Source organism: Hyaena hyaena, unplaced genomic scaffold (assembly GCF_003009895.1).
Source record: "Hyaena hyaena isolate Hyena2069 unplaced genomic scaffold, ASM300989v1 scaffold_269, whole genome shotgun sequence".
NCBI classification, from domain to species: Eukaryota; Metazoa; Chordata; class Mammalia; order Carnivora; family Hyaenidae; genus Hyaena; species Hyaena hyaena.
Window position 1 is genome coordinate 63,149 of NW_024080896.1, and position 125,087 is coordinate 188,235.

General features: G+C 37.4%; 2 protein-coding genes across 2 annotated transcripts in view; both read left to right on the plus strand.

The window, feature by feature from the left end:
* The first annotated feature begins 29,993 nt into the window (after positions 1–29,993).
* Positions 29,994–80,636, plus strand: LOC120240833 (zinc finger protein 782-like). Its single transcript, XM_039245684.1, has 5 exons — positions 29,994–30,078; positions 32,239–32,294; positions 37,416–37,542; positions 71,359–71,454; positions 78,184–80,636. The coding sequence occupies exons 1-5, from the start codon at positions 30,066–30,068 to the stop codon at positions 80,556–80,558; spliced, it is 2,667 nt and encodes an 888-aa protein (XP_039101615.1). The 5' UTR covers positions 29,994–30,065; the 3' UTR covers positions 80,559–80,636.
* Positions 80,637–114,672: 34,036 nt separating this feature from the next.
* ZNF510 (zinc finger protein 510) overlaps positions 114,673–125,087 on the plus strand; it is a 27,222-nt gene continuing 16,807 nt past the window's right edge. Inside the window, 3 exon segments of the mRNA XM_039245685.1 lie at positions 114,673–114,726; positions 115,540–115,825; positions 116,580–116,638. Coding sequence (XP_039101616.1) covers positions 116,624–116,638 — 15 coding nt within the window. The 5' untranslated portion in view covers positions 114,673–114,726; positions 115,540–115,825; positions 116,580–116,623.

Consider the following 125,087-nt stretch of genomic DNA (forward strand, 5'->3'; position numbering starts at 1 on the left):
AATTTCTTACTTGACACATCCCCAAAGGCAAGGGAATCAAGAGCAAAAATGAACTATTGGGACCTCATCAAGATTAAAAGCTTCTTCACGGCAAAGGAAACAATACATAAAACTAATAGGCAAGGGACAGAATGGGAAAGATAGTTGCAAATGACATATCAGATAAAGGGCTAGGATCCAAAAATCTATAAGGAACTCACCAAACTCCACACCCGAAAAACAAATAATCCAGTGAAGAAATGGGCAGAAGACATGAACAGACACTTCTCCAAAGAGGACATCCACATGGCCAACAGACACAGAAAATGATGCTCAGCGTTCATCTTCATCAGAGAAATACAAATCAAAACCACACTGAGACATCACCTCACGTAGGTCAGAGTAGCTAAAATGAACAAATCAGAAACTCTGGATGCTGGTGAGGATGTGGAGAAAAAGGCACCCTCCTACACTGTTGGTGGGAATGTAAACTGGTGCAGCCACACTGGAAAACAGTGTGAAGATTCCTCAAAAAATGAACAATAGAACTCCCCTATGATCCAGCAATAGCACTGCTAGGAATTTATGGAAGGGATACAGGAGTTCTAATGCATAGCAGCACATGTACCCCAATGTTCATAGCAGGACCCTCAACAATAGCCATATCATGGAATGAGCCTAAGTGTCCATCAACGGACGAATGGATCAAGAAGATGTGGCATATTTATACAATGGAATACCACATGGCAATGAGAAACAATGAAATCTGGCCATGTGTAGCAACATAGATGGACCTTGAGGGTATTATGCTGAGCGAAATAAGTCAGGCAGGGAAGGACAGAGACCATATGTTTGCACGTATAGGAGGATTAGGAGGAACTTAACAGAGGACCATGGGTGAGGAGAAGGGAAAAATAGTTGGGGAGAGGGAGGCAAACCATGAAAGACTCTTGAATGCTCAGAACAAACTGAGGGCTGATGGGGGTTGGGCAGAGGGGAAAGGGGTGATGGGCATGGGGGAGGGCACTTGTTGGGATGAACACTGGGTGTTATATTGAAACCAACTTGACAATAAACAATTTAAGAAAAATAAATAAATATACAGAATGAGAGAAAAAAAGTTTTCTTAAGATAAATGATTTGGAGATACTTTCCTTCACTATGTGTTTTTCATAGTCTTAACAGTATTTTTCAAAAAAAGCAGAGGTTTTTACATTAAGGAACAAGAAAAGTCTCAACTAAACTATACTTAAACCTATAGGAACAACAAAAAAGAAAAGAACAAAAACAACAAATGAAGCTGAAAGCCAACAGAAGGAAGGAATAATAAATATTAGAGCAGAAATAAATAATATAGAAACAAACAAAAAGCAGTAGAACAGATCAATGAAACCATAACCTGGTTCTTTGAAAAAAATAATACATTTGATATACCCCTTGCCAGACTTATAAAAATAAATGAGAAAGGCCAAAATAAATAAATGAGAGAGGAAAAGTAACAATGAACACAATAAAAACAAATGATAATATGAGAATATTATGAAAAACTATATGCCAAAAAATTGAACAACTTAGAAGAAATGGATAAATTCCTACAAACCTATAAACTTCCAAAATTGAAACAGGAGGAGATAGAAAACTTGAACAGATAGATAGCCAGCAAACACATTGAATCAGTAACACATATCTCCCAACAAACAAAAGCCCTGGACTCATAGGGGAATTCTACCAAATATTTACAAAAAAGTTAATTCGTATTCTCAAACTATTCAAAAAATAGAAAAGGATGGAAAACTTCATTCTATAAGGTCAGCATTACCTTGAAACCAAAATCAGATAAAGACTCCACTAAAAAAGAGAACGACAGGCCAATATCCCTGATGAACATGGATGTAAAAATTCTCAATAAAATACCAGCAAATCAAATCCAAGATTCATTCACCATGTTCAAGTGGGATTTAGTACCAAAATTCAAGGGTGGTTCAATATTCACAAATCAATGAGCATAATACAACACAATAATACAAGAAAGAATAAGAACCATATGATCCTTTCAATAGATGCAGAAAAAGCATTTGACAAACATCTATTCATGATAAAAAGCAAAGCACAAACATCTTTTCATGATAAAAAGAAAAAACCTTAACAAAGTTGGTTTAGAGAGAACATACCTCAACACAATAAAGGAACCATATATGAAAAATGCACAGCTAATAATCAATGGGGAACAACTGATAGCTTTTCCTCTATGGTCAGGAACAAGATAGGGATGTCCTCTCTCACCACTGTTATTTAACATAGTACAAAAGTCCTAGCTATAGCAATCAGACAACTCAAATAAACAAAAGGCATCCAAAGCAAGGAAGAAGTAAAAGTTTAACTATTTGCAGATGACATGATATTCTATATAGAAAATCTGAAAGGCTCCACCAAAAAATTACTAGAACTGATACATGAATTCAGTAAAGTTGCAGGATACAAAATCAACATAAAGAAATCTTGCATTACTATACACCAATAATTAAGCACCTGAAGGAGAAATTAAGGCCTCCATCCCTTTTACAATTGCACCAAAACCATAAGATAACTACAAATAAATCTAACCAAAGAGGTGAAGGATCTGTACTCTGAAAACTATAAAATATTGATGAAAGAAATTGATAATGACACAAAGAATTGGAAAGGCATTCCATGCTCATGGACTGGAAGAATAAATATTGTTAAATTGTCTATACTACCCAAGGCATTCTATACATGCAATGTGATCCCTATCAAAATACCAACAGCATTTTTCACAGAGCTAGAACAATCCTAAAATTTGTAGGGAACTACAAAAGAACCCAAATAGCCAAAGCAATCTTGAAAAGAAAAGCAAAACTGGAGGCATCACAATTACAGACTTCGAGTTATATTACAAAGCTATATTGATCAAAACAGTATGGTACTGGCACAAAAATAAACACATAGATCAATGGAACAGAATAGAAATAAATAGAAGTAAATCCACACCTATATGGTCAATTAATCTTCCATAAAGTAGGAAAGGCTATCCAATGGGGAAAAGACAGTCTCTTTAACATATGGTGTTGGGGAAACTGGACAGCAACATACAAAGAATGGAACTGGAGCATTTTCTTACATCATACACAAAAACAAATTCAAAATGGATGAAAGACTTAAATGGGAGAGAGGAAGCCATAAAATCTTAGAGAATACATGCAGTAACCTCTTTAACATCAGCCACAGTAACTTCTTTCTAGATATGTCTCCTGAGGCAAGGGAAACAAAAGCAAAAATAAACTATTGGGACTTAATCAAAATAAAAGCTTCTGCACAGCAAAGGAAATGATCAACAAAACTAAAAAGCAACCTACAGAATGGGAGAAGATATTTGCAAACAACACATCTGATAAAAGGTCAGCATACAGGAGGAGGGACAAGATGGCGGAGAAGTAAGGAGCTCCGTACTTGCACTCGTGCCCATACATCACACGGAAAAGATCTGAAGCCATTGGAAACCTTACAAAACCTGAGAGATTGGGAGAAAAAGGACGCAGAATCCACTGAGAGAGCCTTCTAACGTGAGTGCGAACAGGGGAAGATAAAATCGGGCCAGGATCGGAGACTCCATGGTGGGAGGCGATCCCCCTCTACCCTCTACAGGGAGTGAGAGGGGAAAAGGAGAGAGTCCAAAACAGAAAAACCTCCGCTCAGGGAAAAACCTCCTCCTGGGGGATAGAAAGACCATACGTGCCAAATACCTGCACACCAGGTTCCCTCGCGCCAACTGGTCCTGGAGGGGCTGAGCGCACAGAATGCTTCTTTCTCCTTGTTCCTGGCGGGCTGCACAACTAGAGAAGCGGCGCGCCTGCCGCCATTGTCCTCCCGGCGGGCTGGGTCCCCTGGAAGAGCCACGCGCGGACATCGGGTGTCCACGCTCCTGGCTGCCTGGAACTCTGGAGGGAAGGCAAAGAGCTAAAAAAGGCAGATTTCCCCGCAAGTTCGTGTTTCAGATGACGTGCCATACAGGGACCTGGTTTTCCTCACTCCAGCGGGCTCCGGCTCCGCGCACCCAGCAAGCAAGCCCCGCGCCCATGTGCGCCAGCCCGACCCAGAGAAGGAAGCAGCGATTCTGACTCCACCCCCAGAGCGAGGCGAGAGACCTGGAATTGCCCCGAGGGGGTTGCCTGGGAAGCTGTGTCTAAGGCAATTTCAGCAGGAAACGCGGACTGGGATTTGGAGACTGGGACTGGCCTGGGTTGAAGAGTGCAACCAACTTTGGCTGCGCCCCTGGTATGGGGAGTTTACACGCCCAAAAGAGCGAGGTGCAGCACTTGGTTCAAGAAGGGACTGGAGCACTGCCACTCTCCTCCCCACAACCTCCAAGACAGTGCTCCCGCCTGAGGCATTGGATCACGCCACACCCATCCCAGCCTGATAGCTGTCCTCCTCCCACCCCCATTTTTTTTTTCTGTTTTCTTTCTTTTTTCCCCCAGAACACTGACCAGATTAACTCCAGTCACCGGCTTACTTAAACAATCACAACGAGTCCATTCTGTAGATGTAAATTCTACACCTACCTACATTTTCATCTCTTTCTCTCAGGAGTAATTAGACTATATAGTTTCTCTCGATAATACCAGCGTCCTTCTCTCACCTATCCAACCATATTCTACCCTTTAGCTCTTTGAAAAAAGCTTCTTATCCCTTCTGCCTGTTCATTCTATTTCCAATTGTGCCTCATCCCTGCCCTGTCTTCTCTCTCTCTATGCTCTTCAACCAGCACTGCATACACATGGCTATTTAACTGTAGGTGGTAAATCTGGTTATATGCTTTAAACCATTCTTTGTCAATCGGTTTTCCTCTTTTTTCCTTTTCTTTTCCCCTTTTTGACCCTTTTATGTATTTTATACTCTCTATTATTCGCCCTCCCTCCTCCGTCCTTTCTATTAACTTTTTTGTTTTCCCTCTCGCTTTGCATGTTAGTTGAACTAGCCTGTGCGTTTGTGACCCGCTGCTCCATGTGTGTTTGTCTGTTTGTTTTCTTTACCAGGGTTACCTCAAGAAACAAGCCAGAGTACACAAGGTGGAGAGTCCCAAATATCACTACGAATAGGAAAATAAAATAACCAAGGTCCCAACAAGAGAGACCAAGAGATACCATTCAGAAAACACTCTCTGGAAGGATAGGCCCTGGACAGTCAAAGAGTCTTCGTTGATACAGTAGCGCTCATAGATACAGAGAGCATAACAGGACTTTAAAACCAACAAGAGCTGGAAAGCTAACTAAAATGATGAAACGAAAGGGCTCTCCTCCAAAGAAACTCCAAGAAGAAATGATAGCTAATGAACTGCTCAAAACAGATATAAGCAGCATAACTCAACAAGATTTTAGAATAATAATGGTAAAATTAATAGCTGGGCTTGAAAAAAACATAGGGGACATCAAAGAAACTATGGCTACAGACAGAATGGAAAATAAAAATAGGCATGAAGAATTAAAAAAGGCGATAAATGAGATACATAATAAATTAGAGGCCTCCAATTCATGGATTGGAGAAGCAGAAAGGAGAATAAGTGATTTAGAAGACACCATGATAGAAAAACAAGAAGCTGACAAAAAAAGAGACTAACTGATCCAGCAACATGAAAGAAGAGTTCGAGAGCTCAGCGATACGGTCAAACGCAACAATATCCATATCATAGGAATCCCAGAAGAGGAAGAGAGAGGGAAAGGTGCTGAAGGAGTCCTGGAACAAAATATAGCAGAGAACTTCCCCGACCAGGGAAGGAAGAAAATATTGAAATACAAGACGCTCAGAGGACTCCCCTCAGATGTAACTTGAATCGATCTTCTGCACGGCATATCATAGTAAAAATGGAAAAACAAGGACAAAGAGAGAATTTTGAAAGCAACTAGGGAGAAAAGGGCCCTAACATACAAAGGGAAAACTATCAGAGTGGTGACAGACCTATCTACTGAAACTTGGCAGGCCAGAAAGGAATGGCAGGAGATCATCAATGTGATGAAAGGTAAAAATATGCAGCCAAGAATCCTCTATCCAGCAAGCCTGTCATTCAAAATAGAAGGAGAGATAAAAACCTTTCCAAATAAACAGAAATGGAAAGAATTGGTCACCACTAAGCCAGCCCTACAAGAAATCCTGAAGGAGACGCTCTGAAGGAAAGGTTTCAAGGAACAAAGATACCAGACACCACTACAAACATGAACACTACAAAAGATACAAAGACTCTAAACCCACATATTTTAATAATAACACTGAATGTAAATGGGCTGAATGCTCCAATCAGAAGACATAGGGTAGCAGAATGGATCAAAAAATAAAATCCATCTATATGCTGTCTACAAGAAACTCATTTTAGTCTGGAAGATACCTTCAGATTAAAAGTAAGGGGATGGAGAAATATATATCTTGCTACAGGAAATCAAAAGAGAGCCAGACTAGCTATACTTATATCAGACAAACTGGACTTTAAATTAAAGACAATAACAAGAGATGAAGAAGGGCACTACATAATAATTACAGGGTCCATCCATCAGGAAGAACTAACAATCATAAATGTCTACGCACCGAATATGGAAGCACCTAAATATCTAAAACAATTGATCACAAACAGAAACAAGCTTATAGATAAGAATGTGCTAATAGCAGGGGACTTTAATACTCCGCTTACAGCAATGGATAGGTCAACCAGACAGAAAATCACTAAAGAAATAATGGACTTGAAAGACACATTGGACCAGATGGATCTGACGGATATATTTAGAACTTTACATCCTGAGGCCAGGGAATTTACTTTCTTCTCAAGTGCGCATGGCACATTCTCCAAGATAGATCACATACTGGGACATAAAGCAGCCCTCAATAAATATAAAAGAATAGAGATCATACCATGCACACTGTCAGATCACAATGCTTTGAAACTTGAAATCAATTACAGGAAGAAGTCTGGAAAACCGCCAAAAACATGGAGGTTAAAGAACACCCTTCTAAAGAATGAATGGGCCAATCAGGCAATTAGAGAGGAAATTAAAAAATATATGGAAACAAATGAAAATGAAAACACAACAATTCAAAATCTATGGGATGCGGCCAAGGCAGTCCTAAGAGGAAAGTACATTGCTCTCCAGGCCTATTTCAAGAGATTAGAAAAAGCACAAGTCCAAAATCTAACAGCTCACCTAAAGGAGCTAGAGGCAGAGCAACAAGAACGCCCTAAACCCAGTAGAAGAAGAGAAATAGTAAAAATTAGAGCAGAAATAAACAACATAGAGACCAAAGAAACAATTGAACAGATCAATGAAACCAAGAGTTGGTTTTTTGAAAAAGTAAACAAAATTGACAAACCTCTAGCCAGGCTTATCAAAAAGAAAAGAGAGAGCACCCAAATAGACAAAATTATGAATGAAAATGGACTTATTACAACCAACCCCTCAGAAATACAAGCAATTATCAGGGAATACTATGAAAAATTATATGCCAACAAATTGGACAACTTAGAAGAAATGGACAAATTCCTAAACACACACTCACTACCAAAATTCACACGGGAAGAAATAGAAAACCTGAACAGACCCATAACGAGTGAAGAAATCGAATCAGTGATCAAAAATCTCCCAACAAATAAGAGCCCTGGACCTGATGGTTTCCCTGGGGAATTCTACCAGACATTTAAAACAGAATTAATCCCAATTCTTCTCAAGCTATTCCAAAAAATAGAAGTCGAAGGAAAACTCCCGGACTCATTTTATGAAGCCAGCATCACTCTGATTCCCAAGCCAGACAGAGATCCAGCAAAAAAAGAGAACTATAGGCCAATATCCTTGATGAATACGGATGCAAAAATTCTCAACAAGATCCTTGCAAATCGAATCCAGCAGCATATCAAAAGAATCATCCACCAAGATCAAGTGGGATTCATTCCTGGGTTACAGGGCTGGTTCAACATTCGCAAATCAATCAATGTGATACATCATATCAATAAAAGAAAAGATAAAAACCATATGATCCTGTCAATAGATGCAGAAAAAGCATTTGACAAAATACAGCATCCCTTCTTAATAAAGACTCTCGAGAAAGTTGGGATAGAAGGAACCTACTTAAACATCATCAAAGCCATCTATGAGAAGCCTTCAGCTAACATCATCCTCAACGGGGAAAAACTGAGAGCTTTCCCCCTGAGATCAGGAACACGACAGGGATGTCCACTCTCACCACTGTTGTTTAACATAGTGCTGGAAGTCCTAGCATCAGCCATCAGACAACAAAAGGAAATCAAAGGCATCAGAATTGGCAAAGAGGAAGTCAAACTTTCACTCTTCGCAGATGACATGATACTCTACATAGAAAACCCGACAGACTCCACCAGAAGCCTACTAGAACTGATCCAAGAATTCAGCCAAGTTGCAGGGTACAAAATCAACGTACAGAAATCGGTTGCATTTTTATACACCAATAATGAAGCAACAGAAAGAGAAATCAAGAAACTGATCCCATTCACAATTGCACAAAAAACCATAAAATACCTCGGAATAAACCTAACCAAGGATACAAGAGATCTGTATGATGAAAACTATAGAAAACTTATGAAGGAAATTGAAGAAGACACAAAGAAATGGAAAAACATTCCATGCTCATGGATAGGAAGAATAAATATAGTTAAGATGTCATTACTACCTAAAGCACTCTACACATTCAATGCAATTCCAATCAAAATTGCACCAGCATACTTCTCAAAACTAGAACAAACTATCCAAAAATTTGTATGGAACCACAAAAGACCCCGAATAGCCAAAGTAATACTGAAAAATAAAACCAAAACGGGAGGTATCACCATCCCAGACTTCAGCCTCTACTACAAAGCTGTCATCCTCAAGACAGTATGGTATTGGCACAAAAACAGACACATAGACCAATGGAACAGAATTGAGAACTCAGAAGTGGACCCAAAAGTATACAGCCAACTGATCTTTGACAAAGCAGGAAAGAATATCCAATGGAAAAAAGACAGCCTTTTTAACAGATGGTGTTGGGAGAACTGGACAGCAACATGCAGAAGAATGAAACTAGATCATTTTCTCACACCATGCACAAAAATCAACTCAAAATGGATAAAGGACCTGAACGTGAGACAGGAAACTATCAACACCCTAGAGGAGAAAGCAGGAAACAACCTCCTTGACCTCCACCGCAGCAACTTCTTACTTGACACATCCCCAAAAGCAAGGGAATCAAGAGCAAAAATAAACTGTTGGGACCTCATCAAGATTAAAAGCTTCTGCACAGCCAAGGAAACAACCCAGAAAATTAATAGGCAACCAACGGAATGGGAAAAGATAGTTGCAAATGACATATCAGATAAAGGGTTAATATCCAGAATCTATAAGGAACTCACCAAACTACACGCCCGAAAAACAAACAACCCAGTGAAGAAATGGGCAGAAGACATGAACAGACACTTCTCCAAAGAGGACATCCAGATGGCCAACAGACACATGAAACGATGCTCAGCATCCCTCCTCATCAGGGAAATACAAATCAAAACCACACTGAGATACCACCTCACGCCAGTCAGAGTGGCTAAAATGAGCAAATCAGAGAACTCTAGATGCTGGCGAGGATGTGGAGAAACGGGCACCCTCCTACACTGTTGGTGGGAATGTAAACTGGTACAGCCCCTCTGGAAAACAGTGTGGAGGTTCCTCAGGAAACTAACAATAGAACTCCCTTATGACCCAGCAATAGCACTGCTAGGAATTTACCCAAGGGATACAGAAATGCTGAGGCATAGGAGCACATGTACCCCAATGTTCATAGCAGCACTCTCCACAATAGCTAAAACATGGAAAGAGCCTAAGTGTCCATCAACAGATGAATGGATCAAGAAGATGTGGTTTATCTATACCATGGAATACTACATGGCAATGAGAAACAATGAAATCTGGCCATGTGTAGCAACATGGATGGACCTTGAGGGTGTTATGCTGAGCGAAATAAGTCAGGCAGAGAAGGACAAATACCATATGTTTGCACATATAGGAGGAATAGGAGGAACTTAACTGAGGAACGGGGGGAGAAGAAGGGGGGAGATTGTGGGGGAAAGGGAGAGAGGCAAACCATGAGAGACTCTTGAGTGCTGACAAAAACTGAGGACTGATGAATGTAGGGGGGAGGGGAGGATGGGCATGGAGGAGGGCACTCGTGGGGATGAGCACTGGGTGTTATGTGGAAACTAATTTGACAATAAACTATTTGTATAAAAAAAAAATAATGGAGGACTTGGTGAGACTTTAACAAAGGTACAAAACATAAAAATGAATCAATCAGAGTTAAAGAACTCAGTAACAAATTAAAAGTATACAACATAAAATACATAATAGATTAAAACAAGCAGATCAATAATCTGGAGGACAGAGCAATGGAAAGTAATGAAACTGAATAGGTGAGGAAAAAAAATAATACATCAAAATAGACTTATGGAAGTCAGCAACACCATCAAATGTAAAAACAATCCCATTATAGGAATCCCAGAAGGAGAAGGCATAAAGTTTATTTGAAGAATTAATAGCTGAAAACATCTTGAATCTGGGTAGGAAACAAAAATCCAGATCCAAGAGGCACATAAAGCCCCAAACAAAATCAACACAAAGGTCTACAACAAGACACATAGTACTTAAAATGGCAAAAAGTAGTGATAAAGAGAGAATTTAAAAAGCAACAAGATAAAAGTAAACAGTTACATACAAGGCAAACACCATAGGGCTATCAGCTGAGTTTTCACCAAAAATTTTTCAGGCCAGAAGGAAATGGCATAATATATTCAAAGTGCTGAAAGGAAAAAACCTGCAGCCAAGAATACTCTAACAAGGCACAGTCAGAATATCAGAGAGATAAAGACATAATAGCAACACAAATCAAAAACCAATCACAGATATGCACAAAACAACGAGAAAGGAATCCAAATATATCACTAAATAAAGCCAGACAATCATGAGAGAAGAGAGCAAGAGAAGAAAGCAACAGAGAAGAACTACAAAATCAATCATAAAACAAGAAGCAAAATGGCAGTAAGTACATGTCTACCACTAATTACTTTTAATGTAATGGTCAAAAGTCTCCAAAGTATATAGGGTGACAGAATGGATAAAAAAGCAAGTCCCATCCTTACGCTGCCTATAAGAGATACAGTTCAGACCTAAAGAAACATCCAGATTGAAAGTAAAAGAACAGAAAAGTATTTATCATACAAATGGATATGAAAATGGGTAGCAATACTTATCCTGAACAAAATAGTCTTTTAAACAAAAATTGTGACAAGAGACAAAGAAGGACATTATATGATCATAGAGGGAACACCCCAACAAAAAGATACAACATTTGTAAGTATTTATGCACCCAAAATTGAAGCACCCAAATACATAAAGTAGCTAATAACAAACATAAAGGAAGTAACTGATAGTAATACAATAACAGTAGAGGAGTTTAACACCAATTTACCAATTGGATAGATCAACCAAATGGAAAATAAACAAGGAAACACTTTTGTTGAATGACACATTGGACCACATGGATCTAACTGATATATTCAGAACATTCTTCCTTAAAACATCAGAATATACATTCTTTTCAAGGGCGCATGGAACATTCTCCAGAATAGATTGTATATTAGTCCACAAACAAACCTTCACATTAAAAAATATCAAATTATACCATGCGTCTTTTTGGCAACAATGCTAGAAATCAACTGCAAGAAAAAACTTGTTAAAAGTACAAATACAGGGAGATTAAATAACATGCTACTAAACAATGAATGAGTCAACAAAGAAATCAAGGGAAAATTAAAAAATACATGAAGAAAAATGGAAATGAAAACACAACAGTCCACAATCTTTGGAATGCAAAAGAAGCGGTACTAAGAGGGAACTTTCTGGCAATACAGGCCTACCTCCATCAGTCAGGAAAACCTCAAATAAACAACCTAATCTTAAACCTAAAGGAGCTAGAAAAAGAACAAACAAAACCCGAAACCAATAGAATAAAGGAAATAATAAAGATTAGAACAGAAATATGAAATAGAAAGTAAAAAAAATAGAACAGAATAATGAAATCAGGATCTGCTTCTTTGAAAAGATCAACAAAATTGAAAAACTTCTAGCCACCCTTGTTGGGATGAGCACTGGGTGTTATATGGAAACCAACTTGACAATAAACTATGAAAGAAAAAAAAATGAAAAAGAAAAACCTCTAGCCAGATGTGTCCAAAAGAGAAAGAGAGAGATAACTCAAACAAAATCAGAAATAAAAGAGGAGAAATACACAAATCACCACCACAGATATACAAAAGATTATAAGAAAATTTTATGAAAAATTATATCCCATCAAATTGAACAACCAATAAGAGATGCATAAATTCCCGGAAACATATAACATTCCAAAGCTGAAGCAGGAAGAAATAGAAAATATGAACAGACCAATTATTGCAATGAGATTTAATCAGTAATCAAAAAAACTCCCAACGAACAAAAGTCCAGGACCAGAGGATTTCACAGCTGAATTTTACCAGACATTTAAAGCAAACTTTTCAAACTATTTCAAAAAATAGGAGTGGAAGGAAAGCATCCATTCTATGAAGCCAGAATTACCCTTGATACCACAATGAGATAAAGATACTATACACACAAAAAAGAGAGAATTACAGGCCAATGTCTCTGATGAACATAAATGCAAAAATCCACAACAAAATAATAGCAAAACAAATCAAATAATACTTTTAAAAAATTTATTCACCCCAATCAAGTGAGATTTTCCCCAGGATGCAGGTATGGTTCAATATTTGCAAATCGATCAAAGTGATAACATTAAGAAGAGGACACAGTCACAGTATGAACAGGCTCTACTCTGGAAGGGGATGAGTTTGTGTGGTGCCTGGTCTTTTGAGACTTCAAGTTTTGAATTCCAGCTGCACACCAAAGAAAATATGTAGGAGAGTTGAGGCACAGGGCGAGCTGACTGCCCTCACTATTCTGTCATGGCTGCCTGAATAGTGTAGAGGGTGTGAGATCCCCTGTCCAGGGACAAGAGATTGGGGTGGCACCATTTTTCCCCAACACCACCACGATGGGACTTCAGAGAGCAACACAGTGGCCCCCAGTGAAGGTGGGACCCTCTTACACAAAACCCGCCCCCTGTGCCTTGCAACTGCTTATTTACTAGGGTAAGACTGACTTTGAGCAAACACAATGGGTGTCTCCTCCAGAAGACCACCACAGCCAGCAACCCCCATGCACCAAGTGCACATAAAACCGACTGCTTGAAAATGACACCTGCAGTACTGGTGCATATAGGACCAGGCTTACTACTTTTTTCCTGCTTTCTTTTTAAAAAATTTCTTCTTTTTTTCTCTTGGAATCAGACTCATAGTCTTCTTTTGTTCTGTTTTGTTTTGTTTTGTTTTGATTTCCTTTTCTCTTTTTGGGGGGAGATCAAGTTCTTTTGTTTTTCTTTCTTTTTTCTTTTGTTCTTCTTTATTTCCTTTCATTTTCGTTGGAATCAGCCTTATAGTTTTGGGGTTCTCTGTTTTTTTATTCTCTTTCCTTTCCTCTTTTTATGGGGGATCAGGGTTTGGTTTTTGTTTTCCTTTTTTCCAGGCTTATTTTAATAGACAAATCAAAGCAAACCTAGTTACATGTCCAAACCCCACTGCAAAGAAGGGGGAGCTCTCAGAGGACTGACTAGTGGAAAGAGCAGTCAAAACACATTTTGGCAGAGAAACACTGTGAGCAGCAGAGTGCACACACCATATACCAGAAACATTTCCTGAAGTGCCAGGCCCCAGACACTGAATGGTCTCTTTTTAATACAGCCTAACTCTCAGGTGCAGGAAACATCTAAGCTTTCAAAACACACACACACACACACACACACACACACACACACACACACACCTAGAAACTTAGCCAAAATGACAAAATGAAGGAATTCTCCTCCAAATGAAAGGTCAAGAAGAAATCACATTCAGTGTGTGGATGCTCAAATCCACAAAACAGATATAAGGAATTTATCTGAACACGAATTTAGAACAAGAGTCATAAGACTACTGGCTGGGCTTAAAAAAATGTAGAAGACACCAGAGAAACCCTTGATGGAGTGATCAAAGACCTAAACTAGTCACTCTGAAATAAGTATATTTATAACTGAGATGCAAAACTGACTGGATACAGTCACAACGAGGACTGAAGAAGCAGAAGAGAAAGCAGATAATACAGTAGATAAAATTATGGAAAATAATCAAGCAGAAAAGAAGTTGGAAAGGAAATTATTAGATCATGAGGGGAGAGTTAGAGAACATAGTGATTTCATAAAACAAGACAATATCCATATTACAGGAAGCCCATAAGAAGAAGAGCAGGAAAAAGGAGCAGAAAGTTTATTTGCACAAATTATATATGAGAACTTCCCTAATCTGGGGAAGGAAATAGGAATTCAAGTCAAAGAGACACAGAGAACTCCTCTCAAAATCAGCAAAAAGAGGTCAACAGCGTGACACATCACAGTGAATCTTGCAAAATACAACGATAAAGAAAGAATATGGAAAACAGTTAGGGACTAAGGATCCTTAACCTAAATGGGTAGACACATAAGGTTAGCAGCATACCTGTCTACTGAAATTTGGCAGGCCATAAGGGAAGAGCAGGAAATATTCAATGTGCTGACTGGGAAAAATATGCAGTCAAGAATTCCTATCTAGCAAGACTGTCATTCAGAATAGAAGGAGAGATTAAAAGTTTCCCAGACAAAAACTAAAGGAGTTTATGACCACTAAACCAGCCCTGCAAGAAATTTTAAGGGCGACTCTGAATGGAGAGGAAAAAAAAACGAAGAAGACCAAAACAGCAAAGGCTACAAAGGACCAGAGAACATCACCAGAAATACCGATTCTAAAGGTGACACAATGGAACTAAATTCACATATTTCAATAATCACTCTGAATTTAAAATGACTAAATGCTCCAATCAAAAGACATAGGTTACCAGAATGGATAATAAAAAAACAAAATCCACCTATACGTGACTCATTTTAGACCTAAAGACAACTACAGATTGAAAGTGAGGGAATGGAGAACTATCCATCATGCTAATGAACACTGAAAGAAAGCTGGAGTACCCATACTTATACCAGACTATCCAGATTTTAAAACAAAGATGTAACAAGAGATGAAGAAGGGCATTATATCATAATTAAGGGGTCTATCCATTAAGAAGAGTTAACAATTGTAAATTATTTATACCCCTAACTTGATAGAACCCCAATAAATAAATCAATTACTCATAAATGTAAAGAAACTCATTGATAATATTACCATAATACTAGGGGAATTTAATATCCCACTTACAGAAACAAACAGATCATGTAAGCAGAAAATCAATAAGGAAACTACAGCTTTGAATGACACACTGGACCAGATGGACTTAATAGGTATAATCAGAACATTTCATCCTAAAGCAACAGAATTCACATTTTTCTCAAGTATACATGGAGCATTATCCAAAACAGGTCGCAAATCAGCCCTCAACAGGTACGAAGGATTGAGATCATAGCATGTGTATTTTCAAATCACAGTGAGATGAAGTTTGAAATCAACTACAAGAAAAAAATTGGAAAGTCCTCCAATACATGGGCGTTAAAGGACATCTTAGTAAAGAATGAATGGGTTAACGAGGAAATTAAAGAAAAAAAAATTTTTAATACATGGATGCCAATGAAAGTGAAAACACGATGGTCCAAATCCTTTGTGGTGCAACAAAGACAGTCCTAAGAGGAAAGTATATTGCTATTCAAGTCTACCTCAAGAACTGAGAAAGATCTCAAATACACAACCTAACATTACACCTAAAGGAGCTAGAAAAGACGCAGCAAATAAAGCCTAAAGCCCACAGAAGAAGGGAAATAATAAAAATTAAACCAGAAATAAAACAATATACAAAGAAAAAAACAGAATAGATAATGAAATTAAACACTAGTTCTTTGAAAGAATAAATAAAATTGATAACCTCCCTAGCCAGACTTCTCAAAAAGAAACGAGAGGACCCAGATAGATGAAATCACAAATGAAAGAGAAGAGATCACAACTAACACTGCAGAAATACAAACAATTGTAAGAGAATATTATGAAAAATTATATAGCGACAAACTGGGCAATCGGGAAGAAATGCATAAATTCCTAAAAACTCACACCGTACCAAAAATGAAACAGGAAGAAATAAAAAATTTGAGAAGACCCATAACCAGCAAAACAATTGAATCAGTTATCAAAAATCTACTGGGCCAAATGGCCTCCCAAGGGAAATTCTACCAAGCATTAAAGAAGAATTGATATCTATTCTTTACTAACTGTTCCAAAAAATAGAAATGCAAGAAAGCTTCCAAACTCATTCTATGTAGCCAGCATTACCTTGATTCCAAAACTAGACAAACACCCCACTAAAAAGGAGAATTTTAAGTCTATATCTCTGATGAAACTGGGTGCAAAAATTCTCAGCAAGAGACCTAAAAATTGAATTCAATAGTACATTAAAAGAATTATTCACCCTCATCAAGTGGGATTCATTCCTGGGCTTCATGGCTGGTTCAATATTCTCAAATCAATCAACATGATACACCACATTAATAAAGGAAATGACAGAAACCATATAATTCTCTCAAAAGATACTGGAAAAGCATTTGACAAAATACAGCATGTTTTCCTGATAAAATCCCTCAAGAAAGTAGGGATAGAAGGAACATACCTCAACATCAAAAAAGCCATATATGAAAGACCCAAGGCCAACATCATCCTCAATGGGGAAAAACTGAGAGCTTTTCCCTCAAAGTCAGGAACACAATAGGAATGTCCACTCTCACCATTTTTATTCAGCATAGTACTAGAAGTCCTATCCTCAGCTATCAGACAACAAAGAAAAAAAAAGCATCCAAATAGGTAAGAAAGAAGTCAAACTTTCACTCTTCACACATGACATAATACTCTACGTGGAAATCCCAAACAACTCTACCCAAAAAACAAAACAAAACCAAAAACAAAACCAAAAACAGCTCGAATGGATTTATGAATTCAGCAAAGTCACAGGATATAAAGTCAATGTACAGGTTGATTTCTATACACCAATGGAGCAGCAGAAAGAGAAATCAAGGAATCAATCCCATTTACAATTGCTCCAAAATTCATAAGATACCTAAGAATAAACCTAACCAAAGAGGTTAAAGATCTATACCCTGAAAACAATAGAAAGCTTATGATAGAAACTGAACATGACACAAAGAAATGGGAAAACATTCCATACCTATGGGTTGGAATAATAAATATTGCTAAAATGTCTATATTAACCAAAGAAATCAACACATTCAATGCAATCCCTATCAAAACAACACCAGTATGCTTCACAGAGGTAGAAAAAACAATTTTAAAATTTGTTTGGAACCAGAAAAGACCCCAAATAGCCAAAGTAATGTTGAAAAAGAAAACCAAAGCTGGAGGCATCATAATTCTGGACTTCAAGCCTTATTAAAGCTGTAATCATCAAGGCAGTATGGTTTTGGCACAAAAACAAACACTTAGATCAATGGAACAGAATATAAAACCCAGAAAGGGACCCACAACGATGGCCAACTAATCTTCAACAAAGCAGGAAAGAATATCCAATGGAAAAAAGACAATCACTTCAATATGTAGTGTTGGGATTACTGGACTGCAACTTGAAGAAGAATGAACCTGGATCGCTTTCTTACACCATACACAAAAATAAATTCAAAATGGATGAAAGACCTAAACGTAAGAGAGGAAACCATCAAAATCCTACAGGACAAATCAGGCAGCAACCTCTATGACCTTGGCTGCATCAACTTCTCATGAGACATATCTCCATAGGCAAGGGAAACAAAATAAAAAATGACCTATTGGAACCTCATCAAGATAAAGACCTGCACAGCAGAGGAAACAATCAAGAAAACTAAAATGCAGCCAACAGAATGGGAGAAGATATTTGCAAATGACATATCAGATAAAGTGTGAGCATCCAAAATCTATAAATGATTTCTCAAACTCAACATCCTAGAAACCAAATAATCCAGTGAAGAAATGGGCAGAAGACATGAACAGACACTTTTTGAAGACATCCAGATGACTAACAGACACATTAAAAAATATTCAATATCACTCATCATCAGGGAAATACAAATCAAAACCACAATGAGATACCACCTCACACCTGTCAGAATGGCTAAAATTAAGAACTCAGGAAACAACAATGTTGGTGAGGATGCTGAGAAAGGGGAACTCTTTTGCACTGTTGTTGGGAATGCAAACTGGTCAACCATTCTGCAGAACAGTATGAAGCTTGCTCAAAAAATTAAAAATAGAACTACCCTACAACCCAGAAATTGCATTACTAGGTATTTAACCAAAAGATATAAAAATACTGATTCAAAGGGACATGCGTACCCTGATGTTTATAGCAGCATTATCAACAATAGCCAAATTATGGAAAGAGCCCAAATGTCCATCAACTGATGAATGGATAAAGATGTGGTATGTATGTATATATAGTCAGAGAAAGACAAATATCATATGATTTCACTCATATGAGGAATTAAAAAACAAAACAGATGAACATAGGGGATGGGAAGGAAAAAGAAGAGAAAAACAGAGAGGGAGGTAAACCATAAGAGACTCTTAAATACAGAGTACAGGGTTTCTGGAGGGGAGGTAGGCAGGGAAAGGGCTAAATGGATGATAGGCATTAAGGGGGACACTTGTTGGGATGAGCATGGGGTGTTTTGGTTAAGTGATGAATCACTGGGTTGTATTCCTGAAACGAATACTACATGGTATGTTATTTAACTTGATTTAAATAAATATTTTTTTTCTTCAATAGTTTATTGTCAAGTTGGTTTACATTTAACAACCAGTGCTCATCCCAACAAGTGCCTCTCCCATGCCCATCACCCCCCTTCCCCTCTCCTCCACTACCATCAGCCCTCGGTTTGTTCTCAGCATTCAAGAGTCTCTCATGGTTTGCCTCCCTCCCTCTCCCCAACTATTTTTCCACTTCTTCTCCCTCATGGTCCTCCGTTAGCTTCCTCCTAATCCACCTATATGTGTAAACATACGGTATCTGTCCTTCTCTGCTTGATTTATCTCGCTCAGCATAACACCCTCAAGTTCCATCCATGTTGCTACAAATGGCCAGATTTCATTCTTTCTCATTGCCTAGTAGTATTCCATCGTATAGATAAACCACAACTTCTTGATACATTCGTCAGTTGATGGGCATTTAGGTTCTTTCCATGTTTTGGCTATTGTGGAGAGTGCTTCTATGAACATTGGGGTACATGTGCCCCTATGCATCAGCACTTCTGTATCCCTTGCATAAATTCCTAGCAGTGCTATTGCTGGGTCATAGGGGAGTTCTCTTATTAATTTTTTGAGGAACCTCCATACTGTTTTCCAGAAGGGTTGCACCAGTTTACATTCCCACTAACAGTGTAGGCGGGTGTCCGTTTCTCCACATCCTCGCCAGCATCTAGAGTCTCTTGATTTGTTCATTTTAGCCACTCTGACCAGCATGAGGTGGTATCTCAGTGTGATTTTGAGTTGTATTTCTCTGATGGTGAGGGACGCTGAGCATCGTTTCATGTCTGTTGGCCATCTGGATGTAAATAAATATTTTTTAAAAAACATTGCAGAGCCCACGTGGGGCTCTGTTCTGACACCACAGAGTCTTCTTGAGGTTCTCTCTCTCTCTTTCTCTACCTCTCCCCGAATTACACTCTCTCTCTAAATAATAAACACATTTTTTAAAAAATAAAAAAAAGAAGAGGACAAAAACCATACAATCATTTCAATAGATGCAGAAAGGTATTTGACAAAATACAACATCCATTCATGATAAAAACCCTTAACAGAGTAGGTTTAGAGGAAACATACCTCAACATAATAAAGGCCATGTACGAAAAACCCACAGCTAATATCATCTTCATTGGGAAAAACAAATAGCTTTTCCCCTAAGGTCAGAAACAAGACAAGGATATCCACTCTCACCACTTTAATTCAACATAGTACTGAAAGCCCTTAGACACAATAGTCAGGCATGAAAAATAAATAAAAGACATCCAAATTGGTGATGAGAAAGTAAAACTTTCACTATTTGCAGATGACATGATATTGTATATAGAAAACCTTAAAGATTTCACAAAACAAAACAAAACAAAAATGATTAAAACTGATAAATGAATTAAGTAAGGTTGCAGGACACAAAATCAATGTACAGAAATCTGTTGCATTTCTATACATTAATAATTAAGTAGCAGAAGGTGAAATTAAGAAAACATTTCCCATTTATAATTGCACCAAAAATAATAAAATACTTGGGAATAAGCTTAAACAAGAAGTTAAAAGACCTATTGGATTCAATTTGCTATTTTGTCGAAAGTTTTTGCAAACATGTTCATCAGGAATATTGGCCTGTAATTCTCTTTGCTGGTGGGGTCCTTGGTTTTGGACCAAGGTAATGCTGACCTTCTAGAATGAGTTTGGAAGTTTTCCTTCCATTTCTATTTTTTGGAAAATTTTGAGAAGAATAGGTATTAATTCCTCTTAAAATGTTTGGGAGAATTCTTGTGGGAAGCCATCTGAACCTGGACTTTTGTTTGTTGGGAGATTTTTGATTACTGATTAAATTTTTCTGGTCATGGGTCTGTTAAAATTTTCTATTCCTTCCTGTTTCAGTTTTGGTAGTTTATATGTTTCTAGGAATTTATCTTCTTCCAGATTGCCCAATTTTTTGGCATATAATTTTTCATAGTGTTCTCTTAGAGTTGTTTGTATTTCTGAAGTGTTGGTTGTGATCTCTCCTCTTTCATTCATGATTTTATCTATTGGGTCCTTTCTTCATTGTTTTTGATAAATCTGGCTAGGTGGTTATCTATTTTATTAATTCTTTCAAAGAACCAGCTCTTAGTTTCATTGCTCTAATGTTTTTGTTCTTGTTTCTGTATCATTTATTTCTGCTCTAATCGTTATTATTTCCCTTATTCTGCTGGCTTTAGGCTTACTTTGTTGTTCTTTCTCTAGCTCCTTTAGGTGTAAAGTTAGATTGTGTATTTGAGATTTTTCTTGCTTCTTTTTTTTTTAATTTTTTTTAAATGTTTTATTTATTTCTAGGAGAGAGAGAGAGACAGCGTGAACAGGGGAGGGTCAAAGAGAGAGGGAGTCACAGACTGAAACAGGTTCCAGGCTCTGAGCTGGCAGTCAGCACAGAGCCCGACGCGGGGCTCGAACCCACAAACCGCGAGATCATGACCTAAGCGAAAGTCGGACGCTTAACCGACTAAGCCACCCAGGCGCCCCGAGATTTTTCTTGCTTCTTGATGTAAGCCTCTATTACTATAAAAGTCTGTCTTCTGACTACTTTTGCTGCATTGCACAGATTTTGGACCATTGTGTTTTGATTTTCATTTCACCTGTCAGAATGGCTAAAATTAACAATACAAGAAACAACAGATGTTGGTGAGGATTTAAAGTAAAAGGAACCCTCCACTCTGTTGTCAGGAATACAAACTAGTCACCCACTCTGGAAAACAATATGAAGATTCCTCAAAAAGTTAAAAATAGAACTACTCTATGACCGAGAAATTGTACTAATAGGCATTTATCAAAAACAAAAAAACAAAAAAAACAAAAATACCCATTCATAGGGACAAGTGTACACCAATGTTTATAGCAGCATTATCAACAATAGCTAAATTATGGAAAGACCCCAAATGTCCATCAACTGATGAATGGATAAAGATGTAGTATATATAAGCATGTGTATATACACACCACATATATAAGTATATATATATACATATTATGTATATATACACACCATGTATACATATATATACATACACAAACACAATGGAATATTACTCAGCCATAAAAACAAATGAAATCTTTACATTTGTAATGATGTGGATGGACATAGAGTGTATTATGCTAAGTGAAAAAAGTCAGAGAAAGACAAACACCATATGATTTCACTCATATGGGGAATTTAAGAAATAAATGAGCAGAAAGAAAAGAAAAAGAGAGAGAGAGAGGCAAAGTATAAAACAGACTCAAATATACAAAACAAACTGATGGATAACAGAGAGGAAGTTGGAGGGATGGGTTAAATAGGTGATGAGAATTAAGGAGTGCACTTGCCATGAGCACCAGATATTGTATAGAAGTGTTGAATCACTATATTGTATACCTGAGACTAATATTACACTGTATGTTAACTAATTGGAATTTAAATTAAAACTCTTTTAAAACCCTACAGTGTTCAGTATGAGTACAACCCCTCCATCAATCTGTAGGTTGTTATTTGCATGGTATATCTTTTCCATTCTCTACTTTCAAACTATGTGTCTTTGAATCTAATGTGTGTCTTTTGTAGATTGTTATAGTTGGATCTTACTTTATTATCTATTTTGCCAATCTCTGCTTTCTAGGGAGTTGTTTAGACAACTCATATTTAGTGCAGTTATTAGTAGGGTCAGAGTTACAGTTGCCATTTTGCTATGTCTTTAACCTTCTTGTTCCTATTTTCCTCCTTTACTAACTTCTTTTATGTTAAATAAATCTTTTAGTATATCATCTTAATTCCTCTACTGATTATTTTTTTACCATATTTTAAACCATTTCCTTAGTGTCTGCTCTAGAAATTCTAATATGAATCTTTTTTTTTCTTTCAGAGTTTATTGTCAAGTTGGTTTATATTTAACACCCAGTGCTCATCCCAACAAGTACCCTCCTCCATGCACATCACCCCACTTCCCCTCCCTACCATCAGCCCTCAGTTTGTTCTCAGTATTCAAGAATCTCTCATGGTTTGCCTCCCTCCCTCTCCCCAGCTATTTTTCCCCTTCTCCGCCCCCATAGTCCTCCGTTAAGTTTCTCCTAATCCTCCTATAAGTGGAAGTATATGGTATCTGTCTTTCTCTGCCTGACTTATTTCACTCAGCATAACACCCTCAAGTTCCATCCATGTTGCTACAAACGGCCAGATTTCATTCTTCCTCATTGCCATGTAGTATTCCATTGTATAGATAAACCACATCTTCTTGATCCATTCATCAGTTGATGGACACTTAGGCTTTTTCCATGATTTGGCTATTGTTGAGAGAGCTGCTATGAATATTGGGGGACATGTGCTCCTATGCATCAGCGCTTCTGTATTCCTTGGGTAAATTCCTGGCAGTGCTATTGCTGGGTCATAGGGGAGTTCTCTTGTTAATTTTTTGAGGAACCTCCACACTGTTTTCCAGAGGGGCTGCACCAGTTTACATTCCCACCAACAGTGTTGGCGGGTGTCCGTTTCTCCACATCCTCGCCAGCATCTAGAGTCTCCTGATTCTGTTCATTTTCGCCACTCTGACCGGCATGAGATGGTATCTCAGTGGGTTTTGATTTGTATTTCCCTGATGAGGAGAGACGCTGAACATCGTTTCATGTGTCTGTTGGCCATGTGGATGTCCTCTTTGGAGAAGTGTCTGTTCATGTCTTCTGCTCATTTCTTCAGTGGATTCTTTGTTTTTTTGGGTGTGGAGTTTGGTGAGTTCCTTATAGATTTTTGGATCCTAGCCCTTTATCTGATATGTCATTTGCAACTATCTTTTCCCATTCCATCGGTTGCCTATTAGTTTTATGGATTGTTTCCCTTGCCGTGCAGAAGATTTTAATCTTGATGAGGTCCCAATAGTTCATAAAAATGAGCTGTTTTGATTCCCTTGCCTTTGGGGATGTGTCAAGTAAGAAATTGCTGCGGTTGAGGTCAAGGAGGTTGTTCCCTGCTTTCTCCTCTAGGGTTTTGATGGCTTCCTGTCTCACATTCAGGTCTTTTATCCATTTTGAGTTTATTTTTGTGTATGGTGTGAGAAAATGATGTAGTTTCATTCTTCTGCATGTTGCTGTCCAGTTCTCCCAGCACCATCTGTTAAAGAGGCTGTCTTTTTTCCATTGGATACTCTTTCCCGCTTTGGCAAAGATTAGTTGGCCATACATTTGGGGGTCCAATTCTGAGTTCTCTATTCTATTCCATAAGTCTATGTGTCTGTTTTTGGGTCAATACCATACTGATGACAGCTTTGTAGTAGAGGCTAAAGTCTGGGATGGTGATGCCTCCCATTTTGGTTTTCTTTTTCAGTATTACTTTGGCTATTCGAGGTCTTTTGTGGTTCCATACAAATTTTAGGATAGTTTGCTCTAACTTTGAGAAGTATGCTGGTGCAATTTTGATTGGAATTGCGTTGAATGCGTAGATAGCTTTGGGTAGTAATGACATTTTAACAGTATTTATTCTTCCAATCCATGAGCATGGAATGTTTTTCCATTTCTTTGTGTCTTCTTCAATTTCCTTCATAAGTTTTCTATCGTTTTCATCAAACATATCTCTTATATCTTTGGTTAGGTTTATTCCTAGGTATTTTATGGGTTTTGTGCAATTGTGAATCGGATCAATTTCTTGATTTCTCTTTCTGTTGCTTCATTATTGGTGTATAAAAATGCAACCAATTTCTGTACATTGATTTTGTACCCTGAAACTTTGGTGTATTCTTGGATCAGTTCTAGTAGGCCTCTGGTGGAGTCTGTTGAGTTTTCTAGGTAGAGTATAATGTCATCTGCGAAAAGTGAAAGTTTGACTTCTTCTTTGCCAATTCTGATCCCTTTTATTTCCTTTCGTCGTCTGATTGATGATGCTAGGACTTCCAGCACTATGTGAAACAACAGTGGTGAGAGTGGACGTCCCTGTCGTGTTCCTGATCTCAGGGGGAAAGCTCTCAGTTTTTTCCCGTTGAGGATGATGTTAGCTGAGGGTTTCTCATAAATAGCTTTTATGATGTTTAAGTAAGTTCCTTCTCTCGCGACTTTCTCGAGGGTCTTTATTAAGAAGGGATGCTGTATTTTGTCAGATGCTTTTTCTGCATCTATCGACAGGATCATATGGTTTTTATCTTTTCTTTTGTTGATGTGATGTATCACATTGATTGATATGTGAGTATTGAACCAGCCCTGTAACCCAGGAATGAATCCCACTTGATCATGATGGATAATTCTTTTTATGTGCTGTTGAATTCTATTTGCAAGTATCTTGTTGAGGATTTTTGCATCCTTATGCATCAAGGATATTGGCCTGTAGTTCTCTTTCTTTTTTTTCTGGGTCTCTGTCTGGCTTAGGAATCAAAGTGATGCTGGCTTCCTAGAATGAGACAATATGCATCTTAACTCATTATAGTTTATTTCAAATTGATGTTAATTTGATTCTTATGAAATATAAAATATTTTCTCCAACATAACTCATGTTCCTTTCCCCTCTTGTGCTTTGTTTTCATATATATTATATCTGTATACCTTATAAAACCAATATTACAGTATTTTAATTATTTATTTATACAAAGTTATGTATTTTAAAGAATTTAACAGAAGAAATGTGAAAATATATTTAGATTATTTTATTTTTAACATGGATATTGAGTTCATCTACACTTTTTATTTCTTCCAGTTAATTTGATCTACCATCTGGTGTCATTCTCTTCTATAGTCTAAAGAATTTTCTTTAGTATTTATCATAAATCAGTTCTGATATCAGGAGTTCTCTCTGTCTTTTTAAATTTTGGAATGTCTTTATTTTACCTTCATAACTGGTAGATAGTTTCACTGGCTATAAAATTCTTTATTAGCAGTTTGTCTTTCAGTATTTTGACTATATCATTCCACTGCTTTCTAGGTTCATTTTTCTCTGATGGGAACATAGACATTATCTATATTGATGCATCCTGCACACATTAAGTTCTTTTTCTCTTGCTTCTTTTAAGATTTTTTTTTTCTCTGTGTGTGTGTGGCTTTCAACACTTTGGCTATGATGTGTCTAGGTATAAATCTCTTTGAATTTGTCCTAATTATGGTTCATTAAGCTTGGATGTGCAAGTTAATATTATTTAACATCTTTGGGTAGTTTGAGGCCACTATTTCTTCAAATAATTACAGTTGATATTGTATCCAAAATTTGTGGAAGGATATTAGATGAAATTTTAAACATTTGTTGGGAAAGTCTAAGAACTAGGAAATCAGAATGAGTACATGTCTTCAGATTCAGGCCTTGGGCACAATGAGTACCTTTTGATCTCATAAGCAGTTGTTTCTCCCTGTGTGAGTCTGTTTCAGCATTGCTAGAATTCAACTATAAGATGAACTTCTAAATTATTACCCTAAGATTTAAAAAAAGAGCCACCACAAAAGAGTATACACTATGTGATTCCTTTTGCATGAATCTCTAGAGAGGACAAAACAAATCTATAGTGACAGAAATCAAGAAGGAGAGTCCAAGATGGAGTTGACTCAACAGTTTAAAAAGTGATCCAATATATTTGGGATCTCAATAGATGGATCATGTCATGTACTCATTCAGATGTTTGAATACAAAAATATTTCAAGAGAGACATTACAGTTCTGTAATGTAATTTATAAAATTATCACTACCCATATGGGAATGGATGCCAGGTAATTATACCTTCTCCCCCAATCCCTGGTATAGTGGATGTCACTTAGGGCAGATTACCAAATATCCAGGAAGCCCAAAGTTATTATCAGAGAAGGATATGGTCAAACATCTACCAGTAGTTGGTCAGAATAGCTGTTCTCTATTCTGTACATTTTGCCTTAGGTGTACAACTACAATTAAAAGCAAATTAGGCCTTTGAGGCTCACAGGGTAGTTCAGATTTCATTGTACTTGGCACACTCTGCAATTTCAAAGCTTTTAAGGTTTACTAAAATCACTGTTTGTGAGGAGCTGAGAAAAAGAAGTGAGGTTAACTGACTTCTCACAGTGGTTCTCTTCTCTTTCTCTCTAAATCCTAAGGGGTGGAACTAATATCCTTGAAAAGGAATGCACACTGTCCTCAGGCTTTACCTGTACAACCTCCCTTGCTGGTTCCATGCCTGTAGTGAGAATAAAAACCCAGCTGTGTTCAGAACGAGAAGTGATTAATCCAGAAAGTAAAACACACACACACGAACTCAAGATGTTGCTCAATAGTACAAGCAGAAAGTAGGTGGCATATATAAAGGTGGATTCTAGGATATTAGACCAAGAAGGATGAATTGGTTTTGGATAAGGCCAAATTTATCAATACATGTGTATTCACTGTGGACTCAGGAGCATCCCATGGTGCATTTCATACCAATGAAATATATACAGACATAATTCATTTTATTGCACTTTATTGCACTTTGCAGATACTGTGTTGTTTACAAATTGAAGGTTTGTGTCAATCCTGCATTGAGCAAGTGTATTTATTAGCACCATTTTACAACATCATTTGCTCACTTCATGCTTCTGTGTCACATTTTGGCAATTCTCACAATATTTCAAACTTCATTATTCTATTTGTTAAGGTGATCTGTGATCAGTGATTACATGTTGCTGAAGGTTCAGATGATGGTTAGCATTTTTTAGCTATAAAATATTTTAAATTAAGATATGTAAATTGTTTTTTAAGACAATGCTATTGCTCATTTAGCAAACAACAATATAGTATAAACATAACATAAGTGTTATACATTGGGAAACCAAAAAAAATTCATTTGATTCACTTTATTGCAATATTCACTTTATTGTGGTAGTCTGGAACCAAAAGCACTATATCTGTGAGATATGCCTGTGTTTCCGTAATGGGAATCTGACAAATATTTTTCAAAAGCTCTCTGAGTAGTTCTCATATGAAGTCATCTTTTTGGTGATCTGAAGGGATCTGCAGTGGTGGCTCTTTGATCCATTGAAATGAAGTAGATGGTCATCTTACTAAGATATTTCTTAAGATATATATCTATATATGAAATTCTGGGTCTTGGGGCAGGGAGCTGGGTGGCTTAGCTGGATAAGCATCAAACTCTTGATTTGGGCTCAGGTTTTGATCTCACAGCTCATGAAAGCAGGCCCTGTGTTGGTGGCCTCTGCTGTACCTACAGTGTAGAGCCTGCTTGGGATTCTCTCTCTCTCCCTCTGTTTGCCTCTTTCTCTAAACTAACTAACTAACTAACTAACTTTAAAAAAAAGAAATTCTGGGTCTCATGGGAAGAAAACTAATACAAGTCATTTCAACAGGGATTCAAATCCTCTTTCCCAGTCCTTGATATCTCCTACTTTACAGACAGGAGGCTTTGACTGAAGGGCAGACTGGGTCCCTTTGACAAAATTCCTGATAACTTAGTCACAAGCACATACAATTAATCATTCCCAAAAAGTCCCCAAGGGAGACCTGTGGCTATATACCAGTCGAATCTACTTCAAGCTGAGTCTACAATGTAGAGTGTCACTATTGAAAATATGGCTTCTGCAATTACAGTCTCACTTAGGGGTAGCTCTGAAATGTGTGGTGAAAATAAATCTTCCCAGTGGGCAGAATTTAAGTAGGTATATTTAGTTGCTCACTTTGTGAAGAAGAGATATGTCTTGAGTTTAGATATTTTATTGATTCATGTCCAGTAGCTCAATGAATTGTTCAGTAGGAGGGTGCTAGACAAGAATAAGACTGGAAATTTGATGACAAAAAGGTCTGGAGAAGATATATGTGGATGGAATTCTAGGAATAGGTATTGAATGAGGTTTATAAATACTTAACTGAGGATAGGGCACTGGAGGGAAGAGTACAAGTGAGATTTGGGTATTTATTCCTTTGGCTCTCTGTGCTGAGCCATGTAATGGCCATTATAATATTTCTCTTCATAAGGCCACAGCTCTCATGAGAGAGGCCTTTTCTGACAGATTCTGGTAATTACCTATAGTCACTATGGGCCTGGTGGTGATAATGCCTCCCTATCATCACTAGTTACAGGACACTTTACCAACCCTACCCATGTTTTTCAAAAGCCCTGTTTATCAAACTCTTCTCAAGGTCTTATTGTTTCTTGACAATTGACACCTCTTTCTTGAGGGGACCTAATAGTCTCCTCGTGATCAAAACAATTCTGATCACAAAGCCCATGGGGATAGGAAATTTGATCTCTTTTATTTGATTTTGCTATCCAAGCATCTAGAATGATGTCTCCTGCACAGCAGATTAGCAATAAATTTTTCTTACATGAATATATGTAGTGACTGCTTTCTCTCAATTATTGATTTTATGTCAAAGTCAATTATGGTTGATTGCTTTAATATAGTTTGAGCAGCATGTTTATGCTTCTATTTGTAATTCCTTACAGAATGACAAAGAATTATAAATGTCAACAAGAACAAGCAAACTGGTCTATGCACATGGAAATCCAAGATAACATAAAAATTTGTTGCAATAAGAGAATTCAACAATGCTAATGTATAAAAACCAACAGCTTTCCTATATACATCTACACGTACAGCACCTGTCTTGACCCTCCAGTAGAACCTCTACACTGAGCTCCTAAGGGCACCAAGGCTGGTGGCAGCAAAGGGACAGGGTGGAAGTCCCAGGTCGAAAAATTACAAAATTATAATTTTACAGCTATACCATTTCAATCCTAAAAAATCTCAATATTCATGGCTTTTTTCTTTACAAAATCAATTTTCCTACATAACTTCAATTTTTTTTCACACTTCACCTAAGTAACCATCATTTTAATATTTTCAATATCCAATCCATATTCACATTTCCCGCTTGTCTCCAAATAACCTAACGGGGAAAACACTACTTCAATCGATCGCCAATAGCGGAGCACCCTCTATTCAAGCTTCACCCTTAACCTCTTTGACCTCGGAGAGAACCTGGGCAGGAGATTAAGAACACCATCTTCCAGCTTTCTAAAATGCGGGAAACCAAGAGAGTAGCTTCAAAAGTGGCCATGGAGATCTATGGGAAATGTAGTCCTGAATCCTTAGGCTTCGCTCAGCACTCTGGGAAGAATATTCGGGCCTCTTCTGCGCAATGGCAGTCGTTGCCCCGCCTTCTCATTCGTCTCGGGACTGCAGGCCAGCGATTTGGGAGCCCCCAGGTCTGCTCCGAAAGTAAAGGATGCGCACCTGGGGTGAGAGTGCAGGGGAGCTCTCCATGGGAGGGGTGCGCTTGAGTCTAGGGTTGGAAGCGGGAAATCTTTGGGATACCCCTGGTAGGCGCCCCGGCCGACCCTCGACCGCCGGAAGGCCGGTGGGGGCGTAGACTGGAGAACCCCGGCCTTCGAACTAGGGGCGCGCCGGTAGGGCCGAGCCCGGTCCTGAGCAGGTGCCCGATAAGGGCCTGGGTGTGCCGGGACCGTGTGGTCCGGCCGGCCTGCTGCCCGACTTAGTGGCGGCGGGAAGGAAAGTGCGTTTATAACGCTGTTGATGACCGTAAGTCAGCCGTGAGAGCCTGAGCCGCGGAGCCAGAAAAGGCCAGGGTACATTTCAGCAGAGGCGATAGAAGGAATCTGGCTAAGAGTCCGGTTTCTCATCCAAAATGGTATTAATATGACTGCCCCATGGTGTTGTTTTGAAACTTAGATCCAAGTCATCACTTATAAAGTATTTAGATAAGTGCCGAGCACTACTCACTGATTAAATAACAACTGCTCTTATAGTTAGAAGACACTGTGTTCTTTTCATTGGATGGTTTATTGTAACCTCACAACCACTTAAAAAAAAAAAAAAAAACAACCCTCAGGCTTAGCTTGGTGGAACGATGTGGGCAAGTCACAAACTAGCTGTGAGGAAGTTTGGATACCAGGGCAGGGGTGCTTTACTTCCAACCTCAGGCATTGTCTAAATATCACATTTGCCTAAAACCAGCATTGCAGCTTTCACAGCACTTAGCAAAGTGGCCTGTCCCCAAATTCCCAAGGATATAAGGGAAAGTGAATGCAGATGGAATCTGACAATAAGTCAAATGTATTCTGAGATTTTTAGTGTCTCTTCAAGTCCGTTGGGTCAGACAGAGATTCCTGACTTCTTCTGCATTGTAAGGCTGTCTTTTAAAGTCTGATATTATAATGAGTTCCAAGAGTTTTGCCCCTCAAATGAATTATTTCTTAGGTCCGTGTCCCAGTTGCCTTCAAACAAAGCAAACCCTTGTAAGGTAGGAAGCAGGGCACCTGTGTGAACAGGAGTCTTACCTGGAAGAGAGCACGCCTCTGACCTTAGACCTCTCTCTGGAGCTTCAAAGAGACAGAAGGGCGCAGAAAGGAGCAGATCCTAGATTTGCAGGGCCAGAAGCAGTTCCTGATCCCTTTGTGCAGAATAAGCTACACTTAGTGATGACATCACCTTCAGAAGCCACCACCCTGTGTGACAGTAGGGGGAGGGCAGCCTTGAGAAGAGTGAGGTGAGCTGGGGGGGTCCAGGGGCTACTCAGGAGAGGCCACTTCTTAGAGAGCTTGTGAAGGCAAGGTCTGGGGGTACCCTAAACCAGGCAGAGGGAGAAAATTCTGCTTCCCTTAAATGGCCCCCACTCTACAGATGTTGCACTGCTGTCACACCTGTTCATCACCACATGTGACACTAATGACATTATCCTCACAGGATCCCAGAGTTGTAATGAGAGAAGTGTTTTCCAAAGTTACCTGCTTCTCTTTTGAAAGCTTTAAAGACATTGAACCTAAAAGGTTGAGTGACTTATCTGGGAAAACCCAGTTTGTGAGAGAGAAGGAAAAGAGTACGGTTAACCCTTCATACATAAGTCACCAAAAACATCTTATCAAAAGGGACTTTTGAAAAATACATCACAGCCGAAACAAACAAAACTTCCTGTCTTGAAGCAGCCCATGTCTTTTAGTAGGCTTGCTGTGGTCTATCTATACCAGGCGGTAAATAATATTACTGAGAAAAATAATGTAAATGATGCATGCTGAGTATTTACTAAGTTAATTTTACTGAAAGAGTAGTGTCTCATCCTTTGGTGTACTTTAGTTCAGCTAATCTGTTGATTTTCTTTGTGTCAGTCGGAAGGACACCTGCATTATTGTTAAATCATAGTTTATGTTCACTCAGGATAAAACTGCAGATTTAATAAAGCCCATGATCATTTCCGAGTCACACAAAAACAGGTGGTACTGCCTGTACATGATCCTTCTTCTCATGCCTTTTCAACATCCAGAGGGCCCCATGCCTATGGGGAGGATGATCCTTGACTGGGGTGCTGAGATTTGGGGAAGTGAAGGTAGGAGCTGTAAGACTGGTCAGATCTCAAGACCCTTGTCTTCTTTCTGTCCCTTCAGCTGGACCACAGTTCTCTGCACTCTCCCAAGAGCCACAGAAAATGAATACACCTCAGGTGAGCTCTTCCTTTATTCCCCACTTAGTATTGGATTTATGAGGTTTAGAAGGATCGGTGCATTAAACGGAAAAGGAGAACTAGAAATAGGTCACAAGGGCGCTTGGGTGGCTCAGTCGGTTAAGGGTCCTACTTCTGCTCAGGTCATGATCTCATGGTTCATGAGTTCTAGCCCCACACTGTGCTCTGTGCCTGGAGCCTGCTTCAGATTCTGTGTCTCCCTCTCTCTCTGCCCCTGCCCTGCTCACACTCTGTCTGTCTCTCTCAAAAATAAATAATAAACATTAAAAAAAACTTTTTTAAAGAAATAGGTCACTTCAATCTTGAGTAAAAATATACACTGTTTTACTATCAACTGTGAAGTTTGCCCTCAGCTTTTGGTAGGGAACCTTTGTTAGGGTAGGGTTAAGTTCCCTCCATGTACCAGTTTGCAAAGATTCCATGTTAGTCATAAATATGCACTGAATTATTGATTACCTTTTGTGTATGCATTAGAATAAAACTATAGCTTATTTCCTTTAATCTAGAAATACTGTCAATAGTGTGATATATTTTCTAATTTTAACTTGAATTCCTGTATAGCCCCTCATTGCTAACAAGTGTGCTAAGTTGCTTCTTACATATTTTCCTCAGGGTTTTTGCTAATACTATATTCAGGATTTTTGTTTCTGTATCCACAAGTTGGTTTAGGCTCTACCTTCTTGTTTCTCTGTTCAATTATGGTATCATGGTCATAGTCTCATGAAAGTAAGTGGAGAACTTTTCTGCTTTTCTTTTCTAGTAACTTAAGTGACAAAATTATATTACATGAGGATTTTGTAAAATTTACTTATAAAGTTGGACCTTACGAAGGTTTTTTTTGTATGGATAGTTTGGTTATTGACTTATTAGTCATAACACTCTACTGGATTTGTATTTGTATTTTTTTCTTTTAAAGACTTGCAGCTCCCTCCCCCCCCTTTAATTTTAGAGAGTGTGTGTGTGAGCAAGGAGAGGGGCAGAGGGAGGGAGGGAGGGGGAGAGGGAGAGAGAGAGAGAGAGAGAGAGAGAGAAGGAAATCTCAAGAGGCTCCATGCTCAGCACAGAGCCCAGGGAAGGGGCTCAATTCCATGACGCTGGGATTATGACCTGAGCCAAAATCAAGAGTCAAACACTTAACCGACTGAGCCAGCTAGGTGTCCTGTATTTTTTTCTTAATATAATTTTTGTCATTACATTTTCATAGAAAATTGTCCATTTTTATTTGCATTTTTAGATGTATTTCCATGTACTTACTAATAGTATTCTCTTAGGATTCAAAAATCTTTATCTGTTATATCAGTACTTCCTTTTTTGGTCAGCTTTTGAATTTTATTTTAGCATAAACGCTGCTAATCAGAAAAAGACAAAATATGTTCTAGTTGGCCCAATCTGAAATCTAGAATTTCAGGGTCTGAGGGTCTTAATATTTTGTGCTGGCAGCAGACTCTAAATATTGGGAATAGAAGAACATATACTTGCCACATTTGTGATCTCTACCTTTGCATACCCACCTCTCAGCATTCTGTCTTGACAAAAATATACTTTATCCATTGAGTTACCTTGGCATCTCTGTGGGAAACCAATTAGTAATGCATGTGTGAGTCTGTTTCTGGACTCTGTTCATTTCTGATGACTTGTGTTAATCCTTTTGCTAATACCATACTGTCTTGATGAGTGTCTCTTTACAGTAACTCTTGAACAAATCAGATAATGTGAGCCTTCCAACTTTGTTCTTTTTCTAAATTGTTTGGGATATTCTAGGTCCTTTGCTTCTTTGTAGAAAGTTTTGAAAATCAGCTTGTCTATCTCAAAAAAAACCTGCTGAGATTTTTATTTTGATTGCTCTGAAACCATAGAATCTGTAATGTAGATCAACTTGGGAAGAATTAACATCTTGATCGTAATGAGCCTTCCAGTTCATGAACACAGTATCTCTTTCCATTTAGTTAGGTGAAATGGAGGGTTTTGAGGGTTTGGGTTTTATCCTTTTATGTCAAAAGGATAGTGTTGACTAAGTTTACAAGAATAATACTGTCTACTATCTGAAGATAGACTCTAGACTAGAAGCAGGAACAATATAGGAACCTATTCTATAATCCTATCAAGAAATGATGATCATAAGGGTGTTAGTAACTTTGAAGTGGTCCAACTCTGGATGTAATTTAAGGTAGAGCTAACAGTCTGAGAGTGTGTTTCTTTTTTATAGCCTTGCAAATAGAGCATGCTGTTCAGCTTACTAAATTTTTACCAATGTGATCTTAACAGTCTCTCATTTTACAAGCCCTTTTCTTCTCATGAGTGAGGTGTGAAACATTTTTTTGTTTGTTTGTAATTCATCTATGTTTCTTTTTTGTTGAACTATTTATCCCTTGCCTGTTTTCCCGTTGATGTGCTGATTTTAATTATTGTATCCAATATATCATTATAGCTCTTTTCTGTGCTATAAATTGCCCAATTTTCCTTAAGTTTTTTTTTAGTTTTGCCTTGCTGATGATTTTTTTGTCATAAAGGTGTTTAATTTTTATGTCAAATTTAGCAGTTTTTTTCATTTATGATTCCCAGATTTTCAGTCATAGTTGGGTGTTTCCCACTCTAACATTGTAAAATAATTGTTCTGTGTAGTCTTCTGGAATTTGATTTTATTGTTTACATTAAGATCTTGAATACATTTTAATTTTTTTAAATGTTTTATTTATTTTTGAGAGAGAGAAGGCACACGCATGAGCCAGGGAGGGCCAGAGAGAGGAGGACAGAGGATTTGAAGTAGCCTCTATGCCGACAGCAGAGGGCCTGATGCAGGGCTCAAGCTCATGAACCATGAGATCATGACCTGAGCTGTAGCTGGATGCTTAACCTACTGAGCCACCCAGGTGCCCTCATTTTGCTTTTTATTCTGCTCTGTAGTACAAGATATAGATTATGCTTCTCCCAGATGGCCATCTAGTTACCCTATGATATTTTTGTGTCCAGCTTTTTTTCATACATTTGAATGATATCACCTGTATTCAAATAGGAAATTTACTCTGTTAATAATTCTTCCTATTACACCCTTGGTTCTAGGTCTTATTCAGTTTAACCTTGGATGTCTTTTCACACTCTTATCATTTCCCTGCCACTTCTGCCCTCTTCTGTGTTTGTATTAGATTGTGACCAGCATTGTCCTGTTTTGCTTATCTAATACAATCTTATCCTCTATCCTCCAGAATTTGTTCAAATTTTCCGGACTTCTGCTGGGATATTTCTCTGTATTCCTCTTTTGTCATGCTTTTATAGTAGGTTTTGTATTTTACCTGACTGGTTTTAAAGGCAGGGATATGCTTGGTCTATAACCTTGAACTAGAGGAGTCATGCTTATAATTCTCTTTTCTCTTAATTTCCAGTACTCTAATCTTTCTAATTTCTCTTTCTACCATTTCAGAATTCTTTCTTAGCCTTCATTGCCTTTCTTTTTCTACCTTCCTCTTAAATTTTGGTATTCTCTTGAATTCCCTACATAGTGCTTTTCTCTCCTGATTCTTTGTTCTTTTTGAGCCATCCCTTTTTCTCTGATAACTTCAGTTATCATCTTAATGACCTATATCTTCTAAATCCTTATTTTCATTTTAGACCTGTCTCTGTTAGAAAATCATGCAACCAACAATGAAATAAATAATTCCATCTGTATGTTCCCTAGGTATTTTGAGTGCAAATGAAGAACGTTTGCCTCACTGTGACCCAACCTCTGATCCTTAATTATTCTTCACATCTCTGCATATGACATCAATATCTACCCAGTTGCTTGTGCAGCATCTGTGTATATAGTTGCACAGAAAAATAATAACCAGATTTTGTTTCTTATAAGAATTAGTTTCCTATTCTTCATCTTTGCCTGAGTATAATTCATCTCTTAAATTGGGTCTTTGTTTTGCTGTTTAAGACATTGTCCACTGTTAATATTGATCAGTGGTTCATAACTGGTGTCGATTTTGCTCCCCAGAAGACATTTAGCAATGTTTGGAGGTATTTTTGATTGTTACAACTGAGGATGTTGCTGGCATCTAATCAGTAGGAGACTAAAATCCTAAAATACACAGGACAGTCTTCCACAAAAATAGCATTATCTGGTCCACAGTGTTGGTAGTGCCAGGTTGAAGGAATCCTGTTCTAAAGCATTACTCCTGAAACATGAATCTGGTGGTGTATAAATACTTCCCCAGTCTTACATGTATCTCTTCATTGGTTCTCTATTACCCCAGCACAGATCTCCTCCAGCTTGGGATGTGTATACTGTACAGATTGCTAAGTGTAATCTGTTTGTGAATGGGAAATGTATACAGGAATCCTATTTGTAATAACTTTACCTAAAAAATAAGACATTAAGCTTTCTTATTATATTAACTGACAATATATGTATGTAAATTAAAAGTAAATATAAATAAGGGAGCATGGATGGCTCAGTCAGTTAAGTCTCTGATTCTTGATTTCAGCTTAGGTCATGATTTCTTGGTTTGTGAGTTCAAGCCCTGTGTCACGCTCTATGCTGACAGCAGAGCCTCCTTGGGATTCTCTCTTTCCCTCTCTCTCTCTCTCTCTCTCTCTGCCTCTTACCTGTGCGTGCACATGTTCGTTCTCTTTTTCTCTCTCTCTCAAAATAAACTTTTAAAAAAAGCAAATATAAATAAATCCGAGCACGAGAATATATTTTTTTTACTAATCATGTGCATATCCCCAAAATATAAGACTGAGTTAGGGGGGCGCCTGGGTGGCTTAGTTGGTTAAGCGTCCGACTTTCGCTTAGGTCATGGTCTCGCGGTTTGTGGGTTCGGGCCCCGCGTCGGGCTCTGTGCTGACTGCCAGCTCGGAGCCTGGAGCCTGTTTCAGTCTGTGACTCCCTCTCTCTCTGACCCTCCCCTGCTCACGCTGTCTCTCTCTCTCTCCTAGAAATAAATAAAACATTTAAAAAAAAAAAAAAAAAAAGACTGAGTTAGGGCCATGATAATCATATCCTTCATAGCATTTTGCTTTAAACTCTAAACAGTAAACATAATAAGACTTAGTTTCCAAAAGTTTTTTCCATGTCCCTGATTCTGGACAGATTGATTAGAATTGTGCTGTTAACAGGCATCAGTGTCATTCAAGGACGTGACTGTGGAGTTCACTCAGGAGGAGTGGCGGCAAATGGACTCTGCTCAGAGGACTCTGTACAGAGATGTGATGCTGGAGAACTACAGCCACCTGGTCTCAGTGGGTAAGCACACCTTACCATGTGACTCCCTGTCAGCTTTTTTCTTTTTCCTTTTTAAAATATTAATCACTTTTGCTGAGGTGTGTTTAATAGAAAATAAAACTCAGGACTTTTGAGTGTACACGTCAGTGAGTTGTGAAAAATTACATAGTACATTTTCATCATAGGACTCATAATTTGGAATGTTTCCATCATCCCTAAAAGATCCTTGTACCCTTTTGCGTTGAGTCACCTACCTCAATCCCTACCTCTCAGACCCCCAGCTATCACTGATATGCTTTCTATTGCAAGCACTTTGCCTTTTCTCAAATTTTATATAAATGGAATCATAAAGTATATAGTCACTTTTGTCTAGCTTCTTTCATTTAGCATACTGCTTTGGAGACTCATGGATCTGTGTCATCCTTTTGGTTGGGTTTTTTTCCAGTTCTGGGCTATTATGACTCAAGCTGTTATGAACATTTACATATAAGTCTTTGTTTCAATATGTTTTCATTTCCCTTGTGTAAATACCTAGGATTAGATTTGCTGGGTTTTCTGAGAAGTTTATATATTACTTCATAAGAAACTGCCAAATGTTTCCAAGTTGGCTCTCCTGTTTTTCATGCATATAAGCAATGTCTGAGTGTTCTCACTGCTCTTTGGTGACCAACATTTGGTTTGGTAAGTCTTACTATTTTTAACCATTCTAATTAGTATCTAGTTATTATGGCATTTTAATTTGTGTTTCTCTGGTGACTAACTTTATTAAGCCTCTTTTCATGTGCTTTTTTACCAATAATAATCTCCTTTAATGAAGTAATCACATCTTCAGCTCATTTTTTTTAAGTTTTTTGGGTTTTTTCATCTTCTCAGAAGTTCAGACCTTTATCTAATATATGTTTTACAAACTTTTTTCCTCTATCTTTGTCTTGCCTTCTTAAGCAAATGTTTTCTGATTATTTTTGGTTTTTACATATACTTTTTAAAAACCTTTTTATATGACAGTGATTGGCACAATTTTATATTTTGCACATTTCCCCCAATGCTCAAATCTTAGATAACGGTAATATATCAACACCAGTAATTAAACATTGGTCCAGTGTGTATAAATAGCTTTGTGCCCTTTTATCACAATTAGAGATTTTTGTAAACACCACAACAATCAAGATACAGAACTGTCCTATCACCACAAAGATTTTTCTCCTTCTGCTTCTTTATAATCATACCCATCTTCTTTCCCACACCATCCCTAATCTCTACCAACTACTGAAATTCTCTGCATCTACATAGTATTCCACCGTATGAATATAACATAGTATATTTAGCCATTCTCATATTGAAAGATATTTTGGTTGTTTCTAATTTGGGGCTATTATAAATAAAGCTGCTCTGAACATTCATGTTCAAGTTTTTGTGTGAACATAAATTACTTTCTCTCTGGGATAAATGGCTTAGGAGTATGATTGGGGTTGTATGGTAAGTATATGTTTCACTCGTTAGCAAACTACCAAACTATTTTTTAGAATGGGTATACTATTTTGTGTTTCCACCAGCAGTGTATGAGAAATCCAGTTACTCCCTATTTTTCCTAGTACTTAGTATCATCACTATTTTTTGTATTAGTAGTTGTAATGAGTGTCTAGTGGTAGCTTATCATGGTCTTAATTCGTATTTCCTTAATGGCTAGTGATGTTAAATATTTCATCTATGTATCCTTAAGTAGGAAAATGTCTGGTTATGGCTTTTGTGTATTTTTTCCATCTTTACTGATAATATAATAACAAATAAAAATTGTATATTTAAGGTGTGTACAACTTAATGTTTTGATATATGTACCTATTGTGAATCAGTTGCCACAATCAGACTAATTAACATATCCATGACTTAACCTAGTTACCTTTGTTTCCTTTGTGGTGAAAACACTTAAAATCTGCCCTCTAAGCAGATTTCAAGTAAACAATACAGTCTTATTAATTATACTTAGATTGCTGTAATTAGATCCCCACAATTTATTCATCTTGCATAACTTAACTTCATACCCCTTGACCAACATCTCCCGATTCTTCATCTTCCCAGCCCCTGGAAACCACCATTGAACACTTTTTCTATGAATTTGACTCTTTTAGGTCCACTGAAACAATATTTGTCTTTCTGTGTCTGGTTTATTTCATTTAGCACAATGCCCTCAAGGTTTATCCATGTTGGGGCAAATGTCAAGATTTCCTTCCCTTTTTGGCTAAATAATGTTCTATGTGTGTTGTGTGTGTATGTGTCTGTGTGTATATGCATGTATACATACATCTTTAGTCATTTATCCATCAGCAGACATTTAGATTGTGTCTTAGCTATTGTGAATAAAGCAGCAGTGCACATGGGGGTGCAGATATCTCTTTGAGACCCTGATTTCATTTCCTTTGGATATATACCCAGACATGAAATTGCTGAATTATCAGGTAGTTTTTTGGTTTTGTTTTTTAAGATTTCAAGTAATCTCAACACCCAACATTAGGCTTGAACTTACAACCCCAAGATCAAGAGTCATATGCTCTACCAACTGAGCCAGCCAGCTGCCCCTAGAGTAGTCCTGTTTTTAGTTTTTTGAGAAACAATCATACTGTTTTCCATACCAGCTGCACCAATTACATTCCCAGCAACAGTGTACAAGAGTTATGTTTTCTTTACATCTAACATTTGTTATCTTTTGTCTTTTTGATAATAACCATTTCTAATACGTGATACCTCACTGTGGTTTTGATTTGTGGTTAATAATTAGTGATGTTGAGCACATTTTCATATCCTTTGTATGATTTCTTTTGAGATATGTCAGTTCAGGTCCTTTGCCCATTATTTTAATCTTTTCTTTTTTCTCTTGAATTATATGACTTCCTTATACATGTTGGGTATATACTCATTATTATTATTATTTTTGAGGATTTTCTCCCATTCCATTGTTTGTCTTTTTACTCATTTCTTTTGCTGTCCAGAGGTTTTTTTAGTTTGATGTAGTCTCACTTGTAACTTTTGTTACTTGTGCTTCTGGTATCATATCCAATAAACAATTGCCAACACTGATGTCAGGGAGCTTTCTCTCTGTTTTCTTCTAGGAGTTTTATGATTTTCAGGTCTTATGTTTAGGTCTTTAATCCATTTTGAGTTTACTTTTATATGTAGTTTAAGATAAGAATCCACTTTCATTCTTCTGTTTGTGGCTATCCAGTTTTCCCAGCACCATTATTGAAGAAACTGTTCTATTTCCATTGTGTATTCTTGACACCATTGTTTAGGACCAGTTAACTATAGACGTATGGATATATTTCTGTGACCTCTGTACTACTCCATTGGTCTAGATGCCTGTTTTTATGCCAGTACCTTAATGTTTTCACTATTCTAGTTTTGTGTAGTATATTTTGAAGTCTGGAACTGTGATGCTATTGCAGGATTTTTTTTTACCTCAGTACCTGGGGTTTGTTGTCTCGCCACTTCAGGAATGAAGAGGTGGACACAAAATGAGCAGCAAGCAAAAGTTTATTCGAGTATAAGAGCAGAAAGGAAAATAGTATGAAAGCTCTTTACAGAGAGGGTGCATTCAAAAGTGAATGCCTGCAGACCATAGGCAATGAACTTTGTGTATCCCCACCCCCCATACTTCCCCCTTAACCCTTCTCAGGTTCTACCCATATTGGCTTGATAACTCTAGATGCTGAGTTGTCCATTCCCGATTGGCTCTATTCCATTGTATGAGGGGTGGTCTGTGGTCATATCATTCCTTGTGGGTCATATGTTTTATGGTCTACTTATTTTTAGTTAGATCTTTTATCAAATTCCTGAGGGAAACTTGAGGGGAAGTAAGCATTGTCTATTACATTCTTAGGAGGAACCTTATGCCCAAGGGGGGTTGCTGTGGTTAGACACTCCCAGCATGCTTCCAAATTCTTCCAAAATATGTGCTTTTCCCTACCCAGGGGAAAACCCGGTACATTGGGTTTTTGCTTTTGCTTGACTCAGATACTTTGTAGATTACTTTTCCTTTCTGACCCAGTGTTTATTCACCTGTGTTCTATTTAGTTTCCACATTTTTTGTGAATTTTCCTATTTTCTTGCTGTGTTGATTTATAGTTCAGAAAAAATACTCATTAACAAATTTAAGAAGACTGAAATCATTCTGTTTGTTTTGCAACCTAACATATGATTTATCCTGGAGAGTAATGTGTATTCTTGACAAAATGTGTTTTCTTTTGATAGATGGAGGGTTCTATATATGTCTGTTAGATCCAATTGATCTATCGTGTTGTTCAAGTCAGCTATTTCTTTATTGATTTTTATGTCTAGATTCATTAGCCATTATTGTAAGTGAAGTACTAAAGTCACCTACTTTTCATTGGTCTCAGCTTCTCTCTTTAGATCTATTTAGGAAGACTTTAGAGATCTTACAGGTTCAATTCCGAACCATCACAATAAAATATACTACAATACAGCAAGTCAAATGAACTTTTTGGTTTCACAATGCATATAAAAGTTATGTTTACACCATACTGTATTCTATTAAGTACGCAATAGCATTATGTCTAAAAAACAATGTACATCTCTTACTTAAAAAATAACTATTGCTAAAAAAATGCTGATCATCATCTGAGCTTTCAGGAAGTCATTATTACTGATAACAGATTGCCATTAACAAAAATAAAAATAAAAAGTTTTTTAATTTTAATTCCAGTATAGTTAATATACAGTATCCTATTAGTTTCAGGAGTACAATGTAATAATTCAACAATTCTGTACATTCCTCACTGCTCATCAAGATGAGTGTACTCTTGGGGCGCCTGGGTGGCTTAGTCGGTTAAGCGTCTGACTTTCGCTTAGGTCATGATCTCGCGGTTCGTGGGTTCGAGCCCCGCGTCGGACTCTGTGCTGACTGCCAGCTCAGAGCCTGGAGCCTATTTCGGAGTCTGTGATTCCCTCTCTCTCTGACCCTCCCTTGCTCACGCTGTCTCTCTCTCTCTCTCCTAGAAATAAATAAAACATTAAAAAAAAAAAAAAAAAAAGATGAGTGTACTCTTAATTCCCTTTACCTATTTCACCCATACCCCCAACCACCTCCCCTCTCCGAACCATCTATAGTTGAGAATCTGTTTTTTGACTTTTCTTTTCTTGTTCATTTGTGGTTTTTTCATTAAATTCCATATTTTAGTGAAATCACATAGTATTTGTCTTTTTCTGACTGACTTATTTCGCTTATTAGCATTATACCATCTAGTTCCAGGTGTGTTGTTGCGAATGGCAGGATTTCATTCTTTTTTAAGGCTGAGTAATATTCCATTGTGTGTATATACCACACCTTATCCGTTCATCTATTTGTGAACACTTGGTGGTGCTTCTATATCTGGGCTATTGTAAATAATGCTGCCCTAAACATAGAGATGCATATATCTTTTTGAATTAGTGTTTTTATATTCTTCCACTCAGTAGTGGAATTACTTGATCATATGGTAATTCTATCTTTAATTTTTTGATTAACCTCCATACTGTTTTCAACAGTGGCTATACCAGTTTGCATTGCCACCAACAGTGCACAAAGGTTCCTTTGCTCCATATCCATTGTTTCTTTTGTTTTTTATTTTAGCAATTCTGACAGGTGTGAGGTGATGTCTCATTGTGGTTTTGATTTGGATTTCCCTGCTGATGACTGATGTTGAGCATCTTTCCATTTGCTGTTGGCCATTTGTATATCCTCTGTAGAGAAATGTCTGTTCATGCCATCTACCCATTTTTAATTGCATTATTATTTCTGTGTGTGTGTGTGTGTGTGTGTGTGTGTGTGTGTTGAGTTGAATAAGTTCTTTATAAATCTGTATACTAATCCTTTATCAGATATGTAATTTGTAAATATCTTCTGCCATTGAGTAGATTTGTCTTTTAGCTTTGTTGATTGTTTCCTTTGCTATGCAGAGGATTTTTATTTTGATATAGTCCCAATAGTTTATTTTTGCACTTATTTCCTTTGCCTCAGGAGACATAGCTAGGAAAATGTTGCTATGACCAATGTCAGAGAAATTACTGCCTGTGCTCTTTTTTAGAATTTTTATGATTTCTGGTCTTTAATTAATTTTGAGTTTATTTTTGTGTATGATGTAAGCAAGTGGTCAAATTTCATTCTTTTGCATGTAGTTGTCCAGTTATCTCACCACCATTTGCTGAGGAGACTATTTCTCATTGCATATTCTTGCTTCCTTTGTTGAACATTAATTGACCATTTAGTTGTAGGTTCATTTCTGGGCTCATATTTCTGTTTTATTGGTCTATGTGTCTCTTTTTGTCCCAGTACCATACTGTTTTGATCACAGAGCTTTGTGTGGTATAACTTGAAATCTGGAATTATGATATCTCCAGTTTTATTCTGCTTTTTCAATATTGCTTTGGCTATTTGGAGTCTTTTGTGGTTCCATACAAATTTTAAGAGTGCTCTAGTTATGTGAAAAATACTTTTGATGTTTTGATAGGGATAATATTAAATCTGTAGATTGCATTTGGTTGTATGGACATTTTAACAATATTTGTTTTTCCATTTGTGTCGGTGGGTGAGGTGAACTTAGGGTCCCCTTACTCTGCCATCTTCCCTGTTAGTCCTAATGAAAACATTTGAAATATTTTGAGAATATCAAAATGTGATAAAGATACAAAGTGAGTGAATGCTATTCAAAAAACGGCACCAGTAGACTTGCTCAGTGTGGGGTTGCCCCCAGCCTTCAATTTATGCAAGATGCAATATCAGTAAAGTACAATAAAGCAAAGCACAATAAAATGAGATATGCCTATACGTGTGTGTGCACACACACAATCTGATGTTAGGTTGTGTATAATTATGATATGTTCCTGTCAAATTGATCATCTTATCATTATATAGTGACTTAGTTTGTGGAGAGTTTTTCTACTTTATTTCCATTTTCTTGATATAAGTATAGCCACTCTGCTTTCTTTTGGTTACTATTTACATAAAATATCTTTTTCCATCCATTCTCTTTCAGTCTATATGTGTCTTTAAATCTAAAATTAGTTGTTTGTAGACAGCATATCTCTAGATCCTGTTTGTTTGTTTTTTTAATTCATTTAGGTATTCTATGCCTTTTAAGTCGGGGCTTATTCTGTTTACACTTAACTATTGATAGGTGATGACTAATGCCATGTTGTTAATTGTTTTCTGTCTGTTTTGCAGCTTTTTGTTTTGTCCTTTTCTTGTCTTGATGTCTGTATTATTTAAATATTTTTTTCTGTCATTTGCTTGGATTTTTTAAATCTTTTGTGTATCTGTTATAGATGTTTTGTTTGTAGTTAGCTTGACAATTGGATAAAATGTCTTGTAGTTATAACTATTTCAAATTAATAACAACTTAACTTCAATTGCACATAAAAACTCTGTACTTTTACTCTTTCTTTCACAATTTTTGTTCTTGTCATAGTTCTCTTCATATTATATATCCATTAATAAATTTTTAAGTTAGTTGAAAGTATTTACATACCACTATTACAGTGTTATGTTCTGTTGGCATATTTAGTTTTAATGAGATTTATGCTTTCATATACTTTGTGTTTTCATTTTGATTTGAAGATCTCCTCTGATTAAGTGCTTCTTGTAAGACAGATCTAGTGGTAACAAACTCCCTTGTTTTTTGTTTGTCTGGGAAAGACTTCTTTTCTTTATTTGTAAAGGATAATTTTGACTGGTATGGTATTCTTGGTTGAAAGGCTTTTTCTTTTAATGTTTTGAATATATCATCCCACTGTCTCCTAACCTGCAGAGTTCCTGCTGAGAAATCTACTAATAGTCCTACCTTCTAATTGATGAGTCACTTTTTGCCTGCTGCTTTCAAAATTCTCTTTGTGACTTTTGACAATTTGATTATAATGTGACTTGGTGTGCTCTTATTTAAATTGGATCTTATTTAGGGTCCTTGGAGCTTAATGAATCTGGATGTCCATTTCCCTCCCTAGATTTGAGACCTGTTTAGCTATGATTTCTTTAAATAAACTTTCTCTCTTCTCCTGAGACTCCTAGAATGAATATATTTGTTCTTTTGTTGGTTGTGTTGCATAAATCCCAAAGATGTTCTTCACTCTTTTCCATTGCTGCTTCTTCTCTGACTAGATCATTTCAAATGACCTATCTTCAGATTTACAGATTATCTCCTCTGATGAAGTCTTCTGTTGACATTCTTTATTACATTCATTGTGTTCTTTAGCCCCAGAATTTGCTGGGTTGTTTTTTTTTTTTTTAACTTTTATGATTTGTCTTTGTTGAACTGCTCATTTTGTTCATGAAATGTTTTCCTGGTTTCACTCAGCTGTCTATCTGCGTTCTTTTTTAGCTTGCTGATCTTTTTTAAAACAATTAGTTTTAATTCTTTGCCAGCCAATTCGTAGATTTCCATATCTTTTTGGTTACTGTAAATGTATTCCTTTCTTTTAGTAGTCTCATGTTTGTTTGGTTTTTCATGTTCCTTGTAATTTTGTGCTGATGTCTTTTGTAGGAGCATTCACTTCTTTTACAGACTGGATTCAGTAAAGAAAGACCTTTACCTGAGGGTGGGTACGAGGGGGCTAGTTGGGTCATGTGTGGAAGCTACCACCCTGGCAGGGGTGGGCAGCATAGTGTGGATGTAGGGCAGCTCCATTAGCAGAAGTCAGCACTGGGGATTGTTGGCAGTGAAGGCTGCAGATGTCTACAGGAGCAACAAGAGCTTCTGGGGTCCCTGGTGACAAAGGCTGTTGGACTCCCCCTGGTCTCCTTTGCTCCACTGATGGATATCATGTCCATGAGGCTCTCTTTTGGTGTCAAGTTACAGACACAAAATGGCAGCACCAAAGTCCAGGACTCAAGCATGTGCATTGTATTGCCAGCGTGCCATGGCTCCAGCCCCAGAGGGAACACAGTAGTGTCTCCTGCTCCAGAGGGACACAACAGCTGGGCTCTGGGCAGCGTAGGCAAAGACTATAGGTGTCCTTAATGGAGAAAGCTGCAAGCTGTCTTTTGTGATAATGAGGACTGTTAAGGTCCTTGTTAACAAATGCGACAGGGGTCCTTTCTGCTCTTTTTTTTCCCTTAACAAAGGAATATGGGTGAGGGAATTCCTCTGGCACCAAAATGTGCCATGCTAGAACATGGGGTGATACATATAAAATGTTTTCTCTGCTTTTCTGTGCCACTGTCCTCAGTTTTTATACTCTACTAGGTTGCTACAGTGTGTTAATTATACTCTAGAGCTGACCCAGATCTATTTTCATCAATGTATAGTTGTTAGATCATTATTGAGAAACAATAGCTGGGACTCCCTAGTCTATCTTACACTGGAGTCTTCTTTACTTTTTCCTATGATTATATTTTCATAATTTATTTATTTATTTATTTTATTATTATTTTTTTTAATGTTTTATTTCTAGGAGAGAGAGAGAGACAGCGTGAGCAGGGGAGGGTCAGAGAGAGAGGGAGTCACAGAATGAAACAGGCTCCAGGCTCTGAGCAGGCAGTCAGCACAGAGCCCAACGCGGGGCTCGAACCCACGAACCGCGAGATCATGACCTAAGAGAAAGTCGGACGCTTAACCGACTAAGCCACCCAGGCGCCCCTCATAATTTATTTATTTTATAATTGGAAATTTGTACCTTTTAACTCCCATCACATATTTCATTCCCCCTTACCCCTGCCTGTGACAACCACCAACCTGTTCTCTGTATCTATGCACTTGGTTTTTGTTTGTTTTTAGATTCCACATATGAGTGAGATCATATTCTGTTTGTCTTTCTCTGCCTGAATTATTGTACTTAGCATAATGCTCTCAAGATCCATTCATGTTGTCACAGATAGTAAGATTTCATTCTTTTTTAGGGCTGACTAAAAGTCCATCTAAATAAATAAGCACAAATATATGTAAATACATTTTCATATTCATTTGTTTATCAGTGGACACTTGGATTGTTTCCATTTTCCTGGCTATTATAAATAATGCCAAGTGAACATGGGAGTGAATATATCTCTTTTAGTTAGTGTTTTCATGTTCTTCAGATACTCAGAAGTGGAATTACTGAATCACATGGTAGTTCTATTTTAATTTTTGAGGAACTTCCATACTGTTTTCCATAGTGATTATACCAATTACATTCCCACCAACAGTGCATAAGGATTTCCTTTTCTCCCCATACTAGCCAACACTTTTTATTTCCTGTCCTTTTGATAATAGCCATCCTAACAAGTGTGAGGTGATAACTTCATTGTAGTTTTGATTTTCATTTCCGTGAGTATTAATGATAATGATGTTGAGCACCTTTTAATGTACTTGTTGGCCATCTATCTGTCCTCTTTGGAAAAATCTCTTCAGATGCTCTGCGCATATTTTATTTTGTTATTTTTTTAATGTTTATTTATTTTTGAGAAAGAGAGAGACAGAGCGTGAATAGGGCAGGGGCAGAGAGAAAGGGAGACCACAGACTCTGAAGCAGTCCGCTGGCTCTGAGCTGTCAGCAAGAGCCCGACGTGGGACTCTAACTCAGGAACCATGAGATCATGACCTGGGCCGAAGTCAGATGCTTAACCGACTGAGCCACCTAGGCACCCCTGCCTATATTTTAAATGAATTGTTTGGTTTTTGCTGTTGAGTTGTAGGAGTTTTTTATATATTTTGGATATTAGTCCCTTATCAGATATATGGTTTTCAGGTATTTTCTCCCATTCAGTAGGTTGCTTTTTTCATTTTGTTGATGGTACCTTTTTTTGTGCAGATGGTTTTGTTTAATGTAGTTCCACTTGATTTTTTGCTTTTGTTGCTTATTCTTTTGATGTTGAATCTGAAGAACTCCTCACCAAGACCAGTGTCAAGGAACTTGCTGCCCTTGTTTCCTTCTAGGAGTTTTATGGCATCAGGTCTTAAAATCAAGTTTTTAATCTATTATGAGTTAATTTTTATATATGGTTTAAGATAATGGTCTAGTTTCATACTTTTCCATGTGGCTGTCCAATTTTCCCAACACCTGTTTAGAGACTGTCCTTTCCCTATTGTATATTCTTAGCTCTTTTGTAATGAGTTGATTGACCATGTATGCATAGGTTTATTTCTGGGCCATTTCATTGATAGGGATTGCACTGAATCTGCAGATTGCTTTGGGTAGTATGGGCTTTTGAACAGTATTAATTATTCCACTCCATGAGCACAGAATATCTTTCCATTTATTTCTCTTATTTAATTTTTTTCATCAGTGTCTTATAGTTGTCAGTGTATAGGTTTTTCACCTCCTTGGTTAAATGTATTCCTAGGTATTTTAGTTTTTTATTGTAACTGGGATTGTTTTTGTTGTTTTCTTCTGATAGTCTGTGTATAGAAACAACAGTTTTACATTGAGTTTTTATATCCAGCAACTTACTGAATTCATGTATTCAAGCAGTTTTTTGGTAGAGTCTTTATAGAGTTTTCTATGTGTAATGGGTCGTCGGCAAATAGTGACAGTTTTACTTCTTTCTTACTGATTGGATGCCTTTTATTTCTTTTTCTTGTCTAATTGCTGTGGCTGAGACTTCTAGTAGGATGTTAAATAAATTAGTGAGAGTGGGCATCTTTTTTCCTGATCTTAGAGGAAAAACTCTCAGCTTTTCACCATTCAGTATGATATTAGCTCTGGGCTTGTTATATATGGATTTCCTTATATTGAGATACATCCCGTCTGTACCAATTTTGAGAATTGTTTATCATAAATGGATGCTGAATTGTGTCACTTTTTCTGCGTATTGATATGATCACATGATTTTTTATTATTTTGTTAATATGGTATATCTCACTGATAGATTTGCAAATATTGAACCATCCTTGCATCTTTGGAATGAATTTCACCTGATCATGCTATATGATCCTTTTAGTGTGTTGTTGAATTCAGTTTGTTAATATTTTGTTGAGGACTACGTATATTCATCCAGAGTATTGGCCTGCAGTTTACCTTCTTGTGATGTTCTTGTCTGGTATCAGAGTAATGCTGGCCTCATAAAATGAGTTTGAAAGTGTTCCCTCCTCTTACTTCACATTGTTGTTGTGGCTGTTGCTTTACTATTGAATTTTGTGAATTTATATAAGTCTAGATATGAGTTCTTTTTCAAATACATGATTTGTACATTTTTATACTAGTCTATGACTTGTCTTCTCATCCACTTCATAAAATCTTTAGCAGAGTCTAAATTTTTAATTTTGATGAAGTCTAACTTATCAGAGTATTTTGTTATTGTGTCTAAGAATGCTTCACCAAGTTTTTGGTCCAAAGGTTTTCTCCAAATTTTAAAAATTAGGTCATTTTACATTTATCTTTACATTAATAGTGCATTTTGAGGTAATTCCTGTATAGTGAAATTTAAGTTGAGATCATTTCTTTTGCCTGTGGATATCTAGTTGTCCTCACCATTACCTTTCTTCCATTGAATTTTTTCCTTTGTCAAAAATCAGCTGGCTGTATTTTCATGGGTCAGTTTCTGGGTTTTCTAAATCAGGTAGAGTGATGCTTCCCAAATCATACTTCTTCAACATTGTTTTAAGTCTTCTGTTGTGTTTTTTTAAATCTTTCTTGCTCTGGCAGTTACATTTAATGTATCAGTTACCAATTTTGTAAGAGCTAACATCTGTACTGTGTTACAATCCATAAACAAACGATACACACTTATTTAGATTTTTGATTTCTTTTATCAGGGTTTTATAGTTTTCAGTATAAAAGTGCTGTACATGTTTTATTCAATTTATACCTTAGTGTTTGATTATTTTGAGGGATTGTAAATGGCATTGTATTTTACTTTGTGTTCTTATCAGTTGCTAGTTTATAGAATATTTTTATATGTCCTTTTATGCCGAGAGCTTGCTGAACTTTCTGAAGAGTGGTAAGGAGCAGACATACTTGCCTTGTTTCCAGTCTTAGAGGGAAAGCATCAGTCTTTCACCAGATTATATTATTTAGCAGGAGGTCTTTTACATTCTTCATCAACTTGAGGAAGCTCTCCTAGTCTGTTCCCAGTTTTCAGAGAGTATTTCGTATGAATGGATATTGAATTTTGTCAAAAAACATTATTTGCATCTACTTGCTATAAGTTTACAGTTTTTCTTATTTATCTCATTAATGTGGTAGACTACATTGAAGGATTTTTAAATACTGAATCAGCCTTGCATACTTGGAATAAACCTTACTTGATCATGTCATATAATTCTTTTTTTATTGCTAAATTCTGTTTGCTAATATTTCTCTTAATGTTCATTTATTTATTTTGAGAGAGAGAGAGAGCAACCAGGGGAGGGGCAAAAAGAAAGAATCCTAAGCAGGCTTTGCACTGTCGGTGCAGAGCCTGATCTGGGACTCAAACTCACAAACCATGAGATCATGACCTGAGCCAAAATCAAGAGTCACATGCTTAACCAGCTGAGCCACTCAGGTGCGACATGTTTGCTAATATTTTTAAAGTAGTTTTGTCCTCGGGGTGCCTGTGTGGCTCAGTTGGTTAAGTGTCCAACTTCGGCTCAGGTCATGATCTAGCGGTTCGTGGGTTCGAGCCCCGCATCAGGCTCTGTGCTGACAGCCAACTCAGAGCCTGGAGCTTGTTTCAGATTCTGTGTCTCCCTCTCTCTCTGACCCTCCCCTGCTCACGCTGTCTCTCTCTCTGTGTCTTTCAGAAATAAATAAAACATTAAAAAATGTTTTAAAAATAAAGTAGTTTTGTATCTTTATTCATGAGACAAATAGGTTTGTAGTTTTATTCTGTCTTTGTCTTAGTATTCACATCATGATAATGCTGACCTCATAAAACTAGTTTCAAATTGTTCTCATCTTTATATTATCTGGAAGAGATTGTGTGACAATTATGTTTATTCTTGTTTAAATATTTGGTAGTATTCTTTAGCAAAAGTATCTGGTCCTGGAGATTTCTTTTGTGTGTTTAAATTACAAATTCAGTCTCTTTAATAGTGATAGGACAATTTAATTATCACTGTTAGGTTAATTATAGTATTTTTGCTTTTCTAGCAATTAGTTCATTTTATCTAACTTGTCAGCTTTATGTGCATAGAGTTCACTATATGATTCAAAGGAATCATTTTGGTTATCATCTTGGTATTGGTGTGTTCTGTTTTTAATATCCTTGCTTTATATGTCATATTGATCATTTGTCTTCTTTTTTCTCATTCACTGTTACTAGAAGTTTGTCAGTTTTATTCTTTTCATCCAGCGTCTTCTCACTGGATTTTTAAAAATTGTTTTCTCTTTCCAATTTCATTGATTTTTGCTCTTGAGTTTTCCTTCTGCTGAAGTTGGGTTTATTGTGCTATTTTATACTTTTTTTTAAATGTTTATTTTTGAGAGAAAAGGAGCGCAAGCAGGGGAGGGGCAGAGAGGAGATACAGAATTCGAAGCAGGCTCCAGGCTTTGAGCTGGCAGCACAGAGCCTGATGTGGGGTTCAAACCCATGAACCGTGAGATCATGACCTGAGCTGAACTTGGATGTTTAATCAACTGAGCCACTCAGGCACCCCTGTTGATTTGAGACTTTTTTTTTCTTTTTTAAAGTAAACATTTAGTGCTATAAATTTCTCAGCATTCCTTTAGCTGCATTGTACAAATTATGTATCAAGTCTCTAAAACAAATTCTTCATTTATATCTCCTAGTGTATCTCCTTCTGTGGTAGATTACAGTAGTGATCTTGAAGAATTGTATTAAAGCATAACTATTTACTTAATACTCACTAGTTGGTAGATACCTGTGCAATTCTCGAGCTATTTAATAGCACAGCCTTTAATTTTCCTAGAGTGGTTTGAACACTTAGCCAAACACTCAACTACGTACTAGACAAGTAATTATGAAACAAAACACAGAATGTTTGCTTTCAGGAAGCTCAGCATTCTAGGGGGAAATTAAAATTAAATTATATAAGCAAATACAGCTCTGCAAATTTGATAAGCACTAGGAAGCAAAATTATACAATGCAGTTTTTCTAATTGCAGTATTTGACTTCAGGGAGCTTAATGAAACCTTTCCATTAAAAAAAAAAATATATGTGCTATTTGTTGAAGCTGGGTGGGGGAGGTGTTCACTGGACTACATACTATTGTTATGGAAGTTTTCAACCTCAGAGAAAAGGGAAGATTAAGATAAAATGATACTTGAGCAAATCTTTAAGGAAAGTGTAGGAATAACTGAAATAAGGAAAATATGAATATTCCAAGCAGAAAAGAACAAGTTCCAAACTCCTTGTAAGAAGAGAAGACAGTGAGCACAGGGTCCTAAAAACAGATTAACAAGACTGGAACAAAGAAAGCAAGAGGTTATATGGCATAAGATGTGAAAGAGAAGATAATATATTTTCTTGAAGTCATATTTTGAAATTTTTAAGTGATAGTAATGTTTTAAGTAAGATAGTAATACAATCATATCTACCTTTAGGAAATACAAATCAGATGCATTAACTTTACCCAAAATCTCATCTCTAGGAATTTATCTTAAAGCTATACCTGCACAGGTACAAAATAATATGTATACAAGGTTATACATTACACCATTGCTGGTAATAACAGTAAACTATAAACAGCCAAGAGTTCATCATTGACTAGTTGATAAACTTGGGTTACATCTACCCACAAATGAAGACTATGCATTCATAATGTGAACAAGAGTTTACACAGAGGTAAGGAGTAATATTCCTGTATAAAGTCAAAAAGCATGAAGCAGAGTAGTGTGTATAGAAAGCTCTCTTTTTTTAATTAAAAAAATATTTTTTTTAATGTTTTATTTATTTTTGAGAGAGAGAGAGACAGCGTGAGCGAGACAGCGTGAGCAGGGGAGGGTCAGAGAGAGAGGGAGACACAGAATCTGAAACAGGCTCCAGGCTCTGAGCTGGTAGTCAGCACAGAGCCCGACACGGGGCTTGAACTCACGAACCACTAGATCATGACCTGAGCCGAAGTTGGACGCTTAACCGACTGAGCCACCCAGGTGCCCCTAGAAAGCTCTCTTCTGAGTAAGAAAGAAAGACAGGAATCATGTAATTGCTTATATTTGCAAAAGTGAAGCACTAGAAGAAAAATCAGAAAATAATAAAAGTAGGACAGGAGGGGAATGAATGGAGGAGACAAGAATGGAAATGAGACGTTGAATATACAGCTTATTTTACATATTTTAAAACTACACTAAATTTAAAAGCAATTCCTAAGTGTGAAAATTTCAGAGACTGATGGTTCCAAATAAGATTAATTAGATATAGTTCATTCTGTCCCTCACTTTAAGTCCGTCTAAAACCCTAGACATTACATATAAAGGAAACATAGGAAGACTTTGGACAGTGGAATGAACAAAGGGAAGAGACTGGCTGGTGATCCCAGAACCCAAGAAAGAACGCCCAGTTTCTTCATTTTTATTTTTGCCTAACACATCTAAATTCAGTACTGGATGAAACCAACAACTCAGACAACCCAATGTATGTAAGCCAATGTGCATGGACGAAATAAATCCCAGTAAGACTCCATTCTCTAGACAAGTAAAAGGAAAGGGACAGCTTAGAAAGAAAATTTTAGACAATTGCTTTACTTCAGCTGTACAACATGGGGAAAAAGTGACGTGCCTCTATCAGTAAAGACTGACTTCTACCACCATTCTCCAGTAAAAATGTACTTCTCCATCTTTCCAATGGGATGATGTCAGAGGAGGACAAGTAGAGAGCCAGAACTTTCACCACTGGTCAGTGGGTCAGCAAACACTGGCCCTAATCCCTACCTCATGGTGTCAGTAGAGGCTAAATGGAGAACCTGGACTCTAAACCTCTAGCAGTAAGAAACAGTGTCTCTCTCTCTCCAGCTGCCATGGTGTCAGAGGAAGTGTACTAAAACTGAAGGTGAAAAAGATCTAGAATCTTATAATGCATAGAATGTCCAGAATACAATTTAAAATAATAATAATCATAGTAATAATAACAATAACAATCAGTGAGGTGGTTATAGCATATGAATAAGTTAATAACATCATTAGCAAAAGGGGGCTAGGGCCATAGGAATACTCTGCTGTAAGGTGCTTGCACTATATGTGAAGTGGTATGATTATGGTGTTGTTTAAAGATGGACAAAGATTGCTTTAAAAGGTATATAAATAGTAGAAAATCGCTAAAAAGATTTTAAAAGAAGTATAAATGATATACCAAGAGAAGGAAAAAGATGGATTCATAGGGAATGTTCCTTGAAAGCAGAAAGGCAAGGGGCAGCTGGGTGGCTCAGTTGTTTGAGCGTCCAACTTCAGCTCAGGTCATGATCTCACGGTTCATGGGTTCGAGCCCCACGTCGGGCTCTGTGCTGACAGCTCAGAGCCTGGAACCTGTTTCAGATTCTGTGTCCCCCTCTCTCTCTAATCCTCCCCTGCTCACTCTGTGTTTTTCTCTCTCAGAAATAAATAAAAGACATTAAAATAAAAATTAAAAAAAAAGAAAGCAGAGAAGGCAAAAAAAAAAAAAAAGGAGTCGGTAGGGAAATCAAAGAATAAATACAATGAGTAGAAAAGTTATAAAAATTTAACCTAACTATATCAATAAGTCACCACAAATATGAATGGTCTAAAGATATCAAGTAAAACAGATTGTAAGATAGGATTAAAAAAAAGTAGGAGGGAACTCTATGCTGACTATAAGAAATACACTTTAAATGTAAAATACACTATAAATATAAAGACTCAGAAAGGTTGAAAGCTATACCATGCTAACACTAATCAAAATAAATTAAACTATGTGAACTTCAGAGAAAGTATACTTCAAAACATGGAAGATTACCAAACATTACACACTTACTAAACATTACCAGGACATTACATACTGATATAAGTGATCTACTCTCTAAGAAGACATAACATTTCTAAATATTTATGCACCTAGAAACAGAGCTTCAAAATATATGAGGTAAAAAACTGTTAAACCTCAAAAAGAAATAGAAAAACTTGCTGTTAGATTTGGAGTCTTAAACTCTACTCTGTTAGTATTGATAGATCAGGAAGGCAGATAATTACTAAGGATGTAGATGGCCTGAGCATCACTAGCAAGCAGCTTGGATCTTTTGACACATATTAAGGCTATTCCAACAACAGAAGAGTACACATTCTCCTGAAGTGTATATGAAACATTCACCAAAATAGAACACATTCTAGGCCAAAAAACATGTTTTAATGAATTTAAATGTATAGAAATTAAAAAATATATTCTCACATTATATCAGAAGTAGATAAGAAATCAAGTACAGAAAGATAGCTGGAGTATTTCTAAATATTTAGAAATTAACCAACATACTTCTAAATAGTGCATCAATCAAATAAATCACGAGAAATTCTGAAAATATTTTTAAGTGAAAATAAATTTGTGTGATGTACTTAAGCAGTACCCAGAGAATAGTTTATACTGTTAAGTGCACAGAATAGAAAAGAAGAAAGATCTAAGATCAGTAACTTGAGTTTCCACCTTAGGATACAAAGAAACAAATGCAAGCAGGAAAAGGAAATAATAAAAATTAGAGCATATATTAATAAAATGAAAATAGGAAAATAATAGAGAAAAATCAGCAAAACAAGACAAATTCTTCAAGATGATTAAGAAATTGATTAACCTCTAGCCAGGCTAACAGAAAAGAGGAAAACACAAGTTAGCAATTTCAAATATGAAAGAAGGGTCATGACTACCAATTGTACAGATGTTAAAATTATAAGGGAATACTATGAACCCATATGCCCATATAATTATATGCCCATATATTTGATTACTTGGATGAAATAGACCAATTTCTTGAAACACAAACTTCCAAATGTATTCATGAAATATATAACTTGAGTAGTCCTATATCTAAAAGAAATTTAATTTAGACTCTAAAACCTCTTAGAAAAGAAAACACTACACACAAGTGATTTCACCAGTGAATTCTACCAAACTTTTAAGAAATAATACCAATTCTACACAAACTTGCAGCAAAGTATAAGGGAGGGGAACAATTCCTAACCATCCTATAAATCCAGCATTACTCTAATATTCAGTAAGAAAACTACAGACTAATATTTTTCATGAAAATAAATTTAAAAATCTTTTATAAATGTTAGGAAACTAAATCCAGCAATATATAAAACGGTAATATATCCAAAATGGTTTCATTAAAAAAACGTAATGTTGATTCTACATTTGTAAGCTGGTCAGTGTAAATCATCACACTAGTAGATTATAAGAAATACTGTATGATCATATCAGTGTGAGAATAGAAAACATTTCCTAAAATCGCAAGCCATTTGCTGTAGACTGAAATGTGTCCCCTCAAAATTCGTATGAAATACTAACCCTCAATGTGGTGGTTTTTGGAGGTGGTGCCTCTGAGAGATGATTAGGTAATAAGGGCAGAGCCATTATAGGTGGCACTAGTGCCCTTATAAATGAGATCCCAGAGAGTTTACTCACCCTCTCCAATATGTGAGGACACAGTAAAAAGACAGCCACTTATGAAACAGGAAGCAGACCCTCACTACACACTGAGTCTACCAGCAACTTAATCTTGGACTTCCTAGCCTCCAAAACTGTGAGAAGTAAATGGTTGTTTAATACCAGTCTATGGCATTTTTTGTTACAGCTGCTCAAATGGACTAAGACACCATGAAGAAAAAGTAACCAATGAAACAATTAGGAATACAAAGATAATGACCTAATAAAGGGTAATATATCCAAAATGGTTTGGATATTTTTCCAAAATGAAAAATCTAAAGCTAATATCATATTTACTGGTTGGATACAGAACCCATTCCCTCTAAATTAGGGAATAAGGTGAGTTTTCATTTGTCATTACTCTTATTCAGTGTCTTACTGGAAGAAAAAGGAAAAGCATACATATTGAATAGGAAGAAATAAAACTCTCTTAGTCTCCGATGACACTATTTTCTATATAGAACCCCCCCCCCATTTTTTTTTCTGGAAATAAAAGCAAATATAGTAACTTTACAGGATTCTAGGTCAATTTATAAAAGTTATTGCATTCCTGTATATCAGAAATGAACTACTGGGACTTGACTTTTTTTTTTAAGTAACAATTGCACAAAAAGAAAGGAAGTGCTTAGCAATAAATCTAGCAAAATACAAGATATATATGCAGAAAACCGTAAGGCATTGCTGAAAGAAATCAAAGAACATCGTAATAATTGAGAGATGTGTATTCATGGATTGAACAATTCAGTATTAAGGTGTCCGTTTTCCCAATGATCTAATAAGATTCAAGGTAATCTCCATCATGATCCCAGGAAGTTCTTAGTAACAAACTGATTCTAAATTTTATATGGAAAATGAAAGGATCTGCCATAGAGAAAATAGCTCTAGAAAGAACAAAGTTGGAAGAATAATATTTCCCAATTTCAAGGCTTATAAGCCTGTTGTAATTAAGACAATGAGATACTGGCAGAAAATACTTTTATTATTCAGTGGAACAGAATGGAAAGACCAGATAGATCCACGCAAATCTAATCAAATGAATTATGACAAAAGGGCAAAGGGCAAAGGCAACTCAATGGAGAAAGGATAGTTTTTTGGGGCGCCTGGGTGGCTAGGTAGTTTAAGTGTCTGACTCTTGATTTTAGCTCAGGTTATGATCTCACAGTTTGTGAGATCAAGCTGACAGCACGGAGCCTACTTGGGATTCTCTGTCTCTCTGTCTCTCGTTCTCTCTCTCTCTCTCTCAAAAATAAATAAATATAAATTTAAAAAATTGTTTTCAAAAGGATAGCCTTCTGTTGAGTAGTGCTGGAACAATTGGATGTCCATTTTTTTTTAAATGAACTCAAATTCAGGCCCCATATCTTACACAAAAATTAACTCAAAATGAGTTACAGACCTAAATGTAAAATGCAAAACAAAAACTTCTAGAAGGTAAAAAGTAGGAGAAAATAGAGGAGCTGGGATTGTTGATGAGTTTTTACATATGTAACAGTGATGTCAGCAAAATAGTGGTAATTGTAGCCTCTCATTTCTCCACAAACAACTATCTGAACCAACTTTGTGAAATCTCTGGGAAACAAAGGTTTACTGTAACCAAACAAACACACAATTAAGAAAAAGCCAACTTCAAAATGGCAGGAAGGTTTCATAGTGTTTTACTTGCTCCTACCTCTTACCCTCCTCAATGTAGTGGTGGTCTTGGTCTTAAGCAGACAGCAGCCAGTTCCCAGGTCCTCCCTCAGACCAAAGGGAGAAGAACACACTTTATTTGCAAATTGTTAGCTGTTCTGACCTGTATGGGGGATACCTGGAGGACTGACTCAAAGTGCCTATCTATTTCACATAATAAAGAATGCAGGCAGGAAAAGCAACTGAGTCTTGCTTTTAAAAGGCACAAGGTAGACTACAAGTTGGCACATGCCTGAGGTAACAGATTATGAGTGGAAATGCACAGTAGGGTTTCTAAGACCCAGAGGAGAAGCTGGGCCAAGACCCTTAAAAATTAGGACATGCAAAAGCAGCTGAGAACACGGGGAAGTTTAGAAAGCCACACACACATGCTTGGGGAAGACGCATACTCAGAAAAGATCCGAGATCTTAAGCTTTCTCTTAGGGCTGATTTCTAGGCTCATAGAAAACCTAAATAAGTAGTAAGGAGAGAATCTGATTTCCCGAGTTACCACATTAAGAATTAAATGCCCAGGGTGCCTGGGCAGCTCAGTCAGTTAAGCATCCGACTTGGCTCAGGTCATGGTCTCATGGATTGTGGGTTTGAGCCCTGTATTGAGTTCTGTGCTGACAGCTCAGAGCCTGGAGCCTGTTTCAGATTCTATGTCTCCCTCTCTCTCTGTCCTTCCCCTGCTCATGCTGTCTCTCTATATCTTGCAACAATAAGTAAATGTTAAAAAATTTAAAAAAAGAATTAAATGCTCAATTTTTAGCTCATGAAGAAACAAGAAAGCGCGACTTCAAGAATGTACTGACAGAAACTATCTCTGAAGAAGCCTAGATGTTAAATTTACCAGACACATGCTTTAAAATAATTACCTTAAATATGATCAAAGAACTAACAGAAAACATGGGAAAATGTCCTAAAGGACATCAGGAAAATAATATTTGAATAAATTAGAATACCAGCAAAGAAATGGAAATAATGAAAAGGAACCAAACAAATTCTGCAGTTGAAAAGTATAATATCTGAAATGAAAAACTGACTAGAGGGCTTCAAAAGCAGATATCAGCAGGCAGAAAGAAGAATTAGTGAACTTGAAATATAGAACAATTGAAATTACCAAATCTGAGAAGCACAAAGGGAAAAGAATGAAAAAAACATGAGCAGAGACTAAGGGACTTGTGGGACACTCTCAATAAAGAAAAATAACAAAAATCGGGGCACCTGGGTGGCTCAGTTGGTTAAGTGTCCGACTTCAGCTCAGGTCATGATCTTGCGGTCTGTGAGTTCGAGCCCCGCATCGGGCTCTGTGCTGACAGCTTGGATCCAAGAGCCTCCTTTGAATTCTGTCTCACTCTCTCTCTCTGCCCCCTCCTGCTCGCACTCTGTCTCTCTCTCTCAGAAATAGGTAAACATTAAAAAAATTTTTGAGAAAAAAAGGAAGAAAAATAACAAATGTATAATGGGAGTCCCAAAAGGAAGAGAAAGAGATTGAGGAAATAATGGCTAAAAATCCTTCCAGATTTTATGACAGACCTGCATCTACAAATCCAACAAGCTCAATGAACTCCAAGGAGGATAATTACAAAGAGACCCAAAATGAGGCACATAATCAGTGGAGACAGAGAATCTTGAAAGCAGTGTGAGAAGTGACTCATCACTACAAGGAATCTTCAACACAGTATTAGCTAATTTCTTCCCACAAACATTGGAGAAGGCCGTAGGATGATGTATGTAAAGTGCTAAAAGAAATAAACTGTTAAGTGACAGTTTTTTATCCATAAAACTAGGGAGAGATTAAGACATTCCCAGATAAGCAAAACCTGAGGGTGTTCATTACTACTGGAGCTTTCCTATGAAAAATGCTAAAGGGAATACTTTAGGTTGAATCGAAAGGATGCTAGCTAGTAACTTTAAGTCATATGAAGATATAAAGATCTCTAGTAAACAAAATATATGGAGAAATATATAAGCTATATCATCTTAAGTTTGATTTATAGCTGCACTTTTGACTTTACCAAGTTTAATAGACACAAGCATAATAAATTTAAGATATTTGGATTTATGATAAATACAAATATAATTTGTAACATCAGTAACATATAGGTAGGATTGAACTATAGAGGTTTTTTAATGTGATTATAGTTAAATTGATATACATTTAAATTAGATCGTTATAATCTTATGTTATATGTAACCTCTTTAACCACAAAGAAAATATCTATAGAATATACACAAATAGAAGTGAGGAGAGAATCAAAATGTACAAAAAAAATGGCAGAAATGGAGAAAATGAGAGCAAAGTAGCTATAATATTTATAGAAGCCAACAGCAAAATGGCTCACTTAAATCATTCTTTGTCAGTAATTATTTTAAATGAAAGAGGACTAAATTGTATAAAAAGAGATTGGCAGAATGAATTTTTTAAAATGAGAAAACTGTGCTGTCTACAAGAGACAATTTAGATCCAAAGACACAAATAAGCTGAAAATGAAAAATGGAAAAAGATATACTATCCAAATAGTAACCAAAAAAGAGTAGAGACTTTACTAGTATCAGATAAAAGTAGACTTAAAGTCAGAAACCGTTATGAGATAAAGAAGAATATTATATATCGATAAAAGGGTCAGTTCACCAAGAATATGTAACAGCTGTTACATATATGCACCAAACATCAGAGCCCCAAATTATATAAGCAAACATGAACAGAATTGAAAGCAGAAATACACAGTTGTACAAGAATAAACACTTTAATCCTCCACTGTCAATATTGGACTGAACAACCAAAAACCAAAAATAAAAAAAACCCCAGGACTTGAACAACACCACAAACCAATTGAACTGTACAAACATATAGAAGATTCCAGTCAAGGGACCGCTGGGTGGCTCAGTTGGTTAAGCGTCTGACTCTTGTCATGACTCAGGTCATGATCTCATAGTCTTGAGATCAAGCCCCGTGTCAGGCTCTGCACTAAACTGGAGCCCGCTTGGGATTTGCTCTCTCCCTCTTTCATTGCCCCTCCCTTCCCATGTTCACGTGTACATACACACACTCTCTCAAATTAAAAAAAAATAAAATAATTTAATAGAAAAGGAAGATTCCAGTCAAATATAGTACACTATGTATTTCTCATATGTGCATAGTTCATCTTCTAGAATAGACCAAAAAAAAGTCTCAATAAAATTTATTTTATTTTTATTTTAGGAAGAGTGAGCAGGGGAGAAGAACAGAGGGAGAGTGAGAAAATCTCAAGCAGGAGCCATGCTCAGCATGGAGCCCAACACGGGGCTTGATCCCATGACCTTGGGATTATGACATGAGCTGAAATCAGGAGATGGATGCGCAACCAACTGAGCTAACCCAGGTGCCCCAAGTCTCAATACATTTTAAAGAATGAAATAATATGCAGTATATCTGTTCTAATCACAATGAAACTATGGAATCAATAACAGAAGGAAATGAATGTCACAAATAAATGGAAAATAAGTACATTTTTATTTAAATTCTCGGTGGTTAACATACAGTGCAGTATTGATTTCAGGAGTAGAATTCAGTGATTCATCACATACGACACCCAGTGCTCATCACACAAGAGCCCTCCTTAATACCAATCACCCAGGGGTGCCTGGTTAGCTCAGTTGGTTAAGCATCCAACTCCTGATTTTGGCTCCTGATTTGATCTCACAGTTGTGAGATCGAGCTCCACGTGAGGCTCTGCACTGAACACTGAGCATGGACCCTGCTGGGTATTCTATCTTGCTTCCTCTCCACCCTTCCCCTATGTGTGCACATGCTTTCTCTCCCTCCCTCCCTCTCTCTCTTTCAAAATAAATACTTAAAAAGAAATATTCATCGCCCAGCTAGCCCATTACCTACCAACCTCCCTCCCATCAACCCCCAGTTTATTCTCTATTATTAAGAGTCTCTTATGGTTTGGGGCGCCTGGGTGGCTCAGTCGGTTGGGCGGCCGACTTTGGCTCAGGTCATGATCTCATGATCCATGGGTTCAAGTCCCATGTCAGGCTCTGCTGTCAGTTTGGAGCCAGGAGCCTGCTTCAGATTCTGTGATTCCCTCTCTCTCTGCCCCTCCCTCACTCAAGCTTTGTCTCTCTGTCTCAAAAATAAAATAAACATTAAAAATTTAAAAAAAAAGTCTTTTATGGTTTGTTTCCCTCTCTTTTTTCCCCCTCCCATATGTTGATCTGTCTTGTTTTTTAAATTCCACATATGAGTGAAATTATATGGTATTTGTCTTTCTCCAACTTATTTCACTTAATATAATGCATTCTAGTTCTATCCATGTCATTGCAAATGGCCAGATTTCATTTTTTTTTTTGATGGCTGAGTAATATTCCATTGTATACCACATCTTATCCATTCATCAGTCAATGGACGTTTGGGCCCTTTCCATATTTTGGCTATTATTGATATAATTGCTATAAACATAGGGGTGCATGTACACCTTTGAATCTGTATTTTGGTATCCCTGGGTAAATACCTAGTAGTGTAATTGCCGCGTTGTAGGGTAGTTCTGTTTTCTGTTTTTTGAGAAAACTCTGCTGTTCAGAGTGGCTGCACTCTGGGGCCTCTGGGTGCCTCATTTGGTTAAGCGTCCAACTTCAACTCGGGTCATGATCTTGCAGTTCTTGAGTTTGAGCCCTATGTTAGGCTCCATGCTGATAACTCAGAGCCTAAAGCCTTCGTTGGATTCTGTGTCTCCCTCTCTCTCTATTCCTCCCCAACTCGCTCTCTGTCTCTGTCTCTCTCTCTCAAAAATAAATAAACATTAAAAATAATTAAAAAAAAACAAAACAGAGTGGCTGCACTCTTCCACTAACAGTGCAAGAGGGTTCCCCTTTCTCTACAGACTCACCAACACCTGTTGTTTCTTGTGTAGTTAATTTTAGCCATTCTGACAGGTGTGAGGTGGTATCTCATCATGGTTTTGATTTGTATTTCTCTGATGATGAGTGATGTTGAGCATGTTTTCATGTGTCTGTTAACAATCTGGATGTCTTCTTGGGAAAAGTATATATACATGTCTTCTGCCCATTTCTTCACTGGGTTATTTGTTTTTTGGGTGTTGAGTTTGGTAAGTTCTTTATAGATTTTGGATACTAACCCTTTATCCAATATGACATTTGCAAATATCTTCTCCCATTCTGTAGGTTGCCTTTTAATTTGGTTGGTTGTTTCCTTCACTGTGCAGAAGCTCTTTACCTTGAGGAAGTCCCAGTAGTTCATTTTTGCTTTTGTTTCCCTTGCCTCTCAGGACAGACATGTTTAATAAGAAGTTGTTCAGACTGAGGTCAAAGAGATTGCTGCCTGTGTTCTCCTGTAGGATTTTGATGGTTTCCTGTCTCATATTTAGGTCTTTAATCCATTTTGAATTTATTTTAGTGTTTGATGTAAGGAAGTGAGTGGTCCAGTTTCAAGCGTCTGCATGATGCTGTCTAGTTATCCCAATGCCACTTGTTGAAGAGACTGTCTCTTTTCCATTGGATATTCTTTGCTGCTTTGTTAAAGATTAGTTGACCATATAGTTGTGGGTCCATTTCTGGATTTTCTATTCTGTTCCATTGATCTATGTGTCTGTTTTGGTGCCAATACAATACTGTCTTGATGATTACAGTTTTGTAATATAGCTTGAAAGCCAGAATTATTACAGATTTTAGAATTGTTCTAGCTCTGTGAAAAATGTTGGTGGTATTTTGATAGTGATGGCATTAAATGTTTCCATTGCTTTGAGTAGCATAGATATTTTAACAGTGTTCTTCCGATCCATGAGCATGGAGTTCTTTTCCATTTCTTTGTGTCCTCTTGAATTTCTTTCGTAAGTGTTCTATAGTTTACAGAGTACAGATCTTTTTACTTCTTTAGTTAGATTTATTCCTAGGTATCTGTTTTTGGTGGAATTGCAGACGGGATCAATTCCTTGATTTCTTTTTCTGCTGCTTCATTAATGGTATTTAGAAATGCAGTTGACTTCTGTACATTGATTTTATATCTTGCCACTTTGCTGAATTCATGTATTAGTTCTAGCAATTTTTTAATGGAGTGTTTTCTAGTTTCCTACATAGAGTATCATGTTGTCTGCAAATAGTGAAAGTTTGACTTCCTTCTTGCCAATTTGGATGCCTTTTATTTCTTCTTGTTGTTTGCTGAGGGAATCTAAGACTTCCAATACTATGTTAAATAATAATGGTGAGAGTGGACATCCTTGTTCTTTTCCTGACCATAGGGAAAAAAGAAAGGAAAGAAAGGGAAAAGAAAGGTTCTCCATTTTTCCCCATTAAGGAAGAAATTAGCTGTGGGTTTTTCATATATGGCTTTCATGATGTTGAAGTATGTTCCATTTATCCCTGCTTTGTTGAGGTTTTCTATCAAGAATAGATGCTATATTTTGTCAAATGCTTTTTCGGGATCTATTGAGAGGATCCTATGGTTCTTATACTTTCTTTCATTAATGTGCTGTATCATGTTGATTGATTTGAACAAACCCTGCAGCCCAGGAATAAATGACTTGATCGTGAATAATTCTTTTCATGTACTGTGGAATTCAATTTTCTAGTATCTTGTTAAGAACTTTTCCATCCATGTTCATCAGGGATAGTGACCTGTAACTCTCCTTTTTAGTGGAGCTTTTGTCTGGTTTTAGAATCAAGGTGATGCTGACCTCATGGAATGAGTTTGGAAGTTTTCCTTCCATTTATATTTTTTGTAACAGCTTCAAAAAAACCGGGGTTAACTCTTATTTAATCTTTGGTAGAGAGACATTTGGGTTGCTCAGTCAGTTAAGCCTCTGACTCTTGATTTCAACTCAGTTTCTGATCTCAGTTTGTAGGTTCAAACCCCATGTTGGGCTGTCACTGACAGTGTGGAGCCTGCTTGGGATTCTCTCTCTCCTCCTCCTCCTCCTCTGCTTGTGTGTTCTCTCTCTCTCTCTCAAAAAATAAATACACTTTTAAAAATAAATAAATAAATGTAAATATTTGGTAGAATTCCCCTAGAAAGCCCTCTCGTCCTGGACTCTTGCTTCCTTGGAGATTTTTTATTACTGATTCAATTTCTTTAATGTTCAAATTTTGTTTTAATGTTGTTTTTTATTTAGTGTTTGAGAGAGAACATAAGCAGGGGCTGGACAGAGGCGGGGAGAGGGACAGAGGATCTGAAGCAGGCTCTGCACTGACAGATTGACAGCAGCAAGGCTGATGTGTGGCTCGAACTCATGAATGGTGAGATCATGACCTGAGCTGAAGTTGGACACTCAACAAACTGACCCACCCAGGCACCCTAGATTTGTTCAAATTTTTGATTTCTTCCTGTTTCAGTTTTGGTAGTTTGTATGTTTTTAGGAATTTGTCCATTTCTTCCAGATTGCCCAATTTGTTGGCAGGTAACTGGTCATAATACTCTCTTATTGTTTGTATTTTTGTCATGTTGGTTGTTATCTCTCCTCTTTCATTTTATTTACTTGGAGACTTTCCTTTTTCTTCTTGATAAATCTGGCTAGAGGTTACCAATTTTGTTAATGCTTTCAAAGAACAAGCACCTACTTTTATTGATTTGTTATAGTGATGTTTTGTTTTTTTTCAATATCATTGATTTCTGCTCTAATCTTTATTATTTCCCTTTTTCTGCTGTTTTGGGACTTTATTTGCTGTTTTTTTCCAGCTCCTTTAGGTGTAAGGTTAGGTTGTGTATTTGAGCCAGTTCTTCTTTCTTTAGGAAGGCCCAGATTGCTATATACTTCCCTCTTATGACCACCTTTGCTGTGTCCCAGAGGTTTTGGACTGTTGTGTTAGCATTTTCATTGACTTCCATGTACTTTTTAATTTCTTCTTGGAAACTAATTTGACAATAAACTATTTGTAAAAAAAATAAAAAATAAATAAATAAATAAAAAATAATTTCCTCTTTAATTTCTTGGTTAGCCCATTCATTCTTTAATGATGTTCTTTAATCTCCAAGAATTAGTGGTCTTTCCAAATTTTTTCTTGTTGTTGACTTTAAGTTTCATAGTGTTGTGGTCTGAAAATATGCATGGTTTGATAACAAACTTTTTGTACTTATTGAAGGCTGATTTCTGACTCAGTTTGTGATCTGTTCTGGAGAATGTTCCTTGTGCACTCAAGAGGAATGTGTATCCTGCTGCTTTAGGATAGAATGTTCTGAATATATCTGTTAAGGCCATCTGGACCAGTGTGTCATTCAATGACATTGTTTCCTTATTGATTTTCTGCTTAGATGATCTGTCCGTTGCTATATAAGTGGGGTGTTGAAGTCCCCAATATTATGGTATTATTATCAAAGAGTTTCTTTATGTTTGTGATTAATTGATTTATATATTTGGGTTCTTCCAAGTTGGAGGTATAAAAATTTACAGTTGTTAAATATTCTTGGTGGATAAACCCCATAATTATGATGTAATGCCCTTCTTCTATTGTTACAGTCTTTGTTTTAATATCTAGTTTGTCTAAGTATGGCTACTCTGCTTTCTTTTGACATCCATTAGCATAATAGATACTTCTGCATCCCCTTACTTTCAATCTGCAGGTGTCTTTAGATCTAAAATGAGTCTCTTGTAGGCAGTGTATAGATGGGTCTTGTTTTCTTATCCATTCTGGTGTCTTTTGATTGGAGCATTTAGTCCATTTACCTTTGGAGTGATTATTGAAAGATAGGAATTTAGTGCCACTGTGTTGCTGGTACAGTTGGTGTTTCTGGTGATGTTCTTGGTCCCTTCTAGTCTTTGTTGCTTTGGGTCTGTTATGTTTTATTTTGTTTTTTCTCCACTGAAAGAGTTCCCCTTAAAATTTCTTGCAAGGCTGGTTTAGTGGTCAAAAACTCCTTTCGTTTTTGTCTGGGAAACTCTTTATCTCTCCTTCTATTTTGAATGACAGCCATGCTGGATAAAGAATTCTTACGCATATTTTTCCAATTGAGGATATATTCCTGTTGAACATATCCTGCCACTTCCTTCTTGCCTGCCACGTTTCTGTGGACAAGACTTTCTTTTCATTATGTTTGCATGGTGTCTTTTTTGTTACTTTTACTTATAATTCATTTTACTTTTCTTTTTACTTAATTTGTTCCTTTTACTTATAATTTATATGTGTCTTTAATGTGAATTTTCTTGTAGACATCATATATTTGGGTCTGGATTTTATATCATATCTGTTCATTTCTGCCTTTAATTGTAATGATTAGACTACTTATGTCTGACATTAAGTGTATTGTGGCTATCTGCTAACTATTTTTGCAATTTTTTTTTCATTTTTCTGCTTTTGCTGCTTTTTTGGAATAGTTGTACATTTTGAATGATTTCATCACATCTAAATTAGTGGTTTGTTAGCTGTGCCTCTCTTCTGTGGATATGTGGTTGCTTTAGCACTTACAGCATACATTTTTAACTTACCACAGTTTACTTCAAATAACTTACTCACTTCATTTATGAGAATTTTAGAGTTTTACATTTTTTACCTTCCACATTTTATGCTATTGTAATTGTATATTTTACATATACATACATATGTATAACATATATGTTATAAACCTTACAGTGTGTTGTTATTTCAGAAGATAATTTACCATTCTTTAAAAAAAGAGTTCTGAAAATGAGAAAAGTATATTTTATATATCATCACATTTCCAGGTTATGGTGCTCTGCATTTCTGTGTATAAATCCGGATTTCTACCTGATAGCATTTTTCTTCAGGCTGAGCATTTTCTTTTAACTTCTCCTGTAATATATGTCAGTTGGTAATAAATTAAGCTTTTATCTGAAAATGTCTTATGTTTGCTAAATATGGAATTAAAGGTTGACTTTTTTCCTTTAGTACTTTAAAATTGTCACTTCATTGCCTTCTGGCTATATAATTTCTGACAAGAAGTTGGCATTCATTTTTATTTTTGTTCCTCTATACATATTATACCTTTCCCTGTCTACTTAAGATTTTCTTTTCACAGACTGAAATATATGCAATAACATGGATGGAACCTAGAGGGTATAATATTAAGTGAAATAAGTCAGAGAAAGACAAATACCATATGATTTCATTCCTTTTGAAACTTAAGAAACAAAACAAATGAACAAACAAAAAAAGGACCAAACAAAAAGAGCAGACTCCTACATACAGAGAACAAACGTAGTTGCCAGAGGGGAGGTCGGTAGGGGGATGGATGAAATTGATAAAGGGGATCCATAGTAAATTTATCTTGTTGAGCACTGAGTAATGTATAGAATTGGTGAAACATTATATTGTACATGTGAAATTAATATAACACTATGTTAATTATATTTAAAAAACAGATTTTCTGTTTATCAGCAATTTTTAGTAGTTTAATTATAGTGTATCTTGATGTGGGCTTCTTCATCTTTCTCCTCCTTAATTCATTTAGCTTTTTGGATCTAAGGGTTTGTACACATTATCAAAATTTGAATATCTGCCCATTATTTCATCAAATGTTTTTTATCTTTCTTTTTTTCTTCTGAAATGTTTATTGCACCTGTGTTAAACTACTTGATATCACACAGGTCACAGATTACTAATTCTGTTTATTATTTTCCAGTCTTTATTCACTGTGGATTTCTTCTTTCATAGGTTTTTGTTGTTGTTGTTGTTTGTTTTTTTGGGTTTTTTTTGTTTGGTTGGGTTTTTGTTTGTTTGTTTGTTTTTGCTATGCCTTAAAGTATCCATTATGTTACTTATTGTTCCTTATGTGGTATCTGTCCTCTTCTTAATCCCATTTAGTGTTTTCTTGTTTGTTGTTTGGTTAGTTGGCTTTCTCATTTCAGATATTTTTTATATTTAGGATTTTAGTTTGGAAATGTTTAAGTTTCCTTTTGTTCTCATCATATTTGTTTTTCTTTCTCTTCTTGAACATATGGTATATATTTGCAGTTTTAAATGGCCTTGATTATTTTATCATGTGTCATTTCTTACACTGTTGCTACTGATTGATGTTCTCCTCAATAAGAATTGTATATCCTTACTTCTATTCATAACTTGTAATTTCTTATTGGGTTCTGGGTATTGTGAATTTTATATTGTTAGCTGCTAGTTTTGTTGTATTATTTTAAATCTTCTGAGGCATTTTCTGGTGTGTAGTTGTTACTTGGAATAAATTTAATCATTTCAAGTCAAGCTTTGTTGCATTAGATTCAGAGCTCACTTTAGGATTCATTGGCTCTTCATTTAAGCAACAGACAATTTTCTGGTATTCTTCCCAATTGGCTGTGAAGTAGATTTTTCTTCCCTGCCTGGTGGCAGCAGAAACTTCCTACATTTGTGTATGCTTTGATGATTTTTTTTAGCCTACTCTCTTTCACTGCTCTTTCCCCAACCCTGAGTATTTGTCTTGTATACTTGCACAAGTTAGGAGACTTGAGACTCTTCTGCAAATCTCTAAGACTGTATATCAGTACAGCTTTTTCTTTTCTGCTATTTCATCCTTAACAATTCTAGTTGTCATGGATTCCTTAAAATTCAGTTATGTCACTTCAACTTACTGAGTCAGCCAGGCTTTTTTGGTTCTTTTTGTTCTGTGAGATAGAAACTCTTCTGGGTAGTAAGCTGTGTGACAAGGGAAATTTTCAACTTTTAATATTTGTGGGCCCTGCTCCTGGGCTCTCAGGGAAGCTATGCATTAACATTTACCATGGTAAAAGTGACTTGGCAGAACCTCAAAGCATGGGTTCTATATCTGCCTCAAGCATACATTGTACATCTGCTTCGAGTAAAAACAAACAAATTTCAAACATAAAGATAAGAAAAACAAAACAAAACAAAAAACTCTCCCTGGTTCCCATAAGATTAAAGTCATACAGCCTTGCACATAATAAAAACATAAGACAAAGTCTTGTAGGTTTCTGAAATGTCCTTCCTCTTGACGATTTGTGGCTTTTTTTGTAAAGAACATATATAACCCTGCACCAACCCTGGAGCACTCTCTTCCTTGTGAAGATTGTGTATCATTAGCAGTTGTCCTAACCTGGGCTCAAATACAATTCTTCCTTCCTCTTAAAAAATTTTTTTATAACGTTATATTTTATTTTTGAGAGAGAGTGCAAGCGAGGGAGGGGCAGCGAGAAGGGGACAGAGGATCTGAAGCAGGCTCCACACTGACAGCAGAGATCCCAGTGTGGGGCTCAAACTCACGAACTGTGAGATCATCACCTGAGCCAAAGCTGGATGCTCAACTGACTGAGCCACCCAGGTGTCCCTCTTTAAAAATTTTTAAAATGTTTGTTCATTTTGCATTGACATGTGATAATTATAGGACTCACCTCATTTGTTTTCCTCTTGTCAAGTATTCCACCAGACTGACTGGTATCTGAAGTCTAAAAACCATTTTATATAGTTTGTATGCTTTCTTAGATTCACTATGGAAGGGCAAATCAGCTCCTTACTCTGTTGCAGTAAGTTTGATAAGTGCTTCTAAAACCTCATTTGAAACGTGGACATTGGCCATTTTAGAATTTAACATAGGCTCATGATTCAGGATTTTTAGATTGATTCTTGATGAGCCTTAAAAATGTTTTTTGTTATCACTTACCCCTCACAAAAATTGTTGTGAACACCCTGAATGTGCCACTTTTGAAACTATACCTCCTTCACATTCTGAAACAGTGGAACCTGTGCAGCTAACTCAAGTGCTAAATTTTTTCCCATTTACAGGGTACTGTTTTACAAAACCAGAACTGATCTTCACATTGGAGCAAGGAGAAGATCCATGGTTATTAAAGAAAGAATTTCTAAGAAAAAGCTCCCCAGGTGAGTTATTGAATACTGGCAGAAGGCATCCAAGAAAATTAGATCTAAAGCGATGAGCTAGAAGTAAGCAGTTTGAAATGTTTTTCAGTACTGTTCTTTTACAGACTTTTACATTTGAAATTATTTAATAAAATAGATCTAATAAAATGTGGAAGGGGTCACCTAACACAAGGAATGGATTGTAAGAATGTTGATATTCTCATCTATAAAAGATGAGAGCTAAGTATCCCATTTAAAGCTGAAAAGCAATGAATTCTGTATACTTAACAGTAAAAAGATAAAAACTAAATTTAATAAAACAACTAAACTTAAGAGTCAGCAGATCAGAAAAGAGAAAGGAATGATAATTATTTTTTTAATGTTTGTTTATTTTGAGAGAGAGAGACAGAGACAGAGTGTGAGCAGGGGAGGGGCAGAGAGAGGGTGACATCACAGAGCCCAATAGGGGGCTCGAATCACGGACCACAAGATCATGACCTATGGTGAAGCTGGGTGCTTAACTGACTGTGCCACCTTGGTGCCCCATAAATTTTTTCACTGTTTTTAATGTTTATTTATTTTTGAGAGAGAGAGAGAGAGAATGAGTAGGGGAAGGAGCAGAGAGGGAGGGAGACATAGAATCCAAAGCAGGCTTCAGGCTCTAAGCTGCAACATGGGGCTTGAACCCATGAATCATGAGATCATGACCTGAGTCAAAGTCATTTTACCAAACTGAGCCACCCAGGCGCCCTAGGAACCATAGTTTTATCATTATATAATAATGAATTACTAGAAGCCATCTAAACACATAGATTAAGAAATTATAATGTAATTGGAAAGGATAATTCCTGGAATAAAGTGCAGCCTTTCTAATTATTAGAAGTTAAACATGTTTGAGCAAGGATAGAAAAGTTTCTTACAAAGCTGTAGAGAGTCCCCAATAAAACTGTGTGTCAACTATACTTCCATTAAAAAAATAAATGAGTCCCCAGGACAACCACCATGTTCACTGATTCTCTTACTCAGCATATAGTCATACTCATAGCTGATATTTCTAAAGTAAAATAATTGGTATAAAGCAAAATTAGCAGAGAAAAGGGGCAAAGTCCAGAGGAAACCAGGTGCAGGCTTCCAACGCCCCAGCAATGAATGTGGCAGCACATGTGAAATGTTGTCTACCTGGAAAGTTCATTAGAGACTAGGTTCTTGGGAACCATTCCAAAATCTAAGTTCCCTGCCAGCCAAGGACTAATCTTGCAAGCACACCTTCTAAGATAACAATCTCAGGCCTGCTGTGTTAAATGTTCTGCACAAAAACTATGCAAATACACTATATAATATACAGTAAGGTAAACCTATCTGCCACATCAACTAATATGTAAATGAATTAAATTCATCTATTAAGATAACATGCTATCAGATTGTATCAGAGATATGCCTAAAAAATAATATACAAAGTTTGAAATATAGTCATGAATTGTTAAGCCAAAAATGTAAAATAAGCACATCAAAAACATAAGGAGGGTCGCCTGAGTGGCTCAGTCGGTTGAGCGTCCGACTTCGGCTCAGGTCATGATCTCATGGTTTGTGAGTTCTAGCCCCACGTTGGGCTCTGTGCTGACACCACCTGGAGCCTGTTTCCGATTCTGTGTCTCCCTCTATCTACCCCTCCCCCACTCATGATCTGTCTCTCTCTGTCTCAAAAATAAGCAAACACTAAAAAAATTTAAAAAAAGCAGATAAGGAAAAGGACAGTTTGATAAAGCTAAAAAAGACCGTTTTTAAAGGATATATGAAAGTTTTGAATATTAGTGCACCAAATAGATCATGAAGATTCATAAAAGAAGAAATGGCAAGAGTTATAAGGAGAAGTAGGTGTACATTAGATACAGTAGACTTTAATATGCCCGTCTGATTTCATACCAGACCCAGTGGACTGTAGAATACTGCTCAGGAAACTATCGTAGATCAGATCCTGCCTGTTGCTTTTTTTGGCAAAGAAACATTTATTATAACACAGCCAAATCCATTTGTTTATGTATTCACACCATAGAGTTGAGTAACATGGGTTTGAGCTGCACAGGTTCCCTTCTGTGTGGATTTTTTGTTCAATAAATACAGTACAGCACTATAAATCTATTTACCCTTTCTTATGATTTTCTTAACATTTTCTCTTCTGTAGCTAACTTTGTTATATGAATATACACTATATAAAAATGAATATAGGGTATAATAATGTGACATATAAAATGTGTTAATCGATTTTATGTTATTGGTGTGGCTTCTGGTCAACAGCAGGCTATTAATAGTTAAGTTTTTGGTGAGTCAAAAGTTGTAATGCAGATTTTCAACTATGTCAGAGGGTGGGGATGGGAGTTGGTGTCCCTAATCCCCATATTGTTCAAGAGTCAACTATAATTGCAACAGAGACTACATGACCAGCAAAGCCTGAAACATCCATTCTCTGGCCTTTTACAGAGAAAGTTTGCCGACCTCTGATCTAGAGTCTATTAAGTGTCTTTTAAAACTCTATTATGAAAACAAAAAATAAACCTGCTTTTAAATGACCTTGGGACATTGAGAAAATATACAAGTATTTTAAACATCAGTAAATTCCACAAAGTAGAGATACTATTGTTCAGTAACACTGTAAATTGCAAACAATATGAGAAAAGTTAAAATTTCTCTTAAAATCAGTGATGAATATATATTTTAAAATCCTATTTTATTGGGACACGTGGGTGGCTCAGTCAGTTAAGACATCTGACTCTTGATTTCTGCTCAGGTCAGGATCTCACACTTTATGAGTTGTAGCCCTGCATCAGGCTCTACACTGACAGTGTGGAACCTGCTTGAGATGCTTTCTCTGTCCTTCTGTCTCTGCCCCTTCCCTGCTCATGCTCCCTCTCTCAAAAATAAATGAATAAACTTAAAACCTCTTTCATCAAAAGGTAAATCAAAATTATACAATATTCAGAAAATTTTTTGGTGAAAACATGTTTATTACAAACTTTGGAGTGTAGATAAAGCAGTGCAGAATTTTTAGTCTCATATACTTTTTTTAAAAAATGTATTTCTAGGAGAGAGAGAGAGACAGCGTGAGCAGGGGAGGGTCAGAGAGAGAGGGAGATACAGACTCTGAAACAGGCTCCAGGCTCTGAGCTGGCAGTCAGCACAGAGCCCGACGCGGGGCTCGAACCCACGAACCGCGACATCATGACCTAAGCGAAAGTCAGGCTTAACCGACTAAGCCACCCTTGCGCCCCTAGTCTCATATACATTTGACCCTAGAACAACACAGGTTTGAACTTCACTGATCTATTTATACATAGATTTTTTTCCAATAAATATAGTACAGTACTATAGATGTATTTTCTCTTTTCTTAATAGCATTTTCTTTTTTTCTAGCTTACTTTATCATAAGAATGCAGAATGTAATATATGTAACTTACAAAATATGTTACTCAACTGTTTATCTTATTGGTAAGGCTTCTGGTCAACAGTAGACTGTTTTAGGGGAGTCGGAAATTATACACAGATATTCAACTGCAAGGGGGAGTCAACACCCCTCATTCCTGTGTTGCTCAAGGGTCAAGTGTATTTATGTTAACAAGTGAGAGAGTTGTAAATGAAAGCTTAAGTAAAGCAAAAGATGTAATAAAAACTATAATGGTATAAAATATAAAGCAAAAGGTAGTTCTTGGAATAAAAATAAATAACATAGCTAACCCTAGTCAGAAAAAGGAAAGAAAATACTATTACTCATTATAAGTTTTGGAACAGATTCCTACTTCTATAATATAACCTTGGAAAACTTTAGCCTATACTTTATCTCTTACTTTTGTAAACTTTTAACCCATTTGATGGATATGTCAAAAATAATGAGATATCTGTTGGGGCACCTGGGTGGCTTAGTTGGTTAAGCGTCCGACTTTCGCTTAGGTCATGATCTCGTGGTTCGTGGGTTCGAGCCCCGCGTCGGGCTCTGTGCTGACTGCCAGCTCAGAGCCTGGAGCCTGTTTCAGAGTCTGTGATTCCCTCTCTCTCTGACCCTCCCCTGCTCACGCTGTCTCTCTCTCTCCTAGAAATAAATAAAACATTTAAAAAAATTAAAAAAAAAATGAGTTATCTGTGCCAGATAGCATACTGTTACTGAATGAGCTTCTTTTCTCATCTGGATTATGATCCCCTCAAAAGAATCATCTGTTTTATTCTTGTTTACTCTGGTATATATCATATGATAAATACTTTTTAATAACACTGTGGATTGATTCCAAAGCAAGGTGGAGATAACTATTTCATATTGATTCATTCAGAAGACATTCATAAATGCAATGCAAAAAGGACTTTTGAATCTTCAGGTGTAGGTCAGCAATTGATCTGAGCCCTTATGTGTCCAGAGCTCTCTAGGTAATTCTGAGGCACACTGTTCTTTATGGACCACTGACTTTCCATTACAGAAGGATCCAAAGAATATCACAGTGAGGGTGTCATTTTGGAAAAGTGAACAAAACTGCATAAAATATATTTCATATCATATAGGGTGCTGTTGATTAAAAAATGATCCAGTATTATAAGTACAACCAAGAAAGAGAAAATGCTGCCTATTTAACTATGGACTTGCCATCACTTTTAAGATGCCTCCTGATTTGGGTAATTTACTTTAAAAACTATGGGTCACATGTATAGGAGGATTAGGAGGAGCTTAACAGAGGACCAAGGGGGAGAAGAAGGGGAGAAATGGTGGGGGAAAGGGAGAGAGGCAAACCATGAGAGACTCTTGAATGCTGACAAAAACTGAGAACTGATGGATGTAGGGGGGAGGGGGGATGNTAACAGAGGACCAAGGGGGAGAAGAAGAGGGGAAATGGTGGGGGAAAGGGAGAGAGGCAAACCATGAGAGACTCTTGAATTCTGACAAAAACTGAGAACTGATGGATGTAGGGGGGAGGGGGGATGGGCATAGAGGAGGGCACTCGTGGGGATGAGCACTGGGTGTTATGTGGAAACTAATTTGACAATAAACTATTTGTAAAAAAAAATAAATTAAAAAAAATAAAAACTATGGGTCACAATGGGTGCTCTCTATAGGTCCCATGTTAAAATGAATGATACAGGCAGAATGATACTTCTGTCAAATTTTAAAATAAATGTTACTTAAATATGTGACAAGATATTAGAAGCCTTTTTATTGTTAAGTTCGCGGAAGATAGTTTTGTTGTGCCTGAAGGGTGTCTAGATTCTATATAGTCCTAAGGCTAGGATGGACGGTAATTTAGAGAAAGAATTATAAATAAAAAATTATATGGAAATGAACCAGGTAATGGGGACTGATACCAAGATTCGTGCAGAAAATACTGTGGACTGGTGAAATGATAGCTAGAACACACAATGTTCATGCAGTTAGTGTGAAACTTTCTTTCCCTGAATCACTTAAATCTTTCATCTCTTGGTGCCTAGGGCACTATTTTTGAGGCCTTCACATATTTTTACCATAGGCCTGACATTTTTGCTAGAAGTGTGGGTAGAAACAGGAAGATAACAGTTAAATATGCACAAGAAACTTACAGTAAATAAATACAAAAGATACTTGTAGTTTTTTTTTTTAATGTTTTTTTTTTTTATTTATTTCTAGGAGAGAGAGAGAGAGAGACAGCGTGAGCAGGGGAGGGTCAGAGAGAGAGGGAGTCACAGGCTGAAACAGGCTCCAGGCTCTGAGCTGGCAGTCAGCACAGAGCCCGACGCGGGGCTCGAACCCACGAAACGCGAGATCATGACCTAAGCGAAAGTCGGACGCTTAACCGACTAAGCCACCCAGGCGCCCCAATACTTGTAGTTTTTAGGGCCAATTTGGAACATGATCCTTTAGGTTCTCACGGTCAGAAAAAAAAAAAAACACAACTAGATATGCTGAAAAACAGAATCAAGGATTGTGCAAGCAAGACTATTTTGGGGGAATTTATGAGCAAACTAAATGAAAAGAGGAAAATTAAAGTTTGATAGTCACTATTGAACAACCCTGATATAATACCAAGGTACTAGAACCAGGATAGAGCAGTGACTCCCAATATAGATGGAAAAATTTCTTAACTCCCATCATTTTTCCTTTTCTTACTTCTGCAGATACACTTAGTTTCTGTGAATGATATGCAGAGAGATTAAAAGCATGACAAGTATAATTATTTTTTTCACCATGAGGAATTTGGTGCCATTATAAATTAATTTTAGTGTTGTATAGACTGGAAAATATGGAGCTCTAACTGGAATCATATAGACTAATGATTATGCTATCATTGTAATCTGTATTTGACTAAGAACCTAGACTCTGGTCTTTTCCCTAATGCATATTCTTTTTTATCTCAGATAAATCCACTGAAAGCCTGTTAATGTATTTAATGGCATAATCTTTGTTGAGTTTATCCCATTCTCTTTTTCTGTTCTTTGCTGTTTCCAAGATCCAGCTCTCCTGAATATATTCTCCATTCTCAGTTTTTCCTTTCCTTTATATCATCTTCTTTAAACAATTTGAAAACTATGCTTTAAGATGCCAAATATATATGTATATTTATTTCTAATTTCTTCTCTTTTTCTACTACAAAAAAGAGAATATGCACTTGGAATTACTGTATTTTTGCGAAACTGAGCCAGAAACCAAGGAGTCAAATACATAATAGGGAATGTATCTTTAAGTCCCATTCCATAAGACGTGTGTTAACTATCATAAAGTATTTTTAATTTTCTCATTTTTAGAAGAATCCCAACCTAATCAACTCTCAGAGAAGACCCTAGAAAACCAAGGCAAATATCTGTGGCAAGTTTTATTCACCAACAAATCATTGACTACAGAGGAAAAGATTTCAGGAAAACCATATAATTCTGACATAAACTATTTACCTCCAAAAACAATGCCGTATAAACTTGACACTCCAGGACCTACTTACCTACATCTCAGCTCAGTGGCTCCGCATTGTCAATATTCAAGAAAGAAGGCTCATGAGCTTAATATATGTGAGAAATGGCTCCTCGGTATTAAAGAGGGAAGAACTAATACTGGAGAGAAATCATTTGTTTATAGTAAAAACATGAAAGCCTTAAGTCATAAAGAGAAAGTTATTCATCATCAGACAATTCAGACTTTGCAGCAAACTTCTGAATACAATGAATGTGGAAAAGCTTTCCTTGAAAAGACTGCCCTCATTACATCTAACAGTACCCACCCAAAAGTGAAATCTTATAAATTTAATAAATTTGGGGGAAAACAATGTGAAAGTTCAAACTTTATGGTCTCCCATAGCAGTAACCTAGAGAAGAGCCTTTATGAGTTTAATGAATATGAATGTACTGAAAACAGAAATAATTTCAGTAGAGTCACTCAAAGAACTGACAAAGAAGGGAAATCTTTCAGCCAAAAATCACAAATTAGAGAACATCAGAAAATTCCCAAAGGAGTGAAACCCTTTGAATATGGAAAGAATTTCAACCATAATTCAGCCCTCCCAGTGCATCAGAGAACTCATACAACAGATAGATCCTCTGATTATGACACATGTACAGAGACATTAGTTTGCCAGTCAACTTTCAACATACATCAGAGAACTCCTACAACAGAGAAACCATATGAATGTAATGAATGTGGAAAATCCTGTTCTGTGAATTCATTTTTGATTCAGTCTCTAGCAAGTCACACAGGGGAGAAACCCTATGAATGTCATGCATGTGGGAAAGCTTTCAGTGAGAAGTCACGCCTAAGAAAACATCAAAGAACTCACACAGGAGAGAAACCATATAAATGTGATGGTTGTGAAAAGGCTTTCAGTGCAAAGTCAGGCCTAAGAATACATCAGAGAACTCACACAGGGGAGAAACCCTATGAATGTAATGAATGTGGGAAATGTTTCAACTATAAGTCAATCCTCATAGTACATCAGAGAACTCACACAGGGGAGAAACCTTTTGAATGTAATGAATGTGGAAAATCTTTCAGCCACATGTCAGGCCTAAGGAATCATCGGAGAACTCACACAGGGGAAAGACCATATAAATGTGATGAATGTGGGAAGGCTTTCAAACTGAAGTCAGGTCTAAGAAAACATCATAGAACTCACACAGGAGAGAAGCCCTATAAATGCAGTCAATGTGGGAAAGCTTTCGGTCAGAAATCACAACTCAGAGGACATCATAGAATTCATACAGGGGAGAAACCCTATAAATGCAATCATTGTGGGGAAGCTTTCAGCCAGAAATCAAACCTCAGAGTGCATCACAGAACTCACACTGGGGAGAAACCCTATAAATGTGATGAGTGTGGAAAAACTTTCAGGCAGAAATCAAATCTCAGAGGACATCAGAGAACTCACACAGGGGAGAAACCCTATGAATGTAATGAATGTGGGAAATGTTTCAACTATAAGTCAATCCTCATAGTACATCAGAGAACTCACACAGGGGAGAAACCTTTTGAATGTAATGAATGTGGAAAATCTTTCAGCCACATGTCAGGCCTAAGGAATCATCGGAGAACTCACACAGGGGAAAGACCATATAAATGTGATGAATGTGGGAAGGCTTTCAAACTGAAGTCAGGTCTAAGAAAACATCATAGAACTCACACAGGAGAGAAGCCCTATAAATGCAGTCAATGTGGGAAAGCTTTCGGTCAGAAATCACAACTCAGAGGACATCATAGAATTCATACAGGGGAGAAACCCTATAAATGCAATCATTGTGGGGAAGCTTTCAGCCAGAAATCAAACCTCAGAGTGCATCACAGAACTCACACTGGGGAGAAACCCTATAAATGTGATGAGTGTGGAAAAACTTTCAGGCAGAAATCAAATCTCAGAGGACATCAGAGAACTCACACAGGGGAGAAACCCTATGAATGTAATGAATGTGGAAAAGCTTTCAGTGAGAAGTCAGTCCTAAGAAAACATCAGAGAACTCACACAGGAGAGAAACCCTATAATTGTAATCACTGTGGAGAAGCTTTCAGCCAGAAGTCAAACCTCAGAGTACATCAGAGAACTCACACAGGGGAGAAACCCTATAAATGTGATAAATGTGGGAAAACTTTCAGCCAGAAATCAAGCCTTAGAGAACATCAGAAAGCCCACACAGGGAGTTAAACATATGAACGTAAAGAATATGGGAAAACTTCAAGCCAGAAATCAAATCTCACAATACAAGAGAGAATCCTGTGAATACAGTAAACACTTGCAAGTTCCTCTGTAAGATACCAACCTTCACAAACACCAGAGAACTAAACACAGGACAGAAATTCTTGGAGTATATTTTCTATGCGCAGTCTTTCGTCCACAGTACAGTCCTCATTATGGATCAGAGAACAGAGCCAGCAAAGAAAATGCAAAGATAATGAATGTGAAAAATACTCTGTACTCAATCCTCAGAAAAATCACACTTCAGAAAAGCTCTGGGAATGTAATAAAAATGTGAAAACTTTGTATCAGTAATCAAAACTTCCTCATCATTAGAGAAGTGATACAATGAGAAACCCAAGAATGTAGTAAGTGTTGGGTAACCTTTAGCCAAGTCAGCTTTCTTGGTACAACAGAAAATACATAGAGGCTAGAGATCTAATCAGCACAGCAAAAAATGATGTGGGGAATCCTATTATAAATCAGCCTTCAATTTGACTTACACAGAAGTAATCCCCACATCCTGTAATGACTATTAATTGTTCACACACACACAGAGAAAACATTTCCTCTCTCCCTCATGCCACACCTAGTCTAAATTTCTCAACTAGTGTCATCCAGATGGGGTCATATTAGTAACCTGTGGCTAGTGGAATATGGGGGTCATAGACAAGTCTCATTGAATACATCCCTCAAATTTTCAATATTTTCTCCTGTCCCCTATCAGAATGGAGTGGAGATTGCCCTCAATGAAACCATGGGGCTCATACACTGAAGATGGGAGAAGGAAACAGGGTAAAGAGTGACTGGAATGGAGTTTTCTCCTCCATGTACACAGACTTTTTGCGGCAAGGAAATAAATTTGTGCTCTGCTGAGCTACAGGTTTGGGTATACTTAATACTAACATATATTCACCAACCTTCGATTAATAAAGCCTATGGATATGATTTCTGTGGATATCTGAACTCAACATGTTTCAGAAACCTGACAACATCCTGAATGATCATAATTTTTATCTACAACTCTTCATCAGTCAGGTAAATATCAGTGGAAGAAATCTAACATTTCAACGTATATAGGAAATCCTTTACCAAAAAATGGTTTCTCATTAAATATCTGATAATTGAATTGTAAATATATGAAAGTTTTCAACAAGTCATCAAACTTTAATCTCTCTCAGAATGTGTTACAAGGGGAATATCTATCAATTTGTGAAAGGTAAGTAATAGTGTTTACTTAGACATTGTTCTATGAGACTGTTATCTCATATGTATTATTAAGACATTACTGAAACATAAGTGTTGATACACATTCAGAAGAATAATAAGCTTTTAAAGAATAAGAAATAAATTGCATAAACTGAACAGCATTGAATGTATGTGAATATTTTCTGAGTTCTCTATTCTTTGTCTGTGTGGGTTTGTCTACGTGCATGCCACTTACCAACCAGGTATTAGTTAATATGTGTACTGGAACTCTACATCATTGTAGTAGAATTATGTACCCCTTGCTCACTAACTATTCTGACATCAGCTACATTTTGCCACGTATAGATTAATAACAAATAAACCTTTTACGGGAAGTATCTGAAAAGTCAGAATCCCATACTACGTGCATATAGGAAAGGCCATTGTTACTAAGCAGTCTCTTTTCAAAGAAGCCAAACAGTGTTTTCTGTGTACTTTTGTATTGTTTCAGGGTCGCCAATACATTTAAAACATACATCTAAGCATTCACACACGTGCGCGCGCACACACATCTTCATTGTCACTGATTGTTTTCTCAGAAATGTTAAGTATACTGAGGAGCCCTTGAAGGCATTCTTTACTTATGATACTATGTTTTTTATTTTTAGCACTTAAATTTTATTAAACTTTCTGCTAAAATCACCCATCTGATCTTGAATGTTGTCTAGCTTTTCTATTAGAGTCGTTCTGTATGGCATTTAGCATTCTCTGGCCCGGTTGAGCAACTGCTTGAGCCCTTGCTTCCTTCTCCCTGCAGGCACCTAGCTCTTCAGACTCTGGGTTAGTTTTTTTGCCCTGAAATCTCAGATGTCTGATGCTTTCAAGAAAACTTGTTAATTTAAATTCTGCCTCGCTGTTTTCTTGTTTTATGGATGGAAGGAGTGCTCTTTCCTGCTCTCTACTTATCTGAGCTAAAACTGAAAGTTGTCAGTGGACTTTTGATAAATGTTCCAGCACAATTTGATGGGAAAAGGATAACTGTTTTCAAAAATGGTGAGAAATTACCTGGATATTCATGTATTTTAAATGTACCTTGGTGTCTACATTATAATAAAATACTTACTAAAAATGAAACATGGACCTAAACAAAGTAGCTAACTATAAAATTCATTAGAAAACAGAGAAAAAACAATTTTACTTTGAGACAGATTTTTAGGGTGTAACAAAAAGTATGAAACAGCAAAGCAAAAAAGAGAAGTTGGAGTTTATGAAAATTTAAAGGGCTTTTCAAGATTTTATTATGAAAATGGAAAAAACAGATTATGAGAAAATGTCTCAAATAGATCTGACAATTATATATGACAAAGGGCTTGCATCCATGATATGTAAAGAATATTAGTAATAAAAAAAGAATTTTTATAATGCAATAAAAATACAAACAACCTATATAAAATGGGCAAAACAGATTAAAACAGACACTTCACAAAAGAAGATATATATATAGCTAATAAATACTAGAAGATGTTCAAAGCTTCAGTAATCAAGAAAGTGCAAATTAAAATTATAATGTGATAGCATTGCAACTCCCTTTGATAGTTCCTTATAAAGTTAACCATATTACACCTACAACCAGCAGTTTTAGTTCTAGGTATTTGCCCCCAAAGAAACATAAAGAACTATACCAAAAATTCTTTTAATAGTTTTTTAAAGAATTTTATTAGCTGTTCATGGAACTTTTATGCATAATAGCCCCAAATTAGAACCAAAATGTCCATCAACAGATAAATGTATAAACAGTGATATTACCTTACAGTGGAATAGCACTCAGCAATACAAAGAACTAATGGATGTATCAACATTGATAAATCTCAATGAGATTAGACTGGGAAAAGGAGCCAAGCACAAGAACATAGAGCTCTATGATCCCAATTAATGAAATTCAAGAAAAGACATCTAATCTAGAGTGATAGGAAGCAGATCATTGGTTGCCTAGGAGTGGAAGGTAAGGATTCATTCCTTTGCCTAGAGGAACAAAGGAATGTTTTAGTATGATGGAATGTTCTATATTTAGATTGTGAAGGCATTTCCAAAGCTGAATAAATACTTGATAAGTTCATCAAAATGTACAAAAACTGCATATACTTTATATTCACAAATTACATGTCAGTATAGTTGATTTGAAAGATCATAGGGAACTTTGGATCCCCAGTATATTATGAGGCCCAGAGCCAAGTGGCTTATTGACTTTACTACTTGGGTATTTATTCCCCTCTTCCCTTCCCTGTTTGGCTTTGTGACCTTGGGCAAGTCAGTTCTCCTTTATGTTCTTCATTTTCCTCATTTCTTATGGGTGCATGATGATAGTAATTACCTACAATCCATTTTCAAAGCATTCTCTGAGTTAATCTATGTCGATTACAGATTTACCAAAGAAAGGAGTGCTTGAGTGATGCTTCTAACAGTCAACTGCACTAGTAATTTGTTTTTATATTCTGTGTTTTAGTGGAAAAAATGCATACAAGTTTTCAAAGTAAGTGTGGTGTAGTTGCTCTTTGGCATATTTTCCCAATGTTTTTATATTATTTGGCTATGAATCCCCCCTGCCTCCTACTACTGTTTTATTGTATCCTATGATTTTGGTGAATTGTCTTTTCCTTTTCATTGTAAGTATCTTCTAATATCCCTTGTGATTTCTTCTTTGGTCTGTTGTTCATTTAAGAGAATGTTGTCTAATTTCCACAAAGTTGACTTTTTCAATTTTCCTTCTGTTACTGATTTCTTACTTTATTCTGCTCTGGTCATAGAAGAGCTTTCGTATAACACCTTTCTTTTTTAAATCTATGGAGACTTAATTTTTATCCTAACATTTGGTCTCTCCTGAAGAATACCCCATGTGCACTTGGGACAAATGGGTATTCTGCTTAGTACAGTGTTCTATAATTGTTTGTTAGGTCTGGTTAGTTTATTTTGTTATATAAGTCCTCTGTTTCCTTATCTAATTTGTGTCTGGTTGTACTATCCATTATTGACAGATATTGAAATCTCCCTGTTATTGTAGAAATATATGTTCCTCCCTCAATTCTGCCTACTTTTGCTTCTTATATTTTATCTGTTATTATGTGTGTAATTGTTTGCAATTGTTAGATCTTCTTGCTCTATTAAAACCTTTCATTAATATATAATGTATTTTGTGCCAAACCTTTTTTTATTTAAAATCTATATTGTCTGATAGTATAGGTATCCCTGCTCTCTTTTGGTTACTGTTTGCATAGAATATATTTTCTATCCTTTCACTGTCAACTAATTTGTATCTTTGACTCTAAAGTCTCATGTAGATAGCATAGAGTTGGATCAAGGTTTTTTTTTTAAACCATTCTGCCAGTCTCTCACGATTAGAGAGTGTAATCTATTTACATTTAATTACCGAAAAAGAAGAATTACTTCTTTTTATTTGTATTCATTTTGCTGTATGTTGTCTATATGCCTTGTAGTATTTTTGTCCCTCATTTTCCACATTCATCTTTTTTGTTTTGTAGACTTTGTTTTAATGAAACATTTAAATTGCCTTTTCATTTCCTTTTGTGCATATTCAAGAGCTATTTCTTTGTAGTTACCACGGGGATTACATTTAACTTCCTAATGTTATTGCACTCTGTCAGCTTAACTTCAGTAATATACAAAAGCTCTTGCCTCTATATAGCTCCATCCCTAATCCCTTCCATTTATTGTCACAAAATTACATCATATATTGTGTCTCCAAAACCATTAATAAGGATTTTTTATACATTAGTCTCAAATCATGTAGAAAACAAAAAAGAGCTATTACCCAAAATTATAATACTACTTTTTATGCTTGTCTGTATATTTATCTTTACCAAAAGTCTCTATTCTTTATATGACTTTCATTTACTATCTGGTCTCATTTAAACCTAAAGGACTTCCTTTAGCATTTCTTGCAGGGAGGTCTAGTTGTTATGAACTTTTATTATCACCTTTGGTTTATCTGCAAATGCCTTATTTTCTGCCTCATTATTGAAGGATGATTTTGACAGATATAAGATTCTTGATTGGCAGTTTTCTTTTTTCCTTCAGCGCTTTGAATATTATCAACTCCTTCTGGCCTCCAAAGTTTCTGATGAGAAATCTGCTTATTGTCTTACTGGGATTCCTTGTATAGGATGGTTTGCTTCTCTCTTGCTGCTTTCAAGATTCACTCTTTGGCTTTCAAATGTTTTATTATACTTTGCCTCTGCGTGAGTCTTTGACTTTATCCTGATTGGGGTTTGTTGAGCTTTTAGAATGTTTATATTAATGTTTTTTCATCAAACTTGGGAAATTTAAAGTTATTATTTCTCTAAATGTTTCTGCCCCTTTCTCTTTCTCTTTTCCTTCTCAGACTCCCACTTCATGGAGTTGCTCCACTTCATGGAGGTGGTGTCCACATGTGTCCACAGGTCCCTTAGGCCCTGGTCACTTTTCTTAAATATGTTTTCTTTCTGTTCCTCAGACTCTTATTTCAAATTCATAGATTCTTCTGCCTACTTAAATCTGCTTTTGAATCCTCTGTTGAATTTTTCATTTCAACTAGACTTCAGGTCCAAAATTTCTTTTTAGTTTCTTTTTATGTTTTCTGTCTCTTTATTGATAATTCCATTTTGACATTGTTTTCCTGATTTTGTGCATGTTTTCTTTCAGCTCCTAGAGCATCTTTAAAACAATTGTTTTACATCTTTGTCTAGTATAGGGGCACTTGGGTGGCTCAATTGGCTAAGCATCAGACTTCAGCTCAGGTCATGATCTCACAGTTCATGAGTTCAAGCCTCCTGTTGGGCTTTGTGCTGACAGCACAGCCTGTCCGAGCCTGCTTCAGATTCTGTGTCTCCCTCTCTCTCCCTGCCCCTCCCCCACTAAAGCTCTGTCTCTCTCTCTCTCAAAAATAAACATTAAAAATGTTTAAAAAATAATTGTTAGGGGCGCCTGGGTGGCTCAGTCAGTTAAGTGTCTGACTTCGGCTCAGGTCATGATCTCGTGGTCTGTGGGTTTGAGTCCTGTGTCGGGCTCTGTGTTGACAGCCAGCTCAGAGCCTGGAGCCTGTTTCAGATTCTGTGTCTTCCTCCCTCTCTGACCTTCCCCTGCTCATGCTGTCTCTGTCTCTGTCTCTCTCTCTCTCAGAAATAAATAAAACATTAAAATAAAAAAAATCTTTAAAAAAAAAATAATTGTTAGTATAACTGCCAACCAAGCTTTTTAGAGACAATTTCTCTTTATTTTTTCCTTTGAATGGACAATACTTTCTTGGGTTCTTTTTTTTTTTTTTATGCCTTGTAACTTTTTTTTGTTGGAGACTAGATATCTGTGTCCTATAATGTAGTAACTCTAGAAATCAGTCTCTTTTTTCCCTCAGGGTTTGCTGTCTTACCTGTTTTTAACTTGTTGTAGGGTTTCTCTGTGCTAGGGATTAGCTTGAGGTATGAATTTAAGGTCTTCTTAGGTCTTTTCTTAGACTGCTCTTCTCCCTGGCCACTTATGGTGACTTTCTAAATTTCCATACATAAGTAGCTGGTTTTGAATGTCCTATTCCTTAAATATCTGGTTTTAAAAAAATGAGAGGGAAAAATAAATGAAGGTAGAAAAAAAGATGCTGGTCATATAAATCCCCTAGAAGTTTCTTCAGCCAGAGGAGGGAGGGGCATATAACAGTAGAGGTGGGGTTTGCAACAATGGCTGTTCATCTCTGTGTCTGCACCTCTGAGATCAAAACCAGCAATCAGCAATCAAAATACAGATCCCAGTATTTGGAGGACAGCATCCTTACTGCCCACCCTGAACCTACAAGGTGCATGCAAACTGCTCCAGGAACACATTTGTGGTTGCCTGCAGTGGATTTAGGGGTATGGGAAGGGATACCTGGTATGGTGCTAAGAGCTGAAATTAACTGCAGTTAACTTTCCCCTGAAAGTTACAGTTCTTCAGTAGACTCTCTAGAGTTTCAAAATAGTTACATCAGAAGATTCTATTAGCATAATCGTTCTGCAGGCAGGGAGACAGATTCCTGGTCCTGCCAAATCACACCATCTTTCCTCTAGCTCCACCTCTCATTCGTGTTACTTAAATTTAGTATGGTTAATAATTCACTTAAGGATATGTTTTGTTTTCTTGCTCTAACAGCATTTTTAGGCATGTTCAGTCCGACTGCTTACTTCTGAATATTCTCTAGTTTGTGACTTAGAATTTTTCAGAGCTAAAGTCAATATCCTCAATCACTGGAAAGCCAAGTATATTGTTTCTAAGAAGGTAAAACCATTCACTCAGGCATTTAATATAGGATTTATGTTGTAAGTACTCTAACTTATCCCCAACATTTTTCTTTAAGCCCTTGGGAAAGATTTGTAATTGTGTTGGATAGCTTTTTGAGAGCTAAATCTTTCCTACCCCACTATCTGGTAATCTTGCTATCAATTAATAGTAATTTCACTCTACCTTGTGCATCCGATTTAGACTATTTATAAAACTTAATTATGGAGCCCTCTCATGTTTATTTTTCTAATCAGAAAGGGCTTTCAGGTGCCATTCCTTTCTGCATAAGGGATGTGTAGTGATAGTAAGCCAAAGACCCTTATGATGTCTGTGAGCCATTGGGCGGAACAACTCATCATGAAATTTTAGTACCTTTTATTTTTCCACAAATCACTGTAGCTAATTAACATTGGTTCCTTCCTGGCTTGTATTAATCAAAATTAATCCACTGCCTGAAATCAGTATGTTCTATTTCAAACCCAAATAGTAGAAAAATGTGAAGATAAGTATTACTGAGTAATGTAATTCAGAATTAAAATGGCTATTGTAATGGCATTCAAACTTTTATGTCTGGTTTTTTTAAATGTATTTTGTGCATTGGACAACTTTGGCAGTTCAGTGAAAACAATAGTCCCTCTTAATCAAGTTTTTAAATGCATAAAGTATTTTACAGTGAAAACTTAATGTGCTAAAAGAAAGCAATCAAAGTATTTTTAAATTTATAGTAATAGTAATAAATGTGGACTTCATTAATGCATCATATATCAAAGTCTAGTGTCAGATTTATTATTATAATTTCAAAGTAGATATGAACAAGTTATTTTTAAATATATGCTATGTGAAATATGAGAATATTTGTAATATCTGTTGATAGCAGCCACGGATCCTCTAAGATTTGTTGGTCACATTTATAAATGAAGAAATAGGTAGTTTCAATTACATTAAAGTTGTAATTTTGAGTGACATCAACAAGATGAAAGGATAGGTGGTTTCCAGCATTAGTCCCCCTCACAGAAAGACAGAATAGCAACTACTCATAGACAAGACACTGTTATGAAAATTCCATAACCCGGAGGTGAGACTGAAGCACCCCCTTGGACCACAAGAGAGAAAGAAAAGGACCACAGAGAAAGAAAAGGACCCATTAGAAAGCTGAGAGGAGCAGTTTCCCTTTGACCACATCACCCCTTCCCCAGACTGTCATAGTTCCTTTTCTGGAGTTTTCTGCTGAGCCTACAGGTTCTCCAGTGAGGAAAAAAAGAGCCCAAGGTGGGTAGGCAGCATCCCCAGGACTGCAAGACACATCCCAATAAGGTCACTGGGTCTCCCTTTACAGGAATCACTGAAGGAGTCATTGGGGCTGGATCACTAGGAATCAGACATGAAGAAAGGTGCTAGGGCTTATAGAACCAGTAAGATCTTGGCAAACCACATACCTGCTGGCAGTGATGCCTTCGCCAAGATACCAGCCAGTGGTTCTGCCCATTTGCAGAGCATAGCCGGAGACTCCATCTGCCCAGGGAGCTCACTTTGGCAGTTCTGCCTGGCTTGGTCTTCAGCCAATGGGAAACACTCCTATAGAGCCCATGATATGGTCCCACCAAGCCAGGAAGTAATATAGCAGCCCCAACCAATTCCTTAGGAAAATCTCAAGCCACACCTGATCAGCAAGCCCAAATAGTGAACCCAGGCAGACTTACAGCCCAGCCTACAACTTCACTCAGCTGTGGATTCCAGTCGGTGATCTCACCCAATTCCTGAATTTAGCCTGCAACCTCATCAAAATCCTAGCTAGTTATGCCACTTAATTCCAGAACATAACCTGCAGTCCATCCTGACTGGAAAGCCCAGACAATGACCCTGCCTGACTGTAGAGCACAGCCTCCTGCCCCACCCAACTGCAGAATACATCTAGAGGTCCCCCAAACCTGGGGACCTATCAGTGGCTTTATCCAACAGCCTATTCGATTGTAGAGCCAAGTCTGTGGCCATGCCAAAGTTCAGAGTACAGCCAGCCACACCATCTGTCTGGTACCACAGCCTAAGGACCCATCCAACCAAGAGGAATTGCAAAGAGAGCCTGCAGCCTCACCCAATCAGAGAGTCCAAGAAACAGCAATGCAACAGCCTGCAAACAAACACAATCAGAGGTGATTATAGAGGACAACTAGTAGCCATGCCTGACCATGGAACACAGCCAGCAGTCCCACTTAAACACAGAGCACAACCAGGAACACACCCTATTGCAGGCCCTAGCCAGCACCCTCCCCCCATCTCAGGAAGTAGACAGTGAACTTGCCCAGCTAGGGACCTTGACAAGCAACCCCACTTGCTCTGCCAAAGTTTATAAAGTCTGGAAGAGGAGACAACTTCCTCAAGTGTGCAGAAACACAAAAGTATAAGAGTTACAAAGAATGAGGTAAACATAACACTACCAAGGAGACTATAAAGCTCTAATAACTAACCCTAAAGAAATGGAGATCTATGAATGGTCAGACAAAGAATTCAGGATAATCCTCTTAAAGCAGTTCACTGAACCACAAGAACATGCAGATAGACAACTAAATGAAATTAGGAAAACAATACATAAAGAAAGAAACAGCAAACAAACAAACCAGAATTCTATAGGTGAAGAACAGTGACTGTCCTGAAGAACTAGAGAGTTTCAACAGAAGACTCAACCAAGCAGAATAAAGAATCAGTGAAATACTTGAAAGTAGTCATAGGAGAAAAAAGATTTTAAAAGACCAAAGAAAGCCTACAGACATGAAACAAAACAATATTTCATTATGAAAATCTGAGGAAAAGAAAAGAATCAATGTAAAGAAATAATGGCTGAAAACTTCTAAAACATGGGGAGAGAATGGTTACACAGATTAGAAACTCAAAAGTCCCCAAATAGGTTGAATTTTAAAAGCGCTACACCATTATACATTATAATAGTCAAAAGTAAGGAAAAAAAGATTAAAAGCAGAAAAAAATGCAACTCATTACAGAAGAGAGAGCCCCCTTAAAACTATCAGCAGATTGCACAGCAAAAATCTTTCAGGCCAGAAGGTAACAATAGACAAAATTGGAAAAGCCTGGCTCAACGGTGACGTCATTGAGCTACACACTCCATGTGGACCTGTCTAGGACTTTATATTACTGTGATAATAATAGTTTCTTATTTATCCTTAGGGCTGTCTGTCACTTAGAGCTGAAGCATCCAGTGCTACAGACAAGTACTTAGTTCTAAGTATTTATGTTCTTTTCTTTTAATATTTATTTATTTTTGAGAGAGAGAGACAGTGTGAGCAGGGGAGGGGCAAAGAGAGGAGACAGAATCTGAAGCAGGCTCCAGGCTCTTAGCTGTCAGCACAGAGCCCAACACAGGTCTTGAACTCACAAACTGCAAGATCATTACCTGAACCGAAGTCAGATGCTTAAACAACTGAGCCACCTAGGCACCCCTAAGTGTTTATGTTCTATACAGTATTTGGGGGAAGAATGATTTCTTTTGACAAGTTAATACAGGGATACCTATTTGTATCAGTCATGGCTCTAATGAAAAACAATTCTACCCCAACTAACAAGACTATAATGGTAGACTTATTACAGTGGTCTAGGCCAGAAATAAGGAATACCGAATCACCTAGAGACTAGCATCACTGAAAAGCTATGACTATACTAAACCCTAAAGGGGCAAAGGATGGAAACAAGTGTTACCAGAGCCCAGTAAGAGATACTCTCATGGAGGAGAGCACTGTGGCACTGAATTACTGTTGCCTCCCTTAGGAGGACCCAACTCGGCTATTTGCAGGTTAGCCCAGCTGGGTGCAGAGAATGTGGAGAGAAGGTCTGGGTGGAGCCAAGGGATAATAAGCAGCACAGTGTATTTTTATTTCTGTAAATTCCTACGTAAAGTCTCAGTATTAGAAATAAACTTGTACGAGCTGGCGGAAAAAAATTAGGCCAGAAGAGAATTGGAATAATACATTTAGAAACTGGGGTGAGGGGGACACCTGGGTGACTCAGTCAATTGAGCATCTGACTTCAGCTCAGGTCATGATCTTAACAGCTCATGAGTTCAAGCCCCACATTGAGCTCACTGCTGTCAGTGCAGAACCTACTTCAGATCTTCTGTCCTGCTCCATCTCTGCCCCTTCCCCACTTGTGCTCTCTCTCTCAAAAATAAATCTTAAAAAAAATTTGGGAGCAGCGGCAGGGTGCCTGGGTGGCTCAAATCAGTTGAGTGTCTGACTTTAGCTTAAGTCATGCTTTCACAATTCATAAGTTTGAGCCCCACATTGGGCTTGCTGCTGTCAGCTCAGAACCTGCCTTGGATCCTCTGTCCCCCTCTTTCCCTGCCCCTCCCCTGTTCATGCTCTCTCAAAAATTTAAAGTAAACATTTTAAAACATTGGGGTGAGGGGACTCTCAACCACGAATGCTATACCCAACAAAGTTTATCTTCAGAAATGAAGATGCTTTCCCAAACAAACAAAAGCTGAAGAACTTCACCACCATCAGAATGACCTTACAAGAAATGCTAGAGTTCTTCAAGCTGAAATGAGAAGATGCTAATTGCAACATAAAAACAGGAGTAAAACTTACCAGTAATGATATATATATATAGTCAGTCAGATTCTCCAATATTGTAATGGTGGTTCACAAATCACTTTCAACTCTAGTTTAAAAGTTAAAAACTAAGCATATTAAAGGTAACTAGGACTATAATAATTTATTATTGGAAACACAGTATTTTAAAATGTCAGTTTTAACATCCATAACCTAAAGTATGAGGGAAGGAGAACAAAGTGTAGAGTTTCTATATGCTATTGAAGTTGTTATCAGCTTAAAATAGGATGTTATAACAAAGGTAATTTGTGTAAGCCTTATTCCTTTGTGTAATCGCGAAGGAAAAACCTGTAGGAGATACACAAAAGGTTATGATAAAGGAATCAAAGCAGCACCACAAGAAGTCATGAAAACAGCAAGAGAGGAAGAAAGAAATACCAAAACAGGAAACAATTAAAATGGTAATACTAAGTCCTTACTGATCACTAAATACGTTAAATATAAATGGATTAAAAACAAGATCCAACAAAGGCACCTGGGTGGCTCAGTTGGTTAAGCATCTGACTTCGACCTAGGTCATGATCTCTCCATTCCCAAGTTTGGACCCCATTTCAGATTCTGTGTCTCCCTCTTTCTCCCTGTTTCAGATTCTCTCTCTCTCTTTCTCTCTCTCTCTCTCCCCCCTCCCCCTCCCCACTCACACTCTGTCTCTCTCAAAAATAAACATTAAAAAAAATAAAAGATCCAACAATGTACTGTCTACAAGAGACTTAAACTTTAAGGACACAGGCTGAAAGTGAAAGGATGGAAAATGATATTCCATGCAAATGGTAAACAAAAGAGAATTGGGGTAGTTAGACAGAATAGACTTTAAGCTACAAATGATCAAAAGAGACAAAGTTATTATGTAATGATAAAGGAGTCAATTCTTAAAATATTATAGTTGTAAATATTTACCATTGTTGGAACAATGAAATATATAAAGCAAATACAGAACTAAAAAGAATACATAGCAATACAGTAATAATAGGGGATTTTAATAGCACACTTTCAGCAATGGATAGGTAATCCAAACAGAAATCAATAAGGAAACTGGACTCAAACAATACTATAGACTAAATGGGCCTTTCCATGTTTCCCAAAGAGGAGCCCATAATGTGTTGTTCTGTCATAACTTACAGGAATACATTTATAATGTCCAGAGCCCTTGATGTCCTGCAAATGAAAGAGGAAGATTTCCTCAAATACCTTGCAGAAGGAATGCACTTAGGTGACAACTAACCTTGACTTCCAAATGGAACAGTACATGTACAAAAGGAAAAGTGATGGCATCCACATCATAAATCTGAAAAGAACCTAGGAGAAGCTTCTGCTGGCAGTTTGTGCCATTGTTGCCATTGAAAACCCAGCTGATATCAGTGTCATTTCATCCAGGATTACTGGCCAGTGATCTGTGCTGAAGTTTATGCTACCACTGGAGCCACTCTTCTTGCTGGCTGCTTCACTCCTGGAACTTTCACTAACCAGATACAGGTTAACTTTCTAGGAGCCAAGACTTCTGGTGGTTACTGATCCCATATAAGATCACCAACCTCTCACAGACAGTTGTTAACTTGCCTACCATTACTTTTTGTAACATAGACTTTCCTCTGCACCATATGAATATTGCCATCCTATTGCAACAAAGAACAGAACGCACTCAGTGGGTCTGATGTGGTTGATGCTGGCCTGGGAAGTACTATGCATGCTGAGCACAATCTCCTATGAACACTCATGGGAGGTCATACCTAATCTCTATTTACTCCAGAGATCCTGAAGGGACTAAAAAGGAAGAGCATGCTACAGCTGAAAAGGCTGTGACCAAGGAGAAATTTCTAGGTAAATAGACTGCTCCAGCTCTTGGATTTACTCCACCTAAGGTCACAGAATGGTCTGGAGGTATGCAGTTGGACTCTGTGCCAATTCAGCAGTTCCTCCTGAAAAATGGAGTGCGTACCTTGCCGCTGAAGACTGATCTGCAGCTCCCACTACTCAGGCCACTGAGTGGGTAGAAAGAACCACTGATTTTTTTTTTATAAGCTATTCTTCTACAGACTCTCAAACAGAAAATGGAAATAAAGTTGATGAAAAAAGCACTGTTTACAGATCAAATGGACCTGACGAATATATGCAGAACATTTTATCCAACAGCAAAAGAATACAAATTCTTCTCAAGCAAATGAACTTTAAAACATTCTCTTGGAGACACCATATGTTAGGCAACAAAATTAACAAGTTCAAGAAGATATAAACCATATCAAGTACCTTTTCTGACCATAGTGGAATGAGAATAGAAATCAACACAGGAGGAAAATGAGAAAATTCACAAATAAGTAAAAATTAAAACAACACAGTCCTAAATAACTGATCATGAAGGTAAAAGGAAAATCAAAACATATCTCAAAACAAATGATAATAGAAGGTATATATACCAAAATTTCAGAGATTCAACCAAAGCAATTCCAAGAGGACTATTTATAGCCATAAACACCTAGGTTAAGGAAAAAGAGCTCCAATAAAACCCAAACTTTACACCTAAAGGAACTAGAAAAAGAAGGAAAAAAACTAAGCCCAAATTTAGCAGAAGGAAAGAAATAAGAAAGATTAGTGCAGAAATAAGTGAAATAGAGAATAGAAAAATAGAAAAGATCAACAAAACTAAAAGCTGTTTTTTTTTTAAAGATAAAATTGATAAGCCTTTAACAGGTTTGCCAAAAGAAAGAGAATAGGTACTCAGAGTAATAAATGAAAGGAAATATTACAATACCACTGAAATACAAAGGATCATTAAGAGAGTACTATGGGGGCACCTGGGTGGCTCAGTCGGTTAAGCATTCGACTTTGGCTCAGGTCATGATCTCATGGTTTGTGGGTTCGAGCCCTGTGTTGGGCTCTGTGCTGACAGCCAGCTCAGAACCTGGAGCCTGCTTCAAATTCTGTATCTCCCTCTCTCTCAGACCCTCCCCTGCTCGCTCTCTCTCTCAGAAATAAATAAAACATTTAAAAAAATTTTTTAAAAAAAGTACTATGAACAATTCTGTGCCAATAAATTAGATAACCTAGAAGAGACGGATAAATTCCAAGAAATATACAACCAACCAAGACTGAATCATGAAGAAAATACAAAATCTGACAAATAACAAGTAGAGATTGAGTCAGTAATCAAAAGCCTCCCAACAAAGAAAAGCACAGAACCAGCTTCACTGGTGAATTTTACCAAACATTCAAAGAATTGACACCAGTCTTTTTCGTATGTACCCAAAAAGCTGAAGACCAATGAACATTTGCAAATTCATTTTTCAAGCCAGCATTATCCTAATAGCAAAACTACATAAGAATTCCATAAGAAAAGAAAACTACAGGCAATATCCTTGATAAATACAAATGTTGAAGTTCTCAACAAAATCTTAGCAAACCAAGTTCAACGGTCCATTAAAAATGATCATACACCATAATCAAGTTGAAATTGTCCCTGGAATGCAACAGATGTGAGATAGTTCAACATATTGTGATATTCATTAATATCAAATGTGATATTCATTAATAAAATCAAAGGTAAAAAGTACATGATCATCCCAAAGGATATAAGAAAAACATTTGACAAAATTTAACATCCTTTCATGATAAAATCTCTCAACATAGGCATAGAAGGAACATATCTTAACATAATAAGCACATCATACTCATTGGTGAAAATTTGAAGTCTTTAAGATCAAAACCAAGACAAGGGTGTCCACACTAACCATGCCATATATAATAAGCACTGAGCTAACATTGCCAAAATCCAGCTCTGTCCAGGCCCAGGGGTCGCTGAAGGATGGACAGTCTCAGTGAGGGAGGGATAAGAGAGGCAGGAGATTCTTTCTGGTCACCAGCCAGGCCTCTCCACACTGTCTGAGACTCTATTTTATGATTTAGTATTTGGGGGATGGCACAAAAGTGGCATTCTGATGATAAATTTTTGACCGGTAAAATCTTTCCAGAACATTTATATGCATATGTGTATAGGGAACAGCCCAGAAGTGACATTCTGATAATAAATTCTTTGATCAGTAAAAATTCTCCAGAACATTGATATGCAAAAGGGTATGGGAAACAGCCCAGAGGTGGCATTCTGATATAAACAGGGTAATGTTTTTAGCATAGTAAAGGCAAGTTAGTTCTTTGTGAGCAGGGGTCAGTAGCCTGTTTATCTCTTAATGGGAGGTATTAAAAATTTTTCAGGAAGGCAATGTTGCTCCCATAACCACAAAAGAAGAAGTTCCTACAGTAAGTTCCTTCACAAAGTGCAATCAGCATATCAAGGCCAGAATGAGTCACTCCGAATACCAATCAACAAGGTGCTTTGGGGATCGATGCTCAAGCAGAAACAACTGAGTGGGGGTGGATATCGGTAGCCATCTGACAGTAAAAGTCCATGTAAACTTAACTTAAACTCACAAGGAGTTTTTCTCAACTTGGGAGTTCAGAAACGGCTCCCAACATAACATCATACTCAATGGTGAAAATTTGAAGTCTTTAAGATCTAAACCATGACAAAGATGTCCACTCTAGCCATGCCTATTCAACATAGTATTGAAAATCCTAGCCAGAGCAAATAGGCAAGAAAAAGAATAAAGCATCTAATTAAAAAAAATGAAGTAAAATTGTCTCTATTTGCAGATGATATATAAAGAAAATCTTACAAGACACCACTAAAATACGTTAAAACTAATTAAGTAAAGTTACAGAATACAAATCAACATTAAAAAATCAGTTGTGTTTCCTTACACTAACAATGAACTATCTGGAAAAAGAATAAAGAAAAAAATCCTATTTATAATACCATCAAATAAAATACTTAGAAATAAATTTAATCCAGGTGAAAGATTTGTATACTAAAAACTCTAAGAGGGGTACCTGGGTGACTCAGTCTGTTGAGTGACAGACTTGATTTCAGCTCAGGTTGTGATCTTGCAGTTTGGGAGATCAAGCTCCAAATCAGGCTCTGCATTGACAGTGAGGAGCCTGCTTGGGATTATCTCTCTCCCTCTCTGCCCCTCCCCTAATTGTGCACTCGCACACTCTCACAATAAATAAACCAAAAACCTCTAAGATATTGATGAAAGAAACTGAGGAAAACACAACTAAGTGGGGGAGATTACCTGTGTTTATGAACTAGAAGAATTAATATTGTTGAAATGGTATAACCCAATGCCATTTTTAAAGTCAATGCAATGCCTATCAAAATCCCAGTATCATTTTTGGGGCTCCTGAGTGGCTGAGTCAGTTAAGTGTCCAACTTTGGTTCAGGTCATGATCTCATGGTTTGTGGGTTCGAGCCCTGCGTCAGGCTCTGTGCTGACTGCCAGCTCAAAGCCTGGAGCCTGTTTCAGATTCTGTATCTCCCTCTCTCTCTGACCCTCCCCTGCTCACACTGTCTTTCTCTCTCTCAGAAATAAGTAAAAAAAAATTTTAAATTTTAGAAAAAAAAAGAAAAAGAAACCAAAATCCCATTATCATTTTTTACATAAATGGAAAAACTATACTAAAATTTGTATGGAGTAACAAAAGATCCCGAATAGTCACAATAATTTAAGAACAAAGCAGGAGGCCCCACACTTCCTGGTTTCCAAATACTTTACAAATCTATAATCATCAAAACAATATGGTACTGGCATAAAAGCATATACATAGACCAACAAAACAGATTTGAGAGCCCAAAAATAAATGCATGCAGATGCAGTCAACTAATATTTGACAAAGGAGCCTAGAATACTCACTGGGAAAACAATATTCTCTTTAATAGTCTCTTGACATGGATCCTGGCAATGATTTTCTTGACATGGTACCAAAAGCACAAGCAACAAAAGCAAAATTCAACAAGAACTATATCAAACAAAAAGCTTCTGCGCGTGCACGCATGCGCGTGCGCACACACACACACTCAGCAAAATGAAAAGACAACCTATGAAATGGAAGAAAATATTTGTAAACTATGTATCTGATAATGAATTAATATCCAAAATATACAAGGAACTCCTACAATTCAATAGCAAAATAATAATAATCCTATTTAAAAATGGGTAAAGGACCTGAATAGACATTTTTCCATGGAAGACCTAACACTACGTGAAAAGGTTCTCAACATCACTAATCATCAGGAAAATGCAAATCAGAACCACAATGAGTTACCACTTCATGCCTGTTAGAATGTCTATTATTAAAAAGAGAAGGGATAACAAGTGCTGGTGAGGATGTGGAGAAAAGTGCACTGTTGGTGCACTTTTGGTGAGAATGTAAACACCTTGGTGCACTGTTGGTGAGAATGTAAACTGGCACAGCCACTACTGAAAACAGTATGGAGAATCCTGAAAAAAATGACAACAAAAATAGAATCTACTCTACAATGCAGCAAACCCACTGCTGATTAAAATGAAACATTATTGAAATAACTATTTGAAAGAAATATCTGTACCCCCCAGTCCATTGTAATATGGGAACAAGTGTCCATTAATAGATGAATGGATAAAGAATATACAATGGAATATTATTTAGCCATGAAAAGGAGTAAATCCTGCAATGCAACAACATGGATGAATCTTTCACTTATACTAAGCAAAATAAGCCAGACACAAAAAGACAAATACTATAGGATCTCACATGTGGAGTCTAAAAATGTCAAACTCCTCTAAAAAGAGGTTAGATTCATGGTTGTCAGGGGCTTAAGAATGAGAGAAATGGGGAGATGATGATCAGAAGGTATTAAACTGCCAGTAATAAGATGAATGAGTTCTGAGGATCTAATGTAACAGCATGGTGACTCCAATTAACAGTACAGTAAAACCTTGGATTGTGAGTAACTTGTTCTGTGAATTTTCCACAAGATGAGCAAACATTTCTAATAAATTTTAACTTGATAAACAAATGATGTCTTGCAATATGAGTAGCATGTGACACCAAACATCACATGATCACAACTGAGCCAATGGTTTTTCTTTGTCTGTCTCGCCTGACTATGGGTCGTCATCTCCCATGTTTGGATGCTCAGTCTCAGGTCACAGCGTTTGGCAGAAATCAGTGACTTTTCAGAATGTCGGAAGGTGTCCACAACTGGCACAAGTGTACTTTTTGTCACCTCAAAGGACAGTCCTTTGTTTTTCCATATAAGAGTAAGCTTAGGAATGCTTTGCTTCATTCTAGGTCAGGTTTTCTACAGATATAGACCCTTTTCTCTACTGCCTTATTGCCAGTTATATTAAATACAGTATATGGCAAGAGTTTATTAATACTGTACTGTAGTCAACTTCTGTGCAAGCAATGATCCCATGCAGGAAAAAGATTCCATTGAGCCAACAGGAATTCCATTAGTGATAATGAAAGTTGTCCTACACAATAACTGTCCTCTCTCTTGTCTCCCTCACAACAGCCACAAAGGTTTTCAAAGGTAAGTGCAAGTTGTTTATTTTTCTTTAAATATTGCATTTATTATTTTGCATTAAGCATTGTAACATTTTTATATGAATATTTTTGAGTTGTGGAATGAATTATCTGAGTTTTCATCATTTCTTATGGGGAAATTCGCTTTGATATACAAGTGCTTTGGATTCCAAGTATGTTTCCAGAATGAATTATGCTTGCAAACCAAGGTTTTACTGTATTATATACTTGAAAGTTGCTAAGAGAGGGGTGCCTGGGTGGCTCAGTAAGTAGAGCATCTGACTTCAGCTCAGGTCATGATCTCGCGGTTCGTGGGTCCGTGTCAGGGTGCTGTGCTGATAGCTCAGACCCTGGAGCCTGTTTCAGATTCTGTGTCTCTCTCTTTCTCTGACCCTCCCCTGCTCATGCTGTCTCTATCTCTCTCTCTCAAAAATAAATAAAACATTTAAAAAATTTTATAAAAAAAAAGAAAGTTGCTAAGAGAATAGATCTTAAGTTATCCCACTACAAACAAAAACAGTAACTGTGAAATAAAATGGATGTGTTAACCTTGTTGTGGTAATCATTTCACAATGTATATGTATATAAGTCACCTCTTTGTACACTTTAAACTTACACAATGTTATATGTCAATTATACTTTAATAAAGATGGAAAAATTATGTTACTTTTTGCTGTTCAAGTTCTTAGAGCCACTGTTTTTTTTTAAAATCACTGATTTATCCTCTTCCCTTGTTAGCATCTTCAGATTGTAGCTTATGTATCATATAAAATGTTATATAGTAAACACTGCATATACTGAAAGAATAGGATTATTTGCTATGTTTTATATTCACTACTCTGCTTATTAATTCACTACTGGCTAATTTGTTTAGCTGCATTCACAAGAATATGGTATTTTTGGATCCAGAGAATTTGTGTTTTTCTCATTCAGAATGTTCATGCTACAAAAATATAAAATGTGTGAAGTTGATTACCAGAAATATAAATCTAATAAATAACCTATTGTATTTTCAGTGCAAGTGGAAAGAAAAGGCTTATCTTTCAGTTTGCTTATGTACTCTATCTCCCCTACCGTTGCCCGGCAGTAGACAGCTAAGTATCATTACATCAGTCAAGCACATTTTTGCCTCACAAAGTTTGTCACAAATAAACATTAATGATTCCTTCTTCATTCTGCCAAAGTCTTTTTCTTCATTTATTTTGGTGATTAACAGGGTAAGAGTGTGTTAACCTATTGTTACTGTTTATCAAGAAAATGTTAAAAAATAAAGTTATCAGAAAATCGAATAGAAACTTATTTAATTCATTTTATTCTGTTAATTCATTTTATGATGATGTATTATGGGTCCATTGTTGTGAGGTATTTTATTTTCGGTACCTAGAAACATACTCATCCATGATCTCCATTCAAGCTGGTACAACTGGGTGACACTGGAATTATGCTCAATTTTTCTTTGCCATTGAGTTGGGTCACAATTACCTGGGCATGTGGATGTTTATGTCTTTATAATTCAAACTTCAGTACATTAAGTCATTAATGGTCATATTTGGTCATATTTTCAACTAGTGGGAAAATAGATATTCCATTTTGTTTAGTTGAATTTACTAAGTTTTCAGCTATTTATTTACACATCTTAATGGGTCCTGATCTAACGACCATCTCTTGACACAATAACTGACCCTCCCCTCACTGTATAATACTGGGATTTTAAAGGCTACTAATTACTTTTTATCACAGGCTACAATCACTAGTACTCAGATTTCTCCAATACTTCGATCATACTGAGAGCCCCTAAGTAATGCCTCCCATGAACGCTATACCTCTATCTTTGATCTTCAAATGCTAATTCCTGACCACCCACCTGCATCTCTAACCTTCACAGATCTCATGTAAACACCACCAAATCCCTCTATAATGGATTATATTGCTCACTTATCACTGAAGATTATGGCACAGTTCAGTACCTATTGTTCCCAGCACTGACATCTACAAGTCATCACCATTCAACTGAGACCATGATCATTGTCTTTTGCACACAATTACTAATCTCCTCAGATCTCCCCATATCTCACTCCCACATCCCATGCAGTTATTCCCCCATGTCCTCAATTGCTGTAACCTGCATAACTTCCATTTCTTTTATCCCACTTGACACTAATTCATGGGCCTCCATTTCTCTTGGGACATCTAGGGGGATATATTAAGCAAAACACTTAATATAGATATGTGTCCTTAATTCCGGAATGGTCAGGGCTGAAGATAGGTCTTGCAGTGAGCTTCGTGCAGGCAGTGGTTGAGAATGGTTGCACTTGCCCAGAGAGCAAATAAAAAACACAGAAAGTCAAGGTCAGAAGGCTACAGAAGCAGGGATTAAGAGAGATGCAAAGAAGTGTATAAGAAGATCCAATAAGAACTACTTCCTGCTGGAATGTACTGTTCACAACAACAGAAACATCTCTTTGCTTATGCTAACTTTTTAGGGCCTAGAATAGTATTTGACACAGAGTAGGCACAGAGGAAAATTTATGGAAAACCAGGAGAGTTAGGGTCACAACTAGCAAGAAAGTAATGTTTCCAGTGATGGGTTTGTCATCAGGTCAAATACCAGTAAGCCCTGAAAATCAAATTTGTGTGAGGTCTTCAAATCTCAAATACAGTAAACTCTTAAACAAATGTTTTGAAAGTGTTTCAAGGTTATTGTTTAAAATAAACTGGTTAGAATGTATGCCTTTTTACCCCACAGACCTGGTAGCCCCTGCAAAAGGTCACAGCCCTCTTTCTACACCAATGCCTGGTCACGGCAGGGACAGAGCATATAATGGAAAATAAACATGTGCCCATTTTATTCCTTGTTCAGATATACCAAGAGGCTCAGAATTTTCCAAAGATCTGGAAAACTCTCTTCATTCTTCACTGCTCCCCAAGACGTCTGAACAGGAATGGGGAGAGGCTAGCTTCTGACTCCATCTCACCACATCTCTGGAAACTCCTGAGAATTCCTATGCACTTGCCCCTTTTTAATGAACAAGAACTCTGTTTGTCACCCTTAGGCACTTTGATTAGATGGAGTTGCCCATCCACTCAGTCCTTGCATTACAGTTTTTTAAAAAGTAGCCGGAAGTAGAATCAGGTCTTCACGGGGTAGTGGCCAGAGTCATAAAAGGAGTTATCCTTCCTCTTTCCTCCTCTAAATCATCCCATTCTTATATTGGGACCATTTTTGACTCCACACATTATCCTCCACCAAGGAATAGGTATCATGGGCCTTTGCCCAAACACACATACTTCCTGTTGACTGTCCATGGTATTCTAGGACTTCAGGTCAGAAACATACCCTTCTAAAACCTTGTCTCCCCAACTCCACAAATACACATCAAGTATTTGCCCTCAAAATGAAGAGTTTTTTCTAATTCCAAACCTTCCAAGGCATACTTCTTTCATGGTTGAGACAAGGCACTGAGATATGCCACCTTCACCTTTATGCCACCTACACCTGAAGATCTACTCCTTCCACTTAATTGTAAATCACAAAAGCTGATTTTTGCTAACAATACCAAGAAAAATTTATTGTAGATTATGTATGTATAAATTAGTTGTATAATTCAAATAAATACATGGGGCACCTGGGTGGCTCAATTAGTTGAGTGTCCAACTTCAGCTCAGGTCATGATCTCACAGTTCGTGAGTTCAACTCCCACATCAGGCTTCCTGCTGTTAGTGCAGAGCCCGCTTCAAATCCTCTGTCCCCCTCTTTTCCCCTCCCCCACTTTCAGTCTCTGAAATATAAAAAAGTAAAATAAAATAAACCATTTAATTCAAATACATACCTAGTAAGCAAAACAGGATTTGCAATTTTAAACAGCAATGAAAAAATGCAAAACAAATATACTATGTTTAATCCATCAGCAACTGAGTTACATTTAAATCAATAGGAAACTATATAGCAATTAAAATTATAATGAAATTTAAATTTATTTTAAAATGTTACTATAATGATAAATTTTAAAAACCATTTTGTTTAAAAATTATGTGTAACTAATTGGGTCCAATGTTCAGGAAAAAAAACGTTAGGAAATTCACCGTACATAGACCACAGTCTAGGAAGAAATACACACAGATCTTAAGAGTGATTACTTCTGGGGCGCCTGGGTGGCTTAGTCGGTTAAGCGTCCGACTTTCGCTTAGGTCATGATCTCGCGGTTCGTGGGTTCGAGACCCACGTCAGGCTCTGTGCTGACTGCCAGCTCAGAGCCTGGAGCCTGTTTCAGTCTGTGACTCCCTCTCTCTCTGACCCTCCCCTGCTCATGCTGTCTCTCTCTCTCTCCTAGAAATGAATAAAATATTAAAAAAAAAAAAGAGTGATTACTTCTAGGGTGTTTATCTCTTCATATTTTCAAGTCCATTTTGTTATATGTGTACATTCTTTATCATCAGAACATTTTTAAAGCGCTCCTGCTTTGGCATATGTTTCTACTTTGTTCCTACTTTGTTTGACAAGCTGAACTGTAAAAGCCCAACCCTTCCTTTAGAATGTTCTATTGGATGGTGATGTGGGCATGTTCATGTGGAATAGCATGTTCTATTGGATGGTGATGTGGGCATGTTCATGTGGAATAGCATGTTCTATTGGATGGTGATGTGGTCATGGAATGACCATGTAAGTCTGCCCACAAACTTATGGTTGATAACAGCTTGTGTATTTTTACTCTTGATCCTACTAACCATGGATTCCACAATTTGAAGTTTTTCAAATAACTGAGATGGAAGATACCTACATAAACAAGTATGGGATGTAAAATCCAGTTCTGGAAAGAGGTCATCTTCTAAATTTTAGATCAAAATTCATAGGTCAAAATCCATGAGCATGTTTCTTTTTAAAACTTAGTTGTTATGCTCAGATCTGGTCAGGAGTGTCTGAACAGCCTTACTGTAGAAAAAAAGGATAAAAGAAAAGAAAGTAAAGTAGAAAATTGCTCACTGATATAGTGATTGTCATTCTTAAAAAACAGAATATATCATCACTCATATCTTCTCATACTACTGGCATACTTTATTTTTTTGGAAAATAAAACCACAAAATCATGAATGGTAAGATATATCTATATCTACATCTACATCTATATCTATAGCAAGTTTTTACTTGCTAACTACTCCTGAGAATTAATCTTAATTACTTACTTGTGTGTAGGGTGAATCAATTGTGTATGGCTTTTGCAAGATAGAAGAATAAATATCAAAATTTATTTTACATGGGGCAAATATTACACAAAGTAGGTGAAAGAGTCTCGTAAAAAATTTAAACTTAAAGTTATATAGAAATGATTATACATGCTGATGCATAGGAGCACATGTAGCCCAATGTTCATAGCAGCACTCTCAACAATAGCTAAAACATGGAAAGAGCCTAAGTGTCCATCAATGGACGAATGGATCAGGAAGATGTGGTTTATCTATACGATGGAATACTACATGGCAATGAGAAAGAATGAAATCTGGCCATGTGTAGCAACATGGATGGACCTTGAGGGTGTTATGCTGAGCGAAATAAGTCAGGCAGAGACGGACAAGTATCATATGTTTGCACGTATAGGAGGATTAGGAGGAACTTGACGGAGGAACAAGGGGGAGAAGAAGGGGGGACGTGGTGGGGGAAAGGGAGAGAGGCAAACCATGAGAGACTCTTGAATGCTGAGAACAAACTGAGGACTGATGGGTGTTGGGGGGAGGGGGGAGATGGGCATGGAGGGGGGCACTTGTGGGGATGAACACTGGGTGTTATGTGGAAACCAACTTGACAATAAACTATTTGTAAAAAAAAGAAATGATTATACAATTGCTGATTTAGTCTCACTTTTCCAACTATAAATAAATGTCTCTAAAGCATAAAACTGCCAAATTGTATTTTCCAGAAAGACTAATTCTTTGTCTTTCAGGTCCCCTTCATTCCTCAGCATTACTGTTGGGATGGGCAAGAGGAGACCGGAAGCTCCTGTAATGTCAGTAGGACCATATAGTGGTATAACTTTTCTCAAAAGGCCATTTGGAAATAACTATCATATTTTATCTTATTTCTTTAAATTTTGTTAATTTTTTTATTTTTGAGAGGGAGAGACACGGAGTGTGAATAGCAGACAGGCAGAGACAGACGGAGACACAGAATCCAGAGCAGTCTCCAGGCTCTGAGCTTTCAGCACAGAGCCCAACGTGGGGTTTAAATCCATGGACCATGAGATCATGACCTGAGCCAAAGTCAGACACCCAACAGACCGAGCCACCCAGGCACCCCAACACCTATCATATTTTAAAGTGTACTCACTTTATTTTTTAATGTCGACTTATTTATTTTGGAGGTAGAGGAGGAGTGAGTGGGGGAGGGGTAGAGAGAGAGAAAGAGAGAATCCCAAGCAGGCTCCCTTCTGTCAGCACAGAAATGGGACTCAGGGCTCCATCCCATGAACCATGAGCCACAATCAGGAGTCAGACACTAAACCGACAGAGCCACCTAGGCGCCCCTAAATTGTACTCATTTTAAACAAGCAACTCTCTAATTTTGGAATGTGTACAACAGAACTAATCACACAAATGTGCCATATGATTTATGGCAAATAATATTCCATACACAATATAATAGTTAAAGCTAGATGCAAACTAAAATTCCATCAGTAGGAATTAGTTTAAAAATAAGATTCACCTGAGGCACCTGGGTGGCTTAGTTGGGTAAGCATCTGACATCAGCTCAGGTCATGATCTCATGGTTCATGGGTTTGAGCCCTGCATCGGACTCTGCTGATAGCTCAGAACTTGGATCCTGCTTCAGATTCCGTGTCTCCCTCTCTCTCTGCCCCTCTACTGCTTGCACTCTCTCTGTCAAAAATAAATAAACATTTAAAAAAATAAGATACACCCATACAATGGGATAATATGCAGTTGAGGAAAAAGATGAGGTAGTTTTATATATCTTCCCCAAGCAGCATGGCCATAAAACAACGTAAGTGTAAAAGCAAGCTGTAAATGAAAATGAAAATTTTTTGCTCACATTTTGGGTTTTCTGAAAAATGTGTTTTGGGGGGTGCCTGGGTGGCTCAGTCAGTTAAGTGTCTGCCTTTGGCTCAGGTCATGATCTCACGATTGGTGAGTTCGAACCCTGCATCAGGCTCTGTGCTGAAAGCTCAGACCCTGGAGGTTGCTTCAGACTCTGTGTCTCCCTCTCTCTCTGCCCCTACCCTGTTCGCACACTGTCTCTCTCTCTCAAATATAAATAAACATCAATAATAATAATAATAAAGAAAAATATGTTTGTGTTTTCAGGACTGCACTGAAATCAGTCTAGAAAGCTAAACTCCATATAATAGTTGTTTCCGCAGAGTGGGGAGGAGAAGTTGAGGAAGCGCTCATTTTCCTTCAGTTAGTGTTTTGTTTTTGTTTGAACAGTGCCTCTTTATGAATTAAAAATAAAGTTTTAGACTTTCGCTTTGGCACTGGAGATGCAGAGAGCTGAAAGTGTCACTCCCACACTGAAAGTAAGGAGCTTGCAAGAAAAAACAAAACTTGAGCATTTGTTTAACAAGGGTAGCTGTTACAAAGACACCATTTAAACCTGAGAGATTCAGCTTTATTTTTTAATTGAAAGGTTATTACTGAAAGTCTTTTATTGAAAGACTGAGATGGTCTATGGTGAGAATGTGAAGTATTCACGTGGAGGCCCCAGATATAGGGAGTTTATACTGTCTTTCAGATTTTTCCTTCACAAACTTCATCAGGTGCTCACAGAGATTACCTGAGAGATCCTTACTCCACCCAGACGAGCTTCCCTATCTGCCTGTGGAACAAAAGCCCAATTCTTCAAGAAATATTATGGTAGCCTTAGTGGTCTGGTTGAAACTGACTGTAGCTGACTGACTAAAAGGTACACCACCACAACAGAAGAAAAATATCTTGGGGCACCTGGGTGGTTCAGTTGGTTAAGCATCTGACTCTTGATTTCAGCCTGGGTCATGATTTCAAGGTTCCTGAGATTGAGCCCTGCATGAAGCTCCATGCTGACAGCACAGAGCCTACTTGGTATTTTCTTTCTCTCCTCTCTCACTGTCCCTCCCCTGCTCACACACTTTCTCTCTCAAAATAAAGAGGGAGGTGGGAGAAACACAAATGAAGACTACCATACTGGAGAGGAAGAATACTTGTGAAAGCCACACACCTGAGACCCAGGTATGTAGTTCATGCCTAAGACTAAGGCCTAATCTGAACATCATGAACATCATAGAACACACACACTACAACACTAAGAAGTATCTCATACAAATAACAGTGGCATATGGATGGAAGAGCTACAAGAGATATTCTCTCTGGGGAGCAGTGCAAAGGGAAGACTGAAGGCACATAGGGGACAAATAGAGAAAATTTTCTAGCAACTTAGCCCACAACCTAAACACAAGTTACCACTAGTGTCCTTATGGTGTACTGAGAATAACAATAGCAATGAGAAACATCAAACCAATCCAGCTGCTGACTAGATGAACATAAACCCCACATTAAAGGCCTAGGAGAAGAAAAGGTGTGCTCATCTCCAAGCATTAATGTTTGAAATGTTCATCTTTAAATTAAAAAGTATGAAACATGCAAATTAGACAAGAAATTTAAAGTGTGAATAATATTAAAGACACTAACGGAAAATGTACATGACATGCAAATTGGAGAATTTCAGAAGACAGAAAAATCTATTAAGAAAGAATAGAATGCAATACTAGAAATAAAAAAAATATTAACAAAGATAATACATCAGTAGACTCGACAAAATTCAGGAAAGAATCAGTGAATCTGAGAAAAAAAGAGTGAAAGAAGAAACAGAACAGAACAACCAAGACCTATGGGGCAATATCAAACAATCTAATATATACTTATTTGGAATCCCAGGAGAAAAGAGAGAAAACAAGACAGAGGAAATGTGTACTGTAAAGGCCTGACTATTAGTTTCGTTTATTGTAATGTTAGCTGCTTGCCATTAAGTTTTTGATGGCTATAGCTACAGCATCCATTTCAGACATCCATCTCAAATAAACACATTGCCAGATACACAACTAGATAAAGAGCCAGACCACCCAACCCATGAATTTTACCTTTCTATTTTTTTTTTTGTTTTTGTTTTTAAGTTTATTTATTTTTAGAGAGAGAATGAGCAGGGATGGGGCAGAGAGAGAAGGGGACAGAGGATCAGAAGCAGACTCCATGCTGACAACAGAGAGCCCAATGCAGGGCTCAAACTCACAAACCATGAGATCATGACCTAAGCTGAAGTTGTTTGCTCAACTGACTGGGCTATCCAGGTGCGCCTCCCCTTTTTAGAAAGCTCTAAGTAACCTAGATAACTGACCACTTGAGTGACCATGCTTTTCCCTTCCCATACCTTAATTCCCACTCTTATGTTTTAAATTCATCAATAAAGAGTGAAACTTGTGAAACCCTAGACAACCCACCATCGACCCCAATTAAAAGAACCCTAAGTCCCTGCTGTCTCTCTTGCTCACTCTCCCTTTCTCTCTCTCCCACTCTCACCCTTGCAACCTCACCATGTGGCCCTAGGCATGCCATATATCCTCCAGGACTTATGAGTAATAAACCTTGTTTTTTTCAGTTACCTGATGGCTGTTTCTGTGGGGGTATCTTGCAATTAAAAGAACCACAAAGGCCAGTCCATCTGCAGTCTATTAACTGTACAATAGCACTATGTGTGAAAAAAAATACACACCCTTATTTTAAAGATATTTTATTGCTAAAAAAACAGCTTTCAGTGAGTCATAATCACTGATCACAGATCACCATAACAAATAATTAAATAATAAAAAGTTTTGAAATATTGTGAGAATTACCAAAATGTGACACAGAGACACAAAGTAAGCAAATGCTATTGGGAAAATGACATCAATTGACTTGCTTGATGTAGGGTTATCACAAACCTTCAATTTATGGGGAAAAAATGCAATATCTATATAGTACAATAAAATTAATTAAGCCCATATGTACTTCATTGGCTGAAATGCACCATAGGCTGCTCCTGAGTCCCCCGGGGTAGGAAAATATTAACTGTAACTGATAAATTGCTAGAGGCTAAGTATGAACAAATCTGAGAGTTTTAAAAGCTCCAGAGGGAGGGCACAGTCTTAGGGGAGCATACCCACATTTTTGCAAGTTTTCCTCCATTAGTTCTATCAGATTCTCACAGTGAAGACTGGAGAAAAATCTTCTCATGCTTCACTCAAGAGAAAGAGAAAAGTAGTAGCCATTTTGCAATAATCCAGGGCATTCTGTTCATCCTAATGAAATCTGCCCTCAAAGGAAACTATTTACCAAAGCCTAACCTGTAGAGATTTTATCGGAAATTTAACTTACTTGTGGGGAGAGAAATACCCAACTCCACCCTCCTCTAGTCATCCTGATGCACCTTGAGATGGAGAAGGGGATTAATAAGCACTTGTGAAGCACACGCTCTAGGTGTACAGGCTCACTAAAAATTTAACTGATACCTAGTAATTATAGGACTTTAGAGTACTTCCTCTCTCCTACTTAATCACAACATGACCCAAAGCCTGTGGACCAAAGTTCTTTATCCAGCACATCTTATCTGGCTTTCAACAAAAATTTGCAAGGCATACTAAAACAAAAACAAAAATAAAACAAAAAACACAGTTTGAAGAGAAAAAGCAAGCATAAGAAGCAGAGTTAGATATGGGAGGAGTATTGAAATTATCAGGCCAGCAATTTAACTGTGATTAATATGCTAAAGACCCTAATGGAAAAAAGTATGCAACAAGTAAGATCATCTGAGTAATGTACTTAAAGAGATAGAAGTTGCAAGAAATAATTCCCAAGAAATGCCAGAAATAAAACACATTGAGATATTAAAAAAAAAATGTCTTCGATATACTCATTAGTAGACTAGACAAGGGTCAGGATATAATATCTAAGCTTGCAGATATATTAACAGGAACCTCCAGAACTAAAAAGCAAAGAGGAAAAAACAAGACTGAGGAAAATGGAAAAGAATATCCAAGAAATATCAGACTATTACAAAATGGGTAACATACTAATAATGGGAATACCAGAAGGAGGGGAAAGAGAAAAAGAAGGAAAAGAAATATTTGAACTAATAATGACTGATAATTTCCTCAAATTAATGTCAGACACCAAACCACAGATACAGGAATCTCAGAGAACACAAAGCAAGATAAATGGTAAAAAACAAAACAAAACAAAACAAAAAACCCCAATAACAAAACAACAACAAACATACACATAGGCATATAATATTATAACTGCAGAAAATAAAAGCTAAAGAAAAAAATCTTTAAGAAGTTCTTCTGAAAATGTGAAAGAAGCCAGAGGGGAAAATACTTTACCTATAGAGGAGCAAACAATAGGAATTACATCGGATTTCTCAGAAACCATGCAAGTAAGAAAAGAGTAAAATGAAATATCTAAAATGTTGAGAGAAAAAACACTAACAGCACTAACAGCACAGAGCCTGTTTGGGATTCTCTCTCTTCTTCTCTCTCTGTGCCTCTTCCCCACTTGTGTTCTCGCTCGCTCTCTCTGTCTCTGCCTCTCTCTCTCTCTCTCTCCAAATAAATAAACATGAAACATGTAAAAAAGAAGAACTCTCAATAGAAATTTTAAAATATTTTGAACTAAATGAAAATACATTATCAAAATTGGGGGATGCAGTGAAAATCATGTTTAGAGGGAACTTTATGGCCTTTTATGAAGATATTAGAAAAGAAGAAAGCCCTAAAATCAAGTAATCTAAGATTCCACCTTAGAAAACTAGAAAGGAAGAATAAATCTAAGCAGAAGAAAATAAATAATTAGGACAGAAATCAATGAAACTGAAAACAGGAAGCCAACAGAGAAAACAATGAAGCCAAAAACTGATTCATCTAAAATATAAAATTGATTAACCTCTAGCCAGTCTAAAGAAAAAGAGAGAAGACACAAGTTACTAATATCAGAATTGAAAGGACATCACTACAGATCCTGTGGATATTAAAGGAATACTACGAACAACTCTATGCCCACAAATGTGATAACCTAGATGAAATAAATCAATTCCTCAAAACAAAAAATGTAACAAAATTCACACGAGAAAAAATAGACAATCTGCATAGGCCTATGTATATTAAAGATATTAAATCAGCAATTACTAAACTTCAAAAACATAAAGCACCAGGCCCAGATGAGTTCACTGATGAATTCCACCAAACATTTAAAGAAGAGATTATATCAATTCTTTACAATCTCTTCCAGGAGGCAGAAGCAGAGGGAATACATGCTATTCATTCTATGACAGGATTGTCCTAATACCAAAACCAGACAAGGACATTGCAAGAAAAGAAAACTGCTGGCCAATATTTCTCATTAACATAAATGCCAAAATTCTCAAAATATTAGCAAATTGAATCAAATAATGTATAAAAATAATTATATACACAACCAACTGGTTTATCCCAAATATGCAAGGCTGGTTCCACACTTGACAATCAACGTAACATAATATAATCCATCATACCAACAAGCTAAGGAAGAAAAATCACATGGTCATATCAGTAGATGCAGAAAGAGCATTTAACAAAATCTAGTACCTATTCATGATAAAGACTCTCAGCAAACTAGAATACAGAGGAGTTTCCTCAACGTGATAATCCACAAGTTGGACATCCACAAAAAACCTATAGTCACATTAGCTGTTTACCTATGGTAAGGTTAATTGTATACTGGTACTCACAAAATGGGGCCAAGGTCACAAATCTAAACCTAAGTCAGCCTGATCTAATGGTACTCCTCTCATTGTTAAAGAAACCTAAATACACCTGTCACAATTTTGCAACTCAGCTTTAGCTAGCTTATTTGGCCTTATTAGGAAATCTCTATTAATCATATTCACTCTTGCCCAATATCCCTCCCAAGAGTGGTCTATGGTTTGTTTTCCCTTGCATAAAAGACCTCAAATCTGTTACTGTTTTAGTTTTGCTATTTGACACATGTATCTTTTCTTCCTTTTGGCAGCTCTGAGTTAAAAGTCACTTATGGAAAAATAGCTCAAAAATGTCCCTTTATGAACTTTGTATTACAAAACTTCCAAGCACATAGAAGAGGGGACAATAGTAAAATGAGGTATTAGAGGTAGAAATCCTTAACATGTGCTATATTTGCCTTTTCTGGTTATTTAATTACAAATATGTAATATAATGCTAAGTATCGGGGCGCCTGGGTGGCTTAGTCGGTTAAGCGTCCGACTTTCGCTTGGGTCATGATCTCACGGTTCGTGGGTTCGAGCCCCGCGTCGGGCTGTGTGCTGACTGCCAGCTCAGAGCCCGGAGCCTGTTTCAGTCTGTGACTCCCTCTCTCTCTGACCCTCCCCTGCTCACGCTGTCTCTCTCTCTCTCCTAGAAAAAAAAAAAGCTAAGTATCTTAATATGCGTCTCTGAAAAAAGTAAATGTTCCTACGTAACCCCGATGTTATCATCACAATTAACAAAAATAACATAATTTCCTTCCATATTTCTAATATCCGATCCAAACACAATTTCCCCAGTTGTTCCCAAACGTCCTCCTGTTTTCTCCAACCAGGATCTGATCCAGGACCACACTGTATTTGATGTTATATCAAAGTTTAACCCATAAACTCTGGGTCTTTGGTAGAATTTGGGCTCCAGACAGCAATAAAGACTATTAATAACACAGGAAACCTGCGAGCGGTCGCTGTACCTTCATGGGAAATGTAGTCCTGGACGTTCCCGCTGACCGCGCGGCATTCTAGGAACGGACACCGGGTCTTTTCCCTGCGCATGTGTAGTCACCCCACTTCCTGGCTTCCGCCCTTCCCGGCTGTGCGGATGCGCCGGGTTTGGCCTCAGGTGAGAGGGGCCTCCTCCGCACGCCGGGAGGGAGAGGGGCGGCCTTGTGCCCTGAGGAAGGGACCACGATGTCTCGGGAACTTCCAGTTCACCCCAGGATGGGAGCCCCGCAACCTGTGCCGACCCCGGCAGGAGCGTAGACCTGGCAAAGACGGGTGGGGACGGGCCCCTGCCCCGTGGGCTCCAGGGGCCCAGATGGGGCGAGTGCTGTCGGAAGACGTTCCCTGCGGACTAGGGTGCGGGAGCTGACTGCAGCCAGACTTGGGAAGATCCCTGGCCGGCGGCGGTAGGGTAATGGCGCGTTTTCCGTATTGGATATTGACCGTGACCCCGGCACAAAGCGCCCCCAGGCCTTGAGCTTGGAAGCCAGAAAAACCGGATAAATACCTCCTTTGTCACTTGGGCATAAGTGAGGTTCTTTCTCATCTGAAAATAAGGATATTAGTTAAAAACTGCTTTGTGGCGTTATTCAGAAAGAGGTAGGTCATAACTTGTAATGCATTTAGCCAAGGGCTAGTTAGTTACCACTAGTAAGTACGAGGCAATAAGCCAAAATGTAGTGTTGGCTCCCCTTGTATTTGAAAGACACTTTGTTCTTTTTTATTTAGTATTTAACTTTGCATTTGTACTTTAACTTTGCATCCACCCTATTTATAGGAATAACCATATCTTGAAAGAAAGAAAATGGGCTCGGAAGAGTGAAATTACAGACCACAGGTCAAAAAGGTGAGGAAGCCAGGATGCAAATACAGATATATTTGCTTTACCCCCAAATTCAGCTATTCCTAATACCCTGCCCCCTTAAAACCCAGCATTGCACTCCTAACAGCACTAGCATAGTGACTTGCCCTGGTATTCTCAGGACTATGATCGGAAAGTCAACGTGATGTCACTCTCTGACATCAATGTCACTTTCTGATACGTGTATCTGTTCTGGGGTTTCTGGCATATCTCCAGAGCCTCTGGGTAAGACTGAGGCTCCTGGCACCACCTGTGCTATCCAGGCGGTCTCTGTCTTCAGAAGGCACAGTCTAGTGCAGTGCTGTCCAATAGATAAGGTGAGCCACAAATATAATTTTAAAAGTTCTAGTAGCCATATTAAAAACTAAAACATGTGAAATTAATTTTAAGAACATACTGTGTTTATCTTAGTTTATACAAAATATTTTTCAACATGTGGCACTAGCCACATTTCAAGTGCTCAATAGTGGGATGTGACTAGTGGCTACAATAATAGAGCAGTTCTAATGATTTTTAAGAAAATCAGGTGTAAGGCCCTACACCAGTGGTGCCCAACCAGGGTGATTTTGCCCTCCAGAGGCCTTTTGGAAACAGCTGGAGATGATTTGGTTTGTCACAGCAGGAGGAGTGCTACTAATATCTGGTGGGTAGACACCAGAAATACTGCTAGGCATCCTACAGTGTACAGGACCCACACCCCCGTGACAAAGAAGTTTGGGGCCCAAAATGTCAGTAGTGCTGAATTTGAGAAACCTTGCTCTTGATGAAAGTTTCAACTAAAAGGAATTTGTTTCCTAGGCCTAATCTCAATGTCTCTGGAACAAAACAGCTCTTGTGTGTCAGGCAGGAGAGGAGCCTTGGGGACAGGGGTCGCACCTGGAAGAAGAGTTTATCTGACAGGGACCATCCTCACAGAAGCTTCAGAACAGATGCAGAAGAGCCCAGAAAGGAGTGGGTCCTAATTTGTTACACCAGAAGCATTTTGTAATTACCTTGTCCAGAAAGAGCCAGACTTGGTGGTATCACCACACCCAGAAGCCATCACAGAGTGCATGACAGTGGAAACTGGACCAGCTTGCAGAAGGTGGTGAGCTGGGGTTGAAAGAGATAGGTGACTATCAGGCTGTACAGGAAAAACCACAGCCAGAGCCAAGGAGATTCAGTCTCCATCCGTCTTAAACAGCCCTCTATTTTCTTCATTCTTCACTTGCTTTGCAGATTCTGACCTACTTTCTCATTGTGTCCATCAGAAGTGGCATCCAGAGATATGCTGAGGCTTCCTTTATCCTGAACATAAAGAATTACAAAATGACAGTATAGGAGTGAATTTCTATCTCTCTTTTGAAACTTTAAAAAAGTGGAGCCTGAGATGTATGTCTCCTGGTCACCCAGGATAGAGCTAGGAGGAAAGCACAGCGCTATTCATTCTGTCACACTAAGTCATTAGACGTGTCTTATTTAAAAGTCCCTTGCTCAAAAGAACAAAAGGATTTTAAAATATTTTGTCACTAAGCATCTTTTTCCCCTAGAGTTTTCTGTTGATTCTCTAGCTTGAAATATAAATAATATTAATATGATTATTAATAATCAGTAGGAAAATAATTCATAGTCACCCAGTGAAAAACAGCAAGGTTACATCCATGTGATCATATCAGAGATGCACTACATATTCAGGGAGTGCTATCTCTATGTTGTGCTTCCTGCCCCTTCTTAAGGGTCAACAGGACATTTTTCAATAGGGAGGCTTTTCCCCAGCTCGTGTGATGAGACTTTGAGGCAACTAAATGCAGAAGCTCACCAGACCTCTCATGATTCCTTTCCTCTTTCCATACCCCCAGCTTATCCTTCACAGTTCTCTGTACTCTCCCAACAACTGCAGAAAATGAACACAGCTCAGGTGAGTTGTATATATACACCTTTTTGTATAATGGATTTTATGGGTAGTTAATTAACAAAGAAAAGTAGAACTAGAAATGGATCAAAACCCTTGCAGCTTGTAAGCTCAAGTCCCACGTCAGGCTCTGTGCTGACAGCTGAGAGCCTGGAACCTGCTTCGGATTCTGTGTCTGCCTCTCTCTCTGCCCCTCCCCTACTTAAACGTTGTCTCTCTCTTTCTCTCAAAAATATATAAACAAAAAATTTTTAATAAAAAGAAATGGATCAAAACCATTCAAGGAAGATACAGAAAAGCAGATGAGTAGTACAGCAGAGTTGCAGGATAGATGCAGTCCTCTGAAGTTACAGATTTTCCAAAGTATAGGTGCAGATTTCTTCCTGACCTGATAGCCATGACAGAGAGTCAGACAGACAATATTTGTTTCAAGACATGCATTGATGAGAATCTTAAACCAAACATTCCTTGTGGAATTTAAAGTCACTGAAGTCAGGAAAAATGTCTTTGTTGGTCTTCAGGTAGGTGATAGTGCAGATCTTTCCAGTAACAACCCTGAAATAATTATAGGATGTTGTTTCCACTTTTTCCTCAGTGGAAATAAAGGGCACATTACCAAAGCAGGGCTTTCGTTAATGCCAGCTGTCTGTGTCAGTAAACAGAAGAAGTAGACCTTTCTCTGATCATCCTGTTAGACCCAAAGGTAATACTTAGACTAACTGGAGCTCAGCATGAATAGCTGGTACATTCATGTCCTGAAAATACCTCTATGTACATATTTCTCTCAAGTACTTGTCTTGAACAAGTTGTTTAGTAGACAGCTTAAAGTTCTGTTCTCTAGCAAATGTTGCTGCACTTTCCATTCACATTTCAGGCCACTGCATGTGCCTGTGACCAGCAGTCACCAGTGACCTAATTATATTTCAATCCAGTGGGTCTCACGCAAATCTGTCTACAGTGTCTGACTCTGCTCTTACTTTGTCCTTCTGGAAGGTCTCCTGCGTTAGTGTCTGTGTCAGTCTCTGCTGCTGTCCTGCCTCTTGTTTCTTTCATGGAGTCACCTTCCTTCGCTTGTCCTTTGACATGTCCCCCATCACAAGTTTCCATTCCTTCTCCCTATTTTTCCAGCTAGTCTTCTTGACTCCTTTCATCACCACTCTGGTTTGAACAGTGAGGTATTTGTTAGTTCTTGCAAATGTGGCTCTGCAGCCCCCTGTGACCAGAAGCACTTTTTGTGCTGGTGGAAATGATCTGTTCATTGTCCCAAATGGTGGCTGCTAGCCGCATGTACCATTGAACACGTGAAATGCAGCTAGTTTTAAGTTTCAAACAGTCACACATGGCTAGTGACTACCATGTTGGACATAGTTGACTCAACATCTGTCTGTAGGTATCCAAAAGGCATCTCCAGCCTAACTGATTCAAAGTAAAATAAACATTTATAGCCCTTCCCAAACTATCCACTTATCTTTCCCTATTAGATTATACATCCCTAGTCAGCCAGACACCCAAGCCACCAAAGTACATGTGCATCCCAGGCTCCTTTTGTTCTCACTCTCCTGACTTCAGCCACATCTGTTGTGTAATCATGTCTTGCTACTTTCCTTTTTGTCAGAGATGACAGCAATTTTACATGGTCAAACCTAAATGCATATTTTAAATGCATTCTTGGGGTGTGTGGATGGCTCAGTCAGTTAAGTGTCCAAGTCTTGATTTTGGCTCAGGTCATGATCTCACAGTTCATGAGTTTGAGCCCCATATCAGGCTCTGTTCTGAACCTGCTTGGGATTCTCTCTCTCCCCCTCTCTTTCTTTCCCCACTTATGCTCGCTCGCTCGCTTGCTCTCAAAATAAATAAATAAACCTAAAAACAAATAAATGCATTCTGCTACTTTATTCCTCTTTTGCTATCTCACAGTATCACAGCTGAACTGTTGGAATAGCTTCTTTACTAACCTGCCTGCTTCCTTCTTCACCTACTCAAGCACACCTTCCACATGGGTAGTTCATCTAAATGCAGTGAAGGAATGTCTTGTCCTTGTGTAAATCACCTCATGGCACCTTACCCGTGTGATAAAATTCCTAATTTCTCAAGATGACATTTTAGCTTTGGAGGCATTACCTCTTCCTTTTATTTATTTACTTATTTTCCCACTTTTTTGGTGTTCTGAATTTTTTGATAACTGTTTATTGAGCAACCAAGATAAGATGTTCCAGAGAAGTAGCATGTGCCATAGTTACAGCTTAAACAATACAGATACTTTTCTTCCCTAATAGTGTTCACAATCTAGTGGGGAATATGACATTAAAAAATTTACTATTAAAAAATTTACTAAACCAAGCCTCATTTAGTTTTTTAAACATATCCTCCTATCCCTCCCTAACTGCTTCATATCATCTTCTCATTGTCTTCATTGGATTGACCTTTAGAGCCACATCCTCATCCTGTTCATCTGGTGCTGTGGATTGAATTGTGCCCCCCCCTCCCCATCATACATTGAATCCCTACCTCGCAGTGTGACTGTATTTAGAGACAGAACATTTTTTAAAAATGTTTATTTATTTTGAGAGCACACACGTAAGCAGGTAAGGAGCAGACAGAATCCCAAGCAGGCCCAGTGCTGTCAGTGCAGAGCCTGACATGGGGCTCAAACCCACAAACTGAGATCATGACCTGAGCCAAAGGAGTCAGACACTCAACCAACTAGCCACCCAGGTGCCCCTAGATTTGGAGCTTTTTGGAGGCAATGGAGGTTAAGTGAAGCTTAAGGGTGGGATCCTGATCCAGTAGGATTGATGGTCTTATAAGAAAAGGAAGAGAGAGAGACAGATTTCTTTCTGTATGCACAGGCAACAGGCAAAGGCCATGTGAAAACCCAGCAAGAAGTGGCCATCTATAACCCAGGAAGACCATGTCACCAGAGTCCAGATACTCTGATCTTGGACTTCTAGCCTCTAGAATTGTGAGGAAATAAATGTCTGCTATTTAATCTACCCAATCTCCAGAACTCTTCATCTTGCAGAACTAAAGCTAATATCCATTATTTCTTGTAATTGTTTATTTATTTCAAGAGAAGGAGAACGTAAGCTGGGGAGGGACAGAGAGAGAAGGAGAGAGAAGCCCAAGTGGGCTCCATGATGTTATTAAGGAGCCCATCTCACTAACCATGAGATCATGACCTGAGCCAAAATCAAGAGTCAGACACTTAACCGACTGAGCCACCCAGGTGCCTCAAACTCTGTGTCCATTAAACAACAACTCTTCATTCTTGCCAGCATTCAGCCTCTGGCAGCTACCACTCTACATTCTGTCTATTAATTTCCCTACTCATATAAGTGGAATCATGTAGTAATTGTCTTTTTGTGACTCACTTATTTCACTTAGCATGAAGTTCTCAAGGCTCATACATGTATCAGAATTTCCTTTTTAAGGCTGAAAAATACTACATTATGTGTATATGCCACATTTTATTTATCCCTTCATCAGATGATAAACACTTAGGTTGCTTCTACCTTTTGGTTATTATGAGTAATGCTGCTATGAGCATAGATGTACAGATTCTCTTCAAGATTGCCACTGTCATGGATATTTATACCCAGAAGTGGCATTGCTGGATCATGTGATAATTCTGCATTTAATTTTTTGAGGAACAACTGTACTGTTGCACGGTGGCCATGCCATTTTATATTCCCACGAGCAGTGCACAGGGATTCTAGTTACTCCGCATCCTTGCCAACACTTGCTCTTTTCTAATAGTGGCCATTCTAATGGCGGTGAGGTCTAGCTGTTTACTTTTGACCTGTTATGAATCTACTTTGGTTGCCTCAGCCAGGAAATAATGCTCTTCTCTTTCCCCTTGTCTCCCTCTGTGCTAATTTCCCCTTTTCTGAATCTACACAGCCCCATCATAACTTCATACATTGGTGTAAGTCACCTGATAATGTATTTTGTCTCTCCAGTTAGACCATTAGCTTCAAGATGTGGAACTACCATCGGTTCATTTTCATAGGCTCCATTCTAAGCCCTCTTCTTCTTTAGTTGAGAATGCTCCTTAAACTGTTTTTGAATAAAAGATTATCTCCTCTCTGTAGAGAACTGGGCCTCTCAAAAAATTTGGATTTCTTTTTTTAAAAATATTTATTTATTTTGAGAGACAGCTGCGTGTGCACATGCACACATGGACACATAAGCCAGGGAGGGGCACAGAAAGGAGGGAGAGTGAATCCCAAGCAGACTCTGCACTGACAGCACAGAGCCTGACTCAGCTAGATCCTACAAACCGTGATATCATGACCTGCGCAGAGGTCAAGAGTTGGAGGCCTAACCACCTGAGCCACCCACGCACCTTAAGAATTTAGATTTCTATTCTCAGAACACCACCTCATTTCTTATAAGGCAGAGCCCGTGCCATTACTTTCTTTTGTCCTAGAAACCTATGCATACTTGTATGCATGACAAAAAGACCTGTTCTTCTGACTGAAGGACTCTCCAAGAGGATGTTTTCCTGATATCACCACCACCATCTCATACTTTTCTTTAAAGTGCTGTCATTTAATTAATAAATAAAATGTTGTCATTTAGCCGCCTCATCTTTAAGACTGGATCATCTCTAGACTATATGTGTGGTTCTGAGAACTAAACTTGTGAGCAAGTACAATCCCCTTAGAGGAGATAATACATAGGAGGTACCAGGAATAATGTGGAGCTTTCTTCCTTATACATGGGAAACAAGTTATGATTAAATGAATTAGCTTAATTGATTGAATCAGCATCAGGATTTGCAATTTGTCAGAGAAAGGCTAAGTCAAGCAAAGGTGAATAGTTGAAAAGGATTGCGTCAGTCCTGAAAAACGAGTGTGATTTTAATTGTTGCAGAGTAGAGGGAGGTTACTGCATTTTGAGAGCCCAGTAAGATTTTTGCCTGTTCCCCTTTAGAATTCCTCTTAGGGAATATTAGGAGAGAGAATGAGATAAATGCTGGGACCAGATTAGGTATATTAGTTTGCCAGGGCTGCCATAATAAAGTACCACAGACTGAGTGGCTTAAACAACAAATTTATTATCTTACAGTCTAGAGGCTAGAAATCCAAAATCAGGGCATGGATAGGGTTGGTTTCTTCTGAGGACTGTTGAAGGAAGAATCTGTTCCAGGCCTCTTTTCTTTATAGATGCTTTTTCCCTGTGTCTTCATACCATCTTCCCTCTGTTTATATCTGTGTCCAAATTTTCTGTTAAAAGGACACTAGTCAAACCCACCCTGATGACCTCAGTGTATGCATCTTGTGTCAGACAAGAGGCGCATAACTAGAAGTCATTAGATGTTATCCTTAAGGGTTTGGCTTCATCCTGAGTTCTAACAAAATGTGGAGAAGAAATTCATGCAATAAAAGCAGTTTTGTGTTTAATCTGGAAGTACTAGCAGAACGTAAAAGACATGAAAGTAAGATTCAAAAGGACTCCAGAGGTTTTCTTGACACAAGGGTGGAATGGTGACAATCCCTGTTCCAGAAGTGTATGAGAGCTGAGACTGTGCATATTTGGTATATTTTTAAGTGGTGTGTGTGTGTGTTTGTATGTGTATAGTTGTTAACCAGCCTTCCTCCTTTTTGCTAATTTTGAAAGCTTTTTAATTATTAAAGAATTAATCCTTTTTCTGACATGTAGGACATATATATTTCCCTGTTTCATTGTTTGTCTTTAGACTTAGTTTGTCTGCTAGGCCAGACTTTTTCATTTCTACTAGTGACATTTTGGGAAATTTTTAACTTATAGAAAGGTACAAAGAGATAATGTAATAGACATGTTCCTACCTTCCCAAATTATTAAGTATAAATATTTCTTAATTTTTCTCTTGTATGCACTCTTTATTTTTTTTCCTTTTATTTATTTCTTTAAATGAAACAGTTTTAATGCCAGTGAAGTGCACTCTTAAGTGTGAACTGGGTGGATTTTTATACATGTATACGTATATGCAGATGTAATTTATCACTCAGATTAAGAAGGAGAACATTTTCGTCACCCCTAAAGTTTCCTTCCAACTTCCAGTTAATAACCACTGCGCTACTCTGCAGAGGCAACTGCTCTTCTAACATCATATGTCCAAAAAAAAGGATAACTTCATTTGTGAACACTGTTTATAAATGGAATCATACAATCTGTTCTCTTTTTTAGGAGAAGGGAAGATCTGGCTTTTTTCTCTGAATATAACATTGTTTAGATTATCAGCCTTGCTGCTGTATGTTTCATTACTTCCTTTTTTTTTTTTTTTTTTTTTGAGTGAGAGACAGAGAGTTGGGGAGGAGCAGAAAGAGAGGGACAGAGAGAGAATCCCAAGCAGACTTTGCACTGTCTTCGCAGAGCCTGATGTGGGGCTCGAACTCACAAACTGAGAGACCATGACCTGAGCCAACACCAAGAGTCACACTGTTAACCAACTGAGCCACCCAGGTACCCCCATTACTTCCTTTTTATTGCTGAAGAATAAGTATTTCGTTATATGACTATATGATGCTTCATTTGCTCATTTCTCTTGGTGGTGAGTTTTTTACTTGTATTTTCCCATTTAGGGACTATTATGAATAAAGCTGCTATGAAATTTCCTTTGTACCTCTTAGTATATCTTCATTTCTCTTGGTTATACATAGAAATAGAATGGCTGATGCATGGAATAAACATATGTTCAGCTTTAATATATATTATAATTAGCTTTCTAAAGTGCTTGAACCAACTTACACTACCAACATTCTGGCTGTACCAGACTTTCCCCAGCACTTGCTACTGTAAGTTGTTTTGATTTTTGTTATCCTGGTGGCTGTATAGTTGAAATTTATAGTTTGCTTTTCTGTAACAAATACTAATTTCAAACACCATTATTTGTGTTGGGCCATGTAAATATTCTTTTACATAAAGTACCTGTTCAGGTCTCTGTTTTAATTGGGACTCTTTGCTTTATCTTCTTGATTTATTGGAATTATTTCTATATTATCAACACAAGTCATTTGCCAGATGTGTATGTTGCAACTGTTTTTGGATTCTGTGATTTGACTTTTTACATTACTTAATGAATTTTAAAGTTTATATCCAAGTTAGTTAGCATATAATGCAACAATGATTTCAGGAGTAGATTCCAGTGATTCATCCTCTATGTATTCATCCTCAGTGCTCATGCCAACAAATGTCTTCCTTAATGCCCCTTACCCATTTAGCCCATCACCCCTCCCACAACCCCTCCAGCAACCCCCGGTTTGTTCTCTATATTTAAGAATCTCTTGTGTTGCTCCCCTCTCTGTTTTTATATTATTTTTGCTTCCTTTCCGTTATGCATTCCTCATATGAGTGAAGTCATATATTTGTCTTTCTCTGACTAATTTCCCTTAGCATAATACCCTCTAGTTCCATCCACGTTGTTGCAAATGGCAAGATTTCATTCTTTTTGATTGCTGAGTAATACTCCATTTTATATATATATTCCACATCTTCTTTATCCATTCATCTGTCAGTGGACGTTTGGGCTCTTTCTATACTTTGGTTTTTGTCGATAGGGCTGCTATAAACATTGGGGTGCATGTGCCCCTTTGAAATAGCATACCTGTATCCCTTGGATAAATACTTACTAGTGCAGTTGCTGGGTCCTAGGTACAGTATTTCTGTTTTTAATTTTTTGAAGAGGTTCCATACTGTTTTCAGGAGTGGCTACACCAGTTTGCCTTCCCACCAGCAGTGCAAAAGAGATGCTCTTTCTCCACATCCTCGCCAACATCTACTGTTACCTGAGTTGTTAATGTTAGCCATTCTGACAGGTGTGAGGTGGTGTCTCATTGTGGTTTTAATTTGTATTTCCCTGATGATGAGTGTTGTTGAGCATTTTTTCAAGTGTCTTTAGCCATCTGGATTCTTCTTTGGAAAGGTGTCTATACATGTCTTTTGCCCATTTCTTCCCTGGAGTATTGGTTTTTTGGATGTTGAGTTTGATAACTTCTTTATAGATTTTGGAAACTAACCCTTTATCTGATATCTGCAAATATCTACTCCCATTCTATTGGTTACCTTTTAGTTTTGCTGATTGTTTTCTTTGCTGTGCAGAAGCTTTTTATTTTGAAGTCCCAATAGTTCATTTTTGCTTTTGTTTCCCTTGCCTCTGGAGATGTGTTGAGTAAGAAGTTGCTGTGGCTGAGGTCAGAGAGGTTTTTGCTTGCTTTCTCCTCTAGGATTATTATGATGGCTTCCTGTCTTACATTTAGGTCTTTCATCCATTTTGAGGTTACTTTTGTGTATGGTTTAAGAAAGTGGTCCAGGTTCTACAGCCCCTCTGGAAAACAGTGTGGAGGTTCCTCAGGAAACTAACAATAGAACTCCCTTATGACCCAGCAATAGCACTGCTAGGAATTTACCCAAGGGATACAGAAATGCTGAGGCATAGGAGCACATGTACCCCAATGTTCATAGCAGCACTCTC

Excerpts from the sequence above, each read along its gene's own strand:
- LOC120240833 (XM_039245684.1), top strand. Across the intron at positions 37,543-71,358 it reads CAGCCACCTGGTCTCAGTGG|GGTACTGTTTTACAAAACCA; the intron begins GTAAGCACACCT and ends TCCCATTTACAG. Across the intron at positions 71,455-78,183 it reads TCTAAGAAAAAGCTCCCCAG|AAGAATCCCAACCTAATCAA; the intron begins GTGAGTTATTGA and ends TCTCATTTTTAG.